General features: G+C 39.0%; 6 protein-coding genes, 1 long non-coding RNA gene and 1 pseudogene across 15 annotated transcripts; 2 read left to right on the plus strand and 6 right to left on the minus strand.

Moving 5' to 3' along the window:
* The first annotated feature begins 8,604 nt into the window (after positions 1–8,604).
* On the plus strand, positions 8,605–49,883 carry LOC148690259 (uncharacterized). The gene is made up of 2 exons (XM_088687761.1): positions 8,605–10,017; positions 49,629–49,883. The coding sequence occupies exons 1-2, from the start codon at positions 8,613–8,615 to the stop codon at positions 49,793–49,795; spliced, it is 1,572 nt and encodes a 523-aa protein (XP_088543887.1). The 5' UTR covers positions 8,605–8,612; the 3' UTR covers positions 49,796–49,883.
* LOC137732472 (AT-rich interactive domain-containing protein 5) lies at positions 37,712–59,742 on the minus strand. 4 transcript variants are annotated; one of them, XM_088687764.1, is made up of 15 exons: positions 59,267–59,742; positions 58,969–58,989; positions 58,571–58,899; positions 58,261–58,400; positions 58,091–58,130; positions 54,576–54,628; positions 54,007–54,052; positions 53,247–53,339; positions 52,195–52,317; positions 52,007–52,058; positions 51,856–51,922; positions 51,490–51,556; positions 51,330–51,380; positions 39,142–39,234; positions 37,712–38,213 (listed from the first exon to the last, which is right to left on the minus strand). In XM_088687764.1, exons 3-15 carry the CDS (start codon positions 58,880–58,882, stop codon positions 38,118–38,120), a joined length of 1,233 nt encoding a protein of 410 aa, XP_088543890.1. In that variant the 5' UTR covers positions 58,883–58,899; positions 58,969–58,989; positions 59,267–59,742; the 3' UTR covers positions 37,712–38,117. The 4 variants fall into 4 exon arrangements, with proteins under 4 accessions (XP_088543890.1, XP_088543889.1, XP_068327885.2 ...); XM_088687763.1 differs by having other exon boundaries at positions 54,408–54,628; positions 59,267–59,619; XM_068471784.2 differs by lacking the exon at positions 58,969–58,989 and having other exon boundaries at positions 59,267–59,689.
* A 3,663-nt stretch (positions 59,743–63,405) lies between these two features.
* LOC137744230 (uncharacterized) lies at positions 63,406–63,819 on the minus strand. Its single transcript, XM_088687226.1, has one exon. The coding sequence runs from the start codon at positions 63,802–63,804 to the stop codon at positions 63,406–63,408; it is 399 nt and encodes a 132-aa protein (XP_088543352.1). The 5' UTR covers positions 63,805–63,819.
* Positions 63,820–63,832: 13 nt separating this feature from the next.
* On the minus strand, positions 63,833–64,924 carry LOC148690260 (uncharacterized). Its single transcript, XM_088687227.1, has 3 exons — positions 64,699–64,924; positions 64,280–64,595; positions 63,833–63,839 (listed from the first exon to the last, which is right to left on the minus strand). The coding sequence occupies exons 1-3, from the start codon at positions 64,922–64,924 to the stop codon at positions 63,833–63,835; spliced, it is 549 nt and encodes a 182-aa protein (XP_088543353.1).
* A 28,113-nt stretch (positions 64,925–93,037) lies between these two features.
* Positions 93,038–93,710, minus strand: LOC148690261 (uncharacterized; annotated as a pseudogene).
* Positions 93,711–102,698: 8,988 nt separating this feature from the next.
* On the plus strand, positions 102,699–104,526 carry LOC137732967 (uncharacterized). 3 transcript variants are annotated; one of them, XR_015957919.1, is made up of 6 exons: positions 102,699–102,831; positions 102,951–103,715; positions 103,817–103,884; positions 104,003–104,094; positions 104,186–104,286; positions 104,404–104,526. It is a non-coding gene; the product is annotated as an uncharacterized LOC137732967 (long non-coding RNA). The 3 variants fall into 3 exon arrangements; XR_015957918.1 differs by having other exon boundaries at positions 102,705–103,715; XR_015957920.1 differs by having other exon boundaries at positions 102,705–103,715; positions 103,821–103,884.
* A 510-nt stretch (positions 104,527–105,036) lies between these two features.
* On the minus strand, positions 105,037–107,654 carry LOC137731576 (cyclin-dependent kinase B2-2). Its single transcript, XM_068470715.2, has 8 exons — positions 107,021–107,654; positions 106,643–106,784; positions 106,481–106,542; positions 106,247–106,358; positions 106,070–106,163; positions 105,897–105,966; positions 105,658–105,796; positions 105,037–105,552 (listed from the first exon to the last, which is right to left on the minus strand). The coding sequence occupies exons 1-8, from the start codon at positions 107,257–107,259 to the stop codon at positions 105,460–105,462; spliced, it is 951 nt and encodes a 316-aa protein (XP_068326816.1). The 5' UTR covers positions 107,260–107,654; the 3' UTR covers positions 105,037–105,459.
* A 561-nt stretch (positions 107,655–108,215) lies between these two features.
* Positions 108,216–113,513, minus strand: LOC137731710 (peptidyl-prolyl cis-trans isomerase FKBP43). 4 transcript variants are annotated; one of them, XM_068470898.2, is made up of 14 exons: positions 113,240–113,513; positions 112,945–113,018; positions 112,367–112,602; positions 111,899–112,035; positions 111,207–111,501; positions 110,839–111,063; positions 110,462–110,689; positions 110,102–110,314; positions 109,727–109,966; positions 109,180–109,426; positions 108,904–108,991; positions 108,782–108,823; positions 108,621–108,669; positions 108,216–108,539 (listed from the first exon to the last, which is right to left on the minus strand). In XM_068470898.2, exons 1-14 carry the CDS (start codon positions 113,250–113,252, stop codon positions 108,458–108,460), a joined length of 2,169 nt encoding a protein of 722 aa, XP_068326999.1. In that variant the 5' UTR covers positions 113,253–113,513; the 3' UTR covers positions 108,216–108,457. The 4 variants fall into 4 exon arrangements, with proteins under 4 accessions (XP_068326999.1, XP_068327000.1, XP_088544280.1 ...); XM_068470899.2 differs by having other exon boundaries at positions 109,727–109,963; positions 113,240–113,487; XM_088688154.1 differs by having other exon boundaries at positions 109,727–109,963; positions 110,462–110,692; positions 113,240–113,382.
* Positions 113,514–144,179: the final 30,666 nt, after the last annotated feature.

The following is a 144,179-nucleotide window of genomic DNA, read 5'->3' on the forward strand; positions in this document are numbered from 1 at the left end:
ACCCAGGTAATGTCAATCAATGTAAGTAACATGTCAGCCGGAGTCACCTAACGTGACCTGTACGACTGAATCTAGAGCTTAAATCCCCAACTCACTAACTATACCTGCACACGAATCGGAACTACCTAAAGTGGTCTGTACGATAGGACTAGGTGTAAATAAATACGCTCAAGTGCTACGATCACGTGAAGACTGAGGGAATAATCGCGGGTCACCTACGAGTCGGAACCACCTATAGTGGTCTGTACGATAGGACTGTGCACCTAACTTGGATCCAAGATGAGCGTGTGGTGCGGGAGGTGAACATCACGTGAAGGACTGTGCCCTACTCTGGGCGGGAGCACTAACACCGAGTGCAGGTTACGAGCTCTCTATGCATATCACATAACTACTACATCACAACTATAAACTATAACTTACCTGGCACTTACCTGTGCGTCCGCAACACCAAATATACATATATGCAACTACTAATGCATAAATAAATAGGCAACTGCTATGCATGGCATTTAAAACATATAAACTTTCCATATCATTTTCTGGGAAAAACCACAAGTATATAGGTATATACGGAAAACCAAAAGCCCACTCACTGGTATGTGAAAGGGTGGTTACCCCCTTGCCTTGAGTGACTGTGCTCGTCCTCGAGATAGGTCTCACCAATATGCAAAACAACTATAAATACGTCAATTTAAAGCACATAACCAAAACTAGGTAATAACTTCTCATATAATGCTCGAATGGGGTGTGTGAATACACCAACGTGATCTACTCAACCTCACGAACATCCCCATATTTTTAAAATAATTTTCTGACATCTCACGCGCCCCCACGCATCGGCCACGTGCAGGCACGTGCCTAGCACACGGATGGAATCCCTAACGGCGTTATTCCGTCCAAAAGCAAGCATATTCCGTTAAAACTAACCTGACGCCATTAAGAATATTCCGTTAACTTAACAGAATATTCCCTTGTCTTCTCCCGTGAGTCTCGCCCGCCGCCGTCAGCGTTGCCGGAAACCGGAATTTTTTTCAAAACTTCATATCTTCTTCATTTCTCAACCAAAATCCATGAAATTGGTACCAAAATGAAGCTTACAACAAGTAGAACAAAACCTTACCACTTTGAAGCCCTAAAACCAATGGAATCTTGACGGAAAAACCCACGATATTCTGGCCAAACTTGCAACTCACGATCCCGACGTCCAATTCCTTCCAACTTTCTTCCCCAAGCTTCGTGAGGACCTCTTAAAGCTCCATGTGATCTTAAAAACTCCTAAAAACTTCACGATCACGTGTGCATGAACAGTGCATGAAAACTAGGGTTAGGATTTTCAGGGTTTTTTAAGGTTTCAAGTCTTACAAATGGTATGGGTGAACTCAGGAGCTTGCAAGGAGTTTGAATCTTACCTTTTAGACGTCGATCCGTGCGTGGAAGATTGGTTTTAAAGTTCGTCCGTACATTTGCAAAGGAAATGGGATGAAGTACGAGAGAAGAAGAGAGAGAGAGAGAGTCACGAGAGTGTGTGTGTCCTATAGAGTCAACCACCAAAAACAACAAAACAACACCCCACAACACCAATTATGTCCAAGGGCATTTTAGTCTTTTCGTAGCTACGGTATAAATAATTCGGGACGGGCTGTCACACACATAGCTAGTGAGGAAAATAAGGGTGCCCCATTTGTTTGGGCTCTTTAGCTAGGAGTAACCATGATTAGCTTAGCTATTGTTCAAGTCCCTTGTTTGACCCAGTTCAAGGATTAGTTTTGATGAGACTAAGTGGGATTCACTTTCCTTAAAGGCCTCATTGCTAACACCATCTGAAAGGTCAGTATTTGCAATCTTAGCAATCATGTGCCTTCCCATTTGTAGTGACCCAGCTAGCCTACCATCACCACGACCTCTCCTTCTGATTATCATTCATCTCCTAATTCCTTCTCCCCAGACTGCACCAGAACTCTTGTGCACTCCTGCTATCTACCGTTGTACCCTGCCATCCCTTTTCTGCTCAATGGTTGTGGTAACTGTGAGAAATGAGAGGGATCAACTCAGAAACAAATCTTCAATAACTGTGATTGGGTTAGAGTTGGAGAGTTTAAGGAAGCAGATTTAAGAATCAAATATGGGTATCTTTTGTGGAAGTTTTTTCTTATAGAGTTTGCAGTCAAGTAACCTATTTGATGCAAACTTGTCAGAAGAATTCAATAGCCTTGATTGGGTTTTTGATCCTTCATTCCCTCTATGAAAGGCATCAGTACATAGAAAAAAACTAGTTTGAAACTCTATGTGAGAGAGAATAGGTGGCAATGATAACGATGATGGCTTAGGATAATTCTTTTTTTTTAGTTTTTGTTTTTTTAAAGGAAAAACTGAATTTAAAAAATGGTTAAAAAAATTTTGGTTTAAAATTTGTTAGGTTACGGCTTAATCCGGCACTGCATCAAACAATTCATAATTATTATCAAGCTTGGTCCAAGGCAAACCAATCCAACTTAGTCCCTGAAATTATTCCAATCCAAGAATAGTCTGGTCCAACAAAAGCACCCTAAAAGTACTACCTAGTGAGCACCTAAGTATTGCCCTATGAAATTAACAAGGTTGTTGTTCATTTTCACTCTTGATCCAGACCGACAAATTACACCTTATATAGTCCTAAAAAGGACTAGTGTACAAAAATAAAACGCCACTTATGCAAACAAAGCATGAGTAATGGTTATTTTGTACAACAATTACAAACTAATACATAAAGGAAAAACATAAAAGGGTTTCAACCCAAAAGGAAAATCCTCCACAGAAGCCCAACCACTGGAGGGGTAAAAGTGACTAGTAGAGAAAACCCTAGAAGCCTAGATGAGGGATGAGTTATCGCAGCTGCCTGGAAACCAGAAGCGACCAACAACCCACACCGCCAATTCTCACCATTTTCTCAAAGTCAAAGGAGATTTACTTGGCTCAGCTCGTGGCTCGAAGCTGCGACTTATATGGGTTGTTTTCACAAACCTTAATTTGCTTTTTTTTTTTTTCTTCACAATATCAATTCAAATAATATGATATTTAACTATAATGCAAACACAGTTTGAGAAGAATCTATAATTCGTGATACGAAAAGTTAGGTTCATGCATCATGGTGAAGGTTCATGCAATCAAGGCTAAAAAAAATTGACACTTAAGACTGATAGGAGCATATTTATGCTACTTAGTTATGTTGTTAGTAAGTTAATTACTAGTTATTTTAGTCTTTTAAGCTATTTTCGTATGTTTTTAGGTCCTAATGGCAAAAGGAGCAAGAAAGGGCATTTTGGAGCTAAATGGAGCATTTTTGGGCATGGATTGGATAGCTTAACCATGGAGCAAAGAGGATGGACGAAATTGAAGTCAAGAAGGGCTAGGAAAGGCTACAAACCTGGTGGAAGAAGTCCAAATGCAAAGAAGATAAGGAAGAAGCAAGAAATAAGGAACCTTATCCAACCTTATCTTATCCTATCCTAACCAACCTTATCCTTTCCTAACTCTAACATTATCCTATCTTATCCTATCCAAATTAGGTTGTGCCTTAAATCTAGCTAATTAGAAGGGATTAGGTGCATCTTTAAACACTTAGAATATTTTCTAGAAGCTTATCCATTTGTTTTGCCGCATAAACACCATTCCATATAGGTTTAGGAATTGCAATCCTTCTTCTACACCTATATCATGTGTCCTTGTCCCTTTAGGTTTAGGAATATGCCCTAAACCATTCTTTCTAGAAACCTTATCTCATCCCTACAAAGGTGCCGCACCTACCCTTCTAGAATCCCCTAAATCCTAGCCGTGCACTACCTATTCCATTTCCCCTTTGGTTTCTACCTAGACTTAACCCTTTTTCTATGGGATTGTGCAATCCTTTTCCTTCACTAATTGAGCATAATCAGCCTATATAAAGAGCCCTATGCTGCACCATTCATTCATCCACTCACTCACTCATTCATTCATACTTTCATCCATCAAACACCACAATCCATTCTACACCACCCTAGTGCCGCAAGCAAGGAAGCAAGGAGAGGAGGAATTGTGCAATCTGCCATCCAAGGGAGTGTTGTGCATGCCATTAGAGTGTGGAGTGTTTTTCTTGGTTCTTTCTATCCTTAGTCTTAGTTCAATGTTTGAATTTAATTATCTTTGTTTTGCGAACATGTGGAACTAACTTCTTTTTAGTTAGAGTTGAATTCAAAGCCATGATTATATGTTTTATATGAATTGATTCCATCTAGTTATTGGTTTTTAAGGCATGAATGTGATTTGCTTATCTAAGTTATTAAAACTTGTTTATGTATGTGGGTTGGGGGTCGACACTTAATTTGCATGCATGAATTTGATGCTAGAGTATAAGGGGGTTTCACATAAGAGTTATTCACTTATATTCACAAGTGGTGGAGGTTTCTAGTCACAATCGTGTTAAGTAAATCCTTGGTATGAGTCTCATGCGTTTCATAGTGATGAATGCCTTGTCAATGCTTATGATTTTCATAGAACTTAATGACTTTTGACATGTATCTCTATCATGTGTTTCATATAGGGAACTTGAGAAAGATAATTTGGTTTAGATGCGTATTCCATCTAATTCAATGAAATAAGGAAAATCTGATGGTTAGTTGTGCGATGCAACTAACTTGGGGCGTTGTCATTCATAGTCTAAAGGAATAATAACTGGAAATTGGTTTATCTGCATATGTCATGTGTGGAGAAGGACCCTCTAACTAGCCTTTCACCCATTTAATTCACCTAATTTCGTTTTTTTACAAAGTGTTTTCTACAAAGTTTTTGTTTTAAGTCTTAAATTCGTCAAAAACAATCCCCCTTTCATTTAGTCTTGTTATTTGAGTCAAAATCTGTTTTGTTTGAGTCTTTTGAGTCAAGTTAAGGTTTATTTTCGTCCAAAACACTAGTTAGGTCTAAAATTGAGTCTTTTTGAGTGTTTGTTGTTGTTTTGAATGTTTTAAGTTAGTTTAGAGTCTATAGAGTCTAGTTTAGTGTTTTTGAGTCTTAATTGTGTTGATTAGCATCCCTTCTAATCCCCGGCCTAAAACGATCCCTACTTTCATATACTACAATCATAGGGTTTTAATTTGAGTGTTAGAATATTCACATCAAAGACCATGTTTTTGAAGAACCTAAATTACATGATGATAATTGTGAACTAGTTTATAGCAGAAATTCTCCTTCAGATTCGGTAGCGTAGCGTATGAGTGTGCTGATAACTTGTTGTGGCCAATTTTTTATAAGGAAAATGAGTGTGCAGCAAGAGAGAGAATGGAGAGAAATTGTAGAAAGCTTACATATTATGTGATTCTCCTTATGCCAGTGCCTTTATTTATAATAAACTATGAGGAAAGAGTAACTTGTCCTCTAAGTAATACAAAGTCTAATATGAAAGAATCACTAGAATATTGGGTAATCTAAACCTTAATTTAACTGATATCCTCCAAACACCAGGGTAGGCATGTGTTGGCAGACACCCAAAGGTGACGAAGCCATACTAACATGCATGAGAACTATGAAGAAAGAGCGAACATAAATAAAACTCATAAATTTAACTATAATGAATATGCAATTGTGGAACGTGTTTAGAGCATACAACTAAATCAGAACATTGAAGAAGGAAAACTATATAGATATACGAACAAAGGAAAGGGTCCTACACCGAGATGACTCGAAGGTACCGATGTAGGAGTGCCTTGACGTTGGGATTGTACGCCTCGATTCTAAGGCCTGGTTTGGTACTGAGGTGATTCTAAAAAAAGCTGGTATCAAAAAAAGCTAGGAGCTGTTTTTGTGTTTGGTAAACATTCAGCTTCAGCTTTTTTTCACAGTTTTGGGTGAAAAAAACCAAAAACAAGAAGCTACAAAACCCAGCTTTGAAAAACCGGCTTTTTTTCGCATCTGTTTTACATAAAAGTTTACCAAAGATTATAATACTGCTTTTTTTTTTCAAAAGTACTTTTACAAAAAATTTTACCAAACACTCTGCTGCTTTATTTCACAGCACAGCAGAAGCAGCTTTTTTTCAAAGCACAGCAATACCAAACCAGCCCTAAGTCCTAAAAGGGCACAAAAAAAAAACATGAGTGGACCAAGTTTATATATATAAGTAATACTAAAACAGCTATTCATCAACGTACTAACCCCCAATTTATGAAAAGTCATATAGCATAATAAGTAATAGGTTTTCCGAAAACCCTAGCATGCCATAAATGTAACATCCCGTCCCGAAACTAAAGAAACGTACATTTAAATTTACGTTATTACCCCTAGTTCGTTCGTGTACGATTAGTTTTGTGTTGTGTGATGTGGTGGGACCACACACACTCATACACTCTCTTTTCTCCCGGGATTCTCTCCCTCATTCCCTCACTCTTTGTCTCTCTGTCTCTCTCTCTCTCTCTCTCTCTCTTCCTCCCCGAGTTCACCTTCTTCTTCTTCTTCTTCTTCTTCTTCCTCTACACACGGACACACATACAAACCTAATCAAATCTTCACCAAACAAGAAACCAAGACCACCATCGTGTTCGTGGAGCTGAGAGGAGTTCAAAGGTGCCATTTTCAGGTAAGGAAAACACCATTTTCACGTCGATATCACGAGGTCCGATTTGAACACTGTTCATGCAAACCTAAACTAGCTTGTTTTTGGAATTTCTAAGCTTGTAGTTGTGCTTGTGAGGTCCCAAGGAGCCTCGGAGTAGTTCGTTGGGTGAATTTGGACGTCGGGAAGGCTAGGTTCGAAGTTGGCCAAACTTTGAAGTCGTGGACAGGTATGATCTAGCAATTTTTAGGCCTTAAAACTAGTCTAACGTGATTCTACTAGTCCTAAGCTTCATTTTGGTATAAAGAACGTGAAAAATGGTTGAAAAACGAAGGAGAAAACAAAGTTAGAATTTTACCCAGTTTTCCGGCGCCGTCGCCGGCGCCGGCGTCTCGCCAGAGAAGAAAGGAGAATATTCCGTTAAGTCTAACGGAATATTCCTAACGGCAGTGACAGAATCCGGTTAGATTTGACGGAATATTCCGTCAGTTAACGGAATATTCCTGACGGCGTCAACTGACGCCGTCAGTGTGCAGTGCACGTGGGCCGCGCGTGGGGGCGCGTAGGTCCGTGCGTGTTCAGGCGCGTGGGGGCGCGTGCGTGGTCCAAAAATTTTTCTAAAAATATGGGCGTGATCCTGAGGTTGTGTAGGTCACGTTGGTATATTCATATGTCCAATTTGAGCAATGTATGAGAAGTTATTACGAGAAGTTGCTTAGGTGCTTTTAAATTAATGTTTTCGTAACTTTGTCGCGTATAGGTGATTCGTTTTCCGAGGACGAGCGTACGCACTCGAGGCAGGGGGGCTACGACCCTTCTAATTATCTGTGAGTGGGCTTTTGTTTTCCGTATATACCTATATACCTCTAAATTCCCAGAAATAGAATAGAAAAGGTTATATGTTTTATGCCATGCATCATTTGAATATTGTTTACGTATCATCACGTGCATTGGTAATTGGCATACATATATATAAATGTGTATTTGGTGCTGTGGACGCACAGGTAAGTGCCAGGTAAGCGGTATTCATGTGGTTATGCATTCCTGTTTATTATGCAATAGTAGTTTGAGATGCTTAGAGAGCTCATAATCTGCACCCCCGGTGTTAGTGCTCCCGCCCAGAGAGGGGCAGAGTCCTTCACGTGTATGTTCACCAGCACCACACGCTCGCCTTGGATCCAAGTTAGGTGCAAGCCTTGTCGTGCAGACCACATTAGGTGGTTCCGACTCGTAGGTGACCCGCGATTATTCGCATAGTCTTCACGTGATCGTAGCACTAGAGCGTATATATATTACACCCAGTCTTGTCGTACAAACCACGTTAGGTGGCTCCGACTTGTGTGCAGATTCAGATGTTGAGTTGAGATTGGAGCTCTATAGGCAGCGGTACATGTCACGTTAGGTGACTCCCGGCTGCCAGATTACATGTTATTGATGTGGTTATGCTGAGCATTTATATTTGATTATGAGATTCTGTTGTGGCATATTCTCAAGCATGAATGGCATATTGTGAGCATGAATGGCATATGGTGAAGCATGATTGACATATCTATACATACGTAAATATGTTCATTTTCTGGGAAGTATACAGGTTTTACGGCGAGGGGTTAGAATGTATTTTGCTAAAGAGTTTTCAAAGAACTTTGTTTTTGCCCACTCACGCTTTTGTTTTTGCGCCCCTTCAGGTTCTAGTGGTCTAGCAAGTTCGGTGGTTTATCCCAGAGGGCGTCCCGGCATTTCTGACAGACATCCACCATTGTAGGGTCACCTTCGGGTGTACATATGTCGTATCTTTCCTTTTGGACTGTTGTAGACTTGCTCTGAATTGTGTCTCACATACACTAGTACTTTGTATGTTATTAGGTTTTAATTATTCGTACTTTTATATTACCTTCTTAATAGCTTCCGCACGCGCACATGGCTACGTCACCTTCACGTGACGGCCAGCATGCCCTGATCTCGGTCGGGGTGTGTCAGCTTGGTATCAGAGCCTAGGTTTGGCAGTCCTGTGTCTTTGTGAGTATTCTAATAGTTGGTGTCTTCTGTCAGAATCATGCCGCCTCGTCGGGAACCACGTCGCTCAGATGAGTCTAGTTTCCCTGATCTTACTCAGTTGGGGGAAGTGATTGCTACAGCCCTTCAAACAGTGATGCGCCCTCCCCAGAGGACTCCTCTGGAGACTATGTATAACTTGAAGTTGGATAAGTTTAAAGGTAACGAGGGTCACGAAGGCGCAGAACGTTGGTTGGAACACCTAGAGAAGACTTTCCGGGTGTTACATAACCAGGGGAACCTTCCAATGGAAAGGTGGGTTGAGACAACCTCTTGGTTTCTGGAGATGGAGTCTGCAGCTTGGTGGGAACAAGAACTTCGTAGGTTGACTCCAGCTCAGAGGACCGATTGGAATGTTTTCAAGGACGTGTTTCAAAGGAGATTTGTACCCCCTGAGTATATCGACCGTAAGAAACAGGAATTCACTGAATTGAAACAGCGAAAGATGACGGCTAACGAGTACTATCGTAAGTTCACTGATTTGTCTCGTTACTATCCTGATGTCGCTGGTAGTCCGGCGGAGATGCTTCGTCGTTTTCGCTTGGGCACTAGGAAGAAATGGCGTTCTATGGCCACTACTACTCACTGCGAGTCCTACCAGGAGTTCTATGAGATATTGTTGAGGGTAGAGGACTCAGAGAATATGTCGAGCGACAGTGATGAAAAGAAAGATGACAAAGGGAAAAGTCAAGTGTCGCTTGGGCCTCGCCAAACTCAGAACTTCAAAAGGGGTGGTGCCAGTTCGAGTTCGTCTAGTGGTGGTTTCAGTGCCTCTGGACAAGGACGTGGAGGTAGGTTTTATGGAGGTGCTCGAGGCCAGAGACAAGGTGATGGTGGTCGAAACCGAGTTCCATTTTGCCGTAGATGTAATAACCGACATTTCGGCGAATGCAGGCGTGGCAGCGGTGTTTGTTTCACTTGTGGACAGATGGGACATATAGCTGTGAATTGTCCCCAGGGTCAGCAGCAGAAGCCGCAGCAGACCTTTATGCCGCCACCTGCACCGATTCGACAAATCCAAGGTCCGAGTAATTATGGTCAAGCAGGTAGAGGTGGTGCCTATCACTATCAGGGTGATGCTGTTCCCTATGCTCCGGGACCGTATCAGTACCCCCAGGACCCGTATTCACAAGGTGGTTATCCCCCGTATCCCAGCAACTACATGCCGTATCCTCCAGCTCCAGTTGGTGGTTCTCAGTGGTACCAAGGAGGACAGTATCAACAGAGTGAGAATGCTACTAGTAGTGCAGGGTCTTCGAGACAGATGGGTCAGCCCAGTCAGGGGCGTGGAGCTCAAGGTCGCGGTGTTCAAGCGAGCAGAGGTCGCGGTGGACGACAGCAGGGCCAGGGGCGTATTCACAATATTTCCCTGCAGGATGCTCAGAACAACCCGGACTTGATAATGGGTACGTTAAACATTCTTGGTTATTTTGCTAGAGTCTTAATTGATTGTGGAGCTACACATTCCGTTATTTCTCATACATTTGCTCAAGTAACGCAACCTTGCCCCACACCTCTAGGGTACGATTTAGAGTTCGCTATGCCTAGAGGAGAGAGATGTGTTGTAGATTGTGTGTACCCAGGATGTCCAGTGATAGTAGAGGGTGTAGTTATGCCCGCGGATCTTATTCCGTTAGATATTGTTGATTTTGATGTGATTTTGGGCACGGATTGGTTGCACTTCTATCGTGCTAACATTGATTGTTACGGGAAAGTAGTTACGTTTCACCGTCCTGGATTACCTGAGGTTACTTTTGTGGGTGAGCAGAGTGGAGTAAGACATGGTGTTATTTCAGCTTTGCGAGCAAAGAAGTTGTTGACTAAAGGTTGTCAGGGGTATCTAGCTCATGTGGTGCTAGAGGAGGCCGTTCCTAGCAGAATTGAGGATGTGAGAGTGGTTAGACACTTCCCTGATGTTTTTCTTGAAGATTTACCTGGTTTACCCCCAAATCGAGATGTGGAGTTCAATGTTGAGTTACTTCCAGGTACTAATCCTATTTCTTTAACTCCTTATCGTATGGCTCCTGCTGAGTTAAGGGAATTGAAAGTTCAGTTACAGGAATTAGTGGATAAGGGATTCATCCAGCCTAGTACTTCACCTTGGGGCGCTCCAGTGTTGTTTGTGAAAAAGAAAGATGGAACTTTGAGGCTGTGTATCGACTACAGACAATTGAATCGGGTGACGATTAAAAACCGTTATCCATTGCCTCGTATCGACGATTTGTTTGATCAGCTGAGAGGTGCTTGTGTATTTTCTAAGATAGACTTGAGGTCTGGGTACTATCAGCTGAAGATTAGTAGGGATGATGTTCCTAAGACGGCGTTCAGGACTCGTTACGGTCATTACGAGTTTCTGGTTATGCCATTTGGGTTGACTAATGCACCAGCAGCTTTTATGGATTTAATGAACCGGGTATTCCAGCCTTACCTGGATAGATTTGTCATTGTCTTCATTGACGATATTCTGGTGTATTCTAAGTCCAAAGCGGAACATGTTCGACATCTTACTTTGGTGTTGAAAAGGTTGAGAGAACACCAATTGTATGCTAAGTTTAGCAAGTGCCAGTTCTGGTTAGATCAAGTCGCGTTTTTGGGGCACATCATTTCTGCTCAAGGTATTCTTGTTGATCCTCAAAAGGTTGCAGCTGTGGAGAGTTGGGAGCAACCACGAACCGTCACTGAGGTGAGAAGTTTCATTGGTTTGGCGGGATATTATCGGAGATTCGTTAAGGATTTTTCGGTGATTGCCTTGCCACTGACGAGGTTAACAAGGAAAGATGTTAAGTTTGAGTGGAATGATAAGTGTGAGCAGAGTTTCCAGCAGTTGAAGCATTGTCTTACTAATGCACCTGTTTTGGCACTCCCGGACGATAGTGGTGATTTTGAGGTTTATAGTGATGCTTCTTTGAATGGTCTGGGATGTGTATTGATGCAGCATGGTAGGGTGATTGCTTATGCTTCGCGGCAGTTGAAAACCCATGAGATGAATTACCCTACACATGATTTGGAATTGGCTGCTATCATCTTTGCGTTGAAGTTGTGGAGACACTATCTTTACGGAGAGAAGTGTAGGATCTTCACAGATCACAAGAGTCTTCAGTATCTCTTCACCCAGAAGGAACTTAATCTTCGTCAACGGAGGTGGCTGGAGTTGCTCAGCGATTACGATTGCACGATTGATTATCACCCTGGTCGTGCGAACGTAGTAGCCGATGCACTTAGCAGGAAGTCACATGGTCGTATCAATGCGCTGTACGCTAGTCGTATTCCTCTTTTGGTGGACTTGCGTGCTACAGGAGTAAGGTTAGAAGCAGAAGATCGAGATGTGGCATTACTTGCTAATTTTCAAGTTAGACCAATCTTGGTTGATCGGGTGCTTGAAGCTCAGGTAGCTGATGAACAGATTCAAGAACTAATTCGAGCTCGAGATCAAGGAAGGAGGCGAGATCTCAGAGTTCGTGATTCTGATGGCATGTTGATGTTAGAGGGTAGAATGTTCGTGCCTAGTAATGTGGAGTTGAAGAAGGAAATCCTCGATGAAGCACATATCTCGGCCTATGCCATGCACCCAGGAGCAACCAAAATGTATCATACCATTCGACCATTTTACTATTGGCCGGGTATGAAAAGGGAGATAGCTGAGTATGTGAGTAGTTGTGCTGTTTGTCAGCAGGTTAAAGCAGAAAGAAAGAAGCCGTTTGGATTGTTACAGCCGCTTCCCGTTCCAGAGTGGAAATGGGAAAATATCACTATGGATTTTGTGTACAAGTTGCCGCGTACACATAATGGCTTTGATGGCATTTGGGTGATCGTTGATCGGCTCACTAAGTCGGCGCATTTCATTCCAGTGAGAGAGAAGTACTCTTTGAGCCGGTTAGCAGAATTGTTTATCTCAAAGGTTGTGAAATACCATGGTGTCCCTGTAAGTATTGTCTCGGATCGTGATCCACGATTCACATCGAAGTTTTGGGTAGCTTTTCAAGAAGCTTTGGGTACGAGACTACTTTACAGTACGGCATATCATCCACAGACAGACGGACAGTCCGAGAGAACTATTCAGACCTTGGAAGATATGCTGCGAGCATCAGTGTTACAGTTCAGTGATGCTTGGCACCAGCGATTAGACTTGATGGAATTTGCTTACAACAACAGTTTCCATTCGAGCATTGGCATGGCGCCATTTGAAGCTTTGTATGGTAGATCTTGTCGCACTCCGTTATGTTGGTCGGAGGTTGGCGAAAGAGTTTTAGTAGGTCCGGAGATTGTCGAGGAGACTACTCAAAATGTTCAGGTAATTAGGTCTAACCTGAAAGCAGCTCAAGACAGGCAGAAAAGTTTAGCAGATCGGCATGCTACGGACAGAACGTATGAGGTCGGAGATTGGGTATTTCTGAAGCTTTCACCATGGAGAGGTGTTGTGCGGTTTGGAAAGAAGGGGAAGTTGAGTCCCAGGTATATCGGACCGTACCTAGTCACAGAAAGAGTTGGTGAGGTAGCTTACAGGTTAGAGTTGCCTCCGGAGTTGGCTAAAGTGCATAACGTTTTTCACGTGTCTATGCTCCGACATTACGTTGCTGATCCATTGCATGTGATACCTCCTCAACCGTTAGAGATAAATCCAGATTTGACGTACAATGAGGAACCGTTAACGATCTTAGATTGGAAAGAAAAGGTTCTGAGGAACAAGACGGTGAATTTGGTGAAAGTTTTGTGGAGGAGTCACTCGGTTGAAGAAGCTACATGGGAGACAGAAGAACGAATGAGGGATTTGTATCCTAGATTATTCTTTGACTATTAGGGGTGTATTGAGGTTGTTTTGAATTTCGGGACGAAATTCTATTAAGGTGGGTAGGTTGTAACATCCCGTCCCGAAACTAAAGAAACGTACATTTAAATTTACGTTATTACCCCTAGTTCGTTCGTGTACGATTAGTTTTGTGTTGTGTGATGTGGTGGGACCACACACACTCATACACTCTCTTTTCTCCCGGGATTCTCTCCCTCATTCCCTCACTCTTTGTCTCTCTGTCTCTCTCTCTCTCTCTCTCTCTCTTCCTCCCCGAGTTCACCTTCTTCTTCTTCTTCTTCTTCTTCTTCCTCTACACACGGACACACATACAAACCTAATCAAATCTTCACCAAACAAGAAACCAAGACCACCATCGTGTTCGTGGAGCTGAGAGGAGTTCAAAGGTGCCATTTTCAGGTAAGGAAAACACCATTTTCACGTCGATATCACGAGGTCCGATTTGAACACTGTTCATGCAAACCTAAACTAGCTTGTTTTTGGAATTTCTAAGCTTGTAGTTGTGCTTGTGAGGTCCCAAGGAGCCTCGGAGTAGTTCGTTGGGTGAATTTGGACGTCGGGAAGGCTAGGTTCGAAGTTGGCCGAACTTTGAAGTCGTGGACAGGTATGATCTAGCAATTTTTAGGCCTTAAAACTAGTCTAACGTGATTCTACTAGTCCTAAGCTTCATTTTGGTATAAAGAACGTGAAAAATGGTTGAAAAACGAAGGAGAAAACAAAGTTAGAATTTTACCCAGTTTTCCGGCGCCGTCGCCGGCGCCGGCGTCTCGCCGGAGAAGAAAGGAGAATATTCCGTTAAGTCTAACGGAATATTCCTAACGGCAGTGACAGAATCCGGTTAGATTTGACGGAATATTCCGTCAGTTAACGGAATATTCCTGACGGCGTCAACTGACGCCGTCAGTGTGCAGTGCACGTGGGCCGCGCGTGGGGGCGCGTAGGTCCGTGCGTGTTCAGGCGCGTGGGGGCGCGTGCGTGGTCCAAAAATTTTTCTAAAAATATGGGCGTGATCCTGAGGTTGTGTAGGTCACGTTGGTATATTCATATGTCCAATTTGAGCAATGTATGAGAAGTTATTACGAGAAGTTGCTTAGGTGCTTTTAAATTAATGTTTTCGTAACTTTGTCGCGTATAGGTGATTCGTTTTCCGAGGACGAGCGTACGCACTCGAGGCAGGGGGGCTACGACCCTTCTAATTATCTGTGAGTGGGCTTTTGTTTTCCGTATATACCTATATACCTCTAAATTCCCAGAAATAGAATAGAAAAGGTTATATGTTTTATGCCATGCATCATTTGAATATTGTTTACGTATCATCACGTGCATTGGTAATTGGCATACATATATATAAATGTGTATTTGGTGCTGTGGACGCACAGGTAAGTGCCAGGTAAGCGGTATTCATGTGGTTATGCATTCCTGTTTATTATGCAATAGTAGTTTGAGATGCTTAGAGAGCTCATAATCTGCACCCCCGGTGTTAGTGCTCCCGCCCAGAGAGGGGCAGAGTCCTTCACGTGTATGTTCACCAGCACCACACGCTCGCCTTGGATCCAAGTTAGGTGCAAGCCTTGTCGTGCAGACCACATTAGGTGGTTCCGACTCGTAGGTGACCCGCGATTATTCGCATAGTCTTCACGTGATCGTAGCACTAGAGCGTATATATATTACACCCAGTCTTGTCGTACAAACCACGTTAGGTGGCTCCGACTTGTGTGCAGATTCAGATGTTGAGTTGAGATTGGAGCTCTATAGGCAGCGGTACATGTCACGTTAGGTGACTCCCGGCTGCCAGATTACATGTTATTGATGTGGTTATGCTGAGCATTTATATTTGATTATGAGATTCTGTTGTGGCATATTCTCAAGCATGAATGGCATATTGTGAGCATGAATGGCATATTGTGAGCATGAATGGCATATGGTGAAGCATGATTGACATATCTATACATACGTAAATATGTTCATTTTCTGGGAAGTATACAGGTTTTACGGCGAGGGGTTAGAATGTATTTTGCTAAAGAGTTTTCAAAGAACTTTGTTTTTGCCCACTCACGCTTTTGTTTTTGCGCCCCTCCAGGTTCTAGTGGTCTAGCAAGTTCGGTGGTTTATCCCAGAGGGCGTCCCGGCATTTCTGACAGACATCCACCATTGTAGGGTCACCTTCGGGTGTACATATGTCGTATCTTTCCTTTTGGACTGTTGTAGACTTGCTCTGAATTGTGTCTCACATACACTAGTACTTTGTATGTTATTAGGTTTTAATTATTCGTACTTTTATATTACCTTCTTAATAGCTTCCGCACGCGCACATGGCTACGTCACCTTCACGTGACGGCCAGCATGCCCTGATCTCGGTCGGGGTGTGTCAATAAAACTTCATAAAACATATATTATATATAGTGTGCTTAGTAGTGGTATCACAAGGCATAAATAAATCTTCATTCGCTCGAAGGCAGTATCATTCACCCGTATGCCTTAGATCACCCGACCAAAGTCATATAATGATATCATTCGCCTGTAGGCAGATCGTATAAATAACCACTAGATAAGCACATCAAAACATGAACATAAACTTTCCAAGATTATCTCATTGGAGCTTAGTAGCTCAAACATCATATCATAAAACATGTCCATAATATATAATCATAAATCCTTGAAAGAGTGTAAATCTAATAAAGCATGAATCCAATTTTCTCATGAACATTTCATAAAATGTATCCATCAAATCATGCTTTTTATGCATGCATTTCTAATAGTAAAATCATGCAATTTGGAAGGGGTCCACTCATAGATAGTCCGTCATCGAAGAGCTACTCAAACTAGAAAAGACGGGGTCTCCATTAACAAACACGCATAAGCACATAAAAGGACAATTAATAAAACTCTATTAAAATGATTGAATTTGGGAAAACAGAGTGCGGATTTGGAATCAGGATGTTGAAATTAGTCTAGGAGGCGTCCCAACTGAAACTCGAAAAAGTCAACGTTGACTGATCAAGGTCAACAGTCAACACTGACCGAGAAGTCAACGGTTGACTTAGCCAAGCAGAGCTAAACTGAGCCGAGCCGAGCCGAGCCAAGCCAAGTCGCTGAAGCTCATACCAGAAACTGGGATTTTTGGTCGGAAGTTTGGGCAATTTTCAAAGCTTCGTAACTCACCTATTTCTTAGCCAAAGTTGACCAATAATATATCAAAATGAAGATAGGATAGTGTAAAACAAGATTATACCTATTTGGAAGCCCAACGATTGCTGGAGATAGCCAGAAAATGGCTTGAAAGAAAACTTGCCGAAAACTGGGTAAACGTTAAACGTTCATAACTTCTTCAATACTCAATGAAGTCAAGTGATTCAAAACAAAAATCATAGTTCTCAATGCGACGAAGAGAATGGTACCTTGCATGACGGCTAACTCAATGTGGTTTGACTGGAAAACTCTTCGAAAGTGGTTGTCCTTGCTGGAAAATTAGGGAAGCTTTCCCTGTGAGATTCCTATGTCCAAACATCACCAAAACTTCTCAAAACTACTTCCAAACATACAGCAAGACACAACCTACAACTTTTGGATGAAGTTCGAGGCTTACCTTCGCCAAAGAAAGTGGAAACTCGTCGTAGAACTTTGGTGAACAGTGTATGCTGAGGGAAAGTGAGGGGTTTGGGAGGTTTTCTGGGTTCGTGGGTTCACCTAGAGGGGAGAGGATGGTGGTGGAGGGTTTCTGTCGTTGTTGTTTGTTGCGTAAAGCCCTCGGAAGAGTTGTTTTTAGAGAGAGTCAAGAGGAAGAGAGGGAGAGAGATGAGAGAGTGAAGTCACGAAGAGTGGGAGAGAAGAAGTGGGGTTGGGCCGGGGACAAAACCAAAGGGGTGGGCCCCCTTGGGCACTCCAATTAATACCCAAGAAGCATACATTACAAAACATCTCCCAACCAAGGTGAAATTACAAAATTGCCCTTCCGTTTCGTAAAATCTGGGATGGGTCGTTATGGGCCACGACACGTTATTAGCACACTCTTCACACTGTGCTAAAGAGAATTTATTCGTTTTCAATCAAGGGAGTATTACATTTCAATTATTTTAATTGATTAAATTTTGATTTTATTGAATTCATATGCTTTTATTGATTCAATTTATTTTTTTCTTGAACATGACATGTTGATTCCCAAAATCAGTGAGGACTTTGGAACAACGTAAAGTGTAAAGTTTGTGACATTCCCTCGGTTGCTCCATTCACTAGTGAGGATAAATATGTAAAGAGATAGAGATAGGGAAGCAAACATAAGATGTACGTGGTTCACCCTAAGTCTGGCTACGTCCATGAAGTAGAAGAGTTCTCATTAATAGTGAAGGGTTTACATAAATACATAGGTTCAAGCATAATCATCATTAGTGAGTTCTAATGACTAGTTTAAGTACAATAATGACATTAGGGATTAATTGTAGGAGAATGGTCTTCTTTTATAGTTGAGGAGAGTGATGAGTATATTTTATATTATATATTTTACCCTATTCTTAGTATATTTTGGTTAATAATTTGAAAGAATTTTGATACTTTGAATTATATTTCTAATATAGGACTTTCGACTTCTTCTGGAGCAAAACATGGTCAAATGGACGAATTTTGGAGTAATTCTAATTGGAGGACGTTCGTGAGTCACTTAGCTTGATCATGTCAAAAGATCAGTTTTTCTACCAAGCGATGATTTTCTGGCATTAAAATAAAGGAGCCATGCGCAGTGCTGGAATAGTGACGTTTTGGGCTTGAATGACGTTTTTGGAGCCTAAGATGACCTCGGATGAGTTCGTAGCCTTCTGGAGATGTGTTCAGAACATCCTGATCCTTAGAACAAGCTATTATAGGCCGGATTTGGAGGAGATTTGAAGCTAAAACGTGGCTGGACAAGTACTTGGCAGATTCTTCTAGTTTAATTAGGGTTTTATTTTCTAAGATATTTTATTATTATTTAGTTTCCTAGTTGGAATAAGAGACCTATGTTTTAGGGTTTGTGTGATGGCTTAGCAAATATATTGCTTTGCCATTCTTAATCTTTGGGACGCTTTCTTTTATGCAACTTTGGAGTCAGAGAGTAATTGCTAGGGTTCTTGGAGATTTTCTAGTTTAAGGTGTTTTCATTCCTTTTATTCTTAATAATATTTTCTATGATTTCAATTATGAATATGCGCAACTAATTCCTTTTGCTAGGGCGAAGCCTTAAGCCTTAGCATGAATATGTAATTTTTATTTAATTGCTTGTGATTGATTGCATGCATACTTTGAATTATTGATCACCATGATTAAAGCTATCTAATTGTCTTAATGCCTGATCATAATTAGGATCTTTAGAAAAGTAAATTAATGCAGTTTTGGTCGGAAGGTTCCCTGAAATTGACGCTGGCTTCTTGTGATTAATAATTGTAATTTCACTTAAGATGAACACCACGTCTTAAGGGTTGCATGGTTTTTCAAAGCGTTTTCATAAAGCATAACGGGTCTTTCATGATCAGATTTGATCCAAACGTCCAGACGGGTTGCATGCTAGATATATGTTCTATGTTGGAGGTTCCAAGTAGAATATAAATTAGGAAAACCTAATCTTCAAAGTGGCATGTGTAGATCATAAGTAATTGGTAAAAATACATAGGATTGCTAGGTGATGGTGGAACCCTAATGCTTTCTTAATTTGATATTTCCAAAACAGTTTTCTTTCCCCTTCATCTTTAATATTGTAGATTAGTTTATTTTTATTAATTAAATTCGTTTTAATTTAAGTAGATTATAAAACCAATCATCTCAATTTTCTGCTTTACAATAATTAATTGGAATTTGGTTTGTTTCAAATTATTTAATAATTCCTGTGGAGAACGACCTTGCGAGAACCGTTTATACTACAACGACCTTATCATTCTTGCAAGTAATATAGGAGTTTTTAACCTGTTTGCGTGTGTGGTAAAATCTCTGTCAGAAAGTCTCCAGCTTTTGTCCGTGGTCGATGTGGGACTCTATGAGCTTTATTCTAACATTGACATGTGTCGTGCTATGGTTGGCCTCCTGGTTAAAGGGAAACTCTTGTGCTTCGGTAGGGGTGCCTAAGTATGAACCCTAAAAATGGGTATTTGAAGGTATGACGTTGACCGGTGCTTTATAGTTTCGGGATTGGCCAAGTATGGTACAAACATGATACAAGCTTTGGAGAATAGTGGTGATATGAAGTGAGTTCCTTCATCACCTAATTAGTAAGAAGAGTGGCAAGTTGCCGAATCTCAGCATTGTTTATCAGAGTACTGGCTGTGCTCTTCATCAACTAGTTGGTGATACAAAGGTGAGTTCCTTCATAACCTGGTTGATAAGAAGAGTGGCAAGTTGTCGAAACTCAAAATTGTTTCTTAGAGTACTGGTTGTACTCTTCATCACCTAGTTGGTGATACAGAGATAAGTGCCTTCATCACCTAGTTGGTGGATATAATGCCAAGTTGTCAAAGCATATTAGAGTATAGGTTGTACTCTTTATCACTTGGTTGGTGATACGAAGGTGAATTTCTTCATCACCTGGTTGGTGAGAATAAGGGCAAGTTGCCAAGGCACATTATAACAAGTGCTGAATGGAAAAATGCATGTTGACACCCTTTCAAAGCCCAGTTGGCTTATGTATGAATGTATTAAAATGTATGATGTTTATGTTGATCAACATGAGTGATGCTTATGAATGTTTTGCTATGCATGAAGGAATTGGATAGTGAACCATGTTGGTTGTAATACTTAGTTACACTTTATGTCAAATATGCATGTTGAAGCTTTGAGTTAGAGTATAAAGGTAGGTTAGCATAGACCAAGTGTTCCAATGCTAAGATTGTCAAAGACTCAGATGAAGTTGTCTGAATTTCCTCTTCATTAAATATTTGCCGAATGGCTTGTGTTACAAAGGATCTCAAATGGTTGAAGGTCAAAATATTTGTAATGCGTATGCCTTTTTGTAAAAGCATTTCCTTCAGCACCAAGTCCCCTCTTTTGAAAGAGTGAGGCTTGACCCCATGGTCAAAATAGTTGAAGGTACGTTCACCCCTGGTTGTCTTGATACGAAGCTTTATCCCTCTTATTGTAATGAGCTTGTTGAGAGTAAAAGTCCTTTCTCTTGCCAAGAGACGAATACATTTGGTGACTTAGCAAGTAACTAAGTGAGGCAGGAGAGGGTACAATGGATGTTTGGATGGCCAAAACCTTCTCACTTGGTAGAACTTGACTTTCACTCCCTACTCGTTGATAGGGGTTAATTATAGGAAGGTTCCCTTGGTATGTCCTTGCCTCAACAAATGCATGATTGTAAGCTTATACCATCACCTCTGAGTAAGTCTTCCAAGTGTTAACATTGATCATGTACTGAAGAAGCATTCACGCATGCCTACCGTGAAGGCTTTTAGTGCTGTTTTATCATCTGCCTCAATGCAACAAGAGAACTCATGACTGAAGTGACCAGTATATTCACGCAATGACTCGTCCGACTTCTGACAAATGGTGTATAACTTATCAGCGGAGTGTAAGTGATCATCTTGGAAAATGTGTTGAGCCACGAAGAGTCTTTTTAGCTCAGCAAAGGAATCAATAGTATTAGGTTGAAGATGACAATACAAATTAAGAACTCCACCAGATAGAGTTGAGGGGAATATAAGACATCGTTCTTCATCATTGTGTCTTTGGTGTGCCATGGTAGATTCAAAGATGTGGATATGCTCAATTGGATATTCCCTCCTAGTATACGATTGTAACCCAAGCTTATGTTTAGTTTTTCCTAGTAGTAGGGTGCAAAGGATCCTTCTTGTTAGAGGGCCTGGCCTTGGCTGATTCCAGTCAGGTATCTTAGCCTGACGTTTAGCCTTCAACTTGTTTACTTCCTCAAATAGCTGTAGGATAAGGTGATCCTGAGTAGAGTCATGTACTACTGGAGCATTCCTTCCTAAGTTTCCATCACCTTTTGGAAGTAGGGAAATTTGACCAAGGCTAGGTGGTTTTTTCTTTGGACTCACCATACTGGCCTCTAGGGTATGCCTGTTGGTAGCCCTTTGAGTCTTCTACATTCTCATGTTCCTCCAGAACTTGTCGTTCTTTCCCTAGATTGGTAGCTAGCATGAGATGTGGTACAGGACCGAATGTTTCGGAAACCCTTGGGTCCTTGATCTTTGAGCTTATGTGGATGGGGTTTTGTCGACGTTGCCTCAGGAAGTCTCGATAGTTGTGATAAATAACCTTCAATCTTTTTACTCCCTCTGCAAGGAAGTGCCTCCCTTTATTTCTCCTAGTCCGGGTCGAAGTAGCTGGGTTGAGAGAAGTCTTATGTTAATTAACATATTGATGAGTAGCTTTCACCTCATCAGGAATATCCATGTTGAAGGTCGGTGACTCTCTATCTTAGGGGAAACCCAGGTGATGGTTGATGTCCACAGGGGTAATAGGTTCGTGTGACTGAGTATGCCTAGCCTCGTGGAGCATTTCAAAGAGCTTTTCATACTGCTCTTGGAGGATTTCATTCTTCATTGCTATCTTGTTGTTCTGAGCCTCCTGCTCTTCGACTTTAGCTTAAAGAGTAAACTTTTTTCATTCTTTCCTTCGCTGCCTCACACTAGGCACGAGGGAAGTGTCGTTCTACGTGTTGTGGCTTCCTTCGCTCCCCATGTTGGAGAAAGATGCCTGGTTAAATGAGAGTGTATGAATGATGGAAACCAGCTTGACAAAGCTGAAGGGAGTAGGAATAAGTGTCACTTCCCACAGACGGTGCCAAATGTTGATGCACAAAATCAGTAAGGACTTTGGAACAACATAAAGTGTCAAGTTTGTGACCTTCACTCGGTTGCTTCAGTTACTAGTGAGGATAAATATGTAAAGAGATAGAGACAGGGAATCAAACATAAGATGTACGTGGTTCACCTTAAGTCTGGCTATGTCCATGGAGTAGAGGAGTTCTCATTAATAGTGAATGGTTTACATAAATACATAGGTTCAAGCATAATCATCATTAGTGAGTTCTAATGACTACTTTAAGTACAATAATGACATTATGGATTAATTATAAAAGAACGGTCGATGTGGGACTTTATGAGCTTTATTTTGATGTTGACATGTGTCGTGTTATGATTGGCCTCCTGGTTGGAGGGAAATTCTTGTGCTTCGGCAGGGGTGCCTCAGTATGAACCCCTTAGTGAGTCTTTGAAGGTATGATGTTAACCGGTGCTCGGTAGTTTCGGGATTGGTTAAGTATGGTACAAACATGATACAAGCTTTGGAGATGGAAAGTCAAAATTGAAGAAATAATTTTCTGCATCAAACCAGTTCACCAATATCATCATGCAATCAGGTTCTTCCAAAACAACAGTTTTTATCTCATATTTTTACAGCCCTGATAGCATGAACATGGATGACCTAACTTTACGTTTTTCGAATTTTAGATTCTACATAAATTGTGTATGCATTATATTCATAATCTTGTTGAATTATATGAATTCATATTGTGATATTACTATGAATTATAATATGCAATTGAATTTAATTGAATAGAAAAAAAATATGCTAAGGTTTTGGTGGAAATCCACTGAGCCACTAAGTTCCCCTATGCCGAGCCGCGAACTATGAGCCAATAAGGCATGCACCCCTCCGTTGAACCCAGAACGCGACACCCATGGCGTCGTCCTTGTCCCTTTGGGCTCGGGCCTATACACCACCACCACGACCAACTCCGATGACTTGCAATCATCATTGATGAAGGATATAGCCGAGATTCCTTCGAATCTCACCGAATTTTAATCTTTCTGTCAAGAAAAATGTGGTAGACTAGCCGATATTTATATCAGTTAATGAAAGAGCCCAATGCAAAAAAATGCACGTTGGGTCTTTGAAACAGTTCAAATCATTTTGATAGCTCAATCCCTTGCTTTGTTCTATAGTTAGGGGCCTTTTCAATAAGGCTCGCGTAGGGGCGCTCGCGTTTTTTGGCTTCCCTAAAAAAAATTTGAAGTTGGTAAAGACCCACCCCTTGTTTCAGTCAGAATGAGTCTTGAAATCTTGATTTCAAATTTGTGGGTTTTTGGCTCTTCGACATTGAGAGTAACTCTCTTCGTCACTCATGCGTGGCTCTCTATTAAAACCTGACTTTCCCTGATGGTCTCGACCTAGAACACAACCACCAAAAGTGACGGCATTGGTCTTCCTTTTCGGCGAGCACACCAAGCAACGACCTGAAAAAAAAATTAGTTCTTTTTTTTTTCGTTCCTTTGGGCTCGCATGTAGTGGCCCAATTCTTTGGCTTGGTTCGAGTGACATCAGCCCATGAGGCTAAGGTGTGTCTTAGTGCACCGCGGAACACACGATCGCTGCCTTTTTTGGGCTATTGGATCTTGCCCCATTTTGGACCTGCTTCTTGCACTGCTTTGCTTGAACTAACTCTGGCCCAATTTTTTGGGTTTAGACTTCCCAATTCTATTTTTTCTTATGCCTTGGGCCACCAATTATATTGCCTTTTTTTAGGCCTTCTGGGTTTTAATTTTTTTGCCCAACTTTTAATTTTGGCCCGAAGTCAAAATAATTAAATTATAACTCTAGACATGAAGATCTATGTGCTTATTTTCTTATTGCATATTTTTGTATATATTGCATTTGTTTGCAAGTATTATGAACTTAAAGTTCATACTTCCGAACCCAAAGTTTCGGAAAAGTTCCATAGAAACCTGAAGTTTCTTTACGCGCAACATTCATGTTGAGACACAAAGTTCTCCATGCTTAAATACGTTTAAATCAAACTATGTCTTAAAACCTGCATGTTCTAACTTTGTTGTTTATGGAAATTTTATTTCCTAAAACATCAATCACATTCTTGTTTTCGCTATTCAACGCATCATCGAACCTTAACAAGTTCGATTTCATTGATTTGAAAGCTTTGAATAAGAAACTAGTTTCTGTGGATACAAGACATGACACCCCGCTTGACTACGACTAGTTGCGAAATCATTGTAACCAGTTATGGTGTGGAAGAGCTGAACAAGCCTCCGCTATGATCTTCATTCAAAAACTTATGCATGAAGCATATCAAATGGAAGTACCTCACTATCGAGGACTCCATGGCCCTTTGACTTGCTATGGACCATTTCAAATCATGCAAAGATGAATTCTTGCCCGAAGCAAAACATGATTGAAACCTTTACGTCCATGAATAGGTACAATTTTAAAGTTTATATTCGATCGAATTTTGACTGGAAGAAAATCTTTCTCGTCGTTCTATAGCTATATCACTCCTGAAGTAGCAGCATAGGGAGCGGAAGTTACCAAATTCTCAAATCTGATTACTACCACACTTGTGAAAGAAAGGTACCCTAACAATTCGGTTGGGAGGTACCGAACAGTATAGACCTGGTTTCGACTGGAGTCCACCTAATGGTGCACCAACGTGCATGCTCTACTTTGGTAAAGGTGCACCAAATAATATTGCTCTGCTTCGGTAGAGGCTACTGAACAGACCCCTCCAGCTTCGGCTAGAGCCTACCGAACGCAAGTCTGGGTCTGTCTCTCTCTCATAATCCCATCTCAAGTTTGTTTTACACCATATGGTAGAATCATGCTTACCACAAGGTGGTATCACGCCCGAAGCATGATCCTTGGCACCTAAAACTTCAAGAATAAGGGATAGTATTCCCGAACCTCAACCTTGCAGAATCTAATTCAGTTTTGACAAAATAGATCATTGGTTATGCACTTGTATGTGCCACTACCAATGTTGTTGAGGAGTATCATTCCCATAATCAATCTGTGAGACTAATTTTGCTCCACCTAACACATGTGGAAGAGCAAAATTTGACATGGAAGGCTTATTGGTCGAACCCCCTTGTATATTTGTTTACTTTGTGAACAATTTATTTTATTCTCGGACTTAAGATTGGTGTTTGGATGTCACTATTATTCTCAAATAAGAGTTAATTAACAAAAAATTATCACATGTGACTAATACAATTAACTCATGCTTAGGTATGTTTTGTGGGGAAGTTAGCAGTCTAGTTCTATGCTAACTTCATACCTAATCATCCCCTGACAACCTTTTAGGCTTATCCAACCTGATTGTGGGGCATGGCACTGCCATATATTGTCCAATGGTACTAATTTTACCATAAAGGGAAGCCTTATACTCACTTCGTTCCGAAAGAACGCCTTGTTTGAGCTTTAGGGATGTTCGAGAGCATTTTTACCATATTGAAACCAGTGTAGAAAATGGAGTAAAGTTCCTTGGCATATTACCATATTGCACTTCCTACGAATATAGCTAGAAGCATATTCTAGAGAAGATGAAACACTTAACGAGTGGATTACACCCATTTAGGTCCATTATATGGCCAGCCCGAAGCCTGCGATTTCAAAGGGATTTTTACTATGGATGTACATTTAGGATATCTAGGATGATCCGTGATGCGCCATTTTAGGTATCCTCTTACCAGAAGTAAAGACGTTTAGATACTTTATAGTATTGGTTGATACTTCTACACATTGGTCACACATGTTGTTGTTGTCCACAAGCTATATTCTCCACACTAGTGGCTCAGATTAACAAGCTCAGGGCTCACCATCCTGATTATTTGATTAAATCTATTTGATTGGAAAAGTTGGAGAATTTACATCGAAAACTTTCAATGGATATTGCATGTCGATTGGGTTTTGAAGTTGAACATCAAGTACCCCATGTTCATACATAGAACAACCCAGTAGAAGCATTAATTAAATGCCTTCAAATGATTGCGCGATCGTTAGTCATACATACCAAGTTCTCAATCTCTGCTTGGGGCCTTACAATATTGCAAGCAACCATGTTGGTCCGCCTGAAACCCGTTATGACCCAACCTTATGAAAGGCATGTCAGTTGGTTGCCAAATATGAACTCGACATATTGCATCTACGCATCTTTGGTTGTCTGGTCTATGTGCCATTTTGCATCACCCTTTTGTACCACAAAAAAAAAAAAAAAATAGGTCCTCAGGAAAGGATGGAAATCTATGTCGGTTATGATTCTCCTTCTAATATTCGTTACTTAAAACCTTTGACAGACGATCTCTTTACTGCTCGTTTTGCGAATTGTCACTTTTATAAGACAATCTTCCCGCCGTTAGGGGGGATAAGAACACCAACGTTCCTACAAGAATGACGCGAATTATCGTGGACATCCCCATTATGTCTCATCTCGATCCTAATCTAGATCGTCAGAGTATAACCAGACACTTCCTCTGATCTAGCAAAAGTGACGAGATCACATATACCAGCTATAAATGTGCCTGCAAAGATGTGTACCAAATGTACGACGGATATTTATCCCAAAAGCCGGAATGCCACTATTGTGGCCGACCCTCGTACATTTGCAGCTAGCCAATCAATTTGTCCTACTCCAAAAGCATGGCAAATCACTCGGTTCGAAGAATTCACCTTTCCCAAAAGTGGAGGAAAGTGGCACGAATGAATCCGCCCCTCGATTGCTGTCTCAATCCTTTTCATCTCATCAGATTAAATCTGGTTTACTCCCGAGACCTGAAGCTCTTGGTCCAGTATACTAGTTTGGATGAGATATGGAATTGGAATGAGATTATCATAGGTGATGTTTCATTTATATGGTAACTACCGACATAAATGAAAATCGACGATAACGAACCGCTTTCCGTAAATTATTGTTAACATATAAGTGATTGGTCAACTAGAAGAATCAATCTACGATGAATGAGGTGAATGAAATAGTCTGAATGACGCCTTGTGGCGCAAGGCTTCTCTCATACGCCCTATGATTAATGCGGCATTACAAACGTGGTTGCAGTGTCTTTGGGATCTTGATACCAAACCTACATGGAGTTTCCAAAGGACTTACATGTACTGATTCAAATAGTTCTAGACCATAAGAACACCATCTTGGTTCTAATGAGGCCTTCACTTTGCGGATGCAGAACTATTTAGGCAGATGTGGTATACCCTTCTAAGTGAATATTTGATCAGTTAGGGATATATGCCCCTGCATGTACAAAATATGAAATTGCTAGAGTTAAGAAAACTGACTCGCACCTAAAGTGGGATTGGAAGATGATTGATCTTGGGAAAACTCAACATTAGCTCGACCTGAAGTTTCGAGCTAGTTCTGGTGGTATTCTGGTCTACCGTTCAAACTAGACCCAGAAGGTGTTACGTCCGAGTTTACCCTGATCGTTTATACGCTAGATGCAAATGAGACATTTACGGAGGATATGAAACATAAGGTTTCATATTGGAATGTGAGGCAACCATATCTAAGTACAATTGGCCTTCATTGTAGTTAGCTCAATGCACTAGATCAAACATCATATGTGCTGATAATCTTTTGGCATAAAGCAGCACTGCGCCTACACGCCACCACCAAATTTGGTGCTAAAGACCTTTTTTCTGTTACTACAAATTTGGGTTTATCTATCCTTATGCATCTCAGAATACATCACACCCCATTGATCTTCAAAATGATGCCTACCTTGTAGGATTCGTTGAATCAAATCATATGTCTGACCATACAAGGTACGTTCCCGAATGTTTATGTCTTTACTATTAAGGAAAACTACAATATCTTGGAGGTTCGATATAGACCTTTGTTGAGAAACCTTTGAATCGTTCTAAAGATTCGCTGTATTTCATCACGTGAGAGATATGGTTGAGAACTCTTATTGAGCATATTCAAACTCCCTATGATTTTCATACATCGTTGAGTCCCAATAACGATCCATGAAGACAACGCTGTATGTATCGACCAGATAATGACACATCCCAACAAGTCAACACCAAGCATATTGTGTCTACATCAGCATGAGCATTAGAAGATTGAAGGCAAGCAGTCTGATCCTAGACAACCTTGCTGACCTCTACAAAATCACTGCCAAAGTCTACCTTCTAGAAGCTTGTTCGAGGAATTAGTTTGTGTAACTTTCTCACTTGCGATGCTTGTAGTTTCATTTGGAAGTACTGTCAAACTCAAAGGGAGTATCCCGAAGTATACTCACTTGACCTTAATATACTCTTTTTCCTAAGATTAGGAGCATATTTCCTACTGGGTTTTTGCTACCTGACTAGGTTTTGATGGTGCACCCATCCTAGGTTTGTCATACCTTTGTGTACGTCCTACTTGCGTCTCGAAGACGTATAGTTTTGGCTTAATTCAACTTCTCACTTTTTTTCCTTTGACTATGGGCTTTTGTCCCACCTTGGGTTTTGACATAATGATGTTTTGTGAGTTTTACTACCCATGCATTCTTCCGTTTGTTTTGAGCCTCGTATTCTCTACTTGTGCCGACTAGACGAGACAACTTCATCAACTACTTCTACATTTGCGGGATGATCTAATGCGCCATCTACTTGAGTATTTGCACACTTAAGGGGGAGTGTTGTGATATATGTTCTAATAAATATTGTGATTGTGTAAATTCTAAGTAGAGATAAATTAGGAATCCTTTGGGATCTAGAAGATCTTTCCTAATAAACTTTGTATTACTTGGAGAGCAAGTTTCTCTCATCCTTATTACTATAAATAAAGGCACAATGATTGGGGAATTAACACAATTCCTCAAGTCTATTATCCACTCTCTTTCTTTCCATGTTGCACCTCTCAGTTAAATATAGTCCACAACATGAAAAAACATTCAATCATTAAAGATTATTTCAGTTCTTTAATATTTAATTATTAAAACTTGGTTTTTTAATTTGATCGCCAAATCAAAACTCTTCATCCTAATTCTTTTAGCCTTCATCTGCCCTCTCTCTCTTTTTAAATTCCTAGAGAAACCTCTCTGAAAATCCTAACATGGCACTGCGAGCGAAGTCGATGGGTTTCCTCCTTCGACAACTTTGACGGCCTCTACGTCTCATCGGAGGTTGAGGCCTTCCTCCCCACCTACTTAGATTTCGACATAGTTGCGTCAAATTCAGGGTCCTCTGAATAAGGTAGCTTTGCGATCTCGGTTGCGGCGATGGTAAAGGGTCTTTGGAAATATGGGGTTTGCGACTTTGGTTTCCTACGATTCCACTTCTTCAGATGTTGCTCTGTGAAAGGGGGGTTTCAACTTCATTGAGATGGAGATTTTTAAAGAGAAAGGATGGGGGAGGAAGGTAGGTGAAAGTTGGTAGGTGGACAATTGATTTTGTTTCCTAAGGAGTCAGGAAGAGTGAGCTAAGGGCTCAGTGCCTAAGACTCTACAAGTTTGGGTGCCTAGAGAATGAGGTGGGTAAGGCCATGCAAGTGGTTTTTGCAGAGAGAGAACATCAATCAACGGATTTGAAAAACAATCCAGGATCTGAAAAAAAGTAAATCATGAAATTAATTATATTTTAATGCTCAAATTATGTGGGCTTGATTAAAGGGACAATTGAATGGTCATTCATTACATAGTTAACAATTGATTAAAGGAACAATTTGCAAGGGCTGATGTGTTGCTAGAAGATGGGGTTAAAGTGCAGAGAAAAAGGTGGGAAAAAAGGAAGACAGATGGCAGAGCGAAATTATTTGAAGGGAAAGCAAAAGTGTTGCAGAAATTAAGAGGCATCGTAAGAGAAAGTGCCTGACCTATATATAGGGACACTGCATATGTCTTCTCCGGGTTTAGGAATATGCTACCTCAACTTAGAATGTGACTCCATGTCAGAGATATGCCATGAAAGTCAATCTTTGGAAGAAACCTTTCAGGATACTGTCTGTATGTATAGATAACTCTAATACAACAAAAGGCAAAGTCACTTATTAGGACTATCTCAATAAACGATATATGTCCAAAATAGTGAATCCATGGACAATGGATTGATGGAAGAAGTAATCTAATGATGTTAGACTGCAGAGACCTTCTTCACATAACCATAATGTCCAAAAGGTTCTTGGTCATAAGATTGTCAGAGGGATACTAACAATACATAGACCAGTACATACTATGTCCCCTTCAAATAGGAAGGATGGAAAGTCTCAAGCCATTTGTGTAGTGACACTAAGACAAGTATGTAGGTGCTCATTAAGGGAATGAGTTCACTGAACACAATCAAACGAGAGTACTTGCATGGAGGTCTACTCACATGTCCAGCAAGTAACTCTACTGGTTGGAATAATGTAAGTAATCCTTTGAACTAAGACATCATAGTTGTCTTGGGGATACGTTGTTGATCATTTGATAATGAGATGTGACGACATCTGATCTTGGATGTGTTCTATACATTGTTGGGGTTAGTGATTTATTGTCAGAGGCATGTGAATGATCAACAAGGGATCTCTAATCCTCGTTATGAGAGGAAGAATACTTTAAGATATGATTCAGGAATCTTCGGCCGAAGTATTGAGCGTAATGATGGAAGGTGTTCCTATACGACTCAATTGAATCATATAACTTAGTATAATCACACTAGGGGTTTGACATAAAGTATCCATACCCTAGTAATATGATTGTGAGTATTGTATTAGAGAATGATCGAATTACATTGTAATTCCAACTGAATAGGTTCTTCGACCAAATTCTACATTAGCTTGGGTAGCCATGATATATGGTTAGATGTCACTCATGGCTTGTGGGTTCTTCTAGATGATTAAATAAGTAGTCATCAAAGAACAAAAGGAGAATTAAAGGTAAGTTTTAATTCACTAAGTGATTGCATAAACATTAATCAATTGGATTGACACCAATCACATCACTGCCTCACTAATTGGAACCTAAAACGATTGTACACCGATACACTCGTGTGTTGAGAAAATTAATGGATGATGGAATTAATTAATTGGATTAATTAAGTGTTATGATTGATTAGAATGTCTAAATCAATCATAGAGACGATAAAATATCGTTTTGGGTTTAAAGAAAAGTTTGGGTACTTTTGGGTCTAGTGGGCCTAAAACAATTGGGCTTTTAATGCAAGCATAAAAATGCCTTAAATTAATAAAAGCTAAAGCCCAAACTAACACACAGTGGCCGGCCATTAAGGGTGAGTAAAGGAGAGAGGGTAAAAGTTAATTGTTAACTTACTTATCTCACCTTTATATAGAAAGATATAGGAAAAGGTTCCTTAGGGTTTTTGGTGTGAGCTTTTGCCTCAAGGGAAAACAAAAATATCTCTCTCTTGGTGGAGGAAGCAAAGGAGTTCCAAACCCATCAAGGTGGAGGAAGCAAGGAGGGAGGCTAGGCTCAAGAACTTCCAAGAGGCTCGTCTTGGAGGTGGTCACTTATTGGACTCAAGTCAAGGTCCAAAGGTAAAACACATTTCTTCTTAAACTTGTTTTTCAATAAGTTTCTTAGATGCAACAAATATGAACCTATGCTTCTTGAAGGGGATTTGCATGACTATAGCTTTGATAATATGTTTGCGTTGCTTATATATGTTAATTTTGAATTGAATATGCACACTAGTCACTTGAAATCCCACTTAAATATCAATATTTCTCTTCACTCCAAACCACTCATTGTCAGTCACTTTAAGCAGAGCTACACTTGTCCCTGTACCTCTCCATCTATGTCGTGTATAAGCTTTGGAAGATCAACTTTAGACACTGCCTCTTTCCTTACCACTACATTAGTTTTAGAGTCATTTCCCAAACCTTCCTTTTCTGATCTTATTATGAACAGAGTGTGAAGGCGAAAAAAATCACTCTCTCACATAAGATTCTACTTCAAATCAAAGCTTAAGCATTTGATCTCTCCATAAAAAATAAAAAAATAAAAAAATAAAAAGAACTTGATCTACAAGTTATGCTAGAAAATCATCAGTTTCATATGTGAAAATTGAAATGCACATAATTTTTTTTTTTTTTCGGTTTTTGCAATGGATGTTTTGAAATTGAAAAGAAGGTGGTTTTTATGAAGTAGGAGTTACCAAATCCAAGATTCAGAATTTTATGATCCTCCTACACAATTATTTTGATTTGTCTTTTATATTATTTTCTTTGGAATGCATTTTTGATTTGTAAGTATAGTAAATTGTAGCAGTGGTCCCTCAACTTTAATCAAATTGGAGCAATGGTCCCTCAACTAAAAATCCATTACCATTGTCCCTCAACTCACCAAAATATGTAGCTATGGTCCTTAGAATCAATTTCGTCAAAATTTTGTCAAAATGAGTTATGTTGAAAGGACCATTGCCATAATTGGGGTCTCTCAACTCATTAAAATGTGTAGCTATGATCATTTTCGTCAACTTCGTCAGAATTTTGTCAAAATGAGTTATGTTAGAATGAACATTGCTACAATTGCGTTGAAGTTGAGAGACAATTGCTCCAATTGGATTAAAGTTGAGGGACAATTTCTCTAGTTGGATTAAAGTTGAGGGACTAATGGTAATGTATCTTTAGTTGAGGGACCATAGTTGCATGTTTTGATGAGTTAAGCGACTGATGATAATGAATTTTTAGTCGAAGGACTATTGCTCCAATTAAATTAAAGTTAAGAGACCATTGTTAAAATTTACTCTTGTCAGTAAGAAGCTGTAATGCTTTCAGGCATCCCGCTTCTCACATGACTAGACAAATCCGCAAAGTAGCGAGAGGACAAAGTTTACTACCTCGGAAAGAGATCCTTTCCAAATCTCTCCCTCCAAAGCCTAAGGATCAAATGATCCGGGCCTTTGAAATTTGATCAAACGGCTAAAATTATTATAACTTTTAAAATGGTACCTTATTTTTAGCCGTTGGATCAAACTTTAAGGACCCATATCACTTGACCCTTGGGCTTTGGTGGAAGAGATATGGAGAGGATCTCTTTCCTACTACATCTGGATTAATTTGGTTGTCCGACCCCACTCAATTATCCACATTGCTTCTTAGATCACGTGAAGAGATCCATGTCAGCCCATTTAAAATATTATTAATTTTTTTTCATAAAATAATAAAGTACAAGAAATAAATAAGAAATTATATAAAGTCTAAGGAGTTAGGATATGTGGTGCTAGGATCTTCGTTGCTAAGATCTGTGTAGCTAGAACCCCCTCGACTTGTTTCCTCGTCTCTTGCACGCCTCCTTCGCACCACGTCTCTTTTTTTTTTGATGTCCAAAAATATTTAGAATTTGGAGACATTCCTACTAGAGGCTTGTTCATAGTGTCATGATCTACTTGAGCCATGCTTTCTTCTCTAAGCGTCTGGCTTTCTGGATTAAGTATTTCTCTTTGTCTCTCATTAGCCGCATCACGTCTCTCAGTAGCTACTAAGATTTCTTGCAGAGACACAGCTTTTGCCTTATCTCTTGCCGCGTCCCGTGCCATGTTCAGTTCACCTTGGCGAGCAAGTTTGTCCATATATTTTGTGTAGATTCTTAAAAGAACTCCCTTTTTTCTTTGCCGCTTTTTTACCTTGAGGCATTAGGGACCGACGAGTCGACTTCGGCACTTCTTTAAGCGTCCCTTCCCGTTCTTCAAATGTGTCGCCTTCCTGTTCGGCCGAGTCTGCTTCTTACAAACTGTGTAGAGGGATGCCGTGCATGACAACTTCTAGACCGGTTGGCACAAGTTTGTATATGGGACAATCTTTGACAACATCCCAACATTCCCATCTGGTGAATGATTTGTTGTTGTTGTTTGCATTGTAGAATGCTTGTGCTTGTAGTGTCTATAAAATGTGGGATAAGACAATATTATAAAATGCGGGTGTAATACAAATAAATAAATTAAAATATTGATGCGTGGTAAGAAATTTTGTATAAATAAATAAGACTTTTTTAACTTTCGTAGACTTTTATTGACTAATAGGAACTCCATAAAATTCAGACTTTTAATGCTAGATTTTTACAGATTTTTGAGAGTTTAATGCTAGACTTTTGTAGAGTTCAAAATAATTTAACAAACTTTGCAATAATTTTTACTATTTTTTTTATTACCGATGAACCAATTAAGGGCTATGACTGAAATTGTTACATGCGAAAGAATCTTTAACTCATGAACATTTTAATGTTTTTATTCCACATTCTTGTAAGTGCATGTTTCTAATGTGGTGTTGGTGTGGTGAAGGAGTGGGTAGTGGCGGATCAAGTATTTTAACATTGAGTGGTCCCAATATACATAGACGAAGCTACGTGAGGGTAAGGAGTGGTTACCGCTCCTCCCCTCTCCGGAAATCAAGCCCAAGAGCAGTGGTTTGCCTTTCTGGTCCCATTGGAAGTGATGAAATTTCTAGTTTTCCGGCCTTTTAGGTTTCCCTACTCTAGCACAGCGTAGGCTGCGTGCGAGTTCTCATTTTTTTTTTTCCTTAAAGATAATTACCAGGCTTGGCGAATGAAAGGAGGAATGAAGATCTGCATTTTACAGCTTCTGGAAATGGAGTTCTGGTTCTAACGAAGAAGAAGAGGGAGGAAGAAGAGAGACTTTCTCTTTCTCCGATCCCACCCACGTGCCCTTTCAAAATTACCCCAATTTCTTTTCTTTTTTTTAGCCATTGGCCAATCAATGTGCACCACCTAACTTGCTATTTAATGTGCTGATTTATCTTGAGATTTGTTTTTTTTTTAATTATTGTCCAATTAATTTGACCATTTTTTTCAATTTTTTTTAAGCTACACAACGTTATTTCTCTTAAAATCTAAGAAATTGAATGAACGCTTCAATGAGGTAAACATCGAGTTGCTTCTTTGTATGGCATGTTTGAGTTCGGTGAATAATTTTTCATCTTTTGAATAATTAAGCGAGAATATCTTTTTTTGGACCACAAGGTTTCAATTTCAGCATTTTATACCTAATTAAATGTCTTTACTTTTATTTTTATGACTGGTTTTAAAACGAAGCAAACAATTCAAACTTTTTCCCTTCTCTTATTGTAAAATAAGTGTAGAATTATCCTCTATAATTAGAAAACAAAGGAAACAAATGAAAATGAAAACACAAAAAAAAAAAAAAAAAAAAGGAACCAAAGAGAAGAACACACAGACAACCAAGATGAAATTGATCAGCAATGAAAAACAAAAAGGCAAAGACATAAATAAAGTGACCTAGCATTAGTTTCTATAAGCTAGGGCCCAAAAATAAACAGCCTCACAAATACTCAGTAAACGAATAGAAGAATCTCTATAAGCTAAGGCCCACAAATACTCATTAAATGAATAGATGAAACGACACCGTCCAATCGAGGGTTAAGAAATAAAGAGTAGTAGTTTTTCTCTTTCTTCTTTAGGCTGCATGTTGGTTCTTTCTTCATTGGCCGCCATTACCACCGCACACCCAGACTTGGGTGGTTCTTGGAGGTCCTTACAGCCACTTATTCAAACTTCCGGGTGGTCCTGGGACCACCTTGGTCCCTTAGTAGATCCTCCCCCGAGAGTGGGGGTGATAAGCCTAAGAGGTGTTTATACGATGATGAGTATCACAAGGTGGTGGTAGAAGAATGATATAATGGTGGCGGTGGCGGCAACATTGGTGATGATGGTGGCAATGATGATGGCAATGTCGACAATAGGGTAGTGGGGATGGTCATCGTTAAGTCGTGGTGACCACATGGTGTGGTGGAAGTGGAAGTAGTGATCCTCATTGCATTATAGTGAAGTATATCATTAAAGAAGTGAGAAAAAGAAATCCGTCAAAGAAATCCGTCAAAATCTTAGTGGAAGATGTTGGATTTGATACGACAATGCAATATCATAAAAGCCCTCGAAGTTTATCAAGGTCCATAACTTTTTTAAATGGGTAAATTACATTTTACCCCCCTCAGGTTTGAGATCAATTTCAATTCCTTACAACATCTTTAAAACATTTCACTTTCATACCTCACCTATTATTTTATTTCAATATAGTACATCCGTTACATTTTCCATCAATTAATCCATTAAGAGCTAACGTGGCTACCACCTATATGCCACGTGGCAAATTTTTTTATTTTTTTTAAATAACCGGAATCTTCAAAAAAAAAAAAAAAAAAAAACTGAAAAACGTAGAACCTACCCCACCTTCCCCGCAACCCCTCCCCACCCTTCTTCCCCCTCCAGAGCCGAGCCTCCCAACCACCTCCCTCTTCTCCACTCTCTTCACCTAATCCCTCATTATCATGTCCGCATCCCGACGCGATTTTGTTAATCGAGCCCGAGAGTTGGCTGTAGGTGAAAGATCCGGCCAGGTTGAAAACTGGGTCAGATTGCTGGTAGCAATCGGAGTAGGGACCGCATTGGAGCCAGTTGACATCACTACCGGTGTCGAGCACCATGTAGAACAATTTTGCCAGAGTCTCAACGCCGATCCAGGAGAAGTACTTGCCGCTACCCTGGCTAACGCCGGAGACGACGGGGGTGGAGAGGTCCTGGGGTTGGATCTTGGCGTGCATGGGCTCGAGATCCCCTTTTTTTATCCCCTGGAGTGCCAACTGGAGCTTGGTATGGAGCGAGTTCACTCGGGCCGAGTCGCGGCCGAATCTGGTAAGGGTGAGGGATTTGTATTCCTTGTGCTAGGAATTGAAGAGGGCGTCGTAGGGGTGGAGCTGAGGGAGAAGAGGGGTGGGGAGGGGTTGCGGGGAAGGTGTGGGTTCGAAGCTTTTCAATTTTTTTTTTTTTGAGGAGATTCAGGTTTGAAAAAAAATTATTTTTTTTTTTTTGCCACGTGCACAAATGTTGCAACCACATCAACTCTTAATCAATTTATGGATAAAAAATGTAACGGAAGTACTATATTGAAATAAAATAGTAGGTAAGGTATGAAAGTGAAATATTTTAAAAATGTTGTAAAAAATTGAAATCAATTCCAAACCTGAGAAGGTAAAATGTAATTTACCCTTTTAAAATCCACGAACTCATAAAAATGTCTTTATTCAATACAATGATTTTTATTGACTTCATAAGAGTCTATACGCTTGAATTTGAGAGTTGCAACATCTATCAAACTCCATATCCCATTCACTTAAAGTCATAATTAGTATTAAATTTGCCATTTATAAGATTCAAAGTTAGACGTTTGTCACATTTCACTTACAAGTGAAAAAAAATACATTGGACCTTAGTTTTCGCCAAATTTTTTATATATTCTTCAATCAAAGCATGTTTTCGACACCATTGCCCGAACAACTGAAACTTTTTTTGGGGGGTGGGGAAGCAAATTGGCTTGTCAAAGTCAGTGTCTTATTTTGTTTAGGATTGTATTAGGAAAGAATTAAGTTTCTTTGTACAATTTAAATTGGAATCCTAGAAGCATAATTAGAAAAAGAAAAGAAAGTGTACTTCCCTATTCCATATAGAATAGGAAATAAAAAACTTTCCAACACCCTATACATATAAATAAGGTGCCGCAAGGCTAGAAAAAAATAGGAGAACAACCAAAGACATCTGAGAGAAAATGGATTAGTTATAGGATTTGCAAAAGTACTGTATACTCCATTAATTATCAAAGAAGCCATGGTTTCCCTCTACCTGGGGAAACCACAACTAGATGTAGAAAAAAGTTATCGAATCAATTGTGCGTTTGTAGTTATTCTCTAATTTGTTTAGTCTATTGTTTGGATAGATAAAAAACAAGATCTAGAGGAGAGTCGGAATTTATAACACATTGAAATGGGTTATTTGCAACTCGACATCGACGAGCAGCAGTAAATCAATCTAACTAGCTAACAAATTAGCACTGAAGTTGATAAACTAGCATGAATTAACACCAACTAGTTGCAACATTCTTTCACAACCCCAAAAGAAAAAAAAGAGGAAAAATATTGCAAACACCCTAAAAAATTATTCAGCTGATCCATGAGATGAAATTTCAAAGCGATCACTGTTCAAAAGGAACACGCACGAATAACCGCCCATGCAGGCTAACCACAGCAGATGTTTGGAGCGCATCAATTTTGCCAGGTAAGCTCACAACCTGGAAAACGCAACATAAACTATAATGGAACTGTGATAACAAAAATAAAAAACTTGTAATATATTGTTAAATCTTAACATATTTATCTCCCTCCAACGCTCATGGCAGATAGGAGAGTTTAAAGACCACAAATGCTCACAAATAACCAAATCAAAGCTTTGGTCCAAAATATACCATCGTTGGAGTCGGCATTGGTTTGGACAAACCCAACCAACCTGAGATCCAACCTGCACTTTTGGTAACTCGAGCAAGATTGGGAAAGGATCCGACTCCTATTCTTGGATAAACAACTTAATGATAATTTTTCAGCCTGAACTACAAGTTGACCAAACAGTTTCTGATTTGGATGATTATTTTCTTTTTGCAGGGATGTCCATAACTTAAGAAAGTATGAAATCATTATTGTACAAAGACTGCATATATATGCCTGCAAGTACCTTACATATTACTGTATGCATCAATAAAACATGTTTTTTATTTTTTATTTTATTTATCATTAAGTTTTATAAAACCTCATGCCTCTTTACATACATAATCGTTTGATAACATATTTTAGGTATCAGTTTCGTATACCAACAAAAAATGTGATGCTCCCCAATGAAAATCCCATATGATTACCCATTTCAAAGTCATAAAGCTCTTGTGGTTCAGTTTGGCAACTTTATTAGCACTCCAAAATTGTCATCATGCACTTCTCCCTCCATTGTGTGTTTTTTTTTTTTTAGGGAGGAGTCCATGATGACTATTTGGAGTGCCAATACATCTCCCATTCAATTTGGTGTTTTCTTCCCTTCATTACTTTAATCTTTTCTGCTAATTTGGAAATATGAGTAAACCATCTTTGGGTTTTTGGGATCCCACAGGTAATATATATATTTATTTCTGATCCATGCACGAACCTTAGAAGCTAATGGTAAGTATTAGATACCTTCTTAAATGGTGTAATACCCCAAGGATTGTCAATCTGCTCTGGTTGACCTGTTATAACAAGACGTCCAGCTGGATCTGATTGAACTCGGACCTGGTAGGAGTACCATAGATTAAGACACATACTATCTAGATGTCAAAAATGATGGTGAGGAAAATTTTCAAGCGTACGTCAATTGATGCCATATTATGCATATTTAAGGACAATTCAAAGATCCCATTTGATAAATCATTTTGTTAATAACTTATAGTTTTCATTTTTTTTTGTTTTTTTTTTGTTTGAGAGAAAGGGGAGATACATGGGAGAAATGATGCATATAGAAGAGTGCAGGAAAGATGGTGAGAGAGATATAGAAGATATATAAATATTAAATATACAAAATGAAAACTAAAAAAATCAAAAACCAACAACTACTTTCAGTTGTTTTCACTTCCAAACTTTTGTTTTCATTCATTCTTCTTTACTTCTTCCCCTCTCTTGCATCACCCCTCTTCGTCCCACCTTTCCTCATATCCCAGGCAAACAAAGTGAAAACCAAAAACTAAAAACAAAATGGTTATCAAATGGGCATTTAGTGTCTTCTATATTCAGACACGCGCGCTTAAATATTGCATAGAAAACGGAGATCAATTTTTGGAAGATTCTTAAACAGAGGATCAAGATCCCGTTTAGAATGAATACATGGAGTTATAATAGAGAAACTCTTGTGATTCAATGAAGCATGAAGATTGAAGACTTTATATGTTGAAGGCAAAGACTAGTGAAGCAACACACCAGATTGATTCCCAATAGGAAGTTATGCAACGTGATAATTGATGGAAGTTTAAATAACATATTATCACTAGAAATGCTTGAACAAGCTCAAATTTAAAACTAAGAATTACCCACTTTTACAAGCTTTCTTGGTTCACAAAATGGATTGAGGTAAATGTTCATATTCATTGTCTTGTATCATTCTCTATTTTGAAGTTTTATCAAGATGAAGTATGGTGTGATCCTAGTGCACATTGATGCTCGCCATCTCTTATGATGGAGAAGCTCACTACCATGGTTTCCAGAACATCAAAACAAACTTGAAAGACTGAAGAAACATAATTTTGGTTCCATCATGGAGAAGTGTGGGTAAATGGATAGAGGAAAAAGTGCTAACTATGTTTCTATCTAGGAAAATTGGAAGAAACCCAAGAAGAGATTCATGTGCACGCTCTAGTAATAAAAGGCGGATAGTCCATTTCGACTACAAAAGCGTCTTGGTGAAAACGCTTATCAAGTATAACTACCTCAAGGCATGGATAGGGGAAAAAGTTCTAACTGCTTTTCTATGTGGGAAAATTGGAAGAAACCCAAGAAGAGATTCATGTGCATGCTCTACTAATAGAAGGTGGTCAGTCCATTTCAACTACAAAAGTGTCTTGGTGAAAACGCTTATCAAGTGTAAATACCTCAAGGCATGGAGGTGTCAGTAACATTCATTGAGGTAGAAATTCAGCCACTCATTGAAGATGTCCATCATTATAGACTTTGATTTACTGACAAGTTAATTTTAAAAGGAATGATGGCGGACCAATCCCCTGGATCTTTAGCAAACCCAATCATGGAGCACCAACTAAAATACTAGGCCTAGCATTGCGAAGGACCAGTCAAAGTTGGAGATTAATGCTGAGCCTAGCATTAAGACAAGGCACCCACAACTTGCCTCTAGGCACCATTTCTTTAACAGACTTCCCATTTGGCATACAAGATGGCAGCAAGGCGACTAAAGGCACAATTAGTAAGCAGCTGCAAAGTTTGAGGTTTACGGTTTCTCAAAGATGAGCCTGCACCCTTCTTTATTGTGAAACTTTTATACTTTACAACGCCATTTGGTTCATTTCTCATGTCTTTTCAAATGAAACAATTGGTTTTATTAAAACTGAATCTTGAGGTCTAACAGCTGTCTTCTTTTTAGCAAGCTGATTTCAAACCCACCTCCATGCCTCACTCCCCCAGCCTAGCATTAAAACATGTAGTTTTTCCCCTTTATTTTTTTCCCCCTTTGCATTGCATGCCAGATCTTTCAAACCCACCTCCATGCCTCACTCCCTCAAGAAGTAAACCAACAAAGTCCCATCTCCATTTCACCCACCTCCATACCGTACTCCTTATTTTTCTTTCCTCTTTGACACTCCAATAGGATTAGCTCAGCTTCTAAACAGCTCTCTTCTATATTCCTTCTTTGTTTTTCTTTTATATTTTGTTTATGTTTCTATTCCAGCCACCTCAAACATGTATAAATGACTATTACTTTAATCTGAACTGAACTGAATAAATATGACCCAATTTTTTATCTTACTTTAATTTTAGCACTGTCTTGTGTTGTTGATGTTGATTATTTATACATAAGTAATTCAATCTGTTCATCTGTTGATAATGTTTTGTTGACAGTGTTGTCTTGCTAAAGAAATAGTCCGTAATTATTTGAGAAGCAAGGGTTCAACTTGGACTGTTTCTTTCAGATTTAATTGATGCATGACTAATTGAGTATTTTATGTTTGAGGACCAACTATTATGCTTCAATGACAGTTAATAACGTGCGTTCTTTATTTATTTCTTATTAAAGTAATCCATGTTCTGAAAGACTTAAGCCTAGCCTTTGCACACCATTGCAGTTGTTGCCCTTCAACAGATTTAAAGAATAAAAAGAATAAATAAAGAATATCATTACTAGTTGTCACATCCCAGCCCGGGCCCCTACCATATCTCAGGCTCAACTCCACCGTAACACGATATTGTCCGTTTTGGGCTCCGACCACGCTCTCACGATTTTGGTTTTGGGAACTCACGCAAGCAGAACTTCCCAGTGGGTCACCCATCCTGGGATTGCTCCAGCCCAATCCCGCTTAACTTCGGAGTTCCAATGGAACCTGAAGCCAGTGAGCTCCCAAAAGGCCTCGTGCTAGGCATAGATGAGAATATACATATAAAGGTTACAAGATCCCCACCCCTGGGCGATGTGGGATCTTACAATCCACCCCCTTTAGGGGCCCGACGTCCTCGTCGCCACACTTCCGGCCAGGGATTGGCTCTGATACCAAATTGTCACATCCGAGCCCGGACCCCCATCACATCCCGGGCTCGACTCCACCGTAGCATGATATTGTCCGTTTTGAGCCCCGACCATGCCCTCACGGTTTTGTTTTTGGGAACTCACGTGAACAGAACTTCCCAGTGGGTCACCCATCCTGGGATTGCTTCAGCCCAATCTCGCGTAACTTCGGATTTCCAAAGGAACCCGAAGTCAGTGAGCTCCCAAAAGGCCTCGTGCTAGGTAGAGATAGGAATATACATATAAAGGTTACAACATCCTCACCCCTGGGCAATAAGGGATTTTACAATCCACCCCCCGTAGGAAAATTTCGTTCCCGAAATTTCATACAATAATATACAACCATTAATATCCAATAAACAAGCATGGGTACAAATCTCTCGTACGATCCTCCGTCTCCCAGGTGGCTTCATCCACCGAGTGATTTCTCCACAAAACTTTCACTAAGTGTACGGTCTTATTCTTGAAAACCTTGTCTTTCCAATCCAAAATCATCACTGGCTCCTCGTCATAAGTTAAATATGGATTAATTTCCAATGGTTGAGGAGGTATCACATGTGATGGATCTGAGATATAATGACGAAGCATGGAAACAAGAAAAACATCGTGCACTTTAGATAACTCTGGAGGCAGCCCAAGCCTGTAAGCAACTTCACCGACTCGCTTGGTGATCTGATACGGTCCGATGTACCTAGGACTTAGCTTACCCTTTTTCCCGAACCGTACTACACCTTTCCACGGTGATAACTTTAAAAACACCCAATCACCAACTTTATACACCCGATCAGTGGCATGCTTGTCTGCTAGACTCTTTTGTCGTTCCTGAACCGCTTTCAGGTTAGACTTAATTACCTAAATATTCTTAGTAGTCCCATCTACAATCTCAGGGCCCACCAATGATCTTTAACCAACCTTTGACCAGCATAATAGCGTACAACATGACTTACCATAAAGTGCCTCAAATGGTGACATACCAATGCTCAAATGGTAGCTGTTATTGTAGGCGAATTCCATCAAATCTAAACGTTTATGCCAAGCATCACCAAACTGTAATACCGAAGATCTCAGCATATCCTCTAATGTCTAAATAGTCTTCTCAGATTGCCCGTCTGTTTAAGGATGATATGCTGTACTATAGAGTAACCTCGAACCAAGAGTCTCCTAAAATGCCACCCAGAACTTAGAAGTAAACTTAGGATCCCAATCATAATTAATACTAACTGGAACCCCGTTGTATTTAAAAATCTTTGATATGAAGAACTCAGCTAATCGGTTTAAAGAATATTTCTCCCCAACTGGAATAAAGTGCACTGATTTAGTAAACCGATCCACTATCACCCAAATACTATCATAACCATTTCATGTACGAGGAAGTTTATACACGAAATCCATGTTGATATCTTCCCATTTCCACTGTGGTATGGCAAGTGGCTGCATCAATCCAAATGGCTTTTTCCTTTCAGCTTTGACCTGTTGACAAATGGCACACCTACTCACATATTCAGCAATTTCTCTTTTCATGTCAGGCCAGTAATAAAATGGTCGAATGGTATGACACATTTTAGTACCCCAAAAATGCATTGCATATGCCGATATATGAGCTTCATCAAGAATTTCTTTCTTTAATTCAGCATTTTTCGACACGTACATTCGTCTTTCTTGCATAAGCATACCATCAGACTCTCGAACTCTAAGATCTTTCTTTTTCCTCCGTTATAAAGTCTGAATTCACTCCTGAGTTTTTTCATCATTCATCTGAGCCTCGAGCACAAGATCAATTAAAATTGGTCTGACCTAGAAACTAGCAAGCAAAGCTTCCTCCCGATCTTCCACCCCTTACTTCACTCTAGTGGATCTCAAATTTGCAAGAAGAGGGATACGACAAGCGTATAAAGCATTAATTCGACCTTGAGACTTCCTACTGTGTCTGCCACCACATTTGCACGACCAGTGTGATACTCAATTGTGCATTCATAATCATTGAGCAATTCAATCCATCTTCGTTGTTGAAGATTAAGATTCCTCTTGAGTGAAAAGATACTGAAGACTTTTATGATCTGTAAAAATCTTACATTTTTCACCATAAAGATAATGTCTCCAAATCTTCAAGGCAAAGATAATGGCTGCCAATTCAAGATTATGAGTAGGATAATTCATCTCATAAGGCTTCAACTGTCGCGAAACATATGCAATCACCCTACCATGCTGCATCAACACACAACCCAAACTATTCAAGGAAGCATCACTATAGATCTCAAAATTACCACAATCATCTGGGAGCATCTTACCAGGAGTTTTATGAGATTTTACTTCGAATTAAAGATTTGGAGAACATACCTAATGATAGTGAGGCGTAAGAAGAAAAGATTGTAAACAGAAGAAAAATGATAAAGATAAGAGTCAATCGTCTCAGGGACCTCGTAAGACTCAAAATTTTAAGAGAAGTGGTGCCAGTTCCAGTTCTTCTAACAAGGGTTTGAGTTCCATCCGGCAGAGAAGGGGTGGTAGATTTTCTGGAGGTCCTCGTTTTCTGAGACAGGGATTCTGGTAGCATAGGTGCTCCCTTATGCCGCATATGTAATAATAGGCATTTTGGGAAGTGTAAGCAAGGCAACAGCGAATGCTATACTTGTGGTCAGATGGGGCATATGGCTATTCGTTGTCCACAGAATCAGCAGAAGCCCCAGTTTTCTTCCTTACCACCACTAGTTCCAATCCAGCAAGTTTCAGGACCTAGTAGTTATACTTAGACGGGTCGCGGTGGTGCTTATTATTATGAGGACGACGTAGCTCCTTATTCTACAGGGCAATATTAGTATCCGCAGGATCCATATTATCAGAGTGGTTACCCTCAGTATTCTGGAGGTTATACGTCGTATCCTCCCTGTTCAGCTGGTGGGTCTCAATGGTATCCTGGAGGACAATCCCAGCACATGGAGGTTGCTTCTAGTAGTGCAGGACCATCGAGGCAGCCTAGTCAACCAGGTCAGGGGCGTAGTGTGCAGGGACGCGGTAATCAAGCTAGCAGATGTTGAGGAGGACGACAACAGGCACAGGGGCGTATTCACCACATTACATTATAAGATGCTCAGAATAATCTTGATTTGACCATGGGTACGTTGAATATTCTTGGTCATTTTGCTAGAGTATTAATTGATTGTGGTGCTACGCATTCTGTTATTTCTCATACATTTGCTTAGACGACACCACCTCTTCCTACAACTCTTGGGTATGATTTAGAGTTTTCAATGCCTAGAGGAGAGACATGTTATGTTAACTGTGTGTATACAGGATGTCCCGTGTTGGTGGAGGATGTTATGCTCGCTAACCTCATTCCGTTGGATATTGTTGATTTTGATGTTATTTTGGCATATATTGGTTACATTATTATCATGCCAATATAGATTACTACGGGAAGACAGTCTCTTTTCATTGTCTTGGATTGCCTAAGGTTACATTTGTGAACGAACGTAGTGGAATGAGGCACGACATTATTTCGGCCGTAAGGGCTAAAAGATTATTAAAGAAAGGTTGTCAAGGATATTTGGCTCATATGGTGTTGAATGATAATACTCTTAGTAATGTGGAGGATGTGCGAGTAGTCAGACATTTTTCTGACGTCTTCCTTGATGATTTACTTGGGCTACCGCCAGACCGAGACGTGGAGTTCACAATTGATTTACTTCCAGTGCATACCCTATATCTTTAACTCCTTATCGAATGGCTCCTGCTGAATTGAGAGAATTGAAAATTCAATTACAGGAACTAGTTGATAAGGGTTTTATTCAGCCTAGTAATTCGTCCTCAAGAATTCCAATTTTATTTGTACGGAAGAAAGATGAGACTTTAAGACTATGTATTGACTATCGACAATTGAATCGGGTAACAATTAAGAACCGTTATCCGTTACCGCGTATAGATGATTTATTTAATCAGCTTCGAGGCACCTGTGTGTTTTCTAAGATTGATTTGAGGTCTGGTTACTATGAGTTGAAGATAAAAAATGAGGATGTTCTTAAGACGACTTTTAGGACTCAATATGGTCATTATGAATTTCTTGTGATGCCATTCGGGTTAACTAATGCGCCTGTAGCTTTTATGGACTTGACAATATTCTGGTGTACTCTTAAGTCTAAAGCAGAGCATGTTCGACATTTACTTTGGTGTTGAAGAAATTGAGGGAACATCAATTGTATGCTAAGTTTAGCAAATGCCAATTTTGGTTAGATCAAAAGGTAGCAGCCGTTGAGAATTGGGAGCAGTCACGAACCGTCACAGAGGTAAGAAGTTTCCTTGGTCTAGCAAGTTATTATAGACGGTTTGTTAAAGATTTTTCTGTTATTACATTACCACTAACGAGGTTGACAAGAAAAGACGTTAGATTTGAGTGGGACGATAATTGTGAACAGAGTTTCCAGCAGCTGAAGTATTGTCTCACTCATGCACCTGTTTTGACACTCCCAGATGATAGTAATTTTGAGATATACTGTGATGCTTCCTTGAATGGCCTGGGTTGTGTTGATGCAGCATGGTACAGTTGAAGCCTCATGATATGAATTATCCTACTAATTATCTTGAATTAGCAGTCATTATCTTTGCCTTGAAGATTTGGAAATATTATCTTTATGGTAAAAAATGTAAGATTTTTACGGATCATAAAAGTCTTCAGTATCTTTTCACTCAGAATGATCTTAATCTTCAACAACGAAGATGGATAGAATTGCTCAGTGATTATGATTGCACGATTGAGTATCACCTTGGTCGTGCAAATGTGGTGGCAGACGCACTTAGTAGGAAGTCTCAACGCCGAATTAATGCTTTATATGCTTGTTGTATTCCTCTTCTTGCAAATTTGAGATCCACTGAAGTGAAATTAGGGGTGGAAGATCGGGAGGAAGCTTTGCTTGCTAGTTTCCAGGTCAGACCAATTTTAATTAATCGTGTGCTCGAGGCTCAGATGAATGATGAAGAAACCCAGGAGTTAATTCAGATTTTATCACGGAAGAAAAAGAAAGATCTTAGAGTTCGAGAGTCTGATGGTATGCATATGCAAGAGAGACGAATGTATGTGGTGTGTCATTTATCAACAGGTCAAAGCTGAAAGGAAAAAGCCATTTGAATTGATGTAGCCACTTCCCATACCACAGTGGAAATAGGAAGATATCACCATGGATTTCGTATATAAACTTCCTCGTACAAGAAATGGTTATGATGGTATTTGGGTGATTGTGGATCGGCTTACTAAATCAGCGCACTTCATTCCAATAAGGGAGAAATATTCTTTAAGCCGATTAGCTGAGTTATTCATATAAAAGATTGTTAAATACCATGAGGTTCTAGTTAGTATTATTTCTGATCGGGATTCTAGGTTCACTTCTAAGTTCTGAGTGGCATTTCAGGAGGCTCTTGGTTCGAGGTTACTCTATAGTACATCACATCATCCTCAAACAGACAAGCAATCTAAGAGGACTATTTAAACATTAGAGGATATGCTAAGATCTTCAGTATTGCAGTTTGGTAATGCTCGGCATAAATGTTTAGATTTGATGGAATTCGCCTACAATAACAACTATCATTCGAGCATTGGTACGTCACCTTTTGAGGCACTTTATGCTAAGTGTTATCGTACATCATTATGCTGGTCAGAGGTTGGTGAAAGAGTATTGGTGGGCCCTTAGATTGTAGATGAGACTACTCAGAATATTCAGGTAATTAAGTCTAACCTGAAAGCGGTCCACGATCGAAAAAGAGTCTAGCAAACAAGCATGCCACTGATCAGGTGTATAAAGTTGGTGATTTGGTGTTTTTAAAGTTATTACCGTGGAAAGGTGTAATACGGTTCGAGAAAAAGGGTAAGCTAAGTCCTAAGTACATCGGACCATATCAGATCACCGAGCAAGTCAGTGAAGTTGCTTACAGGCTTGGGTTACCTCCAGAGTTATCTAAAGTGCACAATGTTTTTCATGTTTCCATGCTTCGTCATTATGTCTCAGATCCATCACATGTGATACCTCCTCAACCGTTGGAAATTAATCCATATTTAACTTATGACGAGGAGTCAGTGACGATTTTAGATTGGAAAGATAAGGTTTTTGAAGAATAAGACCATACGCTTAGTGAAAGTTTTGTGGAGAAATCATTTGGTGGAGGAAGCCACTTGGGAGATGGAGGATCGTATGAGGGATTTGTACCCACGCTTGTTTATTGGATATTAATGGTTGCTTATTATTGTATGAAATTTCGGGGACGAAATTTTCTTAAGGTGGTAGGTTGTGACAACCCGTTCCGAAATATAATATATTTTATCCTTTATAATGTGGAATGACTATTTTACCCTTGAGCGTTGAGTTGTGAATATATCATTGGGCTAAGAAAATGGACTAATTATTTTCATTTCCTACTTCTTTTGACCCAATTGAAACTTGGGATTGTTTTGGATGAATCTTAGCCTAGAATTGGTAGCCCAATTAGGGCTTAACGATTTTATATGGATACCCAATCTGGACACACACACACACGTGCACAGACACGTATAGACCTCTCTCTCGAGTCTTCCTCGTCTGTACAATTCGTACGTCCAATCTCTCTACTAGCTTCATCTCTTACAGATCAAACTAATAGAGTTTGTTTTTGAACTGCTTGCAAGCCTTGGAGTCGAGCCATGCCTTTGGTTTGAAGAAAAGACTAGTAGAACTCAAGATGCCCGAGCTCCGGTAAGGAGTGGAATTTTTTTCTGTGTGATCAAGAAGATGTTAGCTGGATTTAAGACTTAAGAAGTTAAGAATTCATCTTCTCTAGCATGTTAGGGTAGTTTTGGTCAAGTTTGGACGTCAAAATGAGCTTGGTTGTGGGATTGCAGGAATAGCTGGTTTTTCAAGGATTTTTCCGGCCATTTTCCGTTGGGTTTAGGATGTAAAAGTGGTAAAGAACTAGTTCTACTCGTTTAGAGCTTCATTTTGGTACAAATTTCATGAAATTTGGTTGAGAAATGGCGACGATATTAAAGTTTTAAGTTTTTCCAGAAACCGACGAGTGCAGCGGTGGCCGGCGCCAGAATCTGGCGAACCATCAAAGAAGGAGAATATTCCGTCTAATTTTGACAGAATATGCTAACAGCGTCAGGTAAAATTAACGGTATATGCTGTTATTTAACGGAATATTCCTTAATGCCGTTAGGGAATCCGTCAGTGTACCAGGCATGTGCTTGCACGTGGGTGGTGCATTTGGCCGTGCCTTGGCCGGCGTGTGAGGGCGCGTGGGAACTTAGAAAATTATTCTAAAAATATGGGGATGTTCGTAGGGTTAAATAGGCCACGATGATATATTCAAATACCCCAATTGAGCAATGTATAAGAAGTTATCACCTAATTTTGGTTATGTGCTTAAAATAACGTTAAAATAGTTGTTTCATATATAGGTGAGACGTTTCTAGAGGACGAGCGCATTCAGGCGAGGCTCGGGGGTTACGACCTTGCCACATCAGTGAGCAGGCTTTTGGCTTTCAATATATATATATATATATGTTTGGTATTTTTCCCAGAAACTCATTTAAATGGACTTATGTTTTAAAATGCCATGCCAAATACTTTGTACTTAGAATATGTATTTAGTAGTTTCACATATTTATGTTTGACGCTGCAGAAGTTTAGGTAAGTGCCAGCTGAGTTTATAGATTGTGGATGTGAGTTGCATGATTATGTTGAGATGTATTATAGATCATAAACTTGCACCCTGGTGTTAGTGCTCCCACCCGTGGTCAGGGCACAATCCTTCACGTGATGTTCACCTCCCGTATCATACTCACCTTAGATCCAAGTTAGGTGCATAGTCCTGTCGTATAGACCACTATAGGTGGTTTCAACTCATAAGTGACCTGCGATCATTCGCACAGTCTTCACGTGATCGTAGCACTTGAGCGTATTTATTTACACCCAGTCCTGTCGTACAGACCGCTTTAGGTGGTTCCGACTCATATGCAGGCATACTTGTTGAGCTACTGGTTGAGCTGTGCATGTCAAATTAGGTGACTCCGAATAGATGGATGAGCAATAGATTCAGCCGTACAGAGCATATTAAGTGACTCCGGCTGACATATCATTTGCATTGGTTTATATCACCTGACTTACATATTTTATGCTAAGATATTTGACATGGCACATGTGGATTTTGCTATTCCGAGCATGGTTTTGACATACGTATGTATTCTATTTTCTGGGAAATTATACAGGTCTTACAGCGAGGGGTTATTCCCTTTGATAAATGAAATAGTTTTGAAAAGTTTTGTTTTTGCCCACTTACACTTTCTGTTTTGCGCCCCTCCAAGTTTTAGGTAGGAGTGCTTGTTGATGGCTTATGGGGAATTAACTGCGGTTTTGACAGATTATCACTAATGTAGGACCACCTCTGGTATTGTATAATTAGTATTTGTCCTGCTAGACTGCACTTTGGCTACCTATGTTTTGATTATTATGTAACCACACTTAAATCGGGATTGCACTTTTATTTCCTTAAGTGTAAATTAGTTAGCTTGGTTCTTAGTTATTCACATTTTGACAGAATATTTCCGACCAGGGATTGGCTCTGATACCAAATTGTCACATCCCAGCCCGGGCCCCCACCACATCCTGGGCTCGACTCTACTGTAGCACGATATTGTCCGCTTTGGATCCCGACCACGCCTTCACGATTTTGTTTTTGGGAACTCACGCGAGCAAAACTTCCTAGTGAACCACCCATCCTGGGATTGCTCCAGCCCAATCTCGCTTAACTTCGTAGTTCCAATGGAACCCGAAGTTAGTGAACTTCCCAAAGGCCTGATGCTAAGTAGAGATGGAAATATACATATAAAGCTTACAAGATCCTCACCCCTGGACGATGTGAGATCTCACACTAGTAGCCATAAGACTAGTGAATGAATTAATGTCAGAGTGGTAATAAAATATCTTAACATAACCACCACAGTGCATCTGATTAATCATAGCCATCCAATCATAACTATTTAAACAAGATCATGCTAAAATCCCCATGTTATCATACAGTATATAAACCAGCACAAAAGAGAGGTAAATAGAAGAGTGGAAGGAAGAGGGTAACAAGGGTTTACCTCCTCACGCAGAAGACCAGGAACCAAAGCATATACCTCAAAGCAATCTTTCTGAGCGTAGAGATGAAAGTTGTCAGGACCAACAAAAGATAGCCAGCAATTCAATCAAATCTACAGTATAGGGAAGCATATTAGGAAAAGTAATATAAAACACACTTACAGTTTCTCGTACATTGACCTTCACCCAATCAGCTGGAGGTCCAAGATCAACAACAGTCGTGACTATCCTACCAGATGAAAACCATGTCGCATTGATTTGATGAGGAAAAAAAAAACAGAAGGGTAATTAAATGCAGCCTCAATGTGCACACAATTATTCTTAGTAAAGTTTATTCCAAATTCAAGCATATCAAAACAGACTCCAAAAATTTCAAATGAATGTTAACATACCATCACATTTTAGCAATGCATGAAAGTAAAATCATTCAACTGGAACAAGTAAGGAGAAGAAGAGTTGGTCAAGAACATGGAAATCATAGCAAAATAAATATATTTACAGGAATGACCAGCAAGTAACAATCTTAACTGCTTATCTACGTCAATATTTGTAGTTGCAAGCTCCACGTTTGTTGGTGGCCTGTGTTTAACCGAACCTGACAAGACAATGTAAACAGTAAATGTATATTGGCAATAAAATATTGATTGGCCAGAAGGATTTTCTTTGCAGGGGAACATACCAATGCTTTTAAGACTCTTTTCACGCTTTGGGGTAGAACTCAAGTGCTTGTCCTATAAGTAAAAGAAATTTCAAAAGAAAATTTTGAAATGTATTAAATGGTGTCCAACCTTTCCAATCCAGGCATACAAAACTTAAATAATATTAATAAGTACAATCATTATAGCAAGACAGAGAGAATCAACAAACCTTAATAATAGGCTCGGCAACGTCACCATATCCAACAAGACGCTGTGCATGCCAACCCTGCATTGCACGAGCTGCAGCATCTCTTCGTGCCCTGCCTGATCCAAGAGCTTGATGAGCACTTGCCTACACAAAAGAAAAATATAAGTGTCACTGGAAGAGGAAGGGACAGGTGTCCATTGTATACACTATGAAGTTAAGAGACCTTATGTATTGGCCTAAAAAGTTGGCTCCATACAAGCCAAGATGGATGTGAAGAGAATCCCACATCGGAGAAGTACAACAATAATCTAAGGTTTAAATATAGGTGTTCCACTTCTAATTGCACCGAGGCCTTTTTAAATAAAACCCCACACCTAAGGTCCATTGGGCGATACCACCCAGGGGATTGTTCTAGGTGGTTCAGTGGGGACAACATCGGTGCATGACAGCCTTATTACTCTTGGAGGACCGGTGGAAAAAGGTGGAGCAGGGCTCTGGAAATCCTAGTCTGCCAAGAGCTAGGTGGAGCAAGGGCTCCTAGTGGGGCTTAAAGAAAAATCATTGGGAGGTAGAGTTGTGGGTGTGGCGACCATACCATTCTTGGAAACGTGCAGGTTGTTGTGAAGGATGGCATTACCTTGGCTTGTTCTCGGGTGGAAGATTGTTGGTGTAAAAGGTTGGCTTGATATAAGCCAAGATGGATGTGAAGAGAATTGCACATCAGAGAAGTACAACAATAATCTAAGGTTTAAATATAGGTGTTCCACTTCTAATTGCATTAAGGCCTTTTGAGATAAAACCCCACACCTAAGGTCCATTGGACTTGATATCACCTAGAGGATTGGGCCTAGGTGGTTAAGTGAGGCAATATCAGTGCATGGCAGCCTTAGCAATGGACTTTTATGGAGCCTGTGACACAACATTATGCTGAACATTCAGAAAGGCAACTACAAAAGTGACAACACCATGAAATTTTTATGGTCAGTTGATTCAACAATCCTATTAACCTAGCCAAAAAAGTGGAAAATCCAAATGCAATCGAGAACTAAAATGTAAACAAATGGAAAATCCACCTCCTTCTCAACACTTGCAGATTGAGTGATGGGTCCCACAGGAAGTCGAAGCTCACCAATTTTCCTCTTATGCTTCTCATATTCCAAAAGTGCCTGCACAAGTTGATAAGCTTAGGGAATAGAGGACGCGTGAAACAATCCAAAGCTTCCGCAACAACTAGCAATTTGATGCCATTACTGAAACAACCCTTGACCATATACTAGAGAAACAGAGAGCTCGTTTGGAAGTGCTTTTAAAATGATTGAAAGCACTTCTGGGCAATATGTTTTTGGAACCAATCTTCTATAAAAATGCAAGTGAATCCTCAAAATGCACTTAAAGTGCTTCTTGAAAGAAGCACATAACCGGTGCTTCTTGCAGGAAGCACTTTAAATGATTTTATAACCCAAAAACATTTTTGTTAAAAGCACTTTCAGTCATTTTAAAAGCACTTCCAAACGAGCCCTAGTAGCAACAAACTCATAGAATTCATTTTAAGTGGGCTCATATCCCCATAATGTCCATGAAATAACAAATATACTTTATTGTAAGTATTTTAAATCATTAACTAGAAAATCCACGTCATGTTTATGATTGTGGCACGTACCCACTACCCAGTTACCATTACTAATTTCTAAATAAATAGAAGCACACGTTGTCTAGTGATCGTGAAGAGTTAATGTTTACCACAAAATCAAGTTTCTACTAAGGGAGCAAGATTTGTAGTTGCCGATATCATGAACAGTTAATGTTTATCTTATCCCTGGAAAAAGGCATTACCTTCTCATAAAATATGCGGAATGTCCAAGATACTGTTGTGCACGTCCTGAGGGAGAGAAAGAGATACAGTAAATTGGACTCTGAATTTGCAGATATTAAAAGATGAAAATAAATAAAACAGAGCTGTAATACACCCAGCAACATAGGATAAGATGAAGCTAGCAACCAAAATATAAAAAGATAAGAATGGAAATATAGCAGAAATATAGCAGTAATAATGTCAGATGTCTTGAAACGTTTTCTTTCAGGGACATGAGCTATATGCAGGTTACAAACCAAAATCCACCATGGCCTCCAACGGCAAAAAAAAAAAAAAAAAAAAGCTAAACACAAATGTCAAAGCAATGCAAGCAGAAATAAATATTTTCTTTATTATTGGGGAGGACACAGGCTATATGCACCTTACAAACCAAAACTTGCAACAACCTGCAACAGTAGAACATCTCATCTCCCAAATGTCAGCCGGTTGTAAATTTTTATAGCAGTGACCAAGGTCTTGAATTTTTAGTAAGAATAATGCAGGTCCTAAATGACTGCTAGAAGTCAACCGTAAACATAATGTTCCATACTTGGGGGGATGGAAGGACTCTCCTACTTGCCGCCACAACTTTGATGCAGTCACCTACAGTTGCCATAGTATAATTCAATTAATAAATATTTAAACATATCTTAAGCACATAAATTAATCTAATTTAATCCAGATTCATAAATTAAATATGACCAAGCGTTCAGAAAATTTTCAAAATACTCCTCAGGACTTGTAGCTTATAAATTATGGCTTTAGTGATAATAAAGCTTCAGCAGCTAGAATTTTTTAGAAAATAATTATAAAATAAAATAATAACATTCTCTTACTTATTAATAGGGTTTAGGGTTTAGACATGCGCAGGAAAAGGCAAAGTTTACTACAATGGAATAATGGATTAACAGAGGAACAACTGAATGTGAATAAAAAAAACAGTTTCCTATGTATTCAAGGCCATGGTCAACTTCCTACAGAAGGCTATTCAAATAGGATGTCTGTGTCCAACTCCACTTCCATGTCAGTTATGTTTCTTTGGTCAACATTCTTCCCATTTTTCAGTCTTAAAAAATAGTTGCATGAAGTCTAGAGGTTAGTCCAAATCAAAATGTGATATAAAATCAGTGTATTAAAAGCGTGAGGCGTGGGTGAGGTGTCCGAGGGATAGTCTGGCCTAGGCGTGAGGCGAAGCCTCACAGGACCTAAATTTTTTAATATATACGCTAAGCGTACAAATATATTATATTAAAAAAAACAGAAGATTATTAACCAATAATCACCCTGAGCACTCTCATATATTATAAATATATATATACACACATATAGATATATATTATATTATATATTATATATATACATATAAAGCACAATGAGCACACATATAACAACGCACGCAAACAGCACACACATCCATTATATAAAAAAATAAAAAAATAAATAAAAAGGCAGAGAGACGATAGTGCAAGGAAGAGGTATGAGGCAATTAAAACCCTACCCAAACTTTGGGTTTGTGAGTTAAAAAAAAACAAAAAAAAGCCCTGAGGCGTGCCTTCTGCCGCCTAGGCAGCTTCGACGATGCCTTCCACCGCTTAGGCGGCTCTGGTGAAGCCTTACGCCCACTCCCTCAAAACAAAGGCGGCAACCCTCAAGCCCAGCCTCAGAGGGCGTCTAGGCACGCCTTGAGGCGAGCCTTTTAAAACATTGAATAAAATTCAAATTAAATAACACAATTAATAGAACATCGAATAATGGAAAGTTCCCAAACAAATTAAGGAAAGTACCATTAAATAGACTACATTCAAGCCACTGCATAAAGTTCATACGTGTCCAGAACACAACTCAGACAAAGAACTCTGTTCCAATGGCTTGCTGATAGGTGACTCAAAAACTCTTTTTTTTACTTCAAACATGAAAAGACATTGATAACTTCAAACCTATCTTCTATCTTCTTGAAAAATAATTAGGGAAGTGCCACTCATATCCATCATTGACATAAAGATGAAACAAGGGTAAGGAGTAGGTACAACTTGGATAAGATTTTTACTCAAGAACTCCAACTCAGTTCTGCTAAAAGTTTAAAACTAGCACTTAGAAACAGCTCAACACAAACTTCCTGCCACCAAACCACTTCACCTCACACCACACACCATCCTAGATTCACAATTAGGATCACACAAACACAAGAAAACTTCTATTAATAAATATCTATTAAATCGCATTAAAGGATGCATGAAAATTTTGGTCTGAACAATGCTCCATCCCTGCTTGTGTGTGCAGCATGGGTTGCCTAACTTGCATTGGAGTGATTCCAAGACAATTGAATCAAGATTTTGGACACCGTTTACTGACCACCAGCTTCCTTGTCCCCTGCTGTTCCCCACTACCCTGCTGTCCCATACCTATCCACAACCCAGATCCCCATTCCATTGCAGCAACCCAATTTTTTTCTCTGATTATTTTTTTTAAACAACATTTTCTCTTCTTCTCTTTTTTTTATTTTTTTTATTTTTTTTTTATTTTTATTTTTTTTATGGTGAAAAACAACATTTCCTATTTATTTATTTTTTAATATTTTTTTTATGTCTGCGTGGAGTCGTGGACCCTTTTTATGGGTGGGTGCTGGGAATGGACAGGAGAAGACACAAAAATAAAAAAATAAAAAAAAAAACCCTTCAGTTTGACATAAGATGAATGAAATCAAATGGCCAAGGAGAAAAATTGGCTGTTTTTAAGAGTTTCAGGTCCTTCATTTTTTGAAATTTTCAACTTGGGTGATAGTTCAAGGGGCAATTCGGGAGTTTACTCTTCATTCTATCCATAAGCAAAAGCCTAACAATTAGCCTTATTTTAGGGCGTGTGAAAAAGACCACCCTTATTTTATTTGCTTTCAAGTGTTAGAAATAATTTAGGAGTTGACTGTATATTTGGCTAAATTTATAGAAAATTAGGAAGTTTTCTATGGTATTAGATCTAATTATTAAGATTTCCTCCTATTTTAGGGTATTTTGGGAAACTTACTATATGGAATGCCAATGTAAATAACTCACTCATTTTCGCTGAATACTTATTACGCCTATTGAAACTGAGAACACAAGATCAGACTTGAAGCTTTCATAAATTTTTGCTCCAAATGTGATAACCATTCAAATCAATACTATTCTTGGATGGTTAATGGCTTTAACATCCAGCAATACTAATTACAATAACACGTTCTACAATCTAATGGATTAAGACATAGAAGTTAAGCTTACAACAAAGGTAGTTCAAAACTTATGCTTTTGACAGCCAAGTGTTTGGGATAGAAAACCTCTAACACAAATCCAACTTATTGGTTAGAGTAGGTTAAAGACAAATAGAAATACCCTAGTAATTTCAAAACTTTGTATACCCCAATAGGAACTTTATACCCTTGAAGAATTGTTCTATTTGTCTCAAAGTTCCATCAAACATCATCATCTTGTTTTTCCTGTTTCTTTCATTTTTTCTTCTCCAGGTATATCGTTAAAGTTGAGTCAAATGAGTGGAAACAACAAGAGAATGATATAAAAACGCCCCAAAAATGTATTAGATAGGAACCATTATTGTGTTCTCTTTTTTCTATGCTTCTTTCATCAACCGTGATAGAAAAATAAAAATAAGTTACCAAAATTTACCAAAAGCACTGTATATATTTACCAAATTTTCTCTTAGACTCCATGAATGAGCATTCTATATTTCAACTGCCACCAACTCTAGTATAACCAATCAGGTCAATTTGGAAGTAACAAAAACTATTTATTGAAAAACCATGCATCCATCATATGATCCCAGCATTTGACACCAGAGAATGCATTAGTGATAGGACAAACATAACTTTATTGAGCTTGGCATGGTTTGGTAAAAACACTTAAAACTTATAAACCAGCAAAGCCTGTGAAACTTTGAATCATATTCTACTTGAGTGCAACCATTCTTTGCAATGCTGTGTACATGCATAACAGAAATCGACGATTGCCAACAGATGTAAGATTATGCTGAGCATTAAGTTTAATTATTCCAACATGCAACAAGAAGTATACATACCACGTCATAGCCACCCAATCTAGTAACAGCTCTCCATAACCTACATCCCACAAAAAGATTGCAGAAACTAGTCAACACCTGATTTCAGCCTTCAGACACACACAACTCCTTTTTATACGCAAAATACAAACATGATTCAATACTGAAAATAATTATCACCAGAAACTTACTTAAGGCAATTCAGCGGCTCTCCATAAAACTTTGGGGCCTTAAACTCTAAGGCATTCTCCCTATAGAAACTTTCCACCTCCTTCGTAAATGCTGCTTGCTGCGATGGTGTCCCGTCCCCAGATTCCTCAGCCTCAACCATCTGCAAATTAAAAAAGAAAACTAATTGTTGTAGAAAAGGAAACAGGAAACTTGAAGGAAAAGAAAAAAATCCAATCGAGAAATTTGGCGTAACTCAGTATACTCATTTGAGTCAAGTCATTCAGAAGCAAAACGTTATATCTGGATAAGTATATGCTCAAAGTAGGATACCTCGGTATCGTTCAACCCATTCTTCAACTCCCCTACTCCCACTTGTTTATCTACAGTTTTGAGCTGATTCCTAACACTGGCATTGCTGGCATTGCTGGCATTGTCCTTGTGTTGTATGGGCACATCACTAAGAAGAGCCTCATTGACTTTAACATCAGCAACATTTGCCTCATGAGTAGGCGGGTTGATCCCAGTAACATGTCTCATAACTTGATCGTTGGTTTCCAATTGAGGTAGCTGCCCAGTTTGATCCTCCTTGGACTCGTGCTGTTTGGTATTGGATTCATTGTGCAACTTTTCCTTGTCCTCCATCTAAACTATACTGAAATCTGAATGCAGTATAATATTAACTCAGGTAATTTACATTTGATGTATATTACTAAAACGAAGCATTATACCGCTTCCCTCCTGGCGCTGACCTAAATAAACAAACACGAAAATCAACAAAACCCGAAAGAGGTGATTGGCACTGGCAGTCTGGCACGGCCAATGACGGTTGATTAAACAAAAAATTAAACAAAAGGAAATCAAAACCCTAACAGTAACAAACGAGTGTGACGTAATCAATTCAAGTGTTTTGCTGTGGTTTTGTTGATTTATTACCTTATGATTCTCCAGGAAGCCAAACAGATAATCATAATTAAAATTCACGATAATACCAAGAAATTGAAATGCGGGGAGTGAAGTGAAGCTTACCTTTCTTTCTTGGCTGTAAAGGCAAAGTCGCGGCGGAGACTGAGGGAAGCCAGAAGGTGCAACTGCGACGTCGTCGTATTATGGCAGATAATGCAGGTAATGGGAGAGTGGGGGGAGCAGAGACGAGAGAGAGAGAGAGAGAGAGAGAGAGAGAGAGAGAGAGAATTTAATCAAAATAGATAATACAAGGAATTGTAATTATCCGAAAACGGAATACATGGAAAGGTTTTACGAATTCTGTCATGGCATTTACAGATCGATCACCGCCGTCGATCGGAAAGTGGAGAATTCTTCAACGCCGGTGGCAAGTTGACGGAGACAATCATACACCTCTCTCTCTCTCTCTGTTCCCTGCTGCTCCTTTCCGCCTCGAAAGAATTTTATCAAATATAGCAAAAAATTAATGCTTAATTTCAAAAATGTAACTTTTTTATAAAAACCTTCAAATATTATATATCTAAAATTTCACTTAAATAAACACAAATACCGTCAAATTTAATAATTAAATAAATTAAAAGCTTTTTAGCTACTGTCGCTTCAAGCTCTGGTCCAACTTCACCTTCGCTTCTACACTCCACCACCACAACCCTATCCCGTTCAACCCCCTTCTCACCGACATTGAGTGTTGTCGTGGTTACCGCAAGTGGGAGCAGCAGAATTTCAATCATGCCTACAAAGCTTTTTTTCTTACTAATATCATTTTTAGATTTAAATATAAAAATAGTTTCTAAAGTTAATCCACATGTCGTTATATGATTGTATTTGTGAGACCCACGTGGCACCACATCATCACACTAACAGAGCAATTGATAGATATTTCATGAAAAAACTAAATTGCTCACGATGGACAATTTCAAAGAAAGACTAAAATAATTCACAATAGACAAATTCAAGAACACTACTATTGATTATCATTAATTGTTAAAACCAGATTAAGGAGTTATGTCAATATCACGAATCATTTTGGCTAAAAAACCTTTAATTTATTTTATTGTTAAATTTGAGAGTATTTGTATCTATTTAGGTGGAATTTTGAATACATTTGAAAGATTTTATAAAAAGTGACATTTTTGAAATTAAGGGTTAATTTTTTATTATAATTGATAAATACTCGACTAGTGACTGGACATGAATGAATGCTCAACACTTGGAAAATTAGCCATTTTATAGCCGGTTCGATGGGCCCATTACTAAACCGAAAATTAAATTCAACAATAAATATACAAACCCTTTCGACCCAAATTTTACCATGGATTTTATGTACAAAAAGTCCACGTCAGCAATTGTGGAGCAAAAAATAATCAAGAAAAATATGAAAGCGACACGTGGATTCTAGGGTGAAAAGACAAAATTACCCTCGAGGCATAACGAAGTTTCTACGCGCTAGCAGCAAACATTCATCACTCAATCAAGGTCAAAAGTGATCAAAATAGTTATTTATTCAAAACCTATTTCATCCATCTTCATCAAATCCTCCCCACAAGGTAATTCTCAAATTATTTCTTTCAAATTATATTAATTAGCTAACTAATTGATTTATTATTTAGCTAATTGATTGTAATTAAAACCAAAAATTACCTCATATGGCTGATCCTCATTCTCCTAATAGAGCCGACCATACCCTATAAATACCACTTCATTTTCTCTAAAACCCTAAGTTGAATCCTCTTACAAAATTCTCTAAATTCTTCAAACACTTTTCCCTCAAAACTCTAACTTTGGCATCGGAGGTTCTTCAACCAAAGCCCCCCCATTCATCGAAGGTTCTTCTAAGCTTTTCAATCCAAATGGTGAACAACACTATTCTCGACAAGTCATAGATTTGACAAGCCCCCTTGCACGGCAAACGACCTTGGTGAATCAGCTCTTACAGCGCATCGACATCCAACGTGCCCCATACGAGGTGTCTTGAAGTAGGACAAGGGCAAATAAGGAGCCTCTCCAGCAGTATCCCGGCAAGCAGCCACTCTACCAACCACGAATCAAGCGTTCGAGCAATGTACACTCCCGATTGGGCCCCCGAGATTGCGTATACTCTCGTCTTAGCCTGCAAATGAGCGTGCACTCTCGATTAGGCCCATGGACGAGCATACACTCATAGTTGAGGCCACACTTTGATAATCAACATGAGCAGCCTTCCAGGCAAAGCATTCATTCGCGGCTAGGCCCACAAGGAACATCCTCCACATCACATTGGAGTAGGTAGCATGACGGACGGAGAGAAGCAGCCACTCAATCTAGTTCAAGTTCAACCGACAGCTAACGAATAATTCTCTCGCCTGCCAAGAACGGACCACATGCACCACCACTGCAGCATAAATGAGCTGAGCATGTAGAAGAGCAGCCTAGACCAGTAGGTCAAGACCGAAGGCAGCCGAGAGCTCCGCTATCCCAACAAAGGCAAATTTAGGAAGATGTAGAAAGACTCTTAAACAAGCGATTGTGTGAGTTCCAATGCAACGAAGTGGCCAATGAAGCACTATAACGGGACATGACCAACATGAGCAGGTTACCTCTCACAGACGAGATCGAGCAGGCAGAGCCTCCACTCAAGTTTAGCATGCCACATTTCACATCTTTCAAAGGAGATGGAGATTCGGAAAGGCACTTGAAGCACTACTGAAGCACAATGGTCCTTTACTGGAACAATGATGCTCTTATGTGCAAGATATTTGCCACCACTTTGTGAGGCGAAGCACAAGATTGGTTTCATACCTTACTGCCACGATCCATCCGGAGTTTTGATGATCTTTCCTTGGTTTTCACTAAAGAATACTCATCCTACCGCTCGATTAAAAAGAAGTCCGACCATTTGTTCAATGTGAAGAAGAATCCAAAGGAGTCGTTCTACGACTATGTGGAGAGGTTCAAAGTAGAGAAGGCGAAGATAGTCAGATGCAACGACTCGATAGCAACTGCAGCCTTCCAAAAAGGACTCCTAGCAGACCACCCACTGTTCGAAGAATTAATCATGAAAGAAGATCTAACTCTGGCAAACTTTTCGCTCTAGCAAAGAAGCATGCACTTTAGGACGAGGCTCGACAAGTAGACGTGACACCCAAGCAGCCTCGAAAAGAGTCGGCAGTGGCTCAAACGAAGGAGGATGGGAAATAGTCCATCAAAAGCAGGTAAGAGGCCAAGCGTAGGGACCGACCCACGACCAAGGAAGGCCCAACAACCAGGAACTACTCTAAGTTCTCAATCTCGATCCACCAAATCCTTTGCAACATCAAGAAAGAGCCATGGTTCAAGCTGCCGAAACAAGCAAAGAGAGTTACTTCTAAGTTCGATCATACCAAGTATTGCGTATTCCACCGAGGACCCGGTCACACAACCGACGACTGCTACACTTGGAAAAACTACCTGGAAAAGCTCGTGAAAAAAGGCAAGGTCAACAAATACTTGGACAAGCCAGCTGTGCAGCTTAGAAGGAATGCAGACAACAACGAAGAGCCACCAACCAAGACGATTCGAATCAATGTCATCTTCGTCGAATCCGAACACTTAGGGGCCACCAACAACTCCAAAAAGAGGAAGATCTAACAGGCTCTACTAGTCTCATAGGTCCAAGCAGTCGACACCCAACTTGGACCCATTGTTGGCTTCACCGAGTAGGATGCAGAAGGCGTCGACTTCCCACACGACGATGCACTGGTAGTATCTATCCAACTAGCCCATGCTATAGTCAACATAATGATGGTTGATAATGGAAGTGCAATCAACCTACTTCAACTCTCAGTAATTCAGAAGATGGGCCTGGAAAACACAATCATACGCCGAGCAAAGGTACTCACCGGATTCAACGGGCACACCTCGACTACCATCAGCCACATCACACTTGATGTGAAAACACTGCCAGTTGTCTCAAAGTAGACATTCACAATCATAAGCGACCCATCTCCCTACAATGGGATTCTTGGGAGACCTTGGTTGATCAAGCTGGATGTCGTCACTTCCATCAAGTATCAAAAAATTCGATTCCGCATCCCAGGAGGCAGTGGCGGATCCAGGATTTTAAACTCGGGGGGTCTCAATAATAAAGGTTAAAAAATTTATAGACAAAAATAACATTGACAAGTTAAATATAATACATTTTATTCAAAAATCATTTGCATAACAATATTACAAGCTATAAAATCCTAATTCAAGCATCCACGACGAGGTTTCATGATCTGAAAATGTTCCATGATAGCTTCATTACCAATACATGAAAAAACATCTTTCTCAATGTAAACAACTAAGCTGTCACTCAACCATTGATCTCCCATTTTGTTGCGAAGTGGCCCCTTAATGATATTCATAGCGGAAAATGCCCTCTCTACTGAAGCAGTTGCAACCGGTAAAACCAAAGCCAACTGAACAAGCAAATATACATATGCAAATGTTCGATGCAACCCTTTCTCCACCATTTTCTTAGCAAGCTCATTAATTCCCCGCAATTGAGAAAAATCATTATCAGAACGCACAAAATGAATGTAAATATCAAGTTGATCTTGAAGTGCCAATCTATCTCGATCCGTGAAATCTTTAGGATACATATGAGCAAGGCGAACAAGCTTCTCTTTATCAAAAGCTACAAATGAATCATTCGGACTCAAGCATGCCAAGCAAATAAGCAATTCGGTATTACCTTCAGCCAAGCGATCATCTAATTCTGTAAGTTGGAAATCAATGACCTCGAAAAAGAGCTCCACTTTGTAATGATGATGATTGGTCTTTCTTGGAGCCTTACGCAATGACTTCCCTTGAATGACATATAAATCATCCATATTAGGCACCTCAATTTCATGTTCAACACAAAAAGATGATACTTTATCAACCAAAAGATCAAAATTTTCATCATTCCTCATGCAACGTAGTTGTTCTTTACATGTCTTGACTAAAGCCATTGCATTCACAATCTCTTGATCTTTTTTTTGCAATGCTTGTGACAAATCGTTTGTAACTCCTAATATGGATTTCATAAAAAAGAGGAGGAACACAAACTCAAAAGATTGTAAATCTTTTAATAACCTTTTTGCTTCACCAACACTATCATTGTAGCAATCTTCAACAATCATGTCAAGCACATCCACCACAGATGAGAACATTGTAATCAAACTAATCAAAGCACCATAATGTGAATTCCACCGTGTATCCCCAACACGTTTGAGACTAGTTTCTTGATTTAACCGTTGCCCCGTTTCAAGACAATCATTTTCAATAGCTTTCAAGAGATTTTCTTGTTGTTTCTCTCGAAGTGCATCACGACGCTTACATGAGCATCCAACAACATTTACCAAACTATTAGTCAATGTGAAAAAAGCGGCAACATCGGAGTTTTTCTTTGCTACGGCAACAAGAGCTAATTATAGTTGATGAGCAAAACAATGAACATAAAATGCACAACTTTCTTCATCCAAAATTTTTTTTTTTAAGGCCATTGAACTCACCTCTCATATTACTCGCACCATCATAACCTTGACCTCGTAGGTTGGAGTAGCTCAAGTCATGTAGTTTCAAGAACTCATCAATGGACTCCTTTAGTTTACTTGAAGTTGTTTCGGTAACATGTTGGACTCCCACGAACCTTTCAATTACTTGACCTTTGTTGTCCACATAACGCAAAATCACCGCCATTTGCTCCTTTGTTGAAATATCACGTGATTCATCTACCATTATAGAAAAAAATTTACTCTCTTTCACTTCTTTCATAATAGCCTTAATAGTTTCGAAGGCACATGAATTGACAATATCTTTTTGAATTGAAGGAGCTATTAGCTTGAGATTTCCCGGAGCATTTTCCAACACAACTTCCTTTATTTTCTCATCATGATCTGCAAGGAATTGCAAGAGCTCTAAATAATTCCCCTATTATTCGAAGTGACACTTTCATCACGGCCACGAAAAGGAAGGCCTTGTCGCAACAAGAACTTAGTGCAATCTATTGATGCATTCAAGCAAAGACGATATTTCATACACTCTTCTTCTGATTGTTTGATCACAACTGCTTCAATATGTGTCTTTTGGTTCATTAGATAACTAGCCGCTTCTCTAGCTTTATTGTGGAAACTACCAATAGGACCAACATGTTTGTCAAAACATTCTCTTGCATTCTTCCATTTCTTAAAGCCTACCCCAGTGAAGGCATCGCTTCCTAATTGTGAAAAGTTGATTTTAAAGAGATAGCAATGAAGACAAAATGCCGCATCTTTAGATATACTATACTCCAACCAATCATATTCTTCAAACCACGAAACAACAAATCGTCGCTTTTTCTTTGCATGCAAAGTGTATGGGAACTCATACTTTGTAGGCCTACAAGGTCCCATTTGCAAATATGCTCTGCAAACCTCATCTTGAATATTAGAAGGATAGTCCTTCATTCGAATTCTTTTTCCTGGGTCTCTCTCAAGATTATTAAAATCAATGTCACACTCATTTTGTCTTGAGCTCGAACTATCCGAACAAGTAGATGGTGCTATTGGCTTTGGCTTGAAAAATCTTTCCATATTTCTTATTTCTAAACTACACATTTAACCAAAAACACAAAACATATACCAATCAACCAATAAACAAAAATTCCATCTAAATTTCAATTATAAAATGAGTATACAAACATAAAACACATCAACAATCATATCAATAATAGACTAAAAATCTCCACCAATATCTAATATAATTTAATTGAGATTAGATTAGAATACCAAAAAACTTACTTGAATTTGGAACCAAATAGTGGTGGCTTGGAGAATTGAAAGAAGTGGAGGTATAATATTGGAGTAATGTAATTATAATATGGGATTGGGTGGGATTAGAAATTTAGGGTTTTGGGTGAATATAAGAAAGATGGGGGGATTAGGGGGAAAAGAAGTGGAAGGAACGGGAAAAGGAGAAGTGAAAGGGACGACAGGAAAGATGGCCCATGTGGGGCTGACTTTCAAAAAGAATATGTAATCATGTTGCAAACGGTGGACCAATTGCAAATGTTGATTTCATTGGTTTAACCAAAAAAAAAAAAAAAAAAAAAAGGGCCAAAACACTGCGTTTTGGACCAATTTTTTTAATGCCCAGTTTTCTTTCTTCTCCCCTGTTTTCTTCTTCTCCGTTGCAACCTGCAACCTGCTGCTGCAGCAACACAGACAGTCTGCACAGGCCTCGTGTTCGAGTACGAGGGGTCCTCCGGAAAATTTCTAGCAACATTTTAGGATGGTCGAGGGGTCCTGGGACCTCCCAGGACCCTCTGTAGATCCGTCCCTGCCAGGAGGAGGAGTCAGAGAAATCAAGTCTGACTAGGCCGCATCTCCACAATGCACTGTGCAAGTATTGAAGGAATCAAAGAAGAAGACCTTTACCACCATAGAGGCTACTGAGGTCTAAAAGGACAAAGAAGCTACCCAATAGCAATTACAGCAAGTGGATCAAGAATATGGTACCCAAGCAAACGAGATAAGATGGAAACTCGAAGAGGACACCGATGACATCATTCTTGATCCTCAACAACCAGAAAAGATGGCTAGAATCGGTTCACATCTAAGCCCAGCCGAGAAAGAAGAACTTACGGCTTTCCTTTGAGAAAATTGTGACGTATTTGTATGGTTACCTTCTGACATGCCTGACATCGATCCCGAGATAGTTTGCCATAAGTTATACGTTGACCCCACTGCTAAACCGATGATCTAAAAAAGAAGGCATTTTGCACCCGAATGAGTGACGATCATCAAAGCAGAAATTGACAAGCTACTGGAGGCCAGATTCATAGAAGAGGTTAGTAAACATGATGTTCAAGAAGCAAATTTAAGTAACCATGGAGGTCTACTGATAGGAGCATTTTTATGCTACTTAGTTAGCTTGTTTTCTTACATTTATGTTGTTAGTTCTTAGTTATTTTAGTATTTTAAGCTATTTTCGTGTGTTTGTAGGTCCAAATGGTTAAAGTGGTAAGAAAAGGCAATTTGGAGCATTTTGGAGCAATTTTGGGCTTGGAATGGATAACACATGCATGGAGCAAGGTGGATGGACGAAATTGAAGACCAAAGGAGGCTAGGAATCTGCTAAAGAGATGGAAGAAATTAATTCAAGACTTGGAAGAAAATGAATCAGCCACAAAGAAGGAAACATGAGTTAAACATCCTTATTTTGACTTAGTCAATCCTAATCTTTTCCTACTTATGTTCTAGCTATCAAAGGGGTTCCTAATCAATTTAGGACACTTAAATATTAGTTCTAGAAGCCTTAATCCCAGCCAAAGGGTCCTTGTCGCACCAACTCTCCTTTTCCCTTTCCCTTGCCGTGCAAGGGAAACACCTTTCCTATTTTCATCCCTTGCCGCAACTTTCCTATCCTTTCTCCCCTAGGATTCTGACTTTAATTACACTTTTCCTTGAGGATTTGGGGTCTAAATCTTTCCTAAAACATTGAATTAAAGTCATGATCCTTGCCCTAAAATACATACACTTTGCCGCACCCATATACATATACACACAATCATTCACCTATTCAGCCATCATTCTTCCCTTCCACACCCACAATTCCGCAACATCCATTCACCATACCCAATTTCACACCCTTTCACCCTTGTGCCTGATGCATTATTTATACGCACACAAACTAAACCCTATTTGTGACAATTGTAGTAATGATGTAAGTAGGGATCGTTCTAACCGGGGATTAACTAGGGGTGCTAATCTAATTTGAATTGACTTTAAAACACAAAAACTAAATGTAAATACTCTTAACAAGACTACTATGACTCAGAATGGCTTTGAAAAACTCAAACTGCCTAAAACAATCAAACTGACTCAAATAGAAACTAGAACTTGATTTAGACGAATTTGAAACTGTTTATGACTCCAAAAGCTTAAAGATACAAAAATAAAACAAATACGAATGATTAAGACTCAACGAAATATGGGGGAAATGTGTTTGGACGATATTAAATTAAATGGACATAATATAATTAAAGGCAAAATGTAAATATGAATGTGATGAAAATATGGATGATGGAATAGCCAAGGGGTTCTTCTCCACACATGTTACACTTGCATACAATATTGATTCTCAGTTGGTCTTTCGATAAGTTGTGAAACTCAATGCTCCAAGTTAATTAGGTCTGCTTAAATTAACTTTCAGATTTCCCTAAATTCGTTGGATTGAATGGAATACGCATTACAACCAAATTATTCTTAATCAAAGTCCCTGACTATGGAATACGCATGATAGAGACATTCAACAAAGATCATTAAGTTCAATGAAAATTATAAGTGTTGACGAGGCATTCGTTACTATGGAATACGCATGAAACTTATGCCAAGAATTCGTTTAACGCGATTGTTTATAAGCAACCTCCACTACTTGTGAATATAAGTTCATAACGATTAGGTGAAACTCACTTATATTCTAGCGTCATATTCATGCATGAAAATTAAGCTTGCAATCTCAATGAACATACATAAATAAGTTATCAATCAAACAGTTAAACGAATTGAATCCACAACTTATGAAATTCCAACCAAAAGTAATCAATTCATATTGCAAATATAAACATAGTTTCGAATCACCCCCTAGCTAAAAGGGGTTTAGTTCCTCATAACCTTGAAATCAAAGAAACAACTAAACATTCCAACAACTCAAACTTGAATTGTATGAACGTTTAGGCACTCTTCTCTTCCATTACAAAACAAAGAAAATTGAATTCAAACATTGAAATCAAAGAAACACCTAAACATTCCAACAACTCAAACTTGAATTGTATGAACGTTTAGGCACTCTTCTCTTCCTCGCTGTTGTGGCACAAGGTCTAAGGTGAGCTTTGGGGATTATGTGAAGTGTTTTGGAGGGATGGGAAGTGGTTGGATAGTGGCTGCAATGGAGGAGAAAAACTGCACAGAAATGGAAGGGGATTTGCGGCACAAGGGTTGTGTTTGTGTTGTGAATGAGATGAGATCCTTGAATGAATGAATGCAAGGGTATTTATAGGAGTAATGGAGGGAACATAACAGCTAGGAGGTGGGTGGAAATGTGGCTGCATGTTTGGTGAATGATTATGAGTGAATGCATGTGACTTGTGGCTGCAAAGAGAAGGAGAAAAGCTGGAATTGCATGTGGAGTGTTCTGAAATGAGAATAGGCCACGACATGGAGTGTGGGATTAATTGAATTGTGGTGCAATGATGAAGAATGCATGTGGAATGGATGCAATGATGAAGAATGAAAGTTGGAAAGCTGCAGCAATGTGTGTGGATGCTGGAAATGATGGAAAGGCACGGCAAAGAGTTGTTTTGGGGTTTAAATGGTGCTGTTTTGTATGCCAAGGAATGTGTGATGAATGATGAAGTTTTGCATGTGCTTAATGATTAAAGGGTGAGAGGATGCAGCTGCAATAATGTAGAATGAAAGCTGGAAGTTTGAATGGGGAATGCACATGCAAACAGCTAGGAAAAGTTGTGGATTAGATTAGAAATGTCAAGGTTATGCACGGCAAAGGGTGAATGGGAAGAGAAATGGGAGTGCATGTGGCTTTATGGTTGAATGATTAAAGGGACATGTGGGGTGTAAATGCATGTGGCTTGTTTGTGGTGAGTTGGAATTAGGGGGAAATGCATGTGAATTGATGGAGAGGGATTGGGAATGCACGGCACAAATGATGGAAAAAGGGTTGAGTGGTGTGTGTAATTGCATGTGTTGAATTGGAATGTGGTTGAATTAAAGAATGGGAGTGCATATAATTAAAGAGTGGGAGTGCATGTGGGTGAATGTGAAGGGAATGCATGTGTTGATGACTAGGTTAGTGGGTGGAAATCTGAAAATGGCATAAGGGAATGGGAGCTCACGGTTTTGGCTAGTGTTTGAATGTGTAAAGTGTGTGTGAATGCATGTGAAGATGCTAATAAATAATGCATGTAGGGTTAGGAAATAAAATCATAACTTAAAGGGGGATGATTAAAGGGTGTTGAAAGGTTTTGCATGGCTTTGAAGTGATTGTGGATTGGGCTAGAGTTTAAGTACATGAAATGGACCCAAATTGCTCATCCTTGCATGGCAAGGAATGGTGTTTGTGTTAAGCCCATGGCAAGGTGTTATGTGATTGGTTTAGGGCCATTGTTTTGTGTCTTCAAGTGCATATAAGGCCTTCAATTTCATCCAACACTTGGGCTCCAAGTATAAGCTATCCATCCCTAGCCCAATAGTGCTCCAAAACACTCCACAATGCTTCCTTTCGTCAAACACGTCTTAATATCCTGAAAACACACAAAAGAAGCATAAAGGACTAAAATAACTAAAGAAACACAACGTAAATGCACGAGAACAAGCAAAGTAAGTCGCCTAAATATGCTCCTATCAAATACCCCCACACTTATCTTTTGCTAGTCCTCGAGCAAAACAAAACAACAAAAGAACACGAAACTAGACAAAACGAACAAAACACCACCTACACCTTCCAACAATCGTCTCACGGATTTCCAATGCACATAACAAGTTAAAAATCATTATTCCCACAGATTTTAGCCATCTCTACACTTAAGTACATTTTTAATCATAGTCACCACATACTAGTTCACAATTAAGCATTTAAAACACATTTCGAATGTAGTAACATGCCTTAGAGAATTTGCTCAAATCCTTACAAGATATACTCTCGTTTTTCACACAGATTTTCTGACTACACACCCTACACTAGGTATATGTGAGAAGATTGATGTAAACATAAAAATGAACACTCACATATATGTATTTCAAAGGAAGCAATTTCTGGAGTTAATAAGCATTTTTAGGTATGATCTCATGAATGGAATGCTACTACTTAGATGCAAGAACCAGTGACACCATATGCTCATATCAATTCCAAACTCCACATTATTGAACATATAACGATCAAGATAGAAGTCAAAGGGGTGTAACGGGGCTAGGGTATTGGCTAACAATGAAAGGTGAAGGATAAACAAACATTCTTAAAGCAATAGTGAGCAAAGTATTTGAATTAGGCACTTAGAATTCCCTTTAGAACGCAAAAATCAACTTTGAACACCCAAGGGAAAGTCACACAAAACTTAGGGCCATATTCAACTTTTTGGACCATTTCTTCAACCATCAACGCTCGTGAGTTCATTCTTACTTATTTTCACTCTTTTTATTTTATTTTTTATTTTTTATTTTTTTTTAATTGAATTCTTTTTCTTTTGAATCTCGGAACATACATATAAACATAAGAACAAACTTTTACTCCCCCACACTCATTTTCTTGCATAATGTAACTCAAAAGGAATTCATTTAAGTCATGCTTACTATACTTTAAGAACAAGGGTATAGGAAAGTCCTACTCTAGGCTAGGTAAGGGGTGATGTGGTTAGCAAAGAAAATAGGATAAACGAGGCTCAATGGGGTTAAAATTAATATATACGAAATATGGGAAGTAAGGCTATTTGGCTATGGTGGCAGCTACACAACTTCATCTTGATATATGTTATGCAATTCAATGTCATGCTTTGAATGAAACGGATATAAGTTCTAGCATTTAGTTCTATCATGATACAATTGCATTCTAAGTAGTAACCAAGCAAGGAATAATGAGATCATGCAACAACTTTAGAAAACAAAGAATCACAGAAAATAACTCTCCAAAGAAAGTAATGGCTCGAATCTCACAGGGATGTAGCGTTTGTTTGAGTTCCTTCCTTCAAGCATGTTACAAAAACGAATTTTTCTTTTATGATTGCATGTGAAGTCATACATTATAACCATAACCAAGCATATACCAAGAGTAAATCAAACTTTTTTCTATGTTTATAACTCTTTTTAACCGTCATGCAATTACAAACCAAATCCTTATCATTGTGTTGGAATGTACCCTAAGACATAAACACACAAAAACGACTCAAAACACTCTTTTTAGGCTTTTCAAAACATTTTTTATTTTTTATTTTTTATTTTTTTTTTTCAAATTTTTATGTGATTTTCGGAGTTATAAAACAAAACACTCTAAAACACTCTAAAACAATTTAAAAACACCTTAAAATAGCAAGGAACAACATTTGAAGTTATGTGGGTGATAAAATCCCACGAATTTGCATTAAATATACTTAGTTACCCCCCCACACTTAAATCAAACATTGTCCTCAATGTTTTAAGCATAGATTCACACAAAACATAAGTAAACACACAAATAACAACTAAACATACTAAACATGGCAGAATGTAATTAACAAAGAGAAGAGTTTAGGGACGCAAATCTGGTTATGGAGTGTAAATTCCCTCTTCTCTTTCTTGATTGCATTGAGGCTTGATCTTGATGATTCCACAGGCTTACTCTCGAACTGGTTTCCGCCCATCATTGATTTTCCTTTGTGCTAATGGGCTGGAGGATTCTTTTGGTCTTCCCCGAAGGTCTGAGCTTCCTCCTGTTATCTGTTTCTTTGTTCAATCTTTGCAGGAGTGGTCCCTTCTCTGGAAGTGTATCAACCGTTGAAGATGACTACTCGAGAGCAACGCTAGGTAAGCAATCAGGAATAAATTCCAGGCAGTTGGCTCCAGATCGGAAGACTGGCTCCAAGTGCCGGCTGATTGCTTCTTTTACTTTGTCATGCAAGTAAGAACAAGGACAAAGAAAAAGACAGGGAAAGAGCATGATATGAGATACTTTTGCTTTTGACCTTGATGATATGAGATACCTTTGCTTTTGAAGAAGCGGTAAATGAATCAGCACATGTATTTGTTGTGCTGTTTCCTCCTGGGTCATCTGTACTCCAGGTATCTGGTATCATCTTTGGGGAAGAAGAAAAATTTGAGTAATTCGAAAGGCTTTGCTGGGAGTGCACCCTCAGAGGTGAGGGAGAGTTGGGCATTTTCTTCAGGTTTGCCCTGCCATAAAAGACGAAGGTCGACATATATAGAGATAATAGCAAGTGGTGGTACTTTTTACCTTTGTCGACAAACGTTTTGATCCTGCAACTCCGGCTTTTTGAAATAGTGGCGCCTCTTCGATTTTTGAATACGCCTCTTCGATTTCTGAGCAGGCGCCCCTTCGATTTCTGAGCGACACGTGGTAGTGCAGATGCGGCTCCTTTTGACAAAGCTGCACGCGTCTTCTGAAAAGCAGAGAAAGCGTCGCCGAACTTTGCGCTTGTCGGCTAAAGATGTGTAGTTGTGATGATGGCCTCCACGTGTTGTCTGAAAAGAAGAAATCTTTTGACAAAGTTGAACGCGCCTTCTGAAAAGCCGAGAAAGCGTCGCCTAAATTACGCCGGAAATTCCGACTTTTTGAATTGGTGGACGCGTCGCCTTGGCTTTTTTATTGAGCTATCGATCACCACAACAAACACACTCTGAAGATTTCCCATTCTTGAAAATCGACTCCGGCCCTTTGAAATTTAAATCCATCCCTTCTCTTTGAACACTTTTGAAAAATGGCAAACTCATCGAACCTTAGCTTGGAATTGAGCCTTAGCAGTGATACGGGCGCGCCGCGTCAAGGTAACGTATGGCGCCCTTCTTTCTTTTCTTCTAACGGTCCTCTCACAGGTGAAGACTCCGTGATGCAGGACGCCACAACAGCTACAATAGTAGCTAGGAACCTCCTCACTCCAAAAGATAGTAGGCTGCTGTCAGGACGGTCCGATGAGTTGGCCGTTCAAGAGTCCCTCGCACTTAGTGTTCAGTGTGCGAGTTCTGTGTCCAACATGGGCCAACGCCTGCTTGCTCGCTCCCGTCAGGTGGAATCATTGATGGCAGAGGTGGAAAGTCTCAAGCAGGAGATCCAGCAGCTTAAGTACGAGAATAGAAGTTTGCATGTGCTTGCAAATAACTATTCGGCGGGCATGAAGAGGAAGCTTGATGAGCTGCAAGAATCTGAAGGTCGGATTCAAAGTGACCGTCAAAAGCTTGCTACTTATCTCCAGAGGCACCTTTTTCCTGGGTCATCCAGCGCTTGGCCAAGTATTGAGGCCTGGAATGCTCTAGCTCCGATGCCTTCTGCTCCGATGTCTTCTGCCCCTATGCCTCCCGCTTCTATGCCTCCCGCTTCTATGCCTTCTGCTTCGACGCCTCGTAGTGGGGCTTCAAGTAAACGCCCTTTGTGAAGGCTCCATCTTTCTTTGTTTAGCAGTGCCTATCAATAAATCAAACATTTTCTCAATGTTACAATCATAGACTCACACAATTAATAAACAAACAACAATAAATAAACAACCTAACAAGGCAGAAACGAAATAGCAACAAAGAGAAGAGTTTTTTTTTTTTTTTTTTTTTTTTTTTTTTTTTTTTTTTTTTAGGAATCTGGAATTGGAGTGCTTTCTAAGTCTTCCTTTGTTGAATGCCTGGGTTGCCTCCCAAGTAGCGCTTGCTTTTACGTCTTGCAGCCGGACGGTACCTCCGTTTAAGCTTGACTAGGTTCCACGGCATGGAGGGGTACCTCCTCCACGACATGCTCCTCAAACATCTCGTAATAGGGCTTCAATCGATGCCCATTCACTTTGAATTCTTGCTGCGTCCTTGAACTTTTGATTTGCACTGCACCATGAGGGAAAACATTAGTGACAATAAAAGGACCAACCCATTTGGAACGCAACTTACCCGGAAACAACCGAAGGCCAGAATTGAACAACAACACTTTCTGCCCAATAGAGAACGTCTTGGCACGAATCATCTTGTCATGAAATGCCTTTGTTTTCTCCTTGTAAATCCGGGCATTCTCATATGCTTCATTTCGGATTTCATCAAGCTCACATAATTGAAGCTTCCTATGTAAACCTGCGGCATCAAGGTCCATATTGAACGTTTTGACGGCCCAATGTGCACGATGCTCTAGTTCGACGGGAAGATGGCATGGCTTCCCATAGATGAGCCGAAAAGGTGACATCCCAATGGGGGTTTTGTAGGCAGTGCGATACGCCCACAATGCATCGTTTAAGCGCAAACTCCAATCCTTCCTTGTAAGCCCCACGGTCTTCTCAAGAATCTGCTTGATTTCCCTATTCGAAACCTCGGCTTGCCCGCTCGTTTGAGGATGATAAGGTGTGGCCACCTTATGTGTGACATTGTATTTCTTGAGCAACGCCTCGATGGTTCGATTACAAAAATGGGAACCTCCATCACTGATTAGCACTCGTGGCATTCCAAACCTTGCAAAAATGTTAGTTTTCACAAAATCTGCAACCACTCGAGAATCATTAGTTCGGGTGACTTTTGCTTCCACCCATTTCGACACATAATCCACAGCAAGCAATATATAAATAAACCCATGTGACGAAGGAAAGGGACCCATAAAATCAATACCCCAAACATCAAAGATTTCAACACTAAAAATGGGGGTTTGCGGCATTTGCTGTTTAGGACCAATATTGCCCGTTCTTTGGCATCTATCACAAGACATGCAAAATGTTCTAGCATCCCTAAAGATGGTAGGCCAATAGAAACCACATTCGAACACCTTAAGTGCTGTTCTTTGAGTGCCAAAGTGTCCCCCACAAGCATAAGTGTGACAAAAGGTTAGAATAGCATTAAACTCAGAATCGTGCACACACCTACGTATAACTTGGTCAGGGCAATATTTCCATAAATACGGGTCATCCCACACATAAAACCGTGCCTCTTTCTTCAATTTATCACATTGGTGTTTAAGTAATTCACTAGGAATATGTTTTGACACCAAATAATTCACCAAATCAGCATACCACGGTTCACTTACCTTGACGGACATCAGTTGCTCATCTGGGAATGTCTCTATGATAGGCACGGCATCCTCCTCATGCACCATACGGCTCAAGTGGTCAGCCACCACGTTTTCACTTCCTTTCTTGTCCCGGATTTCGATATCGAACTCTTGGAGAAGAAGCATCCAACGAATGAGTCGTGGTTTGGCCTCCTTCTTGGTGAACAAATACTTCAATGCTGCATGGTCAGTATAAATAATAACTTTAGTACCAAGCAAATAAGAACGAAATTTATCTAAAGCAAATACAACAACAAGAAGTTCTTTTTCAGTGGTAGAATAATTCAATTGTGCATCATTTAAAGTCCGAGAGGCATAATAGATAACATGCGGCCTCTTTTCCTTCCTTTGCCCCAAAACAGCTCCTAATACATAATCGGAAGCATCGCACATAAGCTCAAAAGGAAGGCTCCAATCCGGTGGAACTATGATAGGGGCCGAAGTTAGTGTTTCTTTGAGGTGATTGAACGCCTTCTCACACTCCTCGTTGAAGTCAAACGCCACATCTTTCTGGAGGAGACGGCAAAGAGGGTTTGAGATCTTGGAGAAGTCCTTGATAAATCGCCTATAAAATCCTGCATGACCAAGAAACGAACGAACCTCTCGAACCGAAGTAGGAGAGGGTAAGTAGCGTATAAGATCTATTTTCGATTTATCCACTTCAATTCCTCTTTCTGAAACAATATGCCCTAGAACTATGCCTTGTCTAACCATAAAGTGACATTTTTCCCAATTAAGCACAAGGTTAGCTTCTACACATCGTTTCAAAATCATTGTGAGATTTTCCAAACAACCATCAAATGAATCACCAAACACACTGAAATCATCCATAAATACCTCAATAATCTTTTCCACAAAATCTGAAAAGATACTTACCATACACCTTTGAAACGTGGCCGGAGCATTGCATAAACCAAAAGGCATGCGACGATAAGCAAAAGTACCAAAGGGGCATGTGAAAGTTGTCTTTTCTTGGTCATCCGGCGCTATGACAATCTGATTATATCCAGAATAACCATCAAGGAAACAATAAAAAGAATGACCGGCTAACCTTTCAAGCATTTGATCAATGAACGGCAAAGGGAAGTGGTCCTTCCTTGTGGTGGCATTGAGCTTCCTATAATCAATGCACACTCGCCAACCTGTTTGGATACGGGTTGGCACAAGCTCATTCTCAGCATTCTTCACCACTGTCACTCCGGACTTCTTTGGAACACATTGCACCGGTGACACCCAACGACTATCAGAGATCGGATAAATCACTCCACAATCAAGAAGTTTGATAATCTCTTTTTTCACAACTTCCATCATTGGAGGGTTGAGACGGCGCTGAGCCTCTCGAGTTGGTTTAGCCCCCTCCTCTAGAAGTATGCGATGCATGCACGTAGTCGGGCTAATTCCCCTAATATCGGCCAAAGTCCATCCAATGGCCGTCTTGTGCTCTTTCAACACTCGAATCAACTTCTCCTCCTCTATGGCTATGAGTGATGAGGAGACAATGACGGGCAATGTCTCGTTGTCTCCCAAGAAGACGTACTTTAAATGATCGGGCAACGGTTTAAGCTCAAGTACGGGTGCCTGAATCACTGAGGGTAACAACTTATTAGTGGAAACTGAAATTGAAATTGGGTTAGAAGGCTTACCAAAGTGTTGTGGCAATGACTCAAGTGCAGCGACCATCTCAGCCTCATCTTCACTTCTAGGCACGGCAAAACCAGATTTTTGCCCAATTCCTTGTGCAATTGTTGTTTCAAGTGTATCCCTCTCCAAAGAATCGAGAAATTCCTGCGCCAAATCATCAATTATATCAATAGAAAAACAAGAATGATCGTCCTTAGGAAATTTAATACTTTCAGAAAGATTGAAATCAATGACTTCCCCATCAAATTCCATCGTTAATGTTCCTTTAAACACATCTATCTTGGTGCGGGTTGTTTTCATGAAGGGCCTCCCTAATAAAATCGGCAATGGGGTGGAATGGGGTGAATCCTCCATGTCAAGCACGTTTGAGATATTTGTGCATGAAATTCGTAGGGTTTTACCACCTAACATGTCTAAGCTTGTTTCCCACTGTTTTTAAGTGTTTTTAGGCTATTTTACAGTGTGTTGACTTAAAAATCCGAAAATCCCATAAAAATTTGAAAAATTGCTTTGAAAAACCCAAAAAGAGTTGTTTTTGTGTGTTTGTTTGTGTCGTAGGTTACCTTCCAACACAATGATGAGGATTTGGTTTTTAATTGCATGATGGTTAAAGAAAGTTACAAACATGGATGGATGTTTGATATACTCTTTGGTTTATGCTTGTTTGTAGTTATAGTTTACGAATTCACATGTAATCACAAATGATAAAAATCAGTTTTTGTAACATGCTTGAAGGAATGAACTCAAACTAACGCTACATCCCAGTGAGACTTGAGCCTAAACGTTATTTGGAGAGTTAAAATCTGTGCATTCTTTGTCTTCTAAAGTCGTTGGAAGATCAAATTATTCACCTGCACTAAGACATCTTCCAATACGCCCTTTGGATAAGCATTAGATCTATCGGCCAACTGAATAATCACACCATCATTTTTCAATTCACCAAGGTTCATTGAGGCATAAATAGAGTATGGCATGACGTTAATTGAAGCTCCTAAGTCTAACATAGCATGTTCGAACTTAGTTTGACCAATAATACAAGGGATTGTAAAGCTACCTGGATCTTTGCATTTAGGTGGTAGTTTCCTTTGTAGCACTGCAGACACATTCTCACTTACCTGGACCACCTCCTTGTTTGAAATCCTCTTCCTCGTTGTGCAAAGCTCTTTTAAGAACTTGGCATACTTAGGGACTTGCTTGATTGCATTAAGGAGCGGAATGTTGACTTGAACTTTCCTAAAGGTTTCCAGAATGTCCTTTTCACTCTCCTCCTTCTTTGATTGCCTAAACCTGCTAGGAAAAGGCAAGTTTAGTGGAATAGAACTTGACGAAGTCAAATTTGGACTTACCTTAGGCGTGTTGGACGGTTTTGGCACAATAAGGGGTTGCGGCAAAGTTTCTTTCACCCTTGCCGTGGCCTTCTTTGCTTGTTCCTCCTCTTCTTGTAGCAACATGTCCTCTTCTTGACTTGTTTTGGACGGCCCTGGGGTGGTTCCGACCTCCTTACCACTTCTCAAACTTATGGCGTTTGCAGATTCGAATCCTCCTTTCGGAGTCACCTGCGTTGAACTTGGTAACTTGCCTTGTTCTCTATTAAATTGCCCCATGAATTCAGCCATTTGTCCCATTTGTCTCTTCAACTCCTTCACCTCTTGAGCTTGATTCTGCACCTCATTGGCGTAATTGTGCATGTCCTTTGTTTGTTTTTCTTGCCCATGCGCCAATGTAGTTAGCAATTGAATAACTTGAGAATTATCAAAAGACGAACCTGAGTTGTTTTGGGACGATGGTGGTTGGTTGGATTGGTATGGTCGCGGGAATCCAGGTGGGTTTTGTTGAAATCCCCTTTGTGGTGCAGATTGTTGGGCAGGTTGTTGTGCATCTCTCCATCTGAAATTTGGGTGGTCTCTCCAACCTGGATTATATGTGTTAGAATATGGATCGTTCCTCGGTTGGTTTTGATTCCCATGGCCTATGGCATTGGCAGATTCCCATCCCCCATTCTCTATTAATTGAGGGCATGTCTCGGATGGATGCCCTTCCATTGTACACACGCCACACACTTGGTTTTCTTGTGGTTTTGACCCCTTGACAACCTGAGACACAAGAGAAGTAAGATTAGCCAATTGTGACTGAATATCAGAAATTGCACTTACCTCATTCACACTTTGTTGTCGTGGCCCTTCTCTTTGTCCAACACCTTCATATTGTTGTGCATTTAGAGCGCGGTTTGCAATTAGGGTCTTGGCTGCCATAGGTGTTTTGTCCACCAGTGCACCTCCCGCCGAAGCATCGAGCATTTGCCTTTCAATGGGAAGAAGGCCCTCATAGAAGTATTGAAGGAGAAGCTCCTCCTTCATTTGATGTTGAGGACATGATGCAACAAGGGTTTTAAAACGCTCGTAGTACGCCGGAAAAGATTCTCCTTGACTTTGTTGGATTCCGCTAATTTTCTTCCTCAAGAGAATGACTTTTGAAGTAGGGAAGAACTTCTCCAAGAAGGCTCTCTTCATGCTCTCCCAAGAAATAACGGTCCCGGGTGCCAATTCATAAAGCCAATCCTTAGCCTTTTCCACAAGAGAGAATGGAAAAGCCTTCATCATCAGAATGTTCCCATCGACATTTATAGGTGTCATGCTCGAACAAACAACCTCGAACTCCTTGAGATGCTTGTTGGGATCTTCCATGGAAAGCCCATGGTACTTCGGAATGTGGTGCAACAAGCTTGACTTCAATTCGAATTCATCGGTCTTGCCTTGGGCAGCCGCGGGGTATTGAATGCAAAGAGGGGCTGCATTGGCCAAACCTGAGGCAGAAAGCTCTTTAATGGTTCGATTGTCCACGGCCATGGTTGGTACTTCCTCTTTAACCCAATCTGTGGCTTCCTCTTCTACTTCAGGTTCGGAACTAGGAGGATTAGACTCTTGCAATTTCTTGTTCCTTCTCAAAGTCCTCTCGAAATCACCGTCAAAGTCGGAGATTTGCTCACGAACAGGTTGTGAGCTACGGGTCATAAACTAGTACCTACACACAAAAGTAAACAAGGTAAGTAACCAACTTAATAGACTTGGCACAAGTAAGAAAACAAGTTGCCACACACGGCACAAAAAACACATACACACGGTGCAAAAAAAATTAAAACAAAACAGAAACTAAACTAAACAATTTAAACAAGACTCAAGACAAGGGATTAGCAACTTTGCCAATCCCCGGCAACGGCGCCAAAATTTGATGCATTATTTATACGCACACAAACTAAACCCTATTTGTAACAATTGTAGTAATGATGTAAGTAGGGATCGTTCTAACCGGGGATTAACTAGGGGTGCTAATCTAATTTGAATTGACTTTAAAACACAAAAACTAAATGTAAATACTCTTAACAAGACTACTATGACTCAGAATGGCTTTGAAAAACTCAAACTGCCTAAAACAATCAAACTGACTCAAATAGAAACTAGAACTTGATTTAGACGAATTTGAAACTGTTTATGACTCCAAAAGCTTAAAGATACAAAAATAAAACAAATACGAATGATTAAGACTCAACGAAATATGGGGGAAATGTGTTTGGACGATATTAAATTAAATGGACATAATATAATTAAAGGCAAAATGTAAATATGAATGTGATGAAAATATGGATGATGGAATAGCCAAGGGGTTCTTCTCCACACATTTTACACTTGCATACAATATTGATTCTCAGTTGGTCTTTCGATAAGTTGTGAAACTCAATGCTCCAAGTTAATTAGGTCCGCTTAAATTAACTTTCAGATTTCCCTAAATTCGTTGGATTGAATGGAATACGCATTACAACCAAATTATTCTTAATCAAAGTCCCTAACTATGGAATACGCATGATAGAGACATTCAACAAAGATCATTAAGTTCAATGAAAATTATAAGTGTTGACGAGGCATTCGTTACTATGGAATACGCATGAAACTTATGCCAAGAATTCGTTTAACGCGATTGTTTATAAGCAACCTCCACTACTTGTGAATATAAGTTCATAACGATTAGGTGAAACTCACTTATATTCTAGCGTCATATTCATGCATGAAAATTAAGCTTGCAATCTCAATGAACATACATAAATAAGTTATCAATCAAACAGTTAAACGAATTGAATCCACAACTTATGAAATTCCAACCAAAAGTAATCAATTCATATTGCAAATATAAACATAGTTTCGAATCACCCCCTAGCTAAAAGGGGTTTAGTTCCTCATAACCTTGAAATCAAAGAAACAACTAAACATTCCAACAACTCAAACTTGAATTGTATGAACGTTTAGGCACTCTTCTCTTCCATTACAAAACAAAGAAAATTGAATTCAAACATTGAAATCAAAGAAACACCTAAACATTCCAACAACTCAAACTTGAATTGTATGAACGTTTAGGCACTCTTCTCTTCCTCGCTGTTGTGGCACAAGGTCTAAGGTGAGCTTTGGGGATTATGTGAAGTGTTTTGGAGGGATGGGAAGTGGTTGGATAGTGGCTGCAATGGAGGAGAAAAACTGCACAGAAATGGAAGGGGATTTGCGGCACAAGGGTTGTGTTTGTGTTGTGAATGAGATGAGATCCTTGAATGAATGAATGCAAGGGTATTTATAGGAGTAATGGAGGGAACATAACAGCTAGGAGGTGGGTGGAAATGTGGCTGCATGTTTGGTGAATGATTATGAGTGAATGCATGTGACTTGTGGCTGCAAAGAGAAGGAGAAAAGCTGGAATTGCATGTGGAGTGTTCTGAAATGAGAATAGGCCACGACATGGAGTGTGGGATTAATTGAATTGTGGTGCAATGATGAAGAATGCATGTGGAATGGATGCAATGATGAAGAATGAAAGTTGGAAAGCTGCAGCAATGTGTGTGGATGCTGGAAATGATGGAAAGGCACGGCAAAGAGTTGTTTTGGGGTTTAAATGGTGCTGTTTTGTATGCCAAGGAATGTGTGATGAATGATGAAGTTTTGCATGTGCTTAATGATTAAAGGGTGAGAGGATGCAGCTGCAATAATGTAGAATGAAAGCTGGAAGTTTGAATGGGGAATGCACATGCAAACAACTAGGAAAAGTTGTGGATTAGATTAGAAATGTCAAGGTTATGCACGGCAAAGGGTGAATGGGAAGAGAAATGGGAGTGCATGTGGCTTTATGGTTGAATGATTAAAGGGACATGTGGGGTGTAAATGCATGTGGCTTGTTTGTGGTGAGTTGGAATTAGGGGGAAATGCATGTGAATTGATGGAGAGGGATTGGGAATGCACGGCACAAAGGATGGAAAAAGGGTTGAGTGGTGTGTGTAATTGCATGTGTTGAATTGGAATGTGGTTGAATTAAAGAATGGGAGTGCATATAATTAAAGAGTGGGAGTGCATGTGGGTGAATGTGAAGGGAATGCATGTGTTGATGACTAGGTTAGTGGGTGGAAATCTGAAAATGGCATAAGGGAATGGGAGCTCACGGTTTTGGCTAGTGTTTGAATGTGTAAAGTGTATGTGAATGCATGTGAAGATGCTAATAAATAATGCATGTAGGGTTAGGAAATAAAATCATAACTTAAAGGGGGATGATTAAAGGGTGTTGAAAGGTTTTGCATGGCTTTGAAGTGATTGTGGATTGGGCTAGAGTTTAAGTACATGAAATGGACCCAAATTGCTCATCCTTGCATGGCAAGGAATGATGTTTGTGTTAAGCCCATGGCAAGGTGTTATGTGATTGGTTTAGGGCCATTGTTTTGTGTCTTCAAGTGCATATAAGGCCTTCAATTTCATCCAACACTTGGGCTCCAAGTATAAGCTATCCATCCCTAGCCCAATAGTGCTCCAAAACACTCCACAATGCTTCCTTTCGTCAAACACGTCTTAATATCCTGAAAACACACAAAAGAAGCATAAAGGACTAAAATAACTAAAGAAACACAATGTAAATGCACGAGAACAAGCAAAGTAAGTCGCCTAAATATGCTCCTATCAGTGCCGCAGCAAAGAAGAAGGAGAGAAAACCCCTTGGAGTCGTGCTTGCCACTTAAGATTGTTGGATTATTGGAACGTTTCTAGGTGTATTCAATCTTTGTTTTCAATGTTTAATTTATATTTTCTTTGTTTTGCTGTGAACATGAGAGGCTAAACTCATTTTACCTAGAGGAGACTTTGAAACCATGATTATATTTGCAATATGAATTGATTAACTCCAGTTGTGATTTCATAAATCGTGAATGCAATTTGCTTAATTGTTGGATTGAGAACTTACTCTTATATGTTGATTAAGGGTGCACACTTGGTTTGCATGCATGAATTTGATGCTAGAATATAAGGGAATTTCACATAATTGTTATGAACTTATATTTATAAGTAGTGAAGGTCGCTGGTCACGATCGTGTTAAGTTAAATTCCTGGCATAAGTATCATGATGTCATAGTTTCGAATGCCTTGTCAATGCTTATGATTTTCACAAAGCTTAATGATCCTTGCTTGTGTCTTTATTATGCAATTCATGTAGGGAACTTGGGAAGAATAATTTGGTTGCCGATGCGTTGTCTGTCCAATTCAATGAGTTAAGGAAAATCTGAGGGTTAATTAGTGATGTCACGGTTAATCTGTGGTGTTGAGGTTCATGATTTATTGAAAAAGCAACTAGAAATCAATTTGTATGCAAGTGTGTCATGTGTGGAGAATGACCCTCTAGCTAGCTAATCACCCATAAATTCACCCAAATTCGTATTCCTTTACTTAGTTTCTGCAATTTACTTGTTTTTACTTCAAATTTATCAAAAACCCAATCCCCTTTACTTTGTTGTGTCAAATTAGTTCGAATCTATCCAAAGTTAGAATTCGTCCAAATCACCCTTTAGAGTCTAGTTTGAGTCTTTTTGAATGTTTTGTGCTGTTTTGAGTCTCTTTAGTTTGTTTTGAGTCATATAAGTCTAGTTAAGTGTTTTCAAGCCTAGTTTTATGTTTTAAAGTCAGTTTTAAGTAGATTAGCAATCCCTCATAATCCCCCGTCTAGAATGATCCTTACTTACATCTTTACTACAATTGTCAATAAGAGAGTTTAATTTGAGTGCTATCTTTTATCACAACATCTATGTCGACGACATCATGGTGAAGAGCAAGCAGTAGTCAGACCACATCGGCAACCTGGTGGAAACTTTTAACATCCTTAGAAATTACAAGATGAAGCTCAATCCTACTAAATGCACATTTGGAGTATCTTTAGGCAGATTCTTAGGGTACATAGTAACCCAACTAGGAATCAAGGCACATCCCAAACTGTTGGAAATGTGCCCTAAAACCAATCATATGATGATGCTTTACAAACATTTCACATGTTAAACTAATCTAGTTTAATATAAAGGGCAAAGATTATTGTTTTAAGCCGTCTCGTATAAATGTTATATGCTTAAACGATAAGTCCAAGGAATATGCAATTGGGAGAATGTGATCTAAAGAAGTTAGATTCATGAGACCATTTTCTTTCGTATACATATCCTAAACGTTCCTGATCATAGGATTGCCAATTGGGCATTGACAGTCCGTTAAGATTAGTACCTGCTATGTTTTCTCTTAGGTAAAGTGACTGGTCTCAAGTCAATGGTGTGACTGACACCAAGACAAGCATGTAGGTGTTGAATAGAGAATGAGTCCACTGAACACGATCAACAAGGAGTTCTCATACTCATGTCACATGAGAACTCATGGTTAGGATAATGCAAAGTAATCCTTTGACCTGAGGCATCATAGTTGTCTTGTGGTGAGGTCCTTAATCTTTGACAATGTCAAAGTCACTCCACCAAAGGGTGTCCACAACATAGTTGGGGTTAAGCCACTTAGCCATGGAGGCAAGTGAATGCGCAACAAGGGATCTCTAACCTTCAAACTGTTTAAGGGAGAATACTTTATCATATGATTAAGAATATTTGGCCAGAGTATGAATGAGATTTAGGAAGTCGTTCCAAATTACATTCAAGGTAGTCATATAAGTAAAAGAATCACATTGGATAGTAGACATGAATAAACTATCAAACCAAACAATGTGGTCAAGAGTATTGTATTAGAGAAAGACCGTATTGCATTGTAATCCTAAACTGAATATGTTCTCCACTTCTTCTGATTAGCTTGAGTAGGTGTTACTCATGGTTTGTGAAAAGCCCTAAAGGTGACTAATCACTAAAGCGAGAATTGAAGGTATGTTTCAATTCACAATCGATTGCTAAAAGTAACAATCGCCCACTGTTTCGCTAAAAGGAACGTAATGGATCGTACACCGTGTAAGGTAGAGATTGAAGAAACAACAAAATTGAGTAAGAACAATTAAATGATTTAATTGTTTATGGCTAGGATTAATTAATATGTTAATTAATCAAACGAATAAGTTCGTTTTATACCTCAGGTTAGTTTTGGGCTTCAAGGCCCAATGGGCTTCAAATGTCAAGCCCATTAACTTAAGTTGAATAACAACTTAAATGACTTAAGATTTAAAAGGGCACAAACAGCCCAATGCCTATGGTAGGCCGACCATGTGATGAAAAATAGGGTTTTGTTCTTTTAGATACTCAAGTGAAGTGACTATATAAAGAAATTTATAGCCAAAATTCATTAGAGGTTCTCTTTTAAGGAAATTGGAAAGAAAAGTCTCTCCCTTTTTCTCTCTAGGAGGTCGGCCCCCTTGCAGGGGATTAGCTAGTAGTCTTCCATCCTCCAAGGTCACTCATCTCTTCTTTAAGTCCCTTCTCAGTGTGAAGACTTAGAGGTTCCCTATTTTGGGAACTTGGAGAATCCATTCTAGCATCCTCATCCTAGAAATCCATAGAGCTAAGAAGTAAGGAATGAAGGCCCTATCTCTTGGATGATTAGCCTTTGCTTATGCAAAGAGGAATCAACAAAGGTATAATATTTCTTAACTCACTTTGTTCTTGAGTTGAGTCTTGGTTCACCACAATTACTAGGCCTTGAATTTGATGGGTAAAATTTTGTTTTTGAGTGCATACAAGCATGATTTTGCCTTTTAATTGTTAATTGCATACATAGATGTTGTTCAAATGAACTAGTTTTCACAAATATTTCCTTCAAAAACAAATCCGAGTGATCCTAGAGATGAAATCTCTTACTACCTTGAAGGAGATCCAAAGCTTAACTGGACGAGCAGCCACCCTCGACCGCTTTTTTTCGTGATCCACCGATTGATGCAAGCCATTTTTCAAGGCGATCGAGAGGGCACAACGAGACAAATGGGATGAAAAGTAGGAAAGAGCTTTCCAAGCCCTGAAGAAGTATTTCACATCATCTCCCTTAATATCCAAGCCGGAAGCAACGAACGACTTATATATCTACTTGGCAATCGCGGAAATAGCACTGAGCTCTGCCCTCATATTAGAAGAACTGGGCGCCTAAGTGCCGGTATTCTACACTTCTAAAGCTCTTCTAGATATGGAAACTAGATACCCGAATATTGAAAAATTAATTTTCGCGTCAGTTATTGCCAGTCGGAAGCTCAGACCATACTTTCAAGCTTTTACAATCATCGCCATGACTTAATATCCTCTACAATCAATCCTACATGGTCCAGATGCTTCTCAATGAGTTATGAAATGCGTGTTGGAACTTGGCTAATATGGTTTAGTTTTCCGACCCCTTACGGTGATAAAGGCCTAAGCCTTGGCAAACTTCATAGCAGAATTCACACCTAGCCTAGGCGACACAACAGAGCGGCCTAACGACACCCTAGAAGTAGCCGAGCACACCTTAGCCGCGCATGCTCCCCTCAACGGAGACTTCTAGCATTTGCATGTCGACAGCACATCCTACTACAAAGGCTTGGGAGCAGGCGTGGTCCTTGTCACCCAGATGGCTCAATGCTCGAGTAGTCAATCACTCTAAGCTTCAACGCATCCAACAACGAAGCATAGTACGAGGCCCTACTAGCAGGCCTCTGAATGGAAAAAGACTTGGCGGTGTAAAAGCTCGCAATTCATTCCGATTCCCAACTAATCACCAGTTAAGTTATTGGGGAGTATATGGCAAAACATCCAAGGATGGCGCAATACCTAGAGAAGGTACGTAAGCAACTTGAGGCATTTTAGACTTACACTTACTCAAGTTCCGCAGACAGACAATGCCCACACGGACGCGCTAGCCGGCCTAAGCTCCGGCCTTAACCACCAACTCAAACGCATTATTCCAATAGAGTATCTAGACGAGCCAATCATAGAGGTGAAGTTGGCAGCCGAGGTGTCACAGGTTAGTATAATTCCCAACTAGCAAAGTTCTATTATTGGTTGATGGCACACTCCCCATGGAAAGATTGGAGTCTAGAAAGCTCCAAATAAAGGTAGCACGCTACTAAATATGGAACGACATTCTTATCTGAAGATCCTACATCGGACCACATCTCCGTTGCCTAATGCCTCCTAATGACCTAAAAGTTCTAAGCTCAATCCACGAAGGCGTTTGTGGAAATCATTCCAAAGGTCGATCCTTAGCTCAGAAAGCTCTTAATGCAGGCTACTACTGGCCTACCATGCATCAAGATGCTAAAGAGTTAGTGCAAAAGTGCGACTGCTACCAAAGCTACAAGCCGATACCAGCAATGCTTGCCAGCGAACTACACACGTAGATGAGTCCTTGGCCGTTCATGCAGTGAGCAATCGACTTGGTAGAGCCAATGCCGCTCGCTACTAGGGGCAGAGGCATGATGATCATGGTAATTGATTACTTCACCAAATGGGTAGAAGTAGAGCTCATGACAACCACGACTTAAACGGACATAGAGCGCTTCATATGGAGAAACATCATTTGCCGATTTGGCATCCGTCAATCCATCGTCACCGACAACAGCCTGCAATTCGTGGGCAAAGATTTGGCAAAGTTCTTCAAAAAGTATGGCATTAAGCAGCACATGTCCATGCCAAGATATCCTCAAGGCAATGGGTAAGCCGAAGCATCCAACAAGACGATCCTCGATTGCCTTAAGAAATCCTTCTCCGACAAGAAGTGAAAATGGCCAAACAAACTCTCGGGATGTCTATGGGCATATTGCACCACCAAAAGAGAGGCAACCGGTGAGATTCCTTTCTCTTTGGCATTTGGTTCAGAAGTAATCATTCCTCCCAATGTCATCGTGCCAAGTATCAACACTCTACTGCCAAGCATTGAGTAGAACAATAAGGAGATGGCCACAAGCTTAGATCTGGCAGAGGAAAAGCACAAACAAACGATCACCTGCATCGCAGCCTACCAGCAGCAGCTTCTCTCCAGTTACAACAAAAGTGCCAAAATCTAGCAATTCCAACATGGAGATCTAGTCTTAAGAAAAGCCTTCATCACTACCCGCAGAGAAGGCTCCAAAAAGATAGATCCCATATGGGAAGGTCCGTACAAGATTAGCAGAGTAGGCAGCAAGGGTAATTATACCCTCGCCACCACCATGAACGACAAAGAGATCGAAAAGCAGTGGAACACCTACAATTTGAGGAAGTACCAAGTGTGACCATTCGCTACATCAAAGCCCAAAGAACTCAAGTAGTTCAACGGGCACCACTTCGCAAGCCGAGGATTATTCAGTTATTATGCAGTCTCTATTTTACAGCTAAGTTTTCGTTCATTTCACATGATTTTTGAAGAGGAATTCAGAAGTAATTTACAACTTGGCTCAGCTACATGGCTACAACAACTGATCACTCCTGCACTTCAAAAGAAGACCGTGCCCTTCTAAGGGACTCATCACATGAATTGCATCGCCCGAGGGACCAACCATGCTCTCCAATGCGAGAGAGTAAACCCCAACACCCATATGGGTCTGTTTTTCAAAGCGGGAGGATAAACTCTACACTCCGAATATCCAAATGTGGATAAGCCAGGCTGCCCTAGTATAACTAGATGCACGATGGCTTGCGCCAGGATTCCTAGAAGTAGCCATAATGGTTTTTTTCAAGGCTTAGCTAACTGAAGGATTTTGGGTCTCTTGGCATAATCCGTGGGGAATCAAACCCTAGAGACGAAGAGGGCACATAACGCAGTATGCCCTATAGACGGCTGCCCTGGAACCCTAAAGATGCTACCAAGTGCATAAGGTAGCCTACGGTATCTGAAAGACTACCTACAGCTTGCCCTTCGAACAGTAAAGTCGCACTAGACTTATACAACCACACATTCTTATGAAAGGTTAAACAAGCTAGCATGCATATATGAAGCTTTATCCACTGCTGACATGCTACGTAGTCGATAAGCTTCACCACTGCTAAGCGCAGAATGACCTACACCAAGTCCTAAAGTGTTGTGATATAACCTACAAAATTAGAGAAAGCCAAGGTTAATAGCCTAGTGGTTATACAGACTTGTCTGCTTCTTTAAGTAAGGCGTTCGGCTGCCAACCCTACGGCTAACAACTTTGCAAAGTTGTACACTAACACCTACGACTGCATAGGTTACGCGGGCCTGTCTGCTTATAGAAAAGTAGCATGCCTGCCACTGGTCTATAAAGTCTAAAGGTTAGGGCATGAACAAAAGAAGCAAAGATGGAGAAAAGCGAAGGAAACAAGTTTATTAAATTTTCTAGCAAAATTGATAAACAACTAGCAAAGACCAAAGGAGTTCAAGCAAAGTAAAACCAATAAGGAAAACAAAGAAAATCCTAAAGGTTACCTAAAAGACTACTCTTCAGTAGCTTGGACATCCCCCACGACTACTCGGTCGCCATACCTTCAGCAGCCGCGACACTCTCTGTAGTGGCACCATCCGACGCTTTACCCCCAGCTACCCCAGCCTGGGCACCAACCTTTCAGACTACTTCACCAATAGAAGCATCAAAAGTAAAGGTGAGTAAGTCTTCCGAAGAAATAGATAAGGTCTTGAAGTCTTTACCAGAAAACTCAAACTTAGATGGCCGCCCAAAAAGATGGTCGACATAACCTAGCTTGTAGAAATCAACTTGACTTTGAGTTAGTGAAGCCTCGAACCCAACCTTCTCACATTTCAACTGCTCATTCTCCTTGAACAGACAAACACAGACCTTTTGCAGCTCATCCACTTCTTTCTTCAGACTATCGTTGATCTTCAAAAAACCATGGAGTTCCAACACTTGAGGCTCAAGCCTATCAACTACCTTTTTGAAGTAGATCACTTGGTTGTAAGCATCGATCAGTTCTTCATCCTTTGCATAAGTAGTGAAGCGAAGCTCAGAGATGGCACGCTCAAGGTCTTGAATATGAGGTATGTAACACCCAATCTCCTTCTTTGCACTTTCATACTTTACTTGGATCACTTCAAGCCTAGTCTTCAAATCCACAATTTACTGGCGAGCGGCCTCAAGCTGCAGAGAAGTGGGGGCAGAAATATTAGACCCTTTCAAAGTAGCAAGCTCAAATTCCAACTTCTTGACTTTCTCGGTCGAGGAGTAAGCTTTGGCTGCCACAGTTCTTGCCACCTCTTTGGTAGCCTTGGTATCCTTCTCTGTATATGAGGAGTCGATAGGAAGCTTATTGGCTCAAAACAATAAAGGTGGGAATGAGCAAGCAATATACTACCTCAGTAAGATCTATACTAAGGTAGAAACAAGATATACTCCAGTTGAGAAGCTATGTTTAGCTTTATACTTCACTGCTTGCAAATTAAGGCATTACATGTTGCCATGCCACATCTATATCATTGCCAAAACTGATGGGATCAAGCACATGTTGTCTAAATCAATGCTGACTGGAAGAATTGGGAAGTGGATTCTAGCATTATCAAAGTTCAGTTTTCAGTATGTACCTCATAGGGCAATAAAAGGGCAAGCAATTGCAGACTTCTTGCCTGAGCACCAAGAATCCCAGGAAGAACTTATCAACATCCCAAGAACTCTGGAAGTGGCTAGCCTTTGGATCCCACATATTAAAGATCACTCTGGCAAAGAAGAATCGATCTAGCAAGAAGTAAGGAGGATAACTAGTCTATGGATCATTCTGGCAAAGGAGAATCGATCTAGCAAGAAGTACAGAGGATAACTAGTCTATAGATCACTCCTTGGAAGTTGTATTTTGATGGGTCTTGCACTTAACATGCTGCTGGACCAAGGATTGTCATCATTGATCTAAAGGGAATTTAATAGGTACTCATTCCTTAGGCAGCAAGCAACTAAGTTTGTGATGTGGGACAATACCTTACTAAGAAAGATTGCATATAGCCTTTTGTTGAAATGTTTGGGCATGGAAGAATTAATGAGGGTGAGGGCTAAAGTACATAAAAGCATTTGTGGAGCATATCAAGTTGGAACTAAGATGAGGTGGTTGCTGAAAAGGTATGGCTACTTTTGGCCCAACATGGAGAATGATTGTAAAGCTTATGCTAGAGGATGTGAAGAATGTCAAAGACATGATGCTCTACAGCATGTACCCTCAGTACCCTTAAATCCAGTGGTAAAGCCATGGCCTTTCAGAGGATGGGAAATGGACTTTATCGGGAAAATTTATCCAGCTTCTAGCAAAGGGCACACCTTCATAATTGTGGAAACTAACTACTTTACTAAGTGGGTGGAGGCTTCAGCTGTGAAAACCATCAATTCAACTGATGTAAAGAAATTCATTGAAACCAAAATCCTACATAGATATGGGGTGCTTGAGACAATTATTACAGACAAAATGCCATCTTTTATCTCAAAAGAAGTAGAAGATTTTGTATATAAGTTCAAGATAAAGATGATCTAGTCTAGTCCTTATTATCCCCAATCAAATGGTCAAGTAGAAGCTAGTAATAAGATCTTGGTGAATATTATCAAGAGGATGGTGGCAGATAGCCCAGAAAGATGGCATGAGAATTTAGGAGAAAATATTTGGGCTTACCGAACTTCAAAGAGGGCAGTAATTGGGACCACCCCTTATGCATTAACATTCGGACAAGATGATGTACTCCCTATAGAGATTAATGTAAGTTTTGTGAGACTTCAAAACCAGTTCAGACTACAAAGTATCTAGGCCATGTGTCAAGGGATTGAAGATTTAGATGAAGCCTGAACTGAAGCCTTAAACAAGGTCCAAGAAAGAAAGAAAGAGGGTTGTTGCCTAAGCATACAACAAGAAAGTAAAATTGAAAGCCTTCAAGGAAGGAGAGTTGGTATGGAAGGCAGTTCTACCCTTGGGAGCTCAAGTTAGAGGTTTTGGGAAATGGAGTCCCACATGGGAAGGCCATTTTATCATCAACAAAATGTTAGATAGAGGAGAGTATTACTTGGCAGATTTAGAAGGAAGTTTGCAAATACATCCAGTCAATGCCAAGTTTTTAAAGAAATATCGACCAACTCTTTGGGATGTTAGAGATTGTTACATTAATGAGGTTTAAGTATTCAGAAAAGTGGGAAAAGTCTTTGTTATGCTCAAAAGTAGTTAAGTATTGCGAATATGGTAAATAAACAAGTATTGGAGCAAGTAAAGAACTTTTATTTCATAATGGGGGAATTACATAAATCCTATTTTATCAAGCTTACATCCTTGGCAAGAGCAGCTATCCTAGAATGATAGGTTTGCATAATGGTGAAAATTTGACCAAGCTCTTCCAAAGCTATGTTGCTATTAGCAAGTTGGGCTTCAACATCCTCCACTTCGAGATTGACCCTCATCACTTCTTCAATATTCTGATATAATTTGCTCGAGATGGTCATCTATTCAGCCTTCAGTGCAGAAAGTTGCTCCTCCAACTTCTGGATCTCCGCATCAACCACCATGATCCGATCTTCCATTGCTGAGCCCTTTTCCACTAATTGTTGTAGAGAGTTAGAGGTTTTGGAGTGCTTCTCCTTGTAACACTCCACTTAGTTAGCTTGCCTCTTAGCCTTAAGATACTGATCCCTCAGAGTCCTCAGATTTTTGAAGAAGGAATAGAAAGACTCATTGAACCTTCGACATCTGTTGAGTTTTGTACAACTCAATGATGGCTTTTTCGGCATCTTGAAGTGCCTTAAGGCTAAAGGAAGTTATGAAGTCCTTCTGCATCCATTCCTTGAAAACTCTATGCAGATCTCAAAGATGTTGAGGCTTAGAGGGGCACCTAGGAGACCTTAGTTTTGTCTTAATTTGCCTGAAATCCCTAACAAGTTCAGGCAAGAAAGTTGTGGCAGGAATGGATGCCAAGGGGGGAGGCATAACTCTAGCGCCTCCAGAGGCAGCAGAAGTGGAAGCAGCCTCAAATGAGATGGTTAGAGGAGCCTCTGTCATAGGTGTATTCCTGGGCCTAGGGACAGGCATCCTTGTGACTTTAGAAGCTTTGAGAAGCCAAGGAATGACAACCTTGAACACTGCGGGTTGAGGAGCCTTGCCCGAGCCCTTGCCAGAAGCCTTTGTAAACCAAAAGGATGGTGTGTTAAAGGTTTAATCAATCTATAACTAAACTAAAAGAAGAGCAGAAAAGCAAAAGCTTGTATACTTGAGTTGAACCTTAAGCTTTGGGATGAATGACCTCTGTTGATGCTGCTACCTTAGAAGAAACAAGCACGCTAGCTTGAGTAGGAGCTTAAGGAGCCTTCAGACTAGTTACCTCTGAAACAATAGGTATTTCAAGGGCAACGGGTTCCTCGAAGGCTGTTGTTGGTTGGGGGGTGGCCTCATGCACTAGAGAAGACTGGCAAAAAACAATACACAAATTATGAGTTATTGAAGAAACTTGAAAAGAAAATTTAAGGAAGATCTTAAGATTAAAAAAGTTACTGGGGCACTATCATCTTCCACGAAATGTAGCATCTCCCCAGTTGTTGGGTTAAACTGGAAAGTAGGGACCACCACCATCGCCGAAGCATTGGAAGAAGAAGAAGAGGGGATGGGTGCTCGCTCGACTAGAGAAGCTGGAATGTAACAACCTGTCCTTAATTATTATGATTTTTATAATTTTCAAAAGTGATTCCCATAGTACTTGGTGTATTCCCATAGTACTCATCCCTACGGACACATGGGCGTAAACGGATCGTGATTTGGAGTTATAACGAATGAGATATTAACGTTTAAAGTCATGGGCATTTTAGTAAATTAGTTATTTTCTGGAATGCTCTAGATTTTTGAAGCAAAATCTGGTGGAGGCACATGTGTGGCCCAGATTTAAAGACAGAAAAGATGGGCTGTGGAAATGAAGTATAAAGGAGAGAAATGAGGGGTGGGACGCCCAATCAAAAAGAAGAGAAAGAGAAAGTGACCAATAGAGGAGAGAATAAGGGAGGGGAAATGGGGGAGTGGAGAAGCACCGGATCACTCTTGACTCGGTTTTTCCCCGTCGACCCGACCCAATTCCTACACACCCCATGCCAATTCTAGCATTTTTCTGGAAAATTGACCATCGCTATCACCTGCACATGACTCCACGACCCTTCTTCTTCTATTTCTACCCCAAACCCGACAGTTTTTTGTCTTGATTTCGCAAGGATAGCACCGGCTGCACTATAGGGGAGATCGGCGAAATTCCACCATTTCTAAAGGCAAAACCTTCGATCACTACCAACATTAGCCTTCCCTTAAGCTTAGGAATGACACCCAATCATTGTTGAAGCGTCGAAGTCGATAGGAGGATGAATCAAGAATCACTTTTTATAGTGTTTCCAACGGGTTTTAGTGAAATTGGGGCAAATTAGCCTTGGCCACAGGTATGAAAGTTACTCTACTCATTGAGATCTTCATTTCTATGAATTTTGAGAATTTTTAGAAATAGTTGAATTTTCTAGCGAGTCAGGCCGGCTGACCGCCACCTGCGGCGGCGCATGGGCTGAGACATCCCCTGACCTTCCTAGGCTAAATTTCTATTGATAAGAATTCTAAGACATGATTTGATAATTGTTCCAGGTGTCCATCGTTCATGACGCCTTGATGTTTGTGCTAGGGAGTTGTAGCTCGGACTCCAGGTGAGTGGCCTTTTTGTTTTTTTTATAAATGTATATATATGTTTTCCATTTTCCCAGAAATGGTTTTAAATGGATTTACGTTTTTAAATGCCATGTCAATTGCATTACATTTTAGTATATGCATTAATATAGATATGCATATTATTGCATGACACTGCGGATGCCTAGGTAAGCTTCAGTTGAGTGCATATTGATGATAGTGATTGTAGTGTGTATGGTTATGTTTAGATGCATTTAGTGCCCATTATCCTGCACCCCGGTGTTAGTGTTCCGCCCGAGGCCAGGGACAACCTTCACGTGATCGTTCATCTCCCGCACAGCACGTTCACCTTGGATCCAAGGCAGGTACCAACCTGTCGTACAAACCACATTAGGTGGTTCCGACTCGTAGGTGACTTGCGATATTTCGCACAGCCTTCACATGATCGTAGCACTTGAGCGTACTTATTTACACCCAGCCTGTCATACATACCACATTAGGTGGTTCCGATTCGTGTGCAGGAATTGGTTAATGAGCTATAGGTTCAGCTGTACAAGTCACATTAGGTGACTCCAGCTGGCATATCATTTTACATCGATTTATTTCACCTGGCTTACTTATTTCATTGCTGAGATACTTGACATGGCATATACTCGGTTTTTACTACTTTCGAGCATAATTTCTATATACATATGTATTATTATTTTCTGGAAAATTATACGAGTTTTATGGCGAAGGGTTATAACATTCTCAAAAGGTTTTTATTAAAAACTTTATTTTCAGGCCCAATCACCCTTGTTTTGCGCCCCTCTAGGTTTTAGCTGCTGAAAGTCCATATCGACGAGGATTCTTGGCCAATCTCAGTATATGTGGCTACCTCCGAGGTATGATCCTTACCCACACTACTGTACTTTACTTATGCTCTAACGTCACATGTAAAATGGGTTCATCCCTACTCACAGCGCACTCTTGTCTTTAGGTACTTTTAGGTTTAAATTTATTCACATTTTCCACATCACTACACTTTATGGCTTTGTCACCCTCCGGGTGTCGGCCAGCACAACTCAATTCAGAAACACCAAAAACATGTTCAATTAACGAGCTCAGAGTGTCAAGCACAATATTGTCATTAAACAAATTATCATAAACAAAATAAAAATGACAATCATCATGGACTATGACCAAGACCCATTCTTTCAACATGATCATTAAATGCCTTCGGCCCCAACCCTTTTGTCAAGGGATCTGCAATCATAAGCATTGTTCTTATGTGCTTAATAGACACTCTTTGTTTCTGAACCTTCTTCTTAAGAGTCAAGTATTTTATATCCATGTGTTTAGCACCATTAGAATACTTGTCACTCTTGGAGAAGAAGACAGCGGCAGCATTGTCACAGAAAATTCTCAACAGCTTAGCAATGGAATCAATGATGCCAAGCCTTGAGATAAAATTCTGTAATCATAATCCATGATTTGTAGCCTCAAAGCATGCTACAAACTCAGCTTCCATGGTGGATATAGCAATAGCATCTTGCTTTGCATCTTCCAAGAAATTGCTCCTCCAGCTAAGAGAAACAAGTAACCAAGAGTTGATCTTCTGCTATCAATACATCCAGCAAAATCTGAATTTGAATAACCAATAACTTATAGGTTATTAGATTTTCTATACATGAGCATATAGTCTTTCGTTCCTTGCAAATACCGCATCACTTTCTTTGCAGCTTTCCAGTGATCCATTCTTGGGTTGCTTTGGTATTTGCCTAACATCCCAATTGCAAAACTGATGTCTGGTCTGGTACAAGTTTGTGCATACATCAGACTTCCTACAGAAGATGCATAAGGAATACTTTCCATATGTGCACACTCCAATTCATTTTATGAGAATTGCATAAGGCTAAACTTACCCCTTTCTGAATTGGAGCAACACTGGATGAACATTTTTCCATACCAAATCTCTCTTGAACTTTCTCAATATATGCTTTCTAAGACAAGCCCAACACTTTACGTGATCTATCTCAAAATATTTCAATTCCTATCAAATAGGCCACCTCACCCGTATCTTTCATTTCAAAGTTCTCCAAGAGAAACTGCTTGATCTCATGTAATAGACCAAGATCACTACTAGCAAGCAAAATGTCATCAACATACAAAATCAAAAAGATAAACTTGCTCCCACTAACCTTCAGATATATACATCGATTAGCGATGTTTGCTTTAAAACCAAAGGATACAATGATATTATCAAACTTAAGATACCATTGTCGTGAAGCTTGTTTAAGTCCGTATATTGACTTCTTTAGTTTACAGACCATGTGTTCCTTTCCCTTTAATGTGAAGTCCTCAGGTTGATCCATGTAGACTTCTTCTACCAAACTCTCATTCAAGAATGTTGTTTTCACATCCATTTGATGTAACTCCAAATCATAATGAGCTACTAATGCCATAATGATTCTAAAAGAGTCTTTCTTTGAAACTGGTGAGAATGTCTCTTTGTAATCAACGTCTTCTTTCTGAATAAAGCTTTGGCCACCAATCTGGCTTTATATCATTCTATATTGCCATTAAAGTCGTGTTTGGTCTTAAAAACCCACTTACACCCAACTCTCTTACAACCTTTAGGCAATTCAATGAGATCCCAGACTTCATTTTGGTCCATTGATTTTAACTCATCATTCATGGCATCAATCCATTTACTAGAACCAATACAGTTAACAGTTTGTGAAAACGAAACCAAATCTTTATTTATTCCTACATCAATGTCAGACTCTTGTAGATATACCACATAATCATCCGAAATAGCACGTCTCCGTTCTCTTTGAGATCTCCTTAATGCTATTTCTTGTGGTTCTTCCACTACATTTTCATTTGTGATAATCTCATTCGGGAGCGGATGGTCATTAATTTGTTGTTCAACATTGTCTAAGGGTTCAACGTGTGTAGGAATAACAACCTGCTTAGAAATTATAGGTGTAGGAATCTGCACCCTAACTTCATTAATGACCAATTCTTTAGGTTTTTCACTCCCACTGATTTCACCATTTTCAATGAATCTGGCATTGCCGGTTTCAACAATTCTCGTACTATGATTAGGATAGTAAAACCTATATCCTTTGGATTTTTCTGGGTAACCAATAAAGTAACCACTAATCGTTCTAAAATCCAACTTCTTTTCATGCGGATTATAAATTGTTATTTCTACTAGGCAACCCCAAACATGCAGGTGCCTTAAACTAGGTTTCCTTCATGTCCACCGTTCAAATAGTGTTTTGGGAACTGCCTTACTAGGAACCCGGTTTAATAAATATACAGCAGTCCTAAGAGCATATATCCACAATGATATAGGCAAAGATGCATTACTTAACATACTCCTAACCATGTCCATAAGAGTACGATTACGCCTTTCAGCAACACCATTCTGTTGTGGCGTAACTGGCATAGTGTATTGTGCACATATGCCATGCTTTTCAAGGAGTTTTGCAAATAGACCAGGACATTTTCCTGATTCATCATATTTTCCATAAAATTCACCACCTTTATCCGACCTGACAATCTTCACCTTTTTATCTAATTGTCTTTCAACTTCAATAATGAACACCTGAAGGGTATTCACTGCTTCAGACTTTTCTTTCAATAGATAAATATAGCTGTAACGTGAAAAATGTCTATAAAGGTGATAAAATATTTTTCTCCACCAAAGGATGGAACATCAAAAGGTCCACATATGTCGGTATGAAGTATTTCAAGAAGCTCTGAACTTCTTGTGGCTCCTTTCTTGGTGTGTTTGGTTTGTTTGCCCTTAATACAATCCACATATACACCGAGATCAGTAAAATCAAGGTTCGGAAGAATCTCATTCTTTACTAATTTTTCTAACCTTTCTCTGGATATATGACCCAGTCGTTTATGCCACAAGCATGAAGAATTTTCATTATTTAGGCAATGCTTCGTTCCAACATTATGATGCAAGGTCAAAAGTGTTTCAGCAAAACAATTATTGAGCTTTAAATTATACAGCTCACCTATTAGAATACCAGAACCAACAAAAGAGGTATTCTTATATAAACTAAAACATCCATTACCAAACTTTATAAAAAATCCATTACGGTCAAGCTTCGAAATTGAAACCAAATTTCTGGAACAACTGGGAACATAAAGTGTCTGAAATAAATCCAAACAATATCCAGTATCCAAAATTAAACGAAAGGTTTCAACAGCTTTAACTGGAGCTTTGACTCGATTCCCAATGAAAATGAAATTTTCATTTGGATTTAAAGTTTGGATCGTAAGGAATCCCTGCATCGAATTAGAGATATGAGCCGTAACACCATAGTCAACCCACCAAGTATTATAAGGAACTTCAGTTAATATGATTCGAAACTTACACAAGCCAAAGGCTCACCTTTCTTTTCGAACCATTCTTTGAATTTCTGGCAATTCCTTTGATAATGCCCAGGCTTCCTACAGAAGCAACATAAATCACTTTTCTGTTCCTTATCATGAGCCTAAGTAGCATTAGTAGGCCCATTCACCTTGGGTGATCCTTTTTTCTTGCCCTTTCCAGGCTTTCTTCCAAATTTTCTTTCAGCTCCTTAACTTACTAAATGAACGGAATGTTCTCCTTGCTGCTTAAGCCTTCCCTCCTCTTGAACGAGTTTACTGGCCAATTGATCACCATTCCACTTGTCCTTAATAGCATTATAGTTGACTTGAAATGGCCCTTACTGAGGAGGCAAGGAATTCAAAGCAAGGAATTCAAAATAAATTGAACAAGAAAGGAGTCATCCACATTCATTCCAAGAGTCTTTAGCTTTGCTATTATATTAGTCATTTCAAGGACATGCTCATGCATGCTTCACATACCATCAAATTTCTTGGTGGTAAGCTCAGCCATTAATGTCCCAGCAAGAGACTTATCAGCAATTTTGAAATGAGTCTCAATATTTTTCAAGTATTCCTTAGTAGTTTCAGCTTGAGGAAGGCCAGTCTTTATGTTGCTTGCTATAGTCATTCACATAAACATAATGCTCAATCTATTGGATCTCTCCCAAGCATTATAGAGAGATTTTTCCTCAGCGCTGCTTGTTTTCGTAAGAGTAGTAAGTTTATCAGTTCAAAGTGCTAAATCAAGATCCAGGACACCAAGGTGAAACTAAACTTGCTCACTCCAATCTGATAAATTCATTCCATTAAGTGAGGGAATAGATGGAGCAAGTGAATGAAGAGAAACAGGCACTGACACTGCAATTCACAAGTGCTCGCAACATTAATGCTTTGAGTAATAAAAACACTTGTAATAACAGTAAGTGTATTACCATATTCTCCTTTGGGTAGATACTACAACAATACAAACAATCATCGATGCATAATACCTTATTGATAATTGTACATCTCTAACAAGACAGGTTTCGTTATCTTTGGATATCCGAACAAATAAAAAAAATGAAATATACAATTTTCACCACATTCATATCATCAATCATATGAGAAATTAGTCTACCTTTGGGTGACCCTTAAGAACTTATGACAAATGAAAACATACTACTCATGTACAAACCTTTAAAACATAATAAGGTTTTGTTCGTTCATATGCATCATCCTACCATGAGTAATTGATTAATCATCATTTAATTTGAATCCATGTGATCTTTCTAGTTTGGCCACTTTGGTGACTAACAAATAATTTCGTAAGAAGAATTACAAATTAAATGAATGACGTTTATAATCGTAATGATCAGTCACAGATATTCAAATTACTTTAACTAATTCCAACTAAAAGAATCGCCCAGATTGCATCATAATTTCCATACCCAATTATGCAATTCGGCAAAAATTGTAATAAAACTAAGATCACAATTTCTTAATCCCAACATGCATAATCGATACGTGCAAATAAAATATAATCTCGATACATGCAAATAAAATATAATCATGTTTGCCTCAAAACAGCAGACATTGAACACTTGTTAACCACCGATTCCATTAAAGTTCATAATCATAAATGGAAAATCATGAGAGCTCTCAACTAGGCTCTGATACCACATGTAAATCATAAATCAATTAAGCCAAGATCATCGAACTTCATGATTTTCACATATAAATAAAATGCGGAAATACATTAAACAACCAAGCGTACCTTGGTCCATGACAACGAACGCTATGAGATCCCAATCGGATTCTGTCGGCGGAGTAGGAAAATAGGTGTTCTCTCTCTCGCCTCTATTTGCACGTGAAAACCCTAATCGTGTTTTTCTACTATCAAGTGCATATTAGATGGGTATATGCAATAGATATATATATAAGTGAGGCAGAGAGAGGACCTGTTTCCATTTAAAGCCCACAATCAATTACCACCCATCACTGTAATTCGGTAGGAAACATTTCTCATAATCTGACCAATAGAATTATTTACAAATAATAATATCCGTTAAACCCTACATATCATATAGACCGTGTCATGTGGACCACTTTAGAATATTAAAATATTCTTACACGACCCAGCCCTGACAAGCGACTACACGTTTCATTGCTGCATAAATGCATAAACATGCCCTCCTCCTAATAAATTCTTAAACCATATTCTTGCTCGTTTTGCTTTGTTTTCTTGAAAGCAAAGCAAAGCAATTCTTCCTGAGTTTAGTTATAGCAGCTTAAGGTTTCATCCCGCATCCTAAAAACCTCTCCCTCATTTTTCTCTAATTCTCTTATTATTATCATACATACATATGTATGCACGTGTGTGTATATATACATGTTTATTTATATGTTGTTGAATTACTCTACCAAAAGCAAAACTGGCATTTTGATTGCATTTTTGTTTATAAGTGTTTTCCGTTTGGCATTATATTTGCAGAGGCAGAGGAGGATGGGATAGAAAACGATGGAGCTTTTGCAGCTGTTTGTGACGGCCTCAATTCCAGTGCTGAAAGTGCTTTTGATAACAGCACTTGGCTCATACCTTGCTCTTGATCGTGTCAATATTTGGGGGGAAGTTACGAGGAAGAACTTAAACACCGTAAGTATAATGTTAGATTCTATAGTGTTTAGGTGTATAATTTTGCACTATAACTGTAGATTACTTGTTAATTCATCATCGTCACTTGCCTTCATTTAATTTCTGTTATGCTGCTTACTACATATTTTGTGTTTTGTGATCAAACAAACGAAAAGGTTGTATTTTACGTATTCAATCCCGCTCTGGTGGGTTTCAACCTTGCGCAGACAATTACATATCAAAGCATGGTTAAAATGTGAGGTTTATTTACTTTGTTTAATCCACATATAAAAATGTATGCATGTATGTATATATAATCATGTCATGGTTCCGTGCTCGGATGGATTCTCATCCAATTAACAAGGCCTCCTGCCCATCTGCAAGGCCTTGTCTTGGGTTGCGGTGCTGCAGGTAATTCCACATTCTACATTCACACTGGTCTCACAAAGATTTCAGATGAATCTTCTTCCTATTTCTCAATCATATTCGGTTCACGTTTAATCCATCTCCTGAGATGTTGACTTGAACAGGAAATTTGGGAAACTTGCTCCTCCTTATAGTCCCAGCAGTTTGTAAAGAAAAAGGGAGCCCTTTTGGAGCCACTGATGTCTGTCACACCTATGCTATGGCTTATGCTTCGCTCTAAATGGCGGTACATTTTCCTTCTACATCTTGTTCCAATATTTTGGGCTTTCTTGAAATTCCTTTATCTGGCTTTCTAGAATTTGAATTAAGAATGGGTGGGAAGGGTTGCTCCAAATAAGTTACAATCTCTTTCCCTCTCTGAAGTTGCAAAGTCGCAGTTACTGCAATTTAAACTCACAATTAAAATCTCATGTCTAGAACATATAATCATACATATATATTGTACTACCCCCAGAAAAAGGTGTTTGTGTGCACACCGATTGCTGTGTATATTACGTTTTTCTCGACACATTTTTTTTTTTTTTTTTCCTTCAGTTTTCCCCTTGAATTCTAGTGACTGTTTCTCTTTAGTGCAATGTAGCTACCTTGTTAACTGTCATGGTTTACTATCTTTAATTCTTTTTTTGCATACAATTGCGTTCGTGCTTCAGATAGAAGCCATTTATTTGTGGTCCTATGTGTATAATATTGTGCGGATATCTTCAAGAATGAGCACCCTAGGTTCTAATCCGGCCGCCGAGAGGTCCTCTACATCAGACCAAGTAAGTTGCACTAAGCCTCTGCTTTCTTCAAAGGAATATGGCATAGTTGAGGACAATCCGGATCAATATGCACCACCATACACCACTTTACCTCAAGAAAATGTAAAGGTTGCTGACTCCATTAAATTACAACGATATTCATTAAATTTGTTGATTTGTTTACATATTTCCAACTTATTAAGATTTCTCTTTTTTTTTTCTTCTGAAAGACAGAGACACGTCGTTTCATTGTCAAATTGTCAATCCAGACTACTTACCAGATGAATCCCATTTGAATGTACGATCCAGATTTGCAATCTCACAATGTAACATGACAAACATCTCTAACGAGAGAAAGTTCCCTATTTCTTTTCAGTTTCTTACATAGAGCGTATCTTTTTCATTTTCATTGGCAGGTACTGACTTCAGGTAAACTAAAGCAACGTATAGTGATGGTGCTTAAGAAGATCAATCTGAAAACAATTTTGCCCCTTCAACCACTGGAGCGGTTTGTCCTTTCAGCACTTTATTTCATTGTGATCCAGATTCAGCGCAGTATTATTGAAAAAATGGGCAAACTTAATCTTTTCATGGTGTAGATTGTTGGTTTTGCAATCGGAGTCATCCCTCAGATTCAAAAATTACTGATCGGAGATGGTGCTCCTCTACGAGTGATTCAAGATACCGCTTCTTAGTTGGGGTATAAAACACTAAAACTTATGCCCAACTTTACAAAACATATACAGACGAGATGGTTTGCGTGTTCTTTATACAAAGCGTTTGTTGTTCACTCAACATGAGCTAATTATGATTGCAGAGACGGAGCCATCCCAGCTCTTACATTGATAATAGGAGGAAACCAAATAAAAGGTAATAACTCATACAAATTCTGTTAGCGTCGTACTTAATTGTTGGTTTAGTTTACAACTTACTACACCTTGTTGTTTGAGGTTTGAGAGGGTCAGGGATTCAGCAATCTCTTGTCGTTGGCATCCTACTTGTTCGTTATGTTGCCCTGCATCTTATAGGCATCTTGGTTGTTAAAGGGGCACTGAAATTTGGGTTGGTGCACTCTGATCCATTGTATCTGTTTCTTCTTCTGCTTCAGTTTTCACTCCCACCTGCGATGAGCACAGGTACACTTGCTCTTCTCTTGTTTAGCAACAAAAGCAGTTGCTCGCTCGTTCGCTCCCTCACTCTTTTTCGCAACAAATGTAAGTTTATTCTCAAGTATTGTTTATTGATATTTGAAATATGGCAGGAGAGAATGTATGTGAACTTTTGCTTTCGCTTCACTGTCACTTACATTCTGGTCTGCCGCCTTCATGGGCTTGTGGCGCGGCTGTGAATCAGTTTTACATCAATTCGTTAGAAGCAATGTTCCACTTTGCCAAATCAATAGTAAGTTGTAGCTGCAAATCTGCTTGAGCAGAAATTGACATGATATGTGTTCTTCTAGTAGTGAATTTTCTCAATTGAAAGTAATGGTAGTCTTGCAGAAGAAATGAAAAGAATCTACTGATTGGCTTTGGGTAATCATGTGTATTTGCTAGGTACATTGGCTTTGGACCTACCGATTGCTTCCGCTTCAGTAACAATGACTGATCGGAGCAGAAGCCAGTGAGTTTTCATTGCTCGAATGTAAAACTGTAAAGCATACCCATCTTCCAACTGAATATAGAAATATGCTTGAGATTGTTGAATCGTTGAATCGTTGAATCCTACGGATTAGCAAATATGCTTGTTCTAATAGAACCTAAAGATTTATAAACACAACTGCAAATATGCTTGAGGAGAGCAAATAGAACTCAGTACTACTATAGAGCGCATCTCTGTTACCCATCCCGATCCACGCATGCTTCATCGTGCCTACTCAGAGAGAATCCTTGTTCAAACCATCAAAGTAACGGTGCTCCATAGCTGCCTTTGCTGAAATGCGTTTAGCAGGATCGTATTGCAACATTTGCTGCAAGGATAAACAACATATTTAGAACTAGTATTCATCACCAGGTAGATTAACAAAAAACCTATATAAAGTAGCACATTTTGAGTGAAGCAAAATCGAACATACCAACAACAGATCCAACCCCATTTCGTCCAAATTGGGAACAGCCTTTGCCAAACTTTGGGGACTCCATTGGGGGTACTCATGCCAGTCCTTGAGTTTGCTTACACCTGGCCACACATCCTCATTTGGAGTGCCCAACAACCTGCATCAATGATCCATAAGCAAAAGAACTTGGCTGATTGAAAATGAAAGTAGTCTGGCAAATTTTTGGTAATGGGGAAGTGGAAACCATTTTAGTGAACCTGAATATATGCAGGAGCTGCTGCAGCTCAGAATCCCCGGGGAAGATTGCTTGCTTCGTGACAAGTTCGGCTATAATTCAGAAACAATATACTGTTAAAGCAATGGAGCAAATTTTTACAAATTCAAAACTATCGAAAATCAAATGCAAGCTTCGTAAAAAACAGATGAGTACCAAATATACAGCCAACAGACCAAATATCCACTGCAGTTGAGTAGTGTGTAGCTCCCAGAAGGACTTCAGGAGCCCTATACCAAAGGGTCAATATCTGCAGTCGTAATTGCACAAATTCCTTAGCTACTGTCAAAAGCAACAAAATAACTCGTAACCAAAAGTGAATGCATTAACTACCTCATGAGTATACTTCTTGAGTGGCACAGTGAAAGCTCTAGCAAGTCCAAGATCTGCAATTTTAAGCATCATAGTCTCACGGTCCATCAGGAGATTGTGAGGCTTAAGATCCCTGCATAAATGGAAGTAAAACAAATCAGCCCAAATTAAAAGAAAACTCGAAGGGAGAAACAAAGCGCAAAGAAAAGAGAGAGAAGCAGCATGTCGTTTGTAAGTTAATTGACAAAAGGCCACCTGTGCAAAATTCCATGACCATGGCAAAAGGCAACACCTTTGCACAGTTGGAACATCAGGCTCTGCATCATCAGAAAATCACCATTTCAATTACACAATTCCATGTGTGATTAATTTGATTGGGAATAAACATTTGGGGGACAAACAAATTAGAGAGCAGACTTTAACGATGGGGGAGGGAATGTGCTCTCCAGATTGACGGAAGGTGCGGATGAATTTCTTGAGATCAGTGTCCATGTACTCAAACACCAAGTAGAGTACAGTCTTTCCTTCCTTGTTCTGCCCTTGTTTCACATCCATCAACCTATTTCAGAATTGGGGTTTAGGGTTTCGTTAATTCACAATTTACCGACCAAATCAATGGATTTACAGAAAAAGAAGAAAACCCAAATCAATCAATTGAAGATTTCATTTCCGTAAATACAAGAACGAAATCAAACCCTAATTTGTAGAATTAAAGAAAGAAAGTTAGAGAGAGAGAGAGAGAGAGAGAGAGAGAGAGGGAGACAGATGAGAAGAAGAAGAAGAAAGGAAACGCACTTGACGATGTGGGGGTCTCGGGAGAGCATGCGGAGAATGGAGACCTCGCGGAGAGTGGTGGGAGGGACGCCTTCCTCGTCCTCGTGGAGGCGAGTCTTCTTGAGGGCGACAATCTTCCCAGTCGCCTTCTCTCTCGCTCTGTACACCTTCCCGTACGTCCCTTCTCCCACCTTCTCAAGCTTCTCGAACGCCTCCATCGCCGTCGCTCCTTTATTCGCCTCTCCTCCGATCATCTCCATTTCTCTCTCTCTTTCTCTTCTTTGTCTCTCTGGATTCCTGATTTGCTGGTTGCTGATTTCAAATTTTCAAATACTTCAAATGACAATAGGGGAGGGCAGAGCATCTAAGTTATATATCCGTTAAAGGGAGGGGTATTGACGGAAATTTGATATCGGTTTTCTCAACGGGCAACTCTTTTTGAAATTCAAATTTTCCGAGGCACGTAGCCTTTCTGGGGTTTCCTCCAGTTTCCTGCCAATTTGGACTCTCTACACCACAAAACCCAATCGGCGGCCCATCAAACACAAAAGAATCTTCCGCTCCGCTCGCTTGATTTTAGTGAAATTTCCCCAATGCACGTCAAAAGTGCACTGTGCATTCCTACAAGAGCCATTAGATTTCGCTTGTTCAAGGGGATGTACTCTTGTTCAAATGTGTAATTTAGATTTGCACTGGAGAAAAGCCTCTAATTTTAGTTTTCCAACTTGTCGATGGATACAGCAACACAACGTTATAATAGCCTTACACATTTCAACACAATCACTCTCGTATTTGGTCTAATAATTCTCATACCAAAATTATACTTGGTATAAATTATAATTTGTATGATTAATGCCTTGAAAGATCAGTTGAAGATCGTTTTGTAATATAATTTTTTTTGGTCGATTTATTCCCTAAACTTGTATCAGCTTGCCAATTCGACACCTTGAACTCGTATTTCAGCCAATTACCCCTTTAAGCATTTAAATAATAGTTATTTGCCTCCCCATGTTGGATCTTACTAACCCCGCTGGTGATTAAAACTTCAGTTGGGGGTCGACCGGACAAGTCAATCAATCCGAGTTCGGGTGATCCGATCAGTACACTTTGAGAAGACTTAACACTGCAATTCTAGCGCCATTTGAGAATATTACTTTCTTTTTCTTGTGCAAAACTTTTGCATAAATCCGGTGCTTTATGAAAACAAACACGTGGGTAAATGGAAATTACAACTTTGATTAGACCAGAGCAAAACGTTTACAGAATCATCCCAAAAGCCAGCTTTCTATTGCAAAATCTCGAGGCTGTTCCCATACATTTGAAAACTATACCCAACCCTGTTGTTACTCCCTCATTTTTTTTCCTCTCGTACCGATGAGAAGGGGAGAAAAATCTCAAAAAGACGATATGCGCAAACAAAATACAGAGGCCGGTACCAAACGCTGTAGAATTGATCGCTTAATGAGCTTTCACTAATTCAACATCATATTCCAGCCATGAGTTTGGTGGTATACCTGCACCATCTCCTCTACTCCCATAGCTGCAAGCATGTACAGCAAGTCAGAAACCGAAAAAGAAAAAGCAGAGAAGGAAATCGGTTAGCTAAATTTTAATAACATACGCCAATGACGGGGGTATAACAAGTCTTCTTTTTTCACCAACTCGCATACCTGAGAATCATGCACATACACCACAAGAGTCTTAAAATAATAACAAAAGCAATATAATCAAAACGTCAGAAACTCATTTATAAAATATAGATCAAATTTTAGTAGCCATTACCATCAATGCCAACATCCCAACCATCTATAACTTCTCCTTTGCCTGCAAGAAGCAACAAATGTAAATACAAAAGCAGAAACAATGTTTTGGTAAAAGTATTAGTTTATCTCATTTGGTGATACCTAAGCGAAACCTGTAAGGAGCACTGCCGTCAGTGGAGTCGATTACATTGCCGTTCTCTTTCAACTTGCCTACATAGTGAACACTTATCTGAAACAGAAACTACTACAATCAACATAGCTCCATTAATCTTTTACTTTAACTTGCTCTAGAAGAAAGTTTCAAAGTAAGAATAATTCAGCTAAGCTACCATTATCCATTGGAGGGTTACATCCAAATATTTATTTTAGAAAAGCATCAATATCAAATAGATCGAATACAAATTCAGAAAGACTAGCCTTTTTCCCCGATGTGGCAACTTTGCCATCCGGTTTTCCAGCTTCCAACTCCTCAATACTTAATCCACTTGGGAAGGTCTTAACTTGAGATGACTTGGCATTAGCATTATCTTCTGCTGACAAGAGAGGCACATCCGTGTTCGCAGCTACCTCATGTGCTTCAGTTTTACTTTTCTTCTTCTTCTTTTTAACTTTCTTTTCATCAGATTGACCATCAACAAATCTACCAGAATCATGGCCAGAATTGCTGGAAAAATGGACAGACAGATTTTATACTCAATCAAGGGAACTATAATAAAGTCGCACACAACCAGACATGGCCTAAAAATCGCATAGATATTGGAATTGGGTTAGGGAGAGAAATTTTTAACTTCCCGATAGAAGATAATAATAGACAATACATTTGATCAATGGAACCGCTTACTAAAGCTTACACTCCATTTCAATGGACATGTCCTTTCATGCTATTCCCAAGACCGAGGTGGAGTGACGGGGCAAAAAGTATATCTTGTGACACGGAGACAAACCTGAGGTAAAAATAACTCACCCATCCTTGGCTGACTGCTGATTTTGCTCACTCCTCACAGGTAGATCTGGGCAGATGCCACCCTTTGCCTCATCCTGCTGCCCTTTATCCTCTTTAACAACATCATCAAGGTTAGTGCAGACAATCTCCAATATTTTCCCCTCCTCACGCTTCTTCCTTTTCTTCTTTGGCCTTTCACCATTTTCAAGGTTGACCTCTACTGTGGGCTTTGACAAATCATCTGGCCCCTCAGGTACACTGCTTGAGTACATCAATAATAAAACAAAAATCAAAACCAATAAACATCATTGTCAGTAAATTCTCCATCCATAAAAATAATATGCACACTCAAGTATCATGATTGAGAATGTATTTATTCGAGGCAAAAGAACTCACATATGTTTGGCCACCTTCTGTTCTTGTCGGTCTACAACGCACAAAATTTGGGTCTGTATTTGGGCTCTAGTGTCATCTTTCTGGGCTTCGTCCACCTTTTCAAATGCTTTATCCTTCGGCCGTTCTTTCCATTTTTTCTTCAGCTTTCCACCATTTTCAAGGTTGACCTCTGTTGAAGGCTTTGGGAAATCATCTGGCCCTTCAGGTGCACGGCTTGAGCACACCAATAATATAGCAAAAATAAAAACCAACAAACATCATTGTCTGTAAATTGTCCAACTTTAAACAATAGTATGCACACTTAAGTATCATGAGGTGAGAATGTAATTATACAGGACAAAGGAAGCAAAAAGAACTCACATATGGTTGGCCACCATCTGTTCTTGTCCATCCTCCACACACAAATTTTGGATCCTATTTTTGGCTCTGGTGTCATCTTTCTGGGCTTTTTCATCCTCCTTTTCAAGGATACCAGCTTTAAGTGCTGTATCCTCTGGCCGCTCTTTCCTTTTTTTCTTCAGTTTTCCACAATTTTCAAGGTTGACCTCTGTTGAATGCCTTGAAAAATCATCTGGCCCTTCAAGTGCGCTGCTTGAGCACACCAATAATATAAAGAAAATCAAAACCAACAAACATCATTGTCTGTAAATTCTCTGACTTTAAACAATAGTATGCACACTTGAGATTCATGATTCAGAATGTATTTATTCAAGACAAATGAAGCAAAAAGAACTCACATATGATTGGCCACCCTCTGTTCTTGTCCATCCTCCACACACAAATTTTGGGTCCTACTTTCAACCTTGATTTCAACATTTTGGGCTTTGTCCTCTTTTTCACGAAAACCATATTCAAGTGCTTTATCATCCGGCTGTTCTTTCCTATTTTTCTTTGGTGTTCCACCAATTTCAAGGCCTTCTTCAGAAGAAGGTAGGAAGGTATCTACTGGCAGGTCAAATCGCCTGCATTCCAATTTGGCAATCAAGATGACATACAAGTATCAATAACTCAATTTGGTACAAGTACAATGAAAATATATTCAACTGATGGGAAGAGATCAATCTTTTTAACATGCTTCCATGGTCTTATTAAGCAGGACAAATACCTTTTCAACTGACCATCTACATCCACATCATCAGCATCATTCATTGTTTCAGTAGCATTAAAGACACCATCCTCTGTTTCATTGCTAGTAGTGGTATCTACGGCTCTCTTGCCAACTTTTTCTTCAACTTCCTCTGTTGTGTTTCTAGTACCGGATTTTTTCTTGTACAAAGAGGAAGTTAGGCATCTGTCATCATCTTCACCCTCCACTTCGGACTCACTCACTTGGTACATCTTCCGAAGTCGTCTTCGATGGCCCTTGCCATTATGAGGTTTATGCTCATCCAAAAGCTCCTCTACATACCAGATAGATATATCTCAGAATAATATTGCAAAAATTCACCAGTGATTCATCTTCAAGAGGACATTAACTTGATATGAACTAAAGATGCAAGCCAAAAAACTGAACAAATGTGATGCAGACACCAAAAAACTGGTGACATACACTACTGAACACGAAGTAGATGAACATGAGCAGGTTGTCTACAACAAGCACCAAAACGATGCTTTAAGTTACATAAAAAAAAAAAAAAAAAACTAGGACTCTTCATTATAGGAGCTTGTACTTGACTGGCCTTTATTTATTTTAAGCTGACTCCTGTATCAGGAGCTACTGCTAATGACCAAACTTTCAAATCATGTATACTACATTTTGTGAGAGAAAAATTTAAAGCATATATTTGGTAGCCGTACCTTCACTATCAAGAACAGGAGAAGCTGGGAAGACTTTTGGGTCCTCGTCATTAATAAAACTATCTTCATACTTGTCTTCTTCACTATCAACAGACATCTTGGTTTCAGAATTAGCAATATCTTCCCCATAAGATTCTCTTGAAATCATAGTAAAGGGAAACTAAAGATAACCTCACATGAAACAAACGATGAAAAATGTCCATAACCAAAAGGGTTGTGTAGCTTTGATCTTGGATAGAAAGTATCCCCCCAAAAAGAAACTAGTCTCTTAGTCTCTTGGGTTCCCATTTTTTTGCAAAAGAAGAAGGAAAAAAAAAAAAAAAGTGTCCTACAGTTTTTTTCTCTCCTTTCCCATTAACTAATTAGATAGGTAGTGATGCAGTAAAAACAGAGAAATTTGACCAAAAGTATTAAGCACGGAAGAAAAGATGATGGACTAAACAATAATCCCACTAAACAAAAGGATACGAATTATCATCATCAAAATTGTGATGTTGATGACGAGGAAGATAGTGGCCAGATAGGTGAACACTCCGAGGGCCAAGAACTGAGAAGATGACTTCCTCACACTCTTCAAACTCCACATTTATTTGCAATGACTCAGCCTTCTCAGGAAACAAGGAGCATAGATATACAGGACTCTTGTTTCCCACATTACACTGAAGTGTGCTTTTTTTCGTCGCAGTCCCATTCCCCAGTGTGGCCTGTGTATATAAAATTATAAATACTACATACGTTACTGATCTAAACATTAAGTCGGAACTAAATATCAGAACACATCAAAACATTAGAAACCATGTTCAGATAACTCAATATTAGACCATATTCAATTTTCACATGCGTAAAAGCGGAAGTAAATTATAAATACAGTCAACCAAAAGCAGAAAAACTAAACCTTTCAGAGAAAAAAAACTATAAATTGTAGGTCTCACAGCAATGCCCATTTTGGCTAAATTCCACGCTTAAAAAATAAATAAATAAATAAATAAATATGAAGATTCAAAAAGCAAAGAAGTATAAGTGGTCGTTGTGACAAGAAGCATTACCATTGAAACGTGAAGGCGTCCCTTCAAGCCATCAAATATGTGAGTGAAAGGATTTCCGGGTTTCACTTCGACTCCTGTAATAATCAATGAATAAACAACACACTTGAGAATAACAACTCGGTCGACCTCCACTTGGTTGCTCCGAAAAGCCAAGCAGAAGATATAACGAAAACTTCAAAACTTAACTACTAAAATATAAAATTGCATTCATTTTTAAACAGAAAACCCAAATAAGTAAATTCAAACAGTTGGTTATCGCTGATAATTTTCAATTTAGAAGGGAAGAGAAACTGACCCCAGAAAGCCATTTTGTTTGGGAGAGATTGATATCTACAGCCCTAGAGAAAAAGGGATCCGGATTGCTTGCTCCTCCTTCTCCCCTAAACCCTGCTGACAAATTAAAAGAGAAAACCTAGAAACAATCCTTTTAAATACGGAGACGCCCGGTGCGGCGCCTGCGGTCTCACTTTTGTTGACGTGGCAATCCCTAATAGGAGGTTACCTTGACAGCGTTGGTGATTGTAACCTCCCCCAGCGCCTGGCGGGAAATGAGGAAAATTTTCACTAATACATTGACGATAAAATTGGAACAAATTAAAAGAGAGCATATGATAATGAATGTTCCAAAATAATTAAATAATTAAATTAAATATATATACACACACTTTTGTTAAACGATAGTTTTATTAGATTAAATGTTAACTTCATCTTTGTTTGCTCTAGAAAATGACAGTTAGGAGTTAAATGACTCAACTATGATGTCATATATGACATCTTCATTAGAAAACACCTTGATATCTTTTAGTCCTATTTGGCGTACTTGAGTAGCCATCCTCATACCACCAATGACGGAGGATAAGGGAGTCCATCACGTGAAAGTACCAAGTGTCTTACCCTCAGGTTGGCAAGTGCAGCAAGCAAATGAGCTACTTGATGGGGTAGATTCTCCATACCTTGCTGAGATAAGGACTATTGATGGCCTCTACAACCACCTTAGAATCACCATCGATCATAATAATGATGGAAGTTTTTTGTTGAAGCAAGTTTCGTCACTGTTAACACTGCTTCAACTTCAACCTCTTTAACTAAAGCCCTCTTCAAGAAACTGTACTCACCGCAAATGAGTTCACCTCTAGAGTTTCAAATAACAACTCCCACTCGTTTCCATTGTAGAAGAGTTCCAAGCCTCATTAACGCTAACCTTTACGTTCCTGTCCATTGGAAGGATTCACCTATGATTAAAATGATCCCCTTGGCTACCAATTGATGGAAGCCTATGCAAATATTTGTTATCTCAATGTACAGATTGTTGCACCTAGCTATGACGGAGATAGGGTTAGGAGCCAACATCTTGAAAACTGCATGACATCATTCTTTCCAAATTTCCCAACACATCACCCCTAATATGTAGATCCCATCGTAGCCATGCTTAGAAGCCAGGGATCAAGAGAGGTAATTGCTTGATTATTAGGGCGATAACATAAGTGAGAGTCGCACCACACATGGTGCACCACCCACAAGCACTTAACGAGAATATGTTCTAAAATTCATCCTCTGTTCCACAAAAGGAACATCTAGGATCCACACGAACTCTATGGAAATCCACTAAAACTCCATCAAGCTCAATATTTTCTCTTTCGACACACCTATTTTCGCTTTTGACGAACTCTTTTGCTGACAACGGAATTGCTTTTTACACACCTAATTTCTCTTTGGACACAGCCATATTTATGTATGTCCATCGATTGTACTGGTGATTTAGTCAATTTAATAATAGAGATAAACAAGAGTGTGCACAAGGAGAAAAAAGGCAAGCAGGTGTGAGGAAACACTTCCCTACACAAACAAACACTATCTACTGTTACAACTCTACATATTTAATTTAACATTATAACTACCAATCGATTATAGGGAAAGGAAAACAAAACAAAACAAAAGGATCATGTTCCAATATATCTCCTACCTACCATATTCTATCAATACCCAACAACTAAACATGATGCTTGCATGTAATGGTGAAAGAAAGCCAACTCTCTCTTGCATCTGTTTTTCTAGTATACATGATGAATCTAAGGTTGGATTCTAACTTGTTAGATTTACCCATACATTCTCAACTTTTACTGATATCTTTACCTTTTCTTCTTCCATATCTTTCAAAATGGTGACTACCTTTTCTTGATATATATGCTTCACATTGCTGCCGACTTCATCAAATTTCCAACTCAGCTACCAATTCTTCAATTATCTTGTCCTGCTATGCTCTATTCAGCTATGGTCCTAAAAAATTCAAAACAAGGGACAATAATCAGTTGAAGAAGACGCATATGCAACTGATTAATTGGAGATATCTTCATTGTATATTAATCTCCTTTTACTTCCTTTTCAATTTTCATGCCCAGTTTCTTCTTCTTACGGAGGGGAGTTGTTGGTAGTGATCTACTACAAATGCTTAATTGCGTTAGATCAAAGTGATCAAAGATTGATGATTATGAATTCTTAGTCATCCAATATAACTAAATTCTTTGGGGTATGAGATACAATCTTATGGGCATGATTATCTTAATCACTGATTAGTAATTGTTTACTTAATTAAATGAAGAATTAGTGGCATTTAGGAGAGTTTGTTAGAATATGCCATTTGGCAATGAGGTATGTGTTGTTATAAATGGACCAATGTATAATGGCTTTGCCCAACGGTTATATGAATAAACAATTATATTACAAAAATATATTGGAGCTTGTTCTCCTTCTTCACTACTCGTTCACTCCATTGTTATCCTTCATAAATTGGTTAAGGTTGAATTAGGGTCTAACATTGTTATCAGCCAATTCGATTCTAGTTACCCTTTCTTGCATGTAGTGGCACCGGTATATTTTGGATTTTAACGGTCCTACTATAAAAGCTACCAAAAAATAGACGAAAATAGCATTGAAAAAAAATAAACAATAAACAATAACTTTTCATTCATAATCTTTATTAAACAACGTTACAAGCTACAAAAACTAAATTTGTTGACATCAAGCTTTCATACTCTAAAAACGTTGCATGGTAATTTCATTGTCAATACAAGAAAAAAAATCTATCTCAATGTAAACAACTAAGCTATCATTTAATCATTGATCTCTCATTTTGTTGCAGAGTGGACTCTTGATGATATTCATGGAGGAAAATGCTCTCCACTAAAACAATTGCAACTAGTAAAACCAAAGCCAATTCAATAAGTAAATACACATATTGAAATACTTGATGCAACCCTTTCTCCACCATTTTTTAGCAAGATCACTAATACTTTGCAATTAAGAAAAGTCACATCTCGAATGCATAGAATAAATATAAATATCAAGTTGATCTTCAAGTGCCGACAGGTCTTGCTTCGTAAAATCTTGAGGATACAATTGAGCATGACGAAGTAGCTTTTCTTTGTCGAAAGCTACAATATAATCATTTGGACTCAAACTAGCCAATCAAATGAGCAATTTAGTACTTGTTTCATTGAAGCGATCAATAGACTTTGTCAGTTGGGAATCAATGACAATAAAAAAGAGCTATACTTTGTAACAATGGCGGTTGGTCTTTTTGAGGGCATTACGTCGACCTTCCTTGAGCTACATATGTCTCATCCATGTTAATAACCTCAATATGATGTTGGTCACAAAATGATGATACTTTGTCAATCAGAAGATCAAAACCATCATCATTCCTCAATTAGAGTAGTTGCTCTTTACATATGTTGACTAAAGCCATTGCATTTACAATCTCTTGAACATTCTTTTGTAATGCCTATTGTGGATGCAAATGTCCACCTTCTTCTTCTTAGATGAAAATGCACCCGCAAAACAATTAACACCTAAGATCAAGGCTAAGAGCCTCACGCGCCCACGATGAATAGGGGGCTTTGACCGAAGAATCTCCAATGCCAAAATTAGAATTTGAGGAAAAAGTGTTTAGAGAATTTTAGAAGAGAATTGAATTTAGATTTTCAGACAAATGAGGGGGTATATATAGGGGTGTGGCCGGCCCTATTTGGAGAAATGGGGACCGGCCACTTATGGTGGTTTCTCGGCTCTAATTGCAAGATATTATGTCAAATAATATCTTGCAATCAATTAGGAAATTAATCAATTAATTTTGGTCATTAATCCCAATTTGAAAAGGATAATTGGGAGTTACCTTATGGGTGAGGATTTGATGAGGAATGATGAGAGGGTTTAAAAGAATACCATTTTGATCACCTTTGACCTCGATTGAGCCGTTATTGTCCGTTGCATGCCCATGAGATTCCTGATGTGCCTCAAGAGTAATTTTATCTTTTTACCCAAAAGTCCATATGTCGCCTCCATATTTTTCCCGATCGAAACCAAAAAAGCTAACCCAAAAGTCAACGATCAACGTTGACTAGAAAGTCAACTGTCAACGGGTCAAAGTCAACAGGTCGGGTTTGTGCTTTGGTTGTTAGGTTGGGCTAGTTATTGGGTCGGGTCTAAAGGCTTGGGTAGAACGTATTACTGCTTCAGATACCATCAAGCATGTAAATAAGTCCTCCATTGCTTCCGGTTTGGATAGCAGGTAGGTGAAGTCCGGTATTTCTTCAAGTCCTTGAATGCTTTCTTGTTGCTTCTTTTTGGTTGAGTAAATAAAAAGAGCTCACGTTGATCGGTGGATCACAAAGGTAAATAGTTTAGTGCAATTGCTCGTCTGGTCAAACCTTGAATCTCCTTCAGAGTAGTGGATGACTTCATATTCAAGATCACTCAGATTTGCCTTAAATGTACATTGGTGAGCCTCGTCCCAATGTGCATGCTTCTTTGCCAAAGCAAAAGAGTCTGCCAGAGTTAGATCTTCTTTCATGATCAATTCTTCGAACAGCGGGTGGTCTGCTGAGAGTCATTTTAGGAAGGCTACACTAGTTATCGAGTCATTGCATCCGACTATCTTTGCTTTCTTTACTTTGAACCTTTTCACATAGTCACGGAACGATTCATTTGGGTCTTTTTTGATGTTGAACAAATGGTTGGACTTCTTTTTGATCGACCGATAGGATAAATATTCTTTGGTGAAAACCAAAGAAAGTTCATCGAAACTTTGGATGGATTGTGGCGGCATGGTGTGGAATCAATATTGGGCCTCGCCTTGCAATATGGTGGCAAATATCTTGCACATAAAAGCGTCATCGTTCCGATAAAGGACCATTGTGCTTCGGTAGTGCTTCAAGTGTCTTTTCGGGTCTCCGTCTCCTTTGGAGGATGTGAAATGTGGCATGCTGAACTTGCATAAAGGCTCTGCCTGCTCGATCTCATCCTTGAAGGGTGACCTGCTTATGTTGGTCACGTCTCATCGTAATGCCTCGTCAGTGACCTTGTTGCGTTGGAAATCATGCAATTGCTCGGTCAGGTGCCTCTCTACTTCTTCTTTAATTTTCCTTTGTCAGGGTAGTAGAGCTCTCGACTGCCCCTGGTTATGACATGCTGGTCTAGGCTGCTTTTCCATGTGTTCAGCTCGTCTATGCCATGACTGCAGTGTATGTGGTACATTCCTAGCATGCGAGCTAATTTCTCGTAGGCTGTCGCTCGAGCCTGATTGAGTGACTGCTTCTCTCTGTCCATTGTGCTGCCTACTTTGATGTGAGGTGAAGGATGCTCCTTGTGGGCTTAGCCGCGAATGAACACTTCACCTGGAAGGTTGCTCAAATTGATTTTCGGAGTGTGGCCCTAACCGTGAATGTATGCTCGTTCATGGGCCTAACCGAGAGTGCACGCTACTCCGCATGCTAAGACAAGAGTATACGCTATCTTGGGGCCTAGTTAGGAGTGTACACTACCCGAATGCTCGGTTTGTGGCTGGTCGAGGGGCTACTTACCAGGACGTTGTTGGAGATATTCATCGTCTGCCCTTGTCCTACTTTGGGACACCTAGTCTGGGGCACATTGCATCTTGGTACATTGCAAGAGTTGATTCACCAAGGTTGTCTACTGTGCGAGGATGCTTATCAACTCTATGATTTGTTGAGACAAGTGTTGTTCTCCATTTGGGCTGGAAGAGCTTGGACGACATGAGCCTCATTAAGTAGTGGAAGTGTAATGGACTCCGGGCGTGAAATTTGAGCTAAAATAGGCCAAATCTACATGAAATAGGTCAAAAATATTGAAAAAATGGATCCTAATCACCAAAAATGGGTTAGAATAGCCAAAAATAGGCTTCTATAGGCGCTAGGAGTCACGGATATGAGTCAACTTGACCTACATTGACTACGGTTGGGCTGCTTGCGCATTGGGCCTACGCGTGGAGGAGTCATGCTCGCACCAAAGCCTTGGTGAGCTTGGGGCCTCTCCTTTTAAAGCTCAGATTAAGGCTTTCAATGTATGGGCTTAATCATGGGCTTGTTGTTTTGGCTACATGGTTCGGGCTAGAGCATCAGGTCGTGTGGCTTTTGCATATGACTTTCTGCGCTGGAGCATGAGCTCGCGCTAGGATTGGTTGGCACGAGCTGGGCCTTTGATTTGGCAACATGTAGTACCAACACGGGCTAGGTTGGTAGGAGAAATTAGGCCACGGCAGTGGCAATGGTTGGTGGTAGCCATCGTTGCTACGTGATCCGTCGAGTGGGTGAAAACCCAAATTTGTTGGGAGCGCCTTTTGTTGTTTCATAATTTTTCCGTCATCGTATTTCTTCCCTAGAGCTATTCAAAGAATTTATAAAAAAAATTCTAAGAGTAGGAACGTGTGGGAAAATCTATAAATGAACGAAGAAAAATTAGAAACGTTGAATGCGAGATTCTTCTTCAAGCTTGTGAATCAAGCTCTCAATGAAAGCACCAATTTGTGGATGCAAATTTCCGCCTTCTTCTTCTTGGATGAAAATGCACCTGCAAAACAATTAACACCTAAGATCAAGGTCAAGAGCCTCACGCACCCATGATGAATTGGGGGAAAAGGCTTTGGCCGAAGAATCTCCGATGCCAAAGTTAGAATTTGAGGGAAATGTTTTTAGATAAATTTAGAGAATTTTAGAGGAGAATTGGACTTAAGTTTTTGGAGAAATGAGGGGTCTATATAGAGGTGTGGTTGGCTCTATTTGGAGAAATGGGGACCGGCCACTTATGGTGGTTTCTTGGCTCTAATTGCAAGATAATATGTCAAATAATATCTTGCAATCAATTAGGAAATTAATCAATTAATTTTGGTAATTAATTCCAATTTGAAAAGGATAATTGGAAGTTACCTTGTGGGTGAAGATTTGATGAAGAGTGATGAGAGGCTTTAAAACAATACCATTTTGATCACCTTTGACCTTGATTGAGCCATTATGGTTTGTTGCATGCGCATGGGAGTCCCGGTGTGCCTCAAGGATAATTTTATCTTTTTTACCCAAAAGTTCACGTGTCGTCTCCATTTTTTTCTTGATCATTTTTGGCTCTACACCTACAATAAATCATTTGTGACTCCCAATATAGATTTCATCAAAAATAAGATAAACATAAACTCAAAAGATTGTATGTCTTTTAATAACTGATTTGCTTCAGTTACACTACCAGTTGTGTTATCATCAACAATCATTTCAAACACATTGACCACAAATGAAACCATAGAAATCAAACTACCATAATGTGAATTCCATCTTGTACCTTCGGCATGTTTGATAATCATTTTCAAGAGCTTTCATAAGTTCTTTTTGTTGCATATCGCTAAGCGCATCACTACGCTTACATGAACCTCCAATATTATTTACCAATAGGAAAAATATGCTAACATCAACATTATCTTTGCCATGTCAACAAAACTAATTGGAGTTAATAAGCAAAGCGATGGACATAAAATGCACAACATTGTTTATTCAAAATCTGTCTTAAAACCATTGAACTCGCATTTCATATTACAAGCATCATCGTAACCTTGCCTTCATAAATTGGAGAAGCTTAACTCATTGAAATTAAAGAATGCATCAATAGACTCCTTTAGAGTACTTGAAGTGGTGTCGGCAACATGTTGAACTTCTACAAACCTTTCAATGACTTGCATGTTTTTGTCCACATAACACAAAACCTTCGTCATTTGCTCCTTTATAGAAACATTATGTGTGACAACCCGTTCCAAATTTTACGTTTTTATTTTATTTTAAAAGCGTGAATTTACGAAATTGCCCTAAAGGCAAGGACTTTGACTTCCGTTGACCATCGACTTGAAAGATGTGGGACTTATTCTTTTAGCATATCCTCATAGTACTCATTGGTACGAACTTATAGGTGAAAGCCGTTTGCGAGTCCGGATTATAACGGTATAGTTACGGACGTTCGAAATTGGTTATTCAAGGTTAGTGTTTATTTAAATTAAATCCCCACTTTGTGGGGGAGGCCCAATCAGAAATGGAGGGAGAAAAGAAAAAAAAAAAAAAAAAAAAAAAAAAAAAAAGGGAATGGGTTTTCGTCCACCCGCACCCACCGCGGGTGCCCATTTTCCAAGGCCGATTCCGGCCAACTCCGGTGCAATTTTTCGATGCCACCACCACCATCTTGAAGCTCTCATTCCCCTCTACAAAACCCACCCAAGAACCATCTTGATTAACCATGGGATGTGGAGGTTTGAGGCCACGAAAGTTGACGAAAATCAATGGTGCTCCGGCCACTCTTCTCGATTTTCCGGCAAATCGGCAAAGCAATGGTCGATGCCACCACTTGGGCTTTGTAGCCCATCATCCCAGGAGCAAAACCCAACCAACCTCGACCCCGTTGGACCACCATAGATGACGAATCGACGTCGGGAAGTTTTAGGCACCCGCCGGCTTCGTGGGCAAAATTGACCATCTTCCATCCACTTTTGGACGTCGTGGCAGGTATGAAAGTTGCTCCACTCACTGAGATCTTCATTTCTGTGAAGTTTGAGAATTTTTTGAAATAGTTGGATTTTCCGGCGAGCCGGGGCGGCCGACCGCCGCCCGCGACGGCGCATGCGGCGGCGCGTGGCCAGTGAGCCGCCAATGCTATTTTTAGGCTATGTCGAATGTTTTGAATTCAGTTTTGTCGTTTGAATGACGTAGGTTGATCGTTGGAACCTAAATTCGTTATGATACGTTACTTGATAAAAATGTGAATCGATGATCCGACCGTTGGATCGTCACCAAAATTGGATACATTATAATACGTAATATTTAAAGATTATAGGAATTTACGGATCGGGAATCCGACTTACGGATCTTCCTGAATTGGATTTGTAAGTTAGTAAAATAAATGTTCACGGTCACTTGTTTTAGGCAATTGGCGGAGATCTGACCGTTGGATCGTAATGAAATTTTAATATGTTATTCTAGAAACATATTATGGATCGTTGGGAGTTGCGGATTGGAAATCTGATATGCGGATCTTCCAGGTCAAGTTATATAGGGTTGTAAACCCTACCATCGATCTTTGATCGACGGTTGACTTATGGTCAATGGGTATCAAACTATTTTAGAATGTCGTTGAGGTTGTGTTTTATGTGAATTACGTATTCTACGGATAAGAGTTCTGAGATGTGATTTGATAATTGGCCACATAGACCGATCATTCAGGACGCCTCGTTGCGTGCGCTAGAGAAGTATAGCGTGGACTCCAGGTGAGTGGATCTTTTCCTTTTTATTGTGCATATTATTAAGAGTTCTATCGACACTTTTAAATTGATTAGGTATATTACCTTCATATAATTATTGTGAATGCTTGAAGTACCTATATGAACTACGAATGGTTTGATCCCTATTTAGGGTACGTAGGCAGTCTAACGAGACGTTAGATGCAGCCATAAAATATTTGAGACAAAAGCCTTATTTGGGAAATTGAGTAATGCAAAGGAAATTGGTAAAGGCAAGTTTTAGTTTTGTGAATTAGTTAGTTAATTAGTGTTAATTGTGTTGTTATGGATAATTATCCCTGAAAATAAGTAGTTTGGGTGTAGGGCATTATTGATTGTACACTTCTCACTGTATTGTGTATAATTGAAAATGCTACGACATGGTTAAGTATTAGATTGCATCATGGTATATCCATATGTATATTACTTGCATATAATTATTGGGAATGCTTTCAAGTGCAAAGGTGGACGCAGGACACCCAGGTAAGCTTCAGGTGAGTACATGTTGATGTTAGTGATGGTAGTGAGTACGATTGTGTTGAGATATAGTATAGCTCATAAACCTGCACCCCGGTGTTAGTGCTCCCGCCCGTGGCCAGGGCACAGTCCTTCACGTGATGTTCACCTCCCGCACCTTACGCTCACCTTGGATTCAAGGTAGGTGCACAGTCCTGTCATAAAGACCACTTTAGGTGGTTCCGACTCGTAGGTGACCCGCGATTATTCGTCCAGTCTTCACGTGATCGTAGCACTTATTTACACCCAGTCCTGTCGTACAGACCACTTTAGGTGGTTCCGACTCTTGTGCAGGTATACTTATTGAGCTATTGGCTAGCCAGGATTGATGAGATATGGATAAGTCGTACAGGTCACTATAGGTGACTCCGACTTATATGCTAGCCATGATTGATAAGATATGGATAAGTCGTACAAGTCATTATAGGTGACTCCGACTTATATGCTAGCCATGATTGATGAGATATGGATAAGTCGTATAGGTCACTATAGGTGACTCCGACTTATATGCTAGCCAGGATTGATGAGATATGGATAAGTCGTACAGGTCACTATAGGTGACTCTGACTTATGGATAAGTCGTACAGGTCACTATAGGTGACTCCGACTTATATGCTAGCCAGGATTGATGAGATATGGATAAGTCGTACAGGTCACTATAGGTGACTCCGACTTATATGCTAGCCATGATTGATGAGATATGGATAAGTTGTACATGTCATTTTAGATGACTCTGACTGATATATCACTTTATATTGATTTAATTCATTTGGCCTACTTATTAATGTATGGTGGATTGATGGCAAACCGTGGTTTTGGTCATTTCCGAGTATGGTTTGGATATATGTATATATGTTGTACTGTCTTATGGAAAACGATACGGGTTTTACATTTAGGGGCATTACTTTTAAAGAGGTAGTAACTTTGGGAAGCTTGATTTTATTGCTTACTCACACCTTCTGTTTGGCGCCCTTCAGGTTTTAGCTGCTGAGTTTGTATCGACAAGAATCTGTGGCGAATCTTAGTATTGATGGATATTTTTGAGGGTATGATTCTTACCCACATTACTGTACCTTACTTATGCTCTGACATCGCGCGTAAAATGGGTTCGCTCCCACTCGTAGCGCACTCTGGTATTTAGACACTGTTGGATTCAAATTCATTCACTTTTTATACACTATCACATTTTATGGCTTCGTCACCTTCCAGGTGTCGCCCAACACAGCTCGATTCAGGGTCCAAGTGGACTTTCTGGGTCGGGGTGTGTCATTATGTGCCTTATCAACCAATAAAGAAAAGAACCTAGCATTCTTCATATCACTTATGACAGCCTTAATGGTTTCAATAGAACACGAATGGACAAGATCTTTTTGAATTGAAAGAGCTATTAGCTTAAGATTTCCTTGAGCTTTAACCAACACAACGACCTTTATTTTCTCATCATGATCCACAAGGAATTGCAAGAGCTCCAAATAGTTTTCTCTATTGCTTGAAGTGTCACTTTCATCATGACCTGAAAAGAAAGACCTTGTCTCAACAAAAACTTAGTGCAATCGATTGAAGCATTCAAGCAAGTGCGGTGAGCCATATGAGCTTCGTTTGACTGTTTGATCACAACTGTTTCAATATGTGCCTTTTGATTCATTAGATTACCAGCACGCTTCTACAACTTTATTGTGAAAACTACCAACTAACCCAACATGTATTTCAAAACATGCTCTTGCGTGCTTCCAATTTTCAAAGCCTACCCTAGTAAAGACATCACTGCATGATTGTTCAAAGTTGCCTTTGAATGGATGACAATAAAAGCAAAATGCAACATCTTTAGATATACTATATTCCAACCAATGAAATACAGAATTGGATTGGAACTATCCAGAATAGGATTGGAACTATCCAAAATTGAAGTTGAACTATTTGGATAGGATTGTCCGAACTAATCGATGATGATTTTCGCTTGTAATATCATTCCATACTTCTAATTTTTACACATATCAAAATCAAAACAAAAACCTATATCAATTGATGAAGCTACAAAATATACATATATGTAAATTAACGCATCATTCAAATTATATCAAAAAATCATAAAAATTATAAAACACATTAAAAATAAAAATGTCAAGTAATTTAAAATTACCAAACACATTAAGAAATTATAATAATTAATTTACAAGTGCGAAAAAATGTGAAAAAATAGGCAAACGATCGTGACCGCATCCTTTACGCTTTAAGGATTGGTACATCGACATTTGAATTTGTGGAACCATACAAACCCTCATGAATAGTATTTTTAAGGGAGTTCAAAATAAATAAAATTCATAGTCATTAATGTGCAAGTTTGAAAAATGTGAAAGCATATATAAACACTTGTGATTGCATCTTCCAACCTTGAATTGCAACTCCCTTCATTTTGCATATACTTGAAAATTTGGTATTTTGTAGTAATGTACTAATGTTTTTTTATTAGGCTCTTATTTTAGAGTTTGTAATACTTGAAAGGCAAATGTTTTTTTGTTGTTGTAATTCTAGGCACTCAATATGGATGGCCACTCATCCCACTAAGCTTTGTCTACCACTAGCTTTACCTATAAAACAAAGGAGCAAATGAAGAAAGAGAGATATATAGACATATGGAGGAAAGGAAGTAAAGAAGAAAGAGAGAAAGAAAAGAAGAGAGGAGAGGAAGAAGAGAAAGAAGAGAGATAAATAAGAAAATGCCAGTGAGTTGGGCTAGAGAGGAGAGAAAATAGTGAGAGTTATCTTTGTACTCCTATTAGTTCACATAATGAGAGAAAGTACTGCTGCTGCCCCGAGGATGGAGGCACACTTGCCAAACCTTGTAAATATTGTGTCTTGTTTACTTTATATTCCACATAACATATACCACTAATTTTACAAAATGTTATCAGCACAAGAAACTCTCATGTTAGTGGAAAACACAATGCCATAAATCCGGTGAAGCACTATCTACCTCTCACCATTGTCGATTGGAATTTCACAGATAAGAAATCCTTATATTTTATTCTCATATCTCTGTAGTTTTAATTTTCTTAAATCAAGTATATATCTTGCTTCATGATTGTATATCATTATTTGCAGAAGCAAAAAGCGTACATACTCCAAATTCGCAGAAAATCTGACAGTCATATTACAAACTCTAAAACTCCAACTCCAACTCCAACTTCCTGTGCTCAAACATAAACACTTCCTTCATGAAAGTTATTTCTTATTCCCTCTCCTATAACATATTTAAATTATCCAACGGTGAAATCTCCAAATCTTTGAAATACTACCATAAACTCAAATCCCTCAGAAAACTAGACAACCATCTTATGAGGGCCAAAACTCCATTTTTAGTAGCTCAAAACCCATTATTTGAATGAAATAAAAGCTATGGGACGGAGATAGAAATGGATCCTTTTTCAAAACTGTTTCTTCAGAAAAGTTGTTCGGTATCCTCTTATCCATATTAGACTAAAATTTGAGTTAGATTTAACAGTTTGATCTTTTTATTAGTTGCAGTCATTACATTTGACTCCGAAACTTACGGATAGGACTTAAGGATGTGAAATGAAAATAAAATAAAAAGGATGAAACAAAAGAATGTGGCAGACAAAGAAAAACAAAAACAAAAGATGGAGACCTAATAATTATCTTTTCTATTTTGGCATATTTATGCGAATGATGCTGGTTTAAAGCCGTATCATAAATTCTATTTATTTAAAGCAATTTATTTACAGTGGGTGGAATGATTACCTTTTACTTTAAGCGTTGATATTTATGTGAATGGTATTGAATCAAGGCCCTTGTCACAAGCTTTATTTACTTAAAAGCAATTTATTTACAATGGCTGAAATTATTGTCTATTGCTTTAATTTATTTAGTGTACTACACTTTGTTATGGTGAGTATATAAAGGACCCAAAGTTCCTTAATCAGATTAGAACCTAAAGTTCATTAATTTTCATCAAATAGATCGGTCCCAAAGTTTCTTGATCAAATCAAAACCTGAAGTTTTTGAATCAACTAAGATAACAACAATTACTCAATTAAATTAAAGTGACAGCCATAAACGCTTCAGTCCACAAACTATTAAATGAGGGCTAGAAGTTCCTTGCACTATTACAAATTTTTACATACATGATGCAGCTTATGGGTCATGTTAAAAGTTTAATGACGCAAGGGTTTAGCGTCATCTTTGTGGGTGTCATTAAAGATATTTTTTATGATGTTGAAATAATGTCATGTATTACTTTTAAGGACACCTAACAAGCATCATTGAATTGAGAACTTGTGTCATCTATTACCATTTAAGATGCAGAATAAGTGTCATAAACAGAGGAATGAGCATCATGGCATACTAAACATGACATACCACAATGTAGTGTATAGCTTCTAGAGACACCTAACAAGCGTCATTGAATTAAAAAAAGTGTGTCACTTATTTCAATTTGAGATGCATAATGTGTCATAAACAGAAGAATGAGCGTCATGGTATACTAAACATGACATCTGTATATCGTGATGTACCATAGCACTGAAACCATTTGCAACGTCATTGAATATTAGCAACGATACACAAAGTGTGCCATGAACCATTCAACACATGTCCTGAAATATGTTTGATGACATATATAATGTATTTTTAATTTGAAAACAAGATCTACATAATCCATCCAGAGAGCAACATTTTTGCCTCAAATAAACCAGTATTGATTCATAAATTTGTAATTCATCTATTACCAAAGTATTACAAAAGACAATCTCACAATCAACACATTTAATAAAATGTGCAGAGCTTTCCTACTAAAATAAAACTATATGCTCACTTAATTTAAAATTTCACACACTAGCTAGTCTAGTGTTTTATATGTTGGGATGAAGTCATCAATATACTTAACCCACTCTATTCTTAATGCATCAATTTCCTGTTGAGTGCATATAGCTTCTTCTTTGAATTGCAACAAATCATAACCAGAGGAAATATGTCACGACAAAAACTAATTTCAGTCATACATAATTCCATATTAATTTTCACAGTTTATATTTGGCAATGATGACTTTATTGCAGAAGCAGGAATCCCTTATCAGCATCCCCAACTGCAGGTAGTGCCTGTCCAAGTTCTTGAACTCACTAAAATATAACCCCTATCATTTTGTACACATATGTTAATTGAAAATAATTAGTGATTAAGACAATATTCTGAACACCTAGTTTTCAACAATGTTGGGAACATAAACTATGTTATATAAATTATCAACAATGACAAATAAAAATGTCAAAGTCGAAGAAACTTATAGTTGAGTGATATATAGAGTTATATACAATCAAATAGGCTACTCATTAGGCCAGAAAGAAGTTGGAACAAAGAAGGATGCTCAGTCAAAAGTATAGTTATTTAAGAAGAATGCTTAATCCACAATTAAATGGAAGAATGCATAACCCACAATTAAATGGAACAAATAAGCAATGACAGAAATTACTTACCATGGTCATAGTTATCTGCTTGGTACCTAAATTGTCTTCAAGGTCCTTTCAAATGCGATTAGTGTAACACGTTCTTTGGATAGTCTCTTTATCCACTGTCCAGTCATGAACTCTTTTGTAAATTAATTTTTATTTTTGCAAAACAGTCGTTAACTCTCTGTCTCTGTCTCTGTCTATCTGTCTCTCTGTCTCTCTGTCTCTTTGTCTCTCTATTTCCCTCTCTCCAGTTCACACTATATATGCCCCTGCCTCATGGCCACCCTCTCTAACAACCCAAAATTGAAATTCACAATCTAACCAAAATTAACATAGCACATTAAGATAAACAAAATTGAAATTTACAATATGACAAAATTTAAATGACGCACAAATCAAACCAAATTAAAAAATTTCAAAGAAATATATATATAAAATATGAAAGAAATAGAACAACTTATAGAAGTGGAGATGCTAGTAAATGCAAACTTCCAAGCACTACAGCAAAACCTAGCTAATAATAATCTAATAATCCAACCATAAAAATGCATATACAACATACATAGATATATACATACACAAATAAATATGTACAAAGATTAGGGTTCACAAAAGTTAAAGCGCATACCATTGAAAGGCGAAAACCGCTAGCAGAGAAAAGGAAAGCTTACACTGAGATTATTTTTTTGAACACCTAGGGAGAGGAAGAAGAATCACAACAAATTCCATCGTCTTCAAAACTGCACACTTCCATCCACAAATTGCAAAATAAAAATCAAATAAATTAAAAAAAATTAAAAGAATTGATGGTTTGTGGTTTGACGATAGTGGGATTGAATACTTTGAAAATATGCTGATTTGGGTTTTTATCCTTTCACAAAGAGTGTGTCAGTTGATGAATAGGATTGGAAACAAGATATGCTTGAAAGAATTAGAAAAGCACTGAGCTTTTAGGATTTGAGGAAAAAGAGATTTGTTAGAACAACCGGGCAATTGGGGGAGTTCATTGAGAAAGTGGGGAATTCATACTAGGTGAAAACGATAAACACCACGTTTATTTTTTCACACATGTCTCTTTTGTAGTAGTGTTGATTCATGTAAATGAGGACCATAAGTTCCTTAATCCATGTACAAATTAAGTATGGGCATGAATTCCAAAAATATGAACCAAAGGTTCTAATGATGTCGATATTGAGAATAAATTTTGAGTACATATGGATAATGTTTTGACCTGAAGTTCAAAATATTAATAATGTTAAGAACTTGAAGTTCTAACATTTTGTGTAGATATATGTTATATGTGGTATGAGTTAATTATCACAATTTCTGTCATACCTAAATTTCTTCATTTTGAGAATAAGAAAATGGTGAACGTAGCAAAACCTGATTTTGTGACCATCGACATCTTACACAAGAGATACTTCCATGAATTCATAATGCCCGAGAATTCATGTGGAAGCATATGATATTAGAAAACATCTACACTTAAAGGCTCATTAAATCATATTCATGGAACTAGAAGTTTCCATCGTCTCTTCATTAATTCATAAATTATGGAACCAGTAGTTTCCATGGGTTCCCATATATAACAAGCTAAAGAAGAAGCTTTCAAACATGTATAAAATCAAATGGGAGAAACTTTTTTATACATACACGTGCATACACATGAGCTACAACTACAAAAACAAACAAATTTTTTTTTTTTTTGGGGGGGGGGGGGTTTTGGGGGCAGGCCTTCACAAAGGTTGCTCATGTAAAGCCTTAGTACTCTGCAGTACCTCAGAAGGGGAGACATTTGAGATTGATCATGTGATGCCTAAGTACTTGGCAAAACACTAGAAGAGGAAGGCATCAGTTGCCTTCATAATCTAGCCACGAATCTCTAGTGATCACTTTGAATCCAACTTTCAGATTCCTGTTGTTGGTTAAGCATTATTTTCGTGCTCGTCGAGTAAATATTTGTAAGTTTGTGCAACTCTCTATTCTCGTGGTTGAGCCCTTTGATCTCTTTAAAAGTATTCCTTTATCTTTGGGAGTGAGAAGGTTCATAGATACTACTGTAGCCGTTATATCATCCCTCATCACATAGTCTCCAATCATAAGAGAACCATTAGAAGATAAGAAAAACGAGCGCCATATATTATCCTGAAGCGGCACATGTGCATCTCCCCCAAGACTCAAATCTAAACAAAGGTTAGATGGGCAAACTATTTTCAGAAATGATGAAAGAAAAGGGTTGGATAATGTGAAATCCCAGAAATACAACATAGACAATTTTCACACGTGGGCAACTTTCAAAGAATGCATTTTGGATACAATTGATACCTCTATAAAAGGAGAGGCAACACAACCACTTGTTCAAAAATCAAAGAGACATCGCTTTTTGAATTTCAAAGGACTAATTTTCTTGTATAAAGTTTGTTAACACTTTCCAGACGCAATCTCAACTTTCTGGATATCAAGGACAACTCTGTCAAAATATCTCTAGCAAAGTTAATATGCGTAAAGTTCACTATTCCAACTACACCACTTTTGCCAACAAGCATGGGTGACAAGTTCACGACCGCACCACTACCTGCTATTGGAAAATCCTTATATCTGTTGACCTTCGTCCTCCATAGCAAGGCGCACCTCCAAAACACCTAACTTACTTCCTTGCCGAGAATGTATGTACAACCAAACCTCTCAACATATTCAGTCTTCATTCTCTCTGAGAATACCTCTTGAACCAAGTACCTCAAAATGCCAAACTCATTTCCTCAGCAAGAAACCCCTTTCAATCGAAAAGGTTTACACCAGCATCAAAATCTTATACTGTTTCCTTCAAGAGCAAAAATATCTCATATCATTAGGGTCGAGAGCAAAAGTATTTCATATCATGCCTACAAGACAAAGATAAAGAAAACAATCAGTTGGAACTTGGAATCAAACTTCCAATTAGGAACTAATTGATTGGAATATTTCCCTGATTGATTACCTTGCATTGCTCTCGAGTAGTCATCTTCAACTGTTGTTGGAGCTGGGTCTCAAGTGACCAACACCGCAAAATAATTGGTATATTGTTGGCTCTTTACACTAAAGATGCCAAGCATGGATGAGTCATCACGAAGCGATGGAACATCCAAGGGCAAAGGTTGCACACCATTTCTATTATGCAAGAGACTAAAGTAGAAGGATCAACGATGAGCCCATAGAAGTCAAAAGGGAGAAAATTGGTGGCTAACTAAGTGAATGGAAGACCAAAGATCAATGATGGGAATCCTACTCACAGCCCGAGGTAAAAAGTGCATTCATATTCACACAATAACCTTATTTATCGATGATTAGGTACCCTTGAGTAAAAACACTTGATGCATCAAATTCTCAACAAAACTTTACTTGAGAATATAACAGCTAAAAGATAATAACGATGTTAAATATTATTTTGTTTCAAATGATGTACAAAAGAGTAATCAGAATTTGGAAATTATTAAATGCATTAACGAGTTGCAAAAATGCCACATGTGTTGAAATCTCAATAAGGCAATTCATGGACTGAGCATAACTGCTGCATGCTAGAATGATGACAGTCGATGCATGGATACATGTCCAAAAATGAACAATCAATAGAAGTGGCAATTTTGATATGTCTCATGCCTGAAGCATGATGGAAATATAGGTTCCAATAACTCAACTCTCAGAAGTGGGGATTAAAAGTCCAAGCTCTATAAAGCTCAAGATGAGGTTAGGATCCGCATTCTCAAAACGATGATCGTACTGAATGCGACAGTGTAGTGCTCTTGGAGAGGTAAGGGATATCCAAAGAAATGAAAAGCTTTTAAAATATGCATGTGCATGCACATGAGAATATGGGATCATGGTATGGATACTGGATTCTTAACACAAGTTCTTTTGTTCGTCTACGAAAGAAAGAAGGAAAAATTATTGGCAAATAAAAATGGAGAGGCAATTCTATTACAATTTAATAAGAACACAGAAAAAAAAATGACCTATATATATAGTACAAATAGCCAAAGGATGTTGAACCTAGAAGGTTACATATGGGCATTTGTGATACAATGAAATACACTCGTATGATTTGACACCAGGTTCCTAGTCGAAACCTGAAATTGTAATACACTCCTTTAAATATGGTTTCTCATTGTGAAACTTGTTCATTTTAATGGAGAATTATATATATGCCCAAAACATATCTCCATAAGTAATTCCATCAAGTATACATGGAATCAAATTGCTCTGTATAAAATTTCAAAGGAGAATGTGTCATGAAGTGTAGAAAATCCTTGAAGGATTTAAATAGCTTGAAATAAGAACAAGAAGGGTAAAGCACAAATTATGTACTCAAATGCCAATGGATGATATAAATTGCCTTAGTGAGTACTATCATTATCATATTATTGCAACATACTAAATCTCTTATAAGAGTTGATGATATTAGATTGGGACTCCTATAGAAAGATTATAAAGTGTTAAAAGGAATATTGTCTTGAGTTGTAGATCGAACAATATGCCAACACGATTCTTATCCACCAAAAGAGTTTTATGGTATTAAAGAACCATGTGGATTGAAGATCATTAGTTGAACACCCAAATGGTTAATCAATTTTTAGGCATTAAGAAAGATCATTCATCCTCATGAGGGAAATGATGAATTGATATTTGGTCCAGAAGTACCATATCTTAAGTAAAGTATATGTCTTATTGTATTTAGCACAATATACTGAATCAGTTATTACATTTCTTGTGGAGCACAATACCAACAAATGGGTATTGAAATGAAATAAAGCTTATCTATTAATATCTCCAAGAAATTATAGACATGTGCTTGTTCTATTCCAATGAACTCACTAACATCTATTGTCTTCTTGGGCAAGCAAAATCTGAATCTCTCTTTAGCTTGCATACAGATCACTCACAGAAAGGATTTTTATTTACATATGGAAATAGTTTGATCCTACAACACCCAACGAAGTAAACATTTGTTGCTACATCTTCATATCTGTTAGAACTATATATTTCTGAAGTCATCACTGCGAGAAGTTCAAAGATTGGATCGACATGCATCCTCATGATGACAAGCTAGTTAATCTAGATTTATTATAATCAGGGGGAGGCATCAATCTCGGGGAGCATCTAAGGGTCTGCTACTTTGGCCATATGTGCAAAGCATTTTTTTTTTCTTCTGGACCATCCATTCATCCCATGAGTTATTATTGAAGAAATTCCAATAAGACAATCAATCGAAGACTTGTGGCCATCCAATGGGAGTGTAGTAATTCTAGCCACTCAATGTGGATGGCCACTCATCCTACTAAGCTTTGTCTACCACTAGCTTGACCTATAAAACAAAGGAGCAAATGAAGAAGGAGAGATATATAGACATATGGAGGAAATGAAACAAGGAAGAAAAAGAGCAAGAAAAGAATAGAGAGGAAAGAAAGAAGAGAAAAAAGAGAGATATAGAAGAAAATACCAGTGAGCTGGGCTAGAGAGGAGAGAAAATAAAGTGAGTTATTTTTGCACTCCTATTATTTCACATAATGAGAGAAAAGTACTATTGCTGCCCGGAGGAAGTAGGCACACTTGCCAAACCTCGTATATATTGTGTCTCATTTACTTTATGACACACCCCAACCAGAGTCGAGATGTGATGGCCGTCACGTGAGGTTAACGTAGCCAAGTAAGCATCAAAAGTGATAATAATAAGAACAAGGTGAATAGATAAAAACCAAAACTAACTTATTTAACTAGAGATAATATGAAAGTGTGTGAAAGTGATCAAGTATAAGATACACACATATCAAAGCATAGGTAAAACGAAAGTGCAGTCGAACTAACTAAGTACTAATTACACAAACAGGGAGAAGATCCCTACTTTATTTAGTAGAATGTTAGAACCGCCAAGTAGTCCTCATGAGCCACCAAAGATGAATAACTACCTAGAACTTGAAGGGGCGCAAAACAGAAGGGTGAGTGGGCAAAAACAAAGTGTTTGAAACATATTTCTCTTTACGAACATAATAACCCCTCTCTGTAAAATTTGTATAGTTTCCAAAAAATACTACTACATGGGTATGAAAACCAATGCACAAGAGTAGCGAAAACTGAAGTATGCCATGTCATAATATCTCAGCAATAATAAATGTAAGCCAGGTGTGAAACCAATATAAAATAGTATGCTAGTCGGAGTCACCTAACGTAACCTGTACGACTCGACCTGTAACTCATCAATCTAGGTTAACACATGAGTCGGAGTCATCTAGTGTGACATGTACGACATGCTAGTATAAATATGTACACTTAAGTGCTATGATCACGTGAAGGTTGTGCTATAATTCGCGGGTCATCTACGAGTCGGAACCACATATTATGGTCTGTACAATAGGCTAGCACTAGACTTGGATCCAAGGTGAGCATGTAGTGTGGGAGGTGAACAATCACGTGAAGGTTGGCCCTAGCCCCAGGCGGAAGCACTAATACTAGGGTGCAACCATGATGAGCTCTAAATAAATGTGTGAATACCAATGCAATACAAACCATTCAATCACATAATACTCACCTTAAGCTTACCTGAGTCTTTGCAGCATCACACAATACAATTCACAAGTGTAACAATGCAATATTTAAAATGTAACTTACTTCTGACATGGCAAGCAAAGCATAGTTCCATATAAAAACATTTCTGAAAACTGTATATATATATATGTATATATAAAACAAATGCCCACTCACTTATAAGTAGTAGGATCGTAGCCCCCTAGCTTCGCTTGTCCACGATCGTCCTCAGGGTATGTCTCACCTATATGCGATACAACTATTTTTACGTTAATTAATTAGCACATAAACAAAGCTTAGGATTAATTCCTTATACGTTGCTCAAATTGGGTGTTTGAATATATCAATGTGATCTACTCGACAACAAAAACACCCCCATATTTTTAGAAATTTTTTTGGATGTCGGACGCGCCCTCACGCACTAGCCAAGGCATGGCTACCGCGCCGGCCATGCGCAAGCACATGCCTGGCACACGGGACGAAAACCCTAACGGCTTTAGGAATATTCTGTTAAAATAGCAGAATATTCCGTTAAATTCTAACAGTGTTATCTGACGCCATTAGAATATTCCATCAACTTTGACGAAATATTCCTCTTCTTCTCTGGTGGACCACGTCGGTCTCCACCGTCCACCGCCGCAGGTTGCCATTTAGTTCATCGAATTCTAGAAATTTTTCAAAGCTTAATATCTACTTCATTTCTCAACCAAAATCCTTGAAATTTGTATGGATTTGAAGGTCTTGAAGAGTAGAACATATTCGTACCTATTAGGAGTTCAAAATCCTATGAAAAACGGTCAGAAAAGTCCTTGGAAAATCCAGCCAATTCTGGAACTTTCCAAACTCACCTATATCGACGTCCGCTTCACTCCAAAACTACTCCAAAGTGTTAGGGAAGTTGCGTGGATATGTTTCCAAGCCTTAAAACCTCGAAACCACGCCAGGATCGCATCGGAGCTTGTGAGTTGACGGTCAAAACTCACCAAAACTGAAACCTAAGGATATGGCGAGGTTCGTGAGTTTGTGAGGAGTGTGATGGTAGTCTTCGTAGGTTCGATCCGTGCTGTTTTGCTGTAGTTTGTGCATGTGGGGTGTCTCGGGTGTAGAAGGAAGAAGAAAAGAGAATAGTCGAGAAGGAGGGAAAAAGTGTACATGTATGTGTGTGTGTGTGATTGGCCAGAATTAGAAAATAATATTTTCTTATTGGGCTACCATGAGAGAGATAGAGCTCCAATTGGCCCAAAGAAAGATAAAAGCCCAAAATCTAATTGGTTTAGAGGTAATAGGGCCTAATATAATTGGTTCGTGATTTACCTGTTTACGTATTCAATTAATCGTAACTTTTTCGTTACGACTTCGATTCAGCCCTAACTTGCGTCGACGCACTCATGACGTTGAGTATGATTTAATTACGACGGCAAGGAAATAATTTAAAGCTACATATGTACATCCACGTCACTAAGCCAACGAGTATAATATCCTTACTTTAAAAACCAAGGGAGAAAATATATAATAATTTGGGACGGGTTCTCACTTTATATTCCACAACACATATACCACCGATTTTTCAACAAATTTTTTTTTTTATGTTTTGAAGTAATACCAATTTTACAACATTTTTTTTTTATGTTTTGAAGTAATATTTATGTGACAATGTGGTATGCATATACTAATTTAGTATTATGTTATCCATTTTTTGGGTCAAATTATAGTTTTCATTTTCATTATTTATTGATTTAAAATATATTTTCTTTAACGGGTAACAGGTTGGATCATATTACCTGACAATATTAACAGGTCAATTTCGGGTCAGGTCATATTACTCGTTTACTTTAACAAGTGTTGCATGACACAACCCATTAAGATATCGGGTATGTCATAAAAATGATATGAACACGAAAAACACGACACGAATGCCAAGTCTAATTCCTTATCCTCATCCTCTTCCTTTTCCATTTCTTCCGCCTCATTTTCTCCCTCTTGGAGATCAAACATTTCTCTTCTTCTTGCTTAAACAATTCTTTCTCTTACTCATTGATTTCCCACAAGATCCTTGAAGAAGACATTGTAAGAATTCAAGATTTATAAACTATGAAGAAGAATTATTAGAGATTTTGATTTTGATGTGTGGCTTCTTAGGATGGATGGTGGGGTATATGGAGAAAAAAAAAAGGATTAGGTTGTAGATAATGCCATGCCGTGATTCATTAAAAGTTTTATTGAAATCTATTCTCAAATATTCTAAACAAACAGTGACATGTGGCGTGACGAGATTGGTTAAAAATCTTATCGTAAATCTATCATCAACGATTCTAAACAGGTAAGGACACATGGTGTGATATACTTGGTTAAAAATCTTATTGAAATTTATCTACAAAAATTGTACTTTCAAATAAAGACATGTGGCGCGACAAATAGTGGCGGAGCCATGATTCTGGCTAAGAGGGGCCTTTAAATCATATGAAAAAAAAAATTAGACAAAAAATATAGAATATAACTAGTGAGATCGCTATATTAATAGGTATGTTCTATAAAAATTAAAGGCTTCTTTTTGTATTAGCATTGAAAGTTTTAATTAAACAAGAGTGGTAGATGTTTAACATGTATGAAATATATAGTGTTGAAATAATTATATTATAAAAACAAAACTTGTTACGAGCTTTGATAATAAAATTAACATTAATTTCAAACAAAAATTTAAAATCATGGCTCAATGCAATTATTATGAGATTTTTCTTCAACATAAATTATGTGATAGCCCATCCCAAAATATTTTTATCGATGGCATGGAATGACGATTTTGCCCTTAGACATTAGTTGGTGTTGTGGGTAATTTGTTTTTGGTTGGTGACTCAGTTGGACATCACACACTCACACACACCCATACCCTTTCTCGTAGACTCTCACTCCTCTCTCTCGGATTTTCTTCCATTTCCGTACAATTGTACGGACAAACCTCAAACCAACCCTTCAAGTTGCAGATCGAGATCGTTGTTGGTGTTTTTGAACTCCTTGCAAGCCTAGGAGTTGATCTATACCTTTGGTTGGTGACTCAGTTGGACATCACACACTCACACACACCCATACCCTTTCTCGTAGACTCTCACTCCTCTCTCTCGGATTTTCTTCCATTTCCGTACAATTGTACGGACAAACCTCAAACCAACCCTTCAAGTTGCAGATCGAGATCGTTGTTGGTGTTTTTGAACTCCTTGCAAGCCTAGGAGTTGATCTATACCTTTGGTTGGACGTGAAACCTTCGAAAACCATTGTTTCTCGCGAGCTCCGATTTGGGTACTGTTCATGCAAGCGTGATCATGAAGTTTTTAGAAGTTTTTAAGCTTCTAGGGAGCTTTAGAATGTCTTCATGAAGCTCGGAGGAGAAAAACGAAGTGTTTTGGATGTCGGGAAGCTTAGTTTCAAAGAGTTGCAGTGGTGGCTGGATTATCGTGGATTTTCCAGTGAGTTTCCATTAGATTTAAGTCCTAAAAGTGGTAAGATTTTGTTCTGCTCGTTGTAAGCTTCATTTTGGTACAAATTTCATGGAATTTGGTTAAGAATTGAAGAAGATATGAAGTTTTGAAGTTTTTCCAGAAACCAGCGAAAATTCAAGTTGCAGACGGCGGCGCTGACGGTGGCAAACGGCGGCAGCAGGCGAGACTCACCGAAAAAGACAAAGAATATTCCGTCAACTTTGACAGAATATACCAATGGCATTACTAACGGCGTAAGGTATATATAACGGTATATTCCATTTTTGGATGGAATTTTCCCTAATGCCGTTAGGGTTTCCGTATGTGTGCCAGGCACGTGCCTGCGCATGGCCGACACGTGAGTGGTCCGAAAATTTTTCTAAAAATATGGGGATGTTTGTGGTGTTGAGTAGTTCATGTTGGTATATTCAAACACCCCATTTGAGCAATGTATGAGAAGTTATTAGCTAGTTTTGTTTATGTGCTTTAAATTGACATTTATATAGTTGTTTCGCATATAGGTGAGACCTATCCTGATGACGAGCGCAGTCACTCGAGGCTCGGGGGCTAAGACCCTTCCACATACCAGTGAGTGGGCTTTTGGTTTTTAGTATATATCTATATACTTGATTTTTCCCAGAAATTCATTTTAAATGAAAGCATGTTTTGAAATACCATGCCAAGTATTCATATGTTTTATACATGCATTAATAGTTGCATATATTTATGGTTGACGCTGTGGACGCTCAGGTAAGTACCATGTGAGTTATCGAATGTTTATGTAAATTGAGGATTATGTGAGATGTTTAGAGAGCTCATTAACCTGCACCCCGGTGTTAGTGCTCCGCTAGAGTTGAGGGCCTAGCCTTCACTTGATAGTTCACCTCTCACACCACACACGCTCAACTTGGATCCAAGGCAGGTGCTAGCCTGTCGTACAGACCACTTTAGGTGGTTCTGACTTGTAGGTGACTTGTGATACTTCACACAGCCTTCACGTGATAGTAGCACTAGAGCATATTTATTTACACCCAGCTTGTCGCACAACCTTCACATGATTGTAGCTCTAGATTTAGCCGTACAGGTCACGTTAGGTGACTCCAGTTGATATATCATTTGCATTGATTTATATCACCTGGATTGCATATTTCATATTAAGATATTTGGCATGGCATATTCATGATTAAAGCTTGTTGAGCATGGTTTTGAGATACAAATATATTCTATTTTCTAGGAAATTATACAGGTTTTACAGCAAGGGGTTACTAGCTTTGATAGTTGAAATGGTTTTGAAAAGCTTTGTTTTTGCCCACTCACACTTTCTGTTTTGCGCCCCTCTAGGTTTTAGGTAAAAGTGCTTTGGTGGGTCACGAGGATCTTGACGGTGGTTCTGACAGAACAACACAAATGTAGGATCACCTTTGGGTGTTGTTTAATTAGTACTTGTCCAGTCAGACTGCACTTAGGTTATTTATGCTCTGATTATGTATTTCACACTTAATCTCACATTAGCATGTTATCCTAGCTAGTACTGCTAGTGGTTTAGTTTTTATTCACTCGTATTTCTTATATCTTTATCGCTTCCGTACTGTGCACATGGTTACGTCACCCTCACGTGATGACCAGCATGCCTTATTTTCAGTCGGGGTGTGTCAAATTAACCTTATTTTTTATCAACCAACCAAAAAAAGATTGTTGATAAAGATAGGGTTAGTTCTTATAAAAAAAAAACATAAAGGAGGTAAACCAGCAAGTTTCGAACCCCTGGTGTGTAGGAATGCTAAAACCCCAATAACCAACGAGCTGCATACTTTTTAGTTATAAGACCAACATATAGGGTATATAACTAAGAAACATTTCAGGATGGGCCCGTGCCCATCTTGGCCTCCATATGGCTTCGTCATTGGTGACGAGATCGGTTAAAATTCCTATCCAAAATTAAAAATAAATTATTTTATACAATAAAAAATATTAATATTTTAATATAAATTGCCTGGACTATTCAGTTCAAAGGTGAAGATGTCATAAGTAATTGCCTAAACCCTAAACCCTTACTATTTACTCGAGAGGATTAAATTGACTATTACCAAGGGGGAGGGGTGGGATGGCGTGAGGTTGGGGAAAAAGAGTGGCTTTTAATATTTATGGCGCGTTTACATAATCGTAGTGAAAATAGGAGGAATTGAATTGAGGAGGAATTGGAATGAGGAGAAGTTAGAATCAAATTCATGTTGAAGCTATTTACTTAAATGTTCTGGAATCGGAATAGAAATGATACTAATTCCATAAAGTTGTTTACTAATTCAACAGAATCAGAATACAAACCAATATGATTACTAAAATGCACTTGTCCCAAATCAAATATTTTATATACTCTTTTTTTAATAAAATTTGATATAATTTATAATAGTAAGAAAAAAATTAAATTGCTTTTTTATTTCATAGACACACTAAAATGCTTTTATTTGTTTATTTTTATAAATTTAAGTATGTACTTTAATATTTAAATTTTTTCGCTCAAATTGTAGTTTCTTCTCTTCGGCATATGCATGGAGTTGTGCATAATGTGAATGACGGCATAATAGGAAGAAAAACTGCATTCCTGATTCATTCACCCTCCTGGAATTCAAATACCTCATCTATCCAGGGAATCCCACTCCTCCAATTTTAGGAATTGCATTGCTTGTTTCGGGTGGGGTCCACCACACTATTGATTCCCTAGTATTTAGTAAACACCGGAATAATCCGTAATAGGAATTCAATTTCGTTTTTTGATTCCCATTACCCTTACGTAAATGCGCCCTTAGCGAGTTCATTAGTGTATAATTAGTAGTCTAGAAGGAGAGAGTCTAGTCTCCTCCTCCTGTAACCTGCCTCGTTTGGCAGCTCGGACTGTACTGACTATTTTAGTCGAATAAGATAAATAGTTGTCGGATAATACTGACTAAATTAGTCAGGCATTTGATGCTGTATCAGATTAACACGTTGGACTAAAATAATTTTTTTAAAAAATCACAAAATAATTATTAAAATGAAAAAAAAGGAGAAAAACAAAGAAAAACAGAAAAATAAAATAAAATAATTAAGCATCATTACATACAAAATTTAAAAAAAAAATAATAAATAAAAAAAAGAAGGTGAAAAACCCAAGTTTCTTCCCAGTCGTTTTTTCCTTTCTTCACCATCTTCGCCACGCTTCAAATCCCACCCTCCCATACAATCCCACTTTCTCATTTCTTCAATCTCCCCAAAGCCACATTGATTCACCAACCAAAACGACTACTAATTAAATTGAAAATCCAAATTGATGAAGAAAAGAAATCAATTTGTGACAAAGGTTCGAGTTAACCGGAGCCGTCAGAGCTGGATCCAACGCTGTCAGCGACGGAAGATCATTGAGTTGTCGATTCTGTTGTTGTTGACATCAATCGGGCTTCATGATCTTAACTACCTCTTTGTCCACATCGTCGTGCTTTGACGTTGACGACTAAAACGTGATAGAGCAAGAGCGACGGATGAGATGGGAAATTGCATGGCGACCGATTACAGAGGAGTGGCAGTTGGGGTTGAGAACCGACACACCCTGACCCAGAATGTCGGTTAGGACTCCGAATAGAGCTGTGCTGGCCGATATCTGGAAGGTGACAAAGCCATAAAGTGTAGTAATGTGGAAAATGTGAATAAATTTAAACCTAAAAGTGCCTAAATATAAGAGTGTGCTGTGAGCGGGAATGAACCCATTTCCCATGTGATTACAGAGCATAAGTAAAGTATAGTAAGGTAAGATAAGGATTATACCATCATAGGTAGCCAGCTATACTGGGATATGCCAAGAATCCTCATTGATACAGAAGCTCAGCTACTAAAACCTAGAGAAGCGAAAAATAGAAGGGTGAGTGGGGCAAAAACAAAGCTTTAGCAAACACATTTCTCTTTTCTGAAAGTAATAACCCATCTCTGTAAAACTCATATAGTTTCCAGAAAATAATACTACATAAGTACGAAAATGAATGCATGAGTGCAGTGAACATAAAAGCATGCCATGCCACAATATCTCAATAATAATAAGTGTAAGCCAGGTGTGAAATCAGTCTAAACTAGCATGCCAGTCGGAGTTACCTAATGCGACCTGTACGACTTGACCTATTGCTTATCAGTTTATGCTAGCACGCGAGTCAGAGTCAATGATCACGTGAAGGCTAGCGCTATGCGCGGGTCACCTACGAGTCGGAATCGCCTAATGCAACCTATACGACGGCTAGCACCTAACTTGGATCCAAGGTGAACGTGCGGTGCAGGAGGTGAACAATCATGTGAAGGCTGTGCCCTGGCTTGGGGCGAGAGCATTAACACCGGGGTGCAGCGATGATGAGCTCTAAATGAATATATGTATGCTCATATAATGCAACCATTTCAACCACATAATAATTCACTTGAACTTACCTGTGCCTCCGTAGGATCATTTGACATAATCACAAATCTCATCATAATGCAATATTTAAATATAACACATTCAAATCATGGCATGCTATGCATAATCAATTTAAAACATTTCTGGAAACTGTAAGATATATATATATATATATATATGAAAACAAATGCCCACTCACATATCATGTCGCCAAGTCGAACTCGCCTTGTAGCATCGAGAATCCTTGCGATGCATTTTGCCTAGAAATGAAACCATTTAGGTAAATACGTAACGTACTAATGTATATAAACACATTTTCGTACAAAGTACGGCTAATAAAGAAACTATTTTAAAACAGTTGAATTTCAGAAAATGGACGGTGAATTCGGGTTCGGCACATCAAGAAACCTAAGAAGGGACCTCGGGTTCCTCCCAACACCGCTGCACATGCTACCATGCACCGCCACAAGGTGGCTACACTGGCAACCATGCACTGCACACGCCAACATCCCACGGGCCTCACACGCCGTGAGTACATTAGTACTCGTCTTCCTCACGAAGGTTAGAATTTTACTGGTTTTCTTCCTAACTTCCAAAGTTGATTTCTAACTCAATACTTAACCAAAATCAAAGATTCAAAAGCCAACTAGAAGCTAGGAATGTGGAGAAAAGGGTTCTACTAGTTCAGGGTCCAATCGTGGCTAAAGTTAAACGGGGGAATGAGCTAAAAGTGGCTTGATGGTCACGGCCAAACTTTCCAGAATTTTGGAAATTTCTTCCCAACTTTCATAGCTAGTTTCTAATTCAATACTTAATCAAACTTGATGATTCAAAAGCCGTTTTGAAGTTAGAAATGTAGAGAAGAGAGTCATACCTTTAGGAGGCCCAACGGAGATCAGAGTTGGCCGAACATTTGGTCTGAAAATGGGTAAATGGCCACGGGTCTTGTTTTCCAGGAATCTAGGAAATTTTTCCTAGGTTGCTTCCTACATTCAATCGTCATCAAATCACCATTTAAAGGTTAACAACACTATAAGGGCTTCGAAACATGAAGAATTTGAGGATCTCGAGGCTCACCGTGGTTGCAGTGTTGTGCAACCGAGAATAGAGAGAGAGCGAAAGTCCCTTAGCATTTCTCTTGAAAATAACATCCATTTGTTCATTCATCATCATCACCATCACCAGTACCAGCCTTCGAACCCAGTACCCTAAGGAT

Source organism: Pyrus communis, chromosome 16 (genome assembly GCF_041283825.1).
Source record: "Pyrus communis isolate YQ-2024b chromosome 16, ASM4128382v1, whole genome shotgun sequence".
In the NCBI taxonomy this organism is placed as follows: domain Eukaryota; kingdom Viridiplantae; phylum Streptophyta; class Magnoliopsida; order Rosales; family Rosaceae; genus Pyrus; species Pyrus communis.

Bases quoted from the DNA above. Each gene is read 5' to 3' on its own strand.
- LOC137731710 (XM_088688153.1), bottom strand. The intron at 108,824-108,903 runs GTATCACCAAAT...TGCTTCTTGCAG, and splicing joins TCCTTACAGGTTTCGCTTAG to GCAAAGGAGAAGTTATAGAT. The intron at 108,670-108,781 runs GTAATGGCTACT...CATGATTCTCAG, and splicing joins TTGGGATGTTGGCATTGATG to GTATGCGAGTTGGTGAAAAA.
- LOC137731576 (XM_068470715.2), bottom strand. From the start codon at position 107,259: ATGGAGATGATCGGAGGAGAGGCGAATAAAGGAGCGACGGCGATGGAG. The intron at 106,164-106,246 runs GTAGTTAATGCA...TTACGACTGCAG, and splicing joins TCAAGAAGTATACTCATGAG to ATATTGACCCTTTGGTATAG. The intron at 105,797-105,896 runs GTTCACTAAAAT...TCATTGATGCAG, and splicing joins CAGCTCCTGCATATATTCAG to GTTGTTGGGCACTCCAAATG.
- LOC137732472 (XM_088687762.1), bottom strand. From the start codon at position 58,882: ATGGAGGACAAGGAAAAGTTGCACAATGAATCCAATACCAAACAGCAC. The intron at 51,381-51,489 runs GTAAGTGTGTTT...CTCTACGCTCAG, and splicing joins AGGTCAATGTACGAGAAACT to AAAGATTGCTTTGAGGTATA. The intron at 39,235-51,329 runs GTAAACCCTTGT...TACTCCTACCAG, and splicing joins CTGGTCTTCTGCGTGAGGAG to GTCCGAGTTCAATCAGATCC.
- LOC148690259 (XM_088687761.1), top strand. From the start codon at position 8,613: ATGCCGCCTCGTCGGGAACCACGTCGCTCAGATGAGTCTAGTTTCCCT. The intron at 10,018-49,628 runs GTACGTTAAACA...ACGTTAAAATAG, and splicing joins CAACCCGGACTTGATAATGG to TTGTTTCATATATAGGTGAG.
- LOC137744230 (XM_088687226.1), bottom strand. From the start codon at position 63,804: ATGTATCCTAAAGATTTCACGGATCGAGATAGATTGGCACTTCAAGAT.
- LOC148690260 (XM_088687227.1), bottom strand. From the start codon at position 64,924: ATGGTAGATGAATCACGTGATATTTCAACAAAGGAGCAAATGGCGGTG. The intron at 64,596-64,698 runs GTGAGTTCAATG...TTGTTGCCGTAG, and splicing joins TGGTGCGAGTAATATGAGAG to CAAAGAAAAACTCCGATGTT.